Source organism: Microcaecilia unicolor, chromosome 1 (genome assembly GCF_901765095.1).
Source record: "Microcaecilia unicolor chromosome 1, aMicUni1.1, whole genome shotgun sequence".
In the NCBI taxonomy this organism is placed as follows: Eukaryota; Metazoa; Chordata; class Amphibia; order Gymnophiona; family Siphonopidae; genus Microcaecilia; species Microcaecilia unicolor.
In genome coordinates, this window is record NC_044031.1 from 312,603,149 (window position 1) to 312,747,327 (window position 144,179).

Consider the following 144,179-nt stretch of genomic DNA (forward strand, 5'->3'; position numbering starts at 1 on the left):
TTGCTAGCGCCAGTTTCATTTGTGTCAGAAACGGGCCTGTTTTACTAGTATATCATAAAAGACATATTCTAATGCCCCATGTAAGCCGCATTGAGCCTGCCATGAGTGGGAAAGCGCGGGGTACAAATGTAACAACAACAATAACAATAATGTTCCCCTGCTGCAGGGTATTGTCCAAATGATTGGGTGAAAGGTGACATCACTGTGATCGAAATGCTAATAGAAAGAAGTAGGTTTTTAAAGCAGTGCAAAAGAGAGGTTGAGGCAGTGAATTCCAGAAAACTGGAAAAGGACATAAAAAAGCTGAAGCACCCTGATTACACAGAGGTGCATTGCTTAGTATTTAGTAAACTAGATTATAGTAATACTCGAAAACATACTATTAGCTACCTTCAATATATTGAAAATGTAGCTATTAGACTATAACTGGAGCCTGTTGATTTGTACATATCATGTAATTACTGAAAGAGGCATATTGTTTACTGTGGGAGAAATTCTATATATGGCGCCAAACATTAGGTGCTACTTCCGTGCCAAATTCTCGGTGTGAAAAAAGCTTTCTAAAAGCTGACAGGGGCTGAAAAGAGGCAAAAATGGCAGATTCTAAAGAAAACACACTTACATGCTCATTTACAGAATAGTGTGTGTTTCCATGCAGATCTACAAAGGGGTGTGGCCAAGGGAGGGGCATGAACAAGCTGGGCATTCCCTTTAAAATGTGCACAGTGTTATAGAATTTGGGGGATCTGTGCCCAATTTGCATGCTGAGATTTACACCTAGTTTGCTGATGTAACGCCTCATGCCCACGTTAAGTGTGAATCCCAGTGCTATGCACTAAAGATGTCAATCCCAGAACGTCCATTATAGTATACTGTTCAGCGCAAATTTTCTTTTGCACCAAATTTTGAGCACCATTTATAGAATTTCTGCCAGTGTGCATATTGTATGAAATATAAGATCTTGGCTCTGGCACATAATACATTCTATCTAGGGTGTCCTCAATACCTATCAAATATGTTAATTCTCTAGAATCCATTAAGGGTTCTATGGTCCTTAAATCAGAACCAATTAGTGATTCCTTCTGTAGCAAGAGCCCATTTATTTAGCACCAGCATTACAGAATTCTATTCTTCAAAATCTACAGTTCAAAGCACACCTTGACCACTTCAAACAAGATTTGAAAACCTATTTTTTATATGGCGTTTTAGGACCCTTATGGGCTCATTTTCAAAACAGAAAAACATCTAAAAAGTGGCATAAAGCCGCAGTTGGACGTTTTTCTCACAAAAACATCCAAATCAGTATTTTCGAAACCTATTTTTAGACGTTTTTCTATGAATTCCGTCAGAAGTGCGTCCCAATCTCAAGGGGGCATGTCAGGAGCGTGTTTAGGCCGGGACTTGGGCATTCCTTAGTTTTTCAGCCATAATGGAACAAAACAAAATCATCCAGGACTAAAACTTGGACGTTTTGAACTAAATCTATTTTTATAACGAATAAAGCACAAAAATAAATACCCAAATGACCACTGGAGGGAATCAGGGATGACCTCCCCTTATTCTCCCTGTGGTCACTAATCCCCTCCCATCCCCAAAACGTGTAATGAAAAACATTACTTGCCAGTCTCTATGCCAACCTCAGATGTTATACTCAGGTCCATTAGAACAGCATGCAGGTCCCTGGAGTAGTCTAGTGGTGGGTGCAGTGCACTGCAGACAGGTGGACCCAGGCTCCTACCTCCCCCTACCTGTTACACTTGTGGATGAAACTGTAAGCCCTCCAAAACTCACCAGAAACCTACTGTACCCACATATAGGTGCCCCCTTCACCCGTAAGGGCTATGGTAGGTGGTATACAGTTGGGGGTAGTGGGTTTGGGGGGGCTCAGCAGACAAGGTAAGGGAGCAATGGTCAGATGTGTACCTGGGATCATTTTATGAAGTCCACTGCAGTGCCCCCTAGGGTGCCCTATTGCTTTCCTGGGATGTCAGGGGGACCAGTCTACTAAAAATGCTAGTTCCTCCTGCATCCCAATGGCTTGATTTTGTGAGTTTTGCACTTGGACTTTTGTTTTTTGGTCCATTTTTGAAAAAAAAAAAAAAAAACGTCCAAATCACAAAAATGTGTTCAAAATGGTATTAAAAAAAAAAAAGAGAGACTTTTTTTTCTTTTTTGAAAATGTCCTTCTTTCTTATTCAGATTTTGGGCTTTTTTTGCAAAACGTCCAAAGTCAGACTTAGACATCATATTGAAAATACCCCCCTTAGTCATTCTAGAGTGGGCAAGAAGATTGTCAACAGTCTGGTGGCCCTGGGAGAAATTTTAGGATCTAATACTAACAACAGATTGCACTAGTATAAAACATTCAAAGAAAGCTGTGATTCTATTGTGTTGGACAAAAGCCCTCAGAAACCAAAGGGATACAATGCTTGGTTGAACACGGTTTCATTTATTAACCAGTGTTTAGTTTCTATCATCGGGCTAAAACTCCATATTTTTTGTGTTATCGCTTATGGTGCAACAAATTTCTAACATTGTGGATTAGTGTCCAAATCTTAAGTACAACTTATTTCAAATTTTTCCACACCGAGAACATTATTAGAACAGCACTTAACTTTGATTGTTCTACAGGGCCACTTTCGATTTAATGTTATTCATCATTGAAAGAAATTACACACATATTAACAAGCTAAAGGCGGAATTGGACAATGGCATACAAAAGATTAAAAACAGTAGTTCCATAGATGAATTTGAAAAACAACATCAATGTTTAAAAGACAACATAGAAAAGTTTAGGGACACTGTTAAAAAGTTGAAGTTGAAAAAATTCTCCCGGGATGAGAAAGATTATTTGAGCAACAACATATACCGGTAGGTCCATCAAAAAGAGGAAGATACATCAAAAAGACAGCCGGGAGTAAAGTTCCCAACTCACTGAGCCTTCATTGTCCAATAGTAACGATGACTCATCTAGAAGTGGCGATGGACGTGGTTTTTTTAGGTACAGGAGTGACGAGAAGGGGAAGACGCAACAAAAGAGGAAAAGGTGCACAGAGAAACAGACCATGGACGAGATCCCAGAGAGACCGTCAGTGGTGATCAATTTATCGGACAGAATATTAACATCTATAGAATAGCAAGTCCTAACCAAGGGTCCCTCTTTCGTCCCGTCTCTTCAGCTTTCTTTAAATGTTTTATACTAGTGCAATCTGTTGTTAGTATTAGATTACCTGAACTAAGCACTAGTACTCACTCCATTTATCTAGCTTTGTAAGAAATTTTAGGATGTAGGTGTCACGGCCGTACTCCCACACCCTGACTCACCTTTCCTTCTGGTGGTCGAGCTCCGTGACTTCTCCAGACTGCCTCCCTGACACTATGTTCCTCCTCCACTGATATCTCTGTTTTCCTGTTTTCCAAGCTTCATTACAGAGACTATCCAAGCCTCAGTCTGATGTCCCAGTATTCTAGCCTCTCTCTGATACCCTTGCTATGTTCTTCAGTGCGTTCCAAGCTTCATTCCAGGGCACCAGAGGTTGTGACATCATTAGTGAGTACTTTTATAAGGAACCATAGAACTCTCATGCATTGCCTTCACAACAAGGTTTCCTGCCTAGTTTTGTGTGCCTGGTATTGTGTTATCCCCTATTCGGATTTGACCTGCTTTTCCTATCCTCAGCTCCAATCCCAGCCCTGCTTGTCTTCAGCTTCGACTTCAGCCCTGCTTGTCTTCAGCTCCAGTCCCATCCCTGCTTGTTCTAGCCCCGCTCATCTTCAGCTTCAGTTCCTACTCTGCTTATCTTCTGATACAGTCCCAGCCCTGCTTGGCTTCTGCTCTAGTTCCAGCCCTGCTTGGCTTCTGCTTCAGTCCCAGCCCTGCTTGGCTTCTGCTCTAGTTCCAGCCCTGCTTGGCTTCTGCTCTAGTTCCAGCCCTGCTTGGCTTCTGCTCCAGTTCCAGCCCTGCTTGGCTTCAGCTCTATTTCCACCTCTAGCTTTGCCTGTCTCCAGCCCCTTTCCTGCTTGTCACCAGCTCCAGCTCGGACTTGCCTGGTTTTTGTCTTAGTGCCATCCTGCTCTGGTGATTCGCCTGCCACTAGCCGCTATCCGGCGGTGGTAGTTGAAGAGCTCACCTTCCCTGAGATAACAGTAGAATTCAGTGTTATCTAGTTGTGAAATCCTAATTTGTTTTTAAACTTAAAATATTTTCCAATTATTGATTTGGCTGAATCAGTATTGTAAATTGCTTTGATTTTTATTTCATCAGAAGGGTGGTATATCAATTACAACAACTAAGTAAATAAAATATTAAGATGTGTAAACCAGTTAAGCACTAAGAAAGAAAGGTTCCATCTTGAAACACGAGGATGAGTTGGTCAAGTATTTGCCAGACTTACAGGTTTGATTTTTATTACAGGATACCTACTACTACTTATCATTTCTGTAGCACTACTAGATGTATGCAGCACTGTACACTAAACATGTAAGAGACAGTCTCTGCTCAGCAGAGTTTACAATCTAATCAAGATAGACAAAGAGGACAGATAAGGGATTAGGGAATTACTTATGGTGAGAATGATAAAATAGATATGGGTAGTGAACAAGTGAACAGGAGTTAGGAGAAGCCCAGGAAGGTGCCTATTTTATAAGGGTAGCAAAGGTGCCTATGCAGGGCCGGAGTTAGACATGCTGGGGCCCAGTGCAGAAATTTGCAAGATGTCCCAAAGCCTGCCAACAGACTGTTTTGACTTCAGTTTTGGGCAGGCTTGGGGCCCCTTCTGGCATGGGGGTTAGGGCTCCCGCGCTAACCCCCTCTAATGCTGGCCCTATATCTATGGGTTTTTATAAATGAGGTTTCCAGATGCAGTTTCAAAAGTGCACAAATGCTGACATGCAAATTTTCACCTGTTTTAAGAAGGCGTAAATGTATGTATGTACTTTATACATGTACTCATTTATTTTATACAATACATACACACACTGTAACTTCACATCCATTCTGCTGAAATATTATCCCTGGAAATACATACATGTTGATCACACGCTTTTCACACATACATACACACACAATTTTACAAAAGCTTCCTACACAGGAAAGAGTTTTATAAAATGCCCTCTTCAGTGTTCTTCCAGCACCGCCCCATTCCTGACACCGAGATTACAAGCCTAATATTGTTACAAAGCTTGGTAGTAAGACCTTGAAGGGCCTGGAATTTGGACTTCTAAGAATCAGAGAGGAGAACGACAATACATTGAATGCCCTGGTAGAAGGGGCCAGTATCTTAAGAGAATCCATACATGCTTGGGACAACTATACAGGACAGTGGGAGGAACAGAGGTGAAAAGTCAGAGAAAACATGCTGGCATGGGGTGCAGAGTTGGTGTTGGTTGAAGAATGAGAATTTGCATGTTCTTCTTTCCAAAGTGATACAAAACCAAAGAAGAGGGCCACTGGGCAGACTGAGTGGGCCAGCTGTTACTGAATTGTTATAGAGAAAACCTGCTAATAAGAGCAACATGGGGGGAAGTGCAGGAGGGGCGTATGAGCATGTATGCATGTGTGTGTGTGTGTGTGCATAAAAGCCTTTGTATGTATGTGTGTGTATGCATGCATCACTTTGCATGTGTCTGCGTGTGTGTGCATATGCATGTATCATTTTGCATGTATGAGTGTGTCTGTATGAGTGGTACAAAATGTATTGCAGAACGTTTGCCAACTGTTCACACTCTCCTTGGTGGTGAGAAGTTGTTATAGACTCTGTGATTGCGAAATGAATCTCTTAACCACTCAAATGAGCCATTACACTGTGACTGCTAATCTAATTACAGGGCGAAAGACAGCCGCAAAATTGCAATTTGTTAAATTAAGTTGCATGGGCCTCTGTATGCCGCCTTCCTTTTTTTTTTATATATTTTAAATTATTTGTAAGCAGATGTTCCACAAGATTCTCTGTTTCAGTACCCTTTGCCCTTGCCAGTTTTGGAGGGTAGTTAATACATCATATTCCATGGTCTAAATTGAAACCAAACAATTTCATACAATCCTGGTTATTAGTGTGCTCCTCCACAAGTGTCACTGCATAGAAAGTAAGGGATTTATATAGAATAGGAGTACTGTTTGTTGTTAATGTTAGTTAAAATTTAATGCCAAGAAGTGTAGAGTGATGCACTTGGGGTGCAGAAACCCGAAAGAGAGATACCGAATAGGAGGGGAGAGATTAGTAAGCTCGACTCAGGAGAGAGACCTTGGGGTGTTGGTGTTTAAGGATCTAAAGGTGAAGAAACAATGCAACAAGGTGATGGCCATGGCCAGAAGGATGCTGGGCTGCATAGAGAGGGGCGTAACCAGCAGAAGAAAGGAGGTGTTGATGCCCCTCTACAAGTCGTTGGTGAGGCCCCACTTGCAGTATTGTGTTCAATTTTGGAGACGTATCTTGCTAAAGATGTAAAAAGACTGGAAGCGGTGCAAAGAAAAGCTACAAAAATGGTATGGGATTTGCGTTGCAAACCGTACGAGAAGAGACTTGCTGACCTGAACATGTATACCTTAGAGGAAAGGAGAAACAGGGGTGACATGATACAGACGTTAAAATATTTGAAAGGTATTAATCCGCAAATGAACCTTTCTCGGTGACGGGAAGGCGGTAGAACTAGAGGACATGAATTGAGGTTGAAGGGGGGCAGACTCAGGACTAATGTCAGGAAGTATTTTTTCACGGAGAGGGTGGTGGATATGTGGAATGCCCTCCCGCGGGAGGTGGTGGAGATGAAAACGGTAATGGAATTCAAACATGCGTGGGATAAACACAAAGGAATCCTGTTTAGAAGGAATGGTTCCGCGGAATCTTAGCAGAGATTGGGTGGCGACACTGGTAATTGGGAAACAAAATGGGAGCTGGGCAGACTTCTACGGTCTATGCCATGATCGTGACTGAATAGATAGGGATGGGCTGGAGTGTAAATGTTAACGGGCTTCGACGTTAGCTTCAGAACTTAGTACAAGAAGAGGGCGGGCCACCAGAGATCACATCAACACAAAAACGTAATGGAGGAGTAAAACAAACTCTGGGGGAAAAGGTAAATTGGAGGAGGTCACTGGAGAACCAGCCAGCGCGTCCCCTTCACCACCCACGCAAGACACGGGAGTGGGAAAAGTCTGAGGATTCAAATGCATTATGGTGGAATCCGCGGTAACCAAAACAATCAGCAGTATATAGCGAAAGAAATGAATCAGAGGGAGGGTTCTAGGCCAGTCCGGAGGGACTAAAGGAAAGAAAAATTAGCAGGTAAGATCTAATTTCTCCTTCTTTACCATCCCTCCAGACCAGCCCTGAAAATGACTGATGGGAAGTAACAGAGCAGTGCATATAAGGAAGGGACCCTAGTAATCCCACTGAAAGCACTTGTTCACCAAAAACGGTATACTCACATGTCTGCACATCAACTCTATAATGCCTGGAAAAGGAATGCAAGGAAGACCATGTGGCCGATTTACAGATTTCTAATGGAGAAACTAATGAAAACTGCCAGATCAAACTAAAACATAAGCAGATAAGCAAGCCAGGACCACATTTCACTGCTATTCAGTACCATGGACAGCTCTCTCAAATGGAATCAAAACCAGGGCCAATGCTAGGGTCTCTGGCGCCCGCCCCCATGCAAACTATCAGTTTGCGCCCCCCCCCCCCCAGCATCTCCTTTCTCCCTCCCCCTTCTCCCACCCCGTCCCCTTTTTCAGCCCACTCCCTTAAAAGGTGAAGAAAAAAAAGTTTGTTTGTTTTTTTTACTCAACAACTTTTTATTTGAAAACTTCTCATATGTAACTATAAATATCATGAAATAAAATTAAATATCACTAAAACTGCTTAAAAATTATTATAACTGGTGGAAACAGCACTAATAAAGGCTATATTTTGTGCACCTCTTTTTACACTGTTCTATACAATACAGTATAGCCAAATTTCAGTGAGCATATCCTGTTTACTGATGGGTTCATCTTAACTGTTGCTGTAATCTGCCTTGGGAAGCCTGATGTTATAAAGGCTGGAAGTGAAATTAAACTGTCCTTTCATTGGGGCACATGGAATCACATCTTCACCTCATCTCTTTTGTACAAATGGATTATTCTGTTATGAGCACGTTTTACAGACAAGTGGTTTTCATAAGTCAAAATAATAAAAATATTTTATTTCATGCAGATCTCTCATTTGCTTAAGCAAACTAAATGGGCTATAAGCCAATAATGCAGTCCATTGGTTTGCCTTATACTGTGCCAAAGCCTGCTGTCCCCCCCCACCACAGTTATCACCGTCGCGTCATCCACCTCCCACAACCCCCACACACTACACAGTCCTACCTTGAAGGGTCCACCCACCTTGGTGGTATTGTGGCGTCTGCAGCTGAAGGGGGAAGAATCACACTCTTTCCTGCCCACTGCCGCTACTCCGTCTCTTGTTTGCTCTTCTGTACTGTGGCAGGGCCATTACGTTGCAAAAATGACTGCCAATGAAGGTCTTGCAAACAGAAATGATGGAACAACTTTGCAGACATGACAATCTTCAGAAAGAAACTCAACTTGTGACACCTTGAATCTGTGGATGTCTTAGCCAAAGGAGATGCACAGGGCCAACGTAGGCCACTGTGTTAATGGGTTTTGTGTGCATTTTCATTGTCCAAAGGAAATGTATTGCTAGAATAACATGAGAAATGTCCAACAGAGCTGTTTCACACACACTGTGCTACAAAAGGGTCTCCCCCCTCCCCCACCCAGCTCAAGTGAGAGGAAAAAGTTTGGACTCCCTTGATCATATTTTAGACTTTTGATTTTAGGTTTTAACCAATAAACACCAACAAAACACCTCCAATACAAAAAACAAATTAATAGTGTTGTTTATTGGATAAACACCAGTTCCCTTGGTATCTTCTGTTTTGTTTTGTTATCCTCCACTCAGATTTTGTATCTTTTTTTGCACTGATGACTCCTGACACAAAAATATTTGATTCTATGAGAAAAGATCCCCTAGCAATAGTAATTGTGATGTGAAAACAGTAATTTTTTGCATTGTTAAAATAACGCTGACTTAGCTGCATTAATACTTTATAAATTTATAAACACCTAAGAATAAAAGCCCTAATTATATTTACATTCCTCACTTCAGATTTCTCTCTCCCTTTCCTTCCACCTGTCTTCTTCCCATCACTCACTCATTCTTCCTGTCAATCTTCTGCCCTCCATCTCACTAACCTTTTTCTCTTTATTCTGTTTTGCTGAAAGAGAGAAAAGACAAAGCTGGGAAGAACAGAAGGATGACGAGAAAAATAAAGACAAAGAGAAGCAATTAAACAACTATTTAAAAAACCGCCTTAGACAAAAATACATTTCAGGATGTGAGGAAAAAAATCAATTTTATCTTTGTAATATAATCTACAATTTAAAAACGAGGAAGGTAATCGGCGCAGCAGAGTGACAGAACCACCAGGTCCTGGCCCTGGCACTGCAGGGATTCCTAACCAGCCTGGAATGCAACTATTGCACAATTTAATGGCATGGAAATGTAATTAACCTTGCGATTAATGGGATGTTCTGTGTCTTTGCTTGGGAGGTGACCTAGCAATAGGAAAGGGAAGAGTGCCACTTGAGCAGATGAGAAAGAAAATGACATTATTTAAATGTATATCTGCAACACACATACCATGGAGACCTCTAGCTTTCATTAGTCCAAAGAGATAGCACTATTAGGAAAGTAGCTCTCCCTTAATCTGTGTTCAAAGGCATGAAGCATAACAGAACAGGCAATGCTTAGAATTAAAACAAAACAACAAAAAAAAAACTATCCCATTGTATTACCCTGCAGAAAAGGAAGAGCATTCCCAGATATTTCTATCCCTTATATCTCGTGGCATTACCTACATGAAGGGAAGAATGTTCCCAGGCATCTCTAGCCCTTTTACTAATGTACACACCTTGTGCTAATGTTTGTACTTCTTGTTCACACTCAACATTTGCTGCAAACATACAATTGACAATATGTAACAAAAACACAGAATAGGGTGCTGTAATTGGTATCTCTTCTTGAAAGGATTCAGAAAGGCTGTTTGTTGATAAGACTAGCCAACCAAAAATCACTTTCCATACCATGTCAAACGGAGCACAACAGTATATCACATTTGATCTCAGTCTCCTTAACAGTCAGCAAACAGCAATTTCTTTAGGTTCATAACTGAGGTAAGGTAGATTTGAAGCCTTGATCTAGAGGTGAATGGCTCTGGATTCAGGTCAATCTCCTGAGTCATCCATGCTCCTCAAGCTCCAGTCTAAAACATATCAGTTGAAAGACAACCACAACAGTGTTATTTCAATTCTAACTAAATGTTGCTAGTTGGAAAGGAAAAAAAATCCCAGATACAATGGACTGCAATATATACAAAAACATGTCAGAAAAATGTGTGATGGAATGAATTTTCTAACCCTCAGCAGATCCCTCTATTTCTGTGGATCCCTGTGTATGACTACGATGAAGCTGGATCAAATATTTAACAGCCCTGCAGCTCCTAGTGTGAGGCGAGCTGCCATGTACTGGAAAACCAAGAGTCTGAGAACCACAGTGAATATTTAATGTGCTTCTATCGCTCACTCTATTGCTGGGGGGAAGGAGTTCTTATTTAAATTTTATGTAGTTATAGTGCTGTAAGTTGAGAGAGAGAAAAATTAAATGACTATATTAATGCTGTCTTTTCATCTCACTTTTTATTTACATTTTTCTGATGTCTTCGTTGTACAGACAAATGATAGTGCTGGAGGGGGAATGGATTAATTCCAGGGTTTCTAGATGAGGATGCCACACCTGAAAACATGTGAAGAAAGCACAGAGAAATAGAGCACACGTTTTAATATGACATGCCTTCTAGAAGAGACACCTCTTTGGCTACTGGACAAGAAACAGTTGCAAAATGTGTTCCTCTCTGACATTTAAGAAGCAGGAACTGCTGCTCTGTGGAGATGTGTTCAAGTCCCAGAGAGCCTCACCCTTCTTATGGGGTATTATCTCTTCAAAGAATTTATCTAAGATGCATGGAAGGAAGCTGCCTTCCTTCTGTGTAAATACAGTGGTGGAAATAAGTATTTGATCCCTTGCTGATTTTGTAAGTTTGCCCACTGACAAAGACATGAGCAGCCCATAATTGAAGGGTAGGTTATTGGTAACAGTGAGAGATAGCACATCACAAATTAAATCCGGAAAATCACATTGTGGAAAGTATATGAATTTATTTGCATTCTGCAGAGGGAAATAAGTATTTGATCCCCCACCAACCAGTAAGAGATCTGGCCCCTACAGACCACGTAGATGCTCCAAATCAACTCGTTACCTGCATGACAGACTGCTGTCGGCAATGGTCACCTGTATGAAAGACACCTGTCCACAGACTCAGTGAATCAGTCAGACTCTAACCTCTACAAAATGGCCAAGAGCAAGGAGCTGTCTAAGGATGTCAGGGACAAGATCATACACCTGCACAAGGCTGGAATGGGCTACAAAACCATCAGTAAGACGCTGGGCGAGAAGGAGACAACTGTTGGTGCCATAGTAAGAAAATGGAAGAAGTACAAAATGACTGTCAATCGACAAAGATCTGGGGCTCCACGCAAAATCTCACCTCGTGGGGTATCCTTGATCATGAGGAAGGTTAGAAATCAGCCTACAACTACAAGGGGGGAACTTGTCAATGATCTCAAGGCAGCTGGGACCACTGTCACCACGAAAACCATTGGTAACACATTACGACATAACGGATTGCAATCCTGCAGTGCCCGCAAGGTCCCCCTGCTCCGGAAGGCACATGTGACGGCCCGTCTGAAGTTTGCCAGTGAACACCTGGATGATGCCGAGAGTGATTGGGAGAAGGTGCTGTGGTCAGATGAGACAAAAATTGAGCTCTTTGGCATGAACTCAACTCGCCGTGTTTGGAGGAAGAGAAATGCTGCCTATGACCCAAAGAACACCGTCCCCACTGTCAAGCATGGAGGTGGAAATGTTATGTTTTGGGGGTGTTTCTCTGCTAAGGGCACAGGACTACTTCACCGCATCAATGGGAGAATGGATGGGGCCATGTACCGTACAATTCTGAGTGACAACCTCCTTCCCTCCGCCAGGGCCTTAAAAATGGGTCGTGGCCGGGTCTTCCAGCACGACAATGACCCAAAACATACAGCCAAGGCAACAAAGGAGTGGCTCAGGAAGAAGCACATTAGGGTCATGGAGTGGCCTAGCCAGTCACCAGACCTTAATCCCATTGAAAACTTATGGAGGGAGCTGAAGCTGCGAGTTGCCAAGCGACAGCCCAGAACTCTTAATGATTTAGAGATGATCTGCAAAGAGGAGTGGACCAAAATTCCTCCTGACATGTGTGCAAACCTCATCATCAACTACAGAAGACGTCTGACCGCTGTGCTTGCCAACAAGGGTTTTGCCACCAAGTATTAGGTCTTGTTTGCCAGAGGGATTAAATTCTTATTTCCCTCTGCAGAATGCAAATAAATTCATATACTTTCCACAATGTGATTTTCCGGATTTAATTTGTGATGTGCTATCTCTCACTGTTACCAATAACCTACCCTTCAATTATGGGCTGCTCATGTCTTTGTCAGTGGGCAAACTTACAAAATCAGCAAGGGATCAAATACTTATTTCCACCACTGTATATACTCTTAACTGGCAGAAAAATGCCCCTTTCTACAATCTCAGTTCAAAAGATCATATGGATGTACCAGGCACACTACCCCAGAAGCCCACCAGTAGAAGGCAATACCTGCAATATGACTTAAAAAGATACTGTCCCTCTAAGCATGATAAGGAGACTTTAAACATCTAGGGACTCCCAGCCTGAAAGGATGAGACTTAATGTTACCCCTATATGGATGTGAACTGTAGCAGTAGGTATAATATGTCCTTATGTCTTGATTGCCATAAAATGAAGAGGAAACAGGGGGCAGATAGGGGGAAGGTCTGGTCCTTGCATGTTCAACTCCTAGGGATGAACACCCATTGCTTAATCAGAATAAACGTGGCCTGTTGAGAAGGCATTCTCTACCTACACAAAAGGAATATGCACATTTCTTTCACTGTTTTCCCACTCTACCTGTGACCTTCCCCCCCCCACCCCCAAGTGAATCTAGTGCTTATGATTGGATTGACAGCATAGGAAATCCACTTACCCACAAAAAAGGTACATTATGGGTGGTGAAAATAAGCACTACCTCACATGGACAATGGACCTGATATTCAGACCGCGAGAGAGAGCCCAACTAACTCCCGTGGTCAGCGGTCAGCCCGGATATTCAATGCCGGGCCATTTCCATTGACTGCCATTGAATATCTGGGTGTTTCTTGGCCGGTTTAAATTTAACCGGCCATGCCAATATTCAATGCCTATTTCGGTGGCCTAAAGTGGCCGCCAAACTTAGCCGGCTATGTGCTGAATATTAGCAGATAGCTGGTTATATTGCACAATATAACCAGTTATCTGCTAAGGGCTAGATTCTATACATTGCACCTGAAAATTCCATGTACAAAAAAAATACGCCTAGGTATATTCTCTAAAATACTCCTAGACTTTATAGAATAGGCCATGTGGTATATAGAATATACCGAACGCTTCTCCACGTGACCAAAAGTTATGGCCATTTACGCTATGTTTTCCTTGACGTAAATCCCAATGCCTAAATTATGCGCAGAGTGTGAGTATTCTATAACAACACGCATAGATTTTAGAAACACCCACACCTCACCCATGCTCATGCCCCCTTTTCAACTATGCGACTTAGAATTTACACGCACCACGTTACAGAATATGCTTAGCGAGTTGTGCGTGTAAATCTTAATTAATGTCAATTAGTGCTAAGTGCTTAACGTCCAATTGACAGTGCTGATTAGCTAAACAATTAAGTTATGCACATTGTTTTATAATACGCTTCAGTTAACACACGGAATTTAAGGCGCAATATATAGAATCTGGCAGTAAGTGCTAACCAGAGATATTCAGCGGGAGACAATCAGCCATCTCCCACTGAATATTGCCAGATAATCGGTTAAATGCCATTTAACCAGACAGGAGCCATTCCTTGTTGGTTAAATGGTTTTAAATATCGGGGAAATGTGTCCCAATCTATTTTAGAGGGAGTCTCCTTTAGGACAGTAGAGGATAAATCTTAATATCTATTTAATATTTGGTTTCTGATGAGACTGCCCCCCTTCCCACACACACCTGAAACAACAACATTGCCCATTGTTGAGGGTCAACTGTTGTAGAATTGTTTCAGAAGCAGATGCCATCTCTATACTCCCAGGGTCAGTGTTAGATATGCAGGGGCCCAGGGCAGAAACTGGGGAGGGGGCCCCAAAGCCCCCTTTCAGGCTGAACTTCCTTTAGCTTCAGGCAGACTTGGGGGCCTCCTGAGGCATGGAAGCACAGGGCAGAGGACCTGGTTGCCACCCCCTAAGGCTGGACCTGTACTGTATGTGCCTTCAGTTTAAGCCCCCAATACAGTCACATATGCAAACATTTTCTAGAAACTGAGGACTTTCCTGAGACACTAAAGAACATGCCTAGAGCCCCCCCCCCCCAAACACACCACCCAACATATATACACACACTCAATAAAAAAATAGGAAAAGAGAGAAGGGCATCCAGAACAGGAACGAAGGGTTGTGCCTGGGAAGATATCAGCAGTAAAGATGGGGCATGCATAAGGAATGCAGCACTAGAGAGGCAGGTTCAAACACACATCTACATTCTCCATATGCCCTGGTTTAAGAGTGAGGTTTATTCCTGTCATGGTATGTGCAAAAACTAAGCCATTTTGAGAAATTGCCTCCAAGACCAAGTCTGAGGCAACCTGCTATATCAGACCTGTGAGTAAACAAAATAAAGATCATTTCTAGAAATGTGAATCCAATGCCTCTTCCAATGGCAAAACATTTATGTGCGAGTGGGTCTCAGATCTCTATATGGTCTAGCCACTGAGATGCATGTGTTTCACATTGCCATGAAAAACCTGGTTTCAGTACCAAGAACAAAACAGGCATCTGCTCCATGGGTTGGCCAGAGATGATGGTGCTGTGGATGTAGTTCACACAGGCCCTTCACAAAGTAAATCTCAGCCATTGTTCAACAGTGACACCTAGTGGCCAGATTTAAGATCTACAATAACCAGACTGGAGGATGCCATGGCTTGTGGTTCCTCCCCTTAAGACTGTAGCTGTGACAGTTAGGTTGAGAGGGAAATATTTTAAAAAATAAATAAAGTAAAAGGAATAGAAAAAGCCTAAATAGTTGAAAAGGAAGGCTTGTGGTGCCCTAGTACAACAGGTGCCAGTTCTGTTTCAGCAAGCTGTAAAGGAGGCACACATACTACTACTAGTTTTTCACCTCATGTCGACTCTAACTTGTCCGTTCCTGGCAGCCTGAAATGTGCAATTATAGAAAACTAATTACCTCAGGGAGCAGCACTGCAGAGCTGAAATGCAGAGAGGGTCAAGCAGCCTTGCTGGTGGAACTGGTCTCTGATGATCAAATTGGTGCAACAAAGGAGGAGCTGACAATGAAGGCCAGGATTTTGCTGTTGTCCTTCCTCCCTCCCTCCTTAAATAGCAATCAATCTACTGCATAGCACACTACTCTGTTATTAGCAAGGGGAAGTAGTAACCATATTCAGAAAGGATCCTGGCGTGTCAGCAATTGAGAAACACTTTCCAACCTTTCTGAACTGTAAGGTGTATAGGGAGGGGTGGGGTGGGGAGTGAGTATCCAAACTGGAAAGAAGATCACACACAGTGTTACCAGGATCCTCATCATTTCACGCATGTGTAAGCATGAACTGGCATCGTGATAATAAAATGACTCACTCTAGTGTGAAGATCAGGGGAAGTGCCACTATATTTCTTATATTGACAGTTGGGCAACAAGACATTTTCTTTAAATGAATAAACAAAAGACTAAGTTACTCTGGTTTGGGGAAAACATTCCAAATAGTTCTGTAGTTTTAACCTCTGGTTTGGGGGGTTATCTTAGATTTATTTATTTATTATGTGAGAAGGTATGAGGCTGTCCTATCCAGGGAGGCCACTAGAGGGCGCTACGAGAATAGATGGAGGTCGCTAGGACCAGGGAGAGCCCTGGGAGGTCCACAAGTGTAGGAGATTATGGGCTGGGTCCTGGGTAGCTAATTAACCACTTTATACCCCACCTGAGTTGTGAAAGGAAGGGAAGTGAGCTAGCAGCAGAAGAAGAGAGAGCCCCTGAAAGATACTGGCTAACCTTATGGACTAGGGGTGGACTGGGTGTCCAAAGGAGATCAGCAGGCTGAAAGTCCTGGGGTAAGAAGTCCCTAAAGCATTAGTGTTTGATTGTGTGTCCTCAGTACTTATAGGAACTGTGTGTTCAAAGAAGAAAAGACTGTGTGTCTAGAACTGTGTGTTCAAAGAGGGGACTGTGTGTTCAAAGAGGGGGGACTGTGTGTTCAAAGAGGGGGGACTGTGTGTCCAAAGGGGGGACTGTGTGTCCAAAGTACTGAGAGAAGCAGGCTGCAAAGCAAAGCAGGCTGCAAAGTCCCCAAAGTATGGGTGTAGTACTGAGCCCGTGTGGGGAGGCTCAAGGTGAAGATCTATGAAAGCATAAAGTGTTAAGCTAGAAGAAGTGTGCCCAGGGGCTGGAATAAAGAGTTGCCGGAGAAATATGCAGTTGGTGAAACCTGTTTAATTTGCTTAGTGGGAACCAGGTCACCCTGAGCGAGAAGGGGTAGCACACTAATTTGCATATGCTCTGCATATTGAGAACCAGGTCACCCTGAGTGAGAAGGGGGATATCACAATTATTTCGATTTTCCACACACCTTTTTCAGTAGTAGCTCAAGGTGAGTTACTTTTGAAAAACAGGTTGGTGCTCTAAGTAACAGATTTTTTTCTAAAACAGGCAAATACATATGATTAGATCCTCTTTACGTAAAGAACATTTTAGAATTTTGGCTCAGGCCATTCTTCTCCCCCAACTAGACTATTGTAACTCTTTTCATTCTAAAATTGTAAATTGAAAGTTTGCTTACAGCTATTGCAAAATAGAGCAGCAATATTGATTTCTGGTTTGGGCTGATTTAATAGTGTTTCACCTCTACAAAGGGAGTTACATTGGCTATCTAATGCGCAGTGCATCAGTTTTAAAGTGATGTGTATGATTTATAAGGCGATTTTGGGGTTTAATGCAGAAGGTCTGGTGGATTTACTGGTGGTTTCTTCTTCAAAGAGAAATCTTTGTTATCTTCAAAATTTAGCATTAGGTTTTCCTTCTGTGAAAAATGTTAGATTTAAATCCTTTCTTGAAAAATCATTGCCTTTTCAAGGGGCACACCAATGGAATGCACTTCCTGTGCTCCTGAAATTACAATCTACTTATTTATCTTTTAGGAAGATGCTAAAGACCCATTTATTTGAGGGTCAAGTATCATATTGTTTAAGGTTGTTTTGGGGTTTATGAAAATTCTTCTCTTTATTGCTTGCGATTCTCTTTTTGTGAACAGCTGTGAATCCTGATTTAGGAATACAGTTGGTAAACAAGAACCAGATAGAATAGAATAGGCCTGTACACCTCTCCTCCTCCCCCCCCCCCCCCCCCCCACACTCTCTTTACCAAGTTTGGCTTCTGTTGCCCCACCTCAGAGCATATTGTACAGGTACTTGTTTAACCATGTGTGCACGTAAAAAGGAAAATTCTATCACTAGACACTCATGGTTGCGTGCCCCTTAGCACACATAAATGCAAGGATAAGTAGCACTTACACATCTAAGTGCCCTAATCACTATTTTATAAGGGTACAAATAAGTATTATAGCGTACAGCTGCATGGGGGCGTGCATATGGGAAGAGCTTGGGCAGTGCTCCAAGTTACTTTAATAAGGTATTTCAGAGTTCATTTTTTAACTTAAAGATGTTAAGTAAGTTGAAGGGCTGCATCCCTGTGGAGGATTTTAAACATATAATTTAGAGCCTGATCATGAGTGGTCTGGATTACTGCAAGGCCCTCTACATGGGTTTGGCTAAGTCCTGTATTAGGGTACTGAAGGTTGTCCAGAATACAGCAGCACGTCTCATTTCTGGCTTTTCAGCCTATCTCCCTCCCCGATAGCGATTGATTTTCATTTGTTACTGGTGAAGCATGCATTTTAAAATTTTGCTTTTATTTCATAAGGCTTTAAAATCTGACTGATTATTATTTGAGAACTGTTCTTGTTCCCCTGCTGATTAATATTCTCCTTTACGTTCCCCATCCTGCTTAGTTTTCCACTGTTAGTCAAGACTCCCCTTGTTTAACCTTTTTTATCCCTTTATCTGTATCTTCATAATTTGTAATTCCTCCTAATTTTCTGTAAGCCACATTGTGCCTGCATGTGTGGGGAAAATGTGGGATATAAATGAACCATAAATAAAATAAATTTATCAGCTGAATAGGGCTCTAAGATCAGTAGGTACTAGCTTGTTATCTATTCCAGCATTGCGGAAGATTCATTTCGAAGAGACAAGGCAAAAGACTTTCTCTATTGCAGGTCCAAGGCTGTGCAATCATTTGCCTGCGCAGATTAGGGACAATGATTGATACAGGTCAGTTTAAAAAATCATTGAAAACATATTTATTTGCTGATGCATTTTAGAATTGAAGGACTGAATTACTTTCAGCTGGTTACAAAGGTTAATTATTGAGCAGAAGATGGATTAAAATGTGCAAATGTAAGTAAATAAAAGCGCTATAGTGCACAACTGCAAGGGGGGGTGCATGTGGGCAGAGCTTGGACGGTGTTCCAAGTTACATGTGTAACTTGCAGAATTCTGTAAGTTACACATACTCCTGCTATGGCTAGTGTAACTGTAGGTGCTAAATGTAAGGCACACCAATGCCAGGTTATGCTAGTGTTCTATAATGAAACAGTGCCATTATAGAACAGGGTTGTCAGCATGGCATTGTGATGTTCAGGGGCCTGACCGGAAAGTTAGCCTAAGGTCCAGAAGATGCTAAAAAATCTCGGGTGCTGTTCAGTACAGCGATGGAAAAATACTGCTGCAACACAACTCCCTAACGTTCAATGCTAATGACTTGCAAATTTAGGCACATTGTTAGCGTTGAGCATCAAGGGGACAATGGTGCCTGAGGCATGTACTCAAGAGTTCTGTGTTAGGCATAGCCCTTGAGCACATGCCTAGCGCACCAGAGGGGGGGAGGAGGAAGAAGAGGTGCTGACTTGTTGATGTGAGCTGCTCACTTTCACCCTGGTTTGACGGAGCCTGTAGCACACTCCATGCAGATGGTTGTTCAGTGTTTGTGTGGGGTCTGAGGTGTCTATGGTGAGTGAAGGGGGGGGGGGGCGCGACAATGGGTCTGAGGTAAATGCAGCACAGGATTCAGGAAACACTATTTCCCCACACTCCCCTGTACTATCCTACCTCCATGCACTTGCTTCTCCTTCCTGGGACACCCTAACACCAGCTCTGAGCTGACCTAGGGTTTTCAGTGGCAAGCGTGCCCTTGTTTGGCACGCTTGCTGCTGAGCATTGTGGAGGAATAAGGAATTAGCTCATCAGCATGCACTTGCATACTTGTTGCACTATCCCTCGGCGTGCTGCGGTGGGAGCCTTCAAGCATAGTGCGCCAGCAAACAGGAGCGCTAGTCTGGCACTAATGGCCTCTAGCATTTGCTTCTGAGCATCGAGGCCTAGGGATTCAGGACCTACTGAAGACTGAGAGTTAGCCTCTTCCAGGCAACTCTGACCCCCCACCTCCACCACCACCATCAATTCCTGGTAATCCTACATGATGCAATTAGTTGGCTTGTTGGGATTTGTTTACCAGACAGGCTATCTTTGCAAACCAGGCCTTCAAAGGTATTCATACCTTCTTGGTAATCAGGAGACATCAGATCAAACAAACCAAATTAGGACACAGGAAGGTGCTGAAAATTCAGGTATCTAAACACAAAGAGGGACAAACATTCCAACACGTCACTCATAAACATTGAAGCCCCAATGATCAAAAGTAAACGCGGGCGCTAGAGGCCACTGGCAACAGACTAGCACCTGCCTTTACTTGCACATATTGTTCAGAGGCCAGGAGCACAGGAACGAACAAGCACGCAGATGAACAGCTCAAATAGCATGCTAATGTAGTCAAGCTCATGTAAATGAGGTCATTTTGTATTCCACCTCAATGCTCAGAAATAAGCACCCAAAACAAAGCCGTCCTACAGCTGCAAACAATAATGCCAGGTCAAAGCAGGCATTAGAGTGTTGGAAGAGAGGATTTCTCATGATTCTTTCCTCAAAATTTGCTGGTTTTGATTGCTTTTGGAAGCAGAAGGAAACCTGTGCAAGCCCTTAAGCACTGGTCATGAGAAACGAATATACATGAGTCACAGCAGACCCAAAAGCGAAGGCAAACATTGGTGTCTGTTTCCTGCGTTCAAATATAAGCTTCCAAGATTTAAAAAAAAAAATTATAAATGCTTATATTTAGGCCGCAGAAAACAGACACCAATGTGTGCTTCATGTTCAGGTTTTTGCCAGGCGCATGCGCACAGGAGCTGAGCTTACTATGGAAATCCTCTGTGCATGAGTCAGACATAATCCTCAATGCTATGAGCATACAGATATCTGCATCTTAGTGTTGAGCATTAGGGAGTTGTTCTACACACACACACATTCATATATCCACACATTTTGGACACACATACACAAGAGAGGGACACTCACACACTTTCATATCACAGACGCTCATGCCCAGACAGTCATTCCACACACACACACAACCCCCCCCCCCCCCCCCCCCCGTCACCTAAAGGAGGACAGAGAAATATTCACATACAAAGACACACAGAAGCAGCTCTGTAACCACTTTCTGTTCTAAGTGCTGTACATTTGTAATAAGCCTATTTCTATATAAAATACCATTTTCTAAGCCACACCATTTGTTGTCTTATTGTGTTACAACCCACTGCCATTGAAGAACCAAGTACAAGACTAGAAATGAAGCTTACAAGGATCTCACTGTGCAGCATCAGGAAACCTAAAAGGAGGCTCCCACTCATAGAACTGCCCCCCAAAATTAGAAGAATAGTTTGCTCTGGGTGACTGGATTTTCAAAGGTGAAATTATATGCATACTTCTGCCTCAAAAATTGCTCCATGGAAACTATGTGCAGACAGTTATATCTTCTCTTTTGAACACACAGAATTTCTGGGTTAATTTACGTACCTATGATTGAATTGTCAGAAAATACATGCAAAAATGCAACCAAGTTCTCCAACCCTGCTCCTGGGAGCATCTCCACTCACTCTAGGTAAAGCTATGCATGTATGGCTGTACACTCATACATTTAACCACAGATCAGGCAGACAAGTTCATAAAAAACAATTTCTGCAAGTTCTGTTATACAAGCAGATATGCTTTTGAAAATCACCCTGCCTATGACCCACAGGGAGGTGGGAAGCATTGTAAGAAAAATCCCACAGTGAATGAGAGACCTCAGCAGGGAGTACACAGCACCCAATATAAGACCTTCTTCACCTCCCTCCTGTTGCCACCCCCACTGCTGCTGTGGCTTTTCCAGACCAGCAGCAGTGGCAAAACAACCTAAAGCAGTCACGAGGCTGCAATCTTCATGTACGCGCTGTTGACTCTGCCAGTCCTCCACCCCCTCTGCCATCAACTTCCTGTTCTAATGCAGGGAACTGGCAGAGCTGATAGAGTGCACATGAAGACTATTGTCCCATGACTGTTTAGGTTGTTATGCCGCCGCTGCTGCTAGTCTGGAGAAGCAGTAGCTGAGGGGGGCAGTAGATACAAGGGTACATGTGAGTGAGGAGAGAAAAGACTGGATAGAAGGGGGAGACACAGTGGCATAGCCAGGAGGGGTGCCAGGGGAGCGGCCGCTCCCCCAAACAAAGTTCTGCCAGCTCCAGCGCCTATTTTTTTCTTAATGTGTTGCATTGATTATGTGCGCCAGCACCGGCGGAAGTCTGCTCTCACTCCCCTCGCGCTGTCAACCTGGCTCCGCTTCTGGGGAGACAGAGAGAGAGGGGAGAGGCTGGCTGGAAGACAGAGAGAAAGAAAGAAAGAGGGGAAATACAAGATGGAAGTGGAAGAAAACGTGTGGAGATGCTGGATGGAAGGGGAAGGGGAGGAGAAAGAATGGAGATGCTGTATGGAAGGGGGAAGAGGAGAGAGTTAGTGCAAGACTGAGGAAATAAAGGAAAGGGGAATAGGAGAGCCATGGTGAGGGAAAGAGATGAAAAGCTGTAGATACAGAAAAAAAAAGGGAAATTGAAGACTGGATATTATGAATGAATTAAATATGGATTGAGAGGCAGAAAAATACATTGAATAAAGCTGAAAGGAAAAGGAGGAGAGAGAAAAATGACAATAGAGTTAAGAGAAGATGGAGGAAAGCAGAAACTAGAGCTCAGACCAACATAATTAGAAAAATAAAATGACCAGACAGCAAAGGTAGAAAAGGTAATTTTATTTTCTATTTTGTGACTAGAATATATCAGTTTTTGGAACATCCATGTCAAAATCTCTGCTGATCAGAGCTTGGGGGTACTCATATGAAATTTGTTCAACTTAGGGAGTACTTGACTTGTAGATGTTGAGAAACACTGACCTATAAGCACCCAGTTAGAATTTTAGAAATGGGCCTCCCAGGATTCTTGTTATACACAGCTCTGTCACCTTACCTACTTTGCATTCCTATCCTTTTCCTCTTCCTCCCCTTGCTGACAACCAGAGAAAAATGTAATTACTTCTTTTTTTCAGCCTGAATGACATGGGAAAATAAAGCTCAATAATTTTCATGCTGAAGGGGACTAGCACAGCAAGTACATTGGTTTTATCCCAATTACCAACATCTTTGAATTGGCCAACAAGGGTTATTAACTAAATAATGACTACCCCCTTCCTCGCGACTACAGTAAGAGCAATAGGTCGTCAATATTCCCAAACCCAGAGAGGCAGACAGTGAAACACAAGTTACTATCTGATCTGGCCTGCACCTCATTACACAAGAGCCTGTTTTGATGGACAAGGTTTGGCAAAAGGACCCAGACATGAGGGCAAAGAGGTTGGCAGCAATATCATCCCCAGTTAACACCCTGTTACACAACAAGACACACTATTCATCTATTATGAAACAACTAATATAAACTCTATTTTGCTTGTCTATCACAATACTTATCTTTATTTTTCAAGAACAAAACTCTATTTGGACTATGGTGAAGAGTTGTGTATCGCTACTGTCTGCAATGGAGCTGTCCAGCTTTTGTTTCCTTGTGTAGGGACAATGGCAGAGGGAAGGTGGGAAATGGTCTCAAGAGTCCAGTGTATGTCTGAGGAAGGTGAGCAGAAAGAAAAGGGAGACAGTGCATGGGTAGGAGAAGACAACAGAGGTATTAAAGAGAAGAGTAGAAGTGAAGTAAACATGGTACAGAGAAGAGAGTAACAAAAGCATCAATATGCCTTTATTATAAGTAGCACTGCTTTCCTGGATAAATAAATGAATTGAAAATCTGCTGATGGCAACAAGGGAAGAGATGGTCACTCCCCACAAGTTCTTGGAAACACAATCCCACAGAAACACTTTTTCTGTGGGTGATCAGGTATTTCAGTGTTGACAGGAAAGGAATCAAAGATCAAGGTTTTTTTATTGCATTATTTTATAGCATAAAATTCTACTGCCTGTGACCTTCAGTTTACCCATCAATCTTCCCCATGGCTCTTCCCCTTCAGACTATCACTGAAAAGTGTTTTGTAACTCACTTCCATTTTCTAGTATTCCCATCTTGCCTGCTGGACAACTGGTTCCTCCTGATCCCCATCTCCTTCCCTAGTATTCTGCAACTCTTCAATCTTCCTAGTGTCTTACTTCAAATACTTAGGTAATATTCTGGATCAGGAACTCTCTTTCTAACATCAACTTGCATCCCTTGCTAAAGCCTGCTTCTTTTTGTTATATCAGTTCAAATCTGCCACACTCTTATCTGCATTGCCACTCTCAAGACTCTTCTTTATGCACTTCTGATTTTGCATCTACATTACTGTAACGCTATCTATTTGGTTGCCTGTTTCTTTCCTTATTCAGTATAAGATCCCTATTCTTGCTCATAAGGTCCACCATTTTGGTTCACCATCTTCTCTCTCGTCTCTTTATTCCATACACCTTGCCTAGAACTTTTCAATCCCTTAATGATAATCATCTCTGAATTTCTTCGCTGAAAGAGGCCCATCATGAATCTACCCGCACTCATGCCTTCTTCTGGCTTGCCCCAATGCTATGGAACTCCCTTCCTCCCCTTTTCTGTCCAGATAGATCCGGACAGCTCTCCTAGGATCCACTAGCCTTCTGGTCTCTCTGTTGTGTATGTGTGTGTATTTTTCCCTTCTCTCTCTCTTTTCCATTATTTCCTCTTTCCTGTTAATTTTAATGTTCCTTTCTCTATTTAGAGATACTTCTATTAAATATTGTACATTGTTTATCTCCTTGAGGAAAAGAGATCAATTAAGGTTTAATACATCAAATCAAATTCTGTTTTGCCTTGAGGAAGGAGTGTTACCTCCCCAGCACTAGTCAAAATATATTAAGGTAGCCCAAAATAAGGCTGTTAATCTTAAATATTGAATTAACCTTTATTTTGTGAATGGGGTTGGGGGTGGGGAAGAGGAGAATCATTACTTTCCCATCCTAATGTCAGGTTGGAAGAGGTTAGTACAGGGCTGGGCAACCAAGGTCCTTGAGAGCCACAACCCAGTTAGGTTTTCAAGGTTTCCATCATGAATATGCATGATATTGATTTGCATGTACTGCTTCCATTGCATGGAAACAGATCTCATGCATATTCATTGTGGAAATTCACATCCGACTGGGTTGTGACCCTTGGGGACCACGGTTGCCCACCCTTGGATTAGGCACTGGATCTCATCTGTACAGGGTCTGGGTGGAAAAGGGGAATTCATATAGCATGCGCTAGTCAAAACTTGCTGTCGACTTGAGGCATCAGGGTTATGAGGCTATTTCTGCTTCAATAAAAACTAGATGGTTTATATGTATGCCAATTTCTGCATAAAGGATCTGAAACCAGCAAAACACATCTCTTCATCTCAATTGGAAAGGAATGGAAATCCTAAAGAAGAAACTTACTCCAGTGGTTAAAACTATGATGCCATAGTCTTGCCATGGACACCCAGTAAATCCTAAGAAGATATCAATGGTTTTTTCTTTCGACACAGAGTTCGTCTCTGAGGTTCGCAGACATCATTACATGTGAGCCATATTTCCTTTAACAAAAGTGGTTCCCAAAATGGCCCACCTCCAGAAACCATTTTATAAATCATCTTGCTCGGACATGGTCACATGTCGCCATGCTGCGGAGCAGACGCTGAAAAGCAGAGCTCCATGCACACCTACCAATAATCAGCGAAATAGCAGGTCAATGACAAAGAAATAATAAGATTTTGAATATAAATATCTGGGAAGTGTTTCCCCCGTAGAAGGAACCAGAGACTACATCATAAAAGCCAGAATGGCAACAAAATCGGTACGGAAGGACCGGGAGAAATCGAGTCCGTCAGAAAACAAAATGGTCGACCAGCATGGCTCGGGAGAGGCAGCAGCAGTTATTTCAGCCACCCACGCTGATCCAACTGAAGTGACGGTGGCGGTCGAGGCAGTGTTAGATAAAAAATTGAAACAACTATATAATCAAGCAGAGGAGGCACATGAGCGATTAGATGCCAGGTTCTTGGGGCCTGGATTGGCCGCTGTCGGAGACAGAGTGCTGGGCTTGATGGACCTTTGGTCTTTTCCCAGCGTGGCAGTTCTTATGTACTTATGTGTGTTTGGAGCTGGATTCGGGCCTGCAGCGTATTTCTGATCTAGAAGACAACATGGTGACAGGGAAAGAAGCACAGTTGAAATTGGAGCAGAAAGTGACGGATTTGGAAGCAAAGGTGGATGACCTGGAGAATCGTAGCAGCTGGAACAATCTGCGGTTAGTTGGACTGCCAGAAATGTTATTGGATAAAGATTTACCAACCTTTCTGGAGGAATAGCTACCCCGGGCTTTACAACTTGGGGACAAACTTCAGCATTTCTGTGTACAACGAGCACATCGGATAGGGCCAGTCCGCCCATCTGCGAACCGACCAAGAGTGGTAATCTTTAAAAGTCTGAACTTTCGGCACAAATTCTGAATCAGACTCGGAAGGGACACCAACTCAATTATCAGGGGAATTCTATTTTGTGCTTTCAGAATTATTCTCAGCATGTGCAGCAACTAAGGAAAGCATTTACACCGGTGTGTACCAAATTATTCCAGAAGAAGATTCATTTTGCACTTTTGTACCCAGCCAAATTGCGGATTACAGTTAATGGCACAACCAGGCACTTTGATCAGGTGGCAAAGGCCAGAGAATATTTACAACAATTGCACACCACAACATCGACGAATGACTAAGGAATTGGACAGTAATGGTGATCTGGTGTTCGAAGTACATGAAGTTAACTATGTTGGCTATGGCCCCAGAAGAGGCGGTGAGACTGGTGATTATGGCTGTGGATACTAAGGGAGAGTTGTGATCATAATGGAGAAGAATGTTCACACTAATAACTAACATTAACTGCATGAGACCAGGGATATATAATGATTTGAGATAAAAGGGGCTTATGCTCGATTGGCTGAAGATTGGGGCACTCATTTACTGGATAAGGGTATTATGACTTCAAAGGAGACATTGTAGAGGGTGGGTGTGGGCGATGGAATGTGACTTATCCTGGTAGAGGAAGAGCATGGAATTGGGGAAGGGAGCGGGGAAGAGGGGGGGAAGGGGGCAGGTTCTAGAAACAGAGCAAGGGGATTGACACAATGGTTGGATGGAGATATAACAAAAAGGGAGATGTGTGAGAGTTGGCATGAGTCTATAAGAGGCCAAAGAGGCTGTTGGAGTGCATGCGTGGGGATGTTGAGGCTGGGAAAACATGCTCGTTTGGTGATAGCTTATGCTTTGAATAGGGCGAGAGCAAGCGAGGAGATTACGTGATGGGGCTGAAAATATATTCTTGGAACGTGGGAGGCATATCATCGCCAATTAAGAGAGAGAAAATATTACATAATTTTAAAAAGAAAGGGGCGTCTATAGCTATGCTCCAGGAGACACACCTAACATCACAGGAACATAAGAAATTACAAACTTGGTGTGTGGACAGTATGATTTAAGGCCCAGCGGTGGGGAAAAAAGCAGGGGTAGTGATCTTGTTCCATAAATCTCTCCAGGTTGAAAAGCAACAGGTGCATTTGGACCCTGAGGGGAGATATGTTATTGCACAGTTTCTGGTAAATGGAATCCAAATGCTCCTTGGTAAAGTGTATGCTCCCAATGTTTACAACAAATGATTTTTTCAAAATCTCATTAACAAATTTCAATCTATTAATCATGCGAGGATGATCATAGGTGGGGATTTTAATATAGTAGCTGATCTGGATATGGATAAATCTCACAACCCTCATAGAACACCTATTGATATCAGCAAGGGAATACCACTTTTGTGTGATGTCCTGGGGGTGGTAGACGTGTGGATGTTGTTAAATCTGGATGTCAAGGATTACACACACTATTCCCAGGCACATCACTCACAATCACGAATAGATTATATTTTGGTAGATGATAGGAGCTTTACCAGAGTACAGGTCGCGGATATAGATCCAACCATAATATCGGACCATGCAGCTATTTATGTAGAATTGAAAGAGAGGGACTCCCAGGCACCAGAGAGACTGTGGATGTTTCCCTTGGACCTATATTATGATCAACAGTTTTTAACGTTTATTAGGGAAAAGTGGATGGATTATAAATTTTATAATGGTATACACAGCCTCAATCCTGTTCTCTACTGGGAAGTGGCAAAAGTTGTTCTGAGGGGGAAAATAATTGCGTATTGTAGTGCAAAGAAAAAGCGAAGAGATAAAAATATACTTAGGTTAGGAAAACAACTAGTAACCCTACGGACAGCATATGGGATGCAGTCCACCAACCAGATCAGAGAAAAGTTACTACCCACTCAAGCAGCTCTTAATGAACTGCTGCATCAAAAGGCGACCAAGTCAGCTGTCTATTATAGGTATCAACTTTATAAATTTGGGAATAAACAGGGTAGACTTTTAGCAAGAATGGTGAGGCAAAAGAAGGGCATGCAAAAAGTAATGTCCATACATTATTCATCGGGAAGAATGGTACACACTGATGAAGAGAATCAGCAGGTGTTTGGAGAATACTACACTAAATTATATGATTGAAGCTGGATCCCGAGATGTTCCTTACTAATTTAGACTTGCGAAAGCTCTCAGAGCAACAATGTTTGCTGCTCAATAAACCTGTAGATCCTGAAGAGATTCGAATGGAGATAGGGAGCAGCGCCTTGAACAAAGCAGCAGGCCCGGACGGATTCTGAGCGGAGTATTACAAACTCCTGGAGGCAGATATAGCTAAGCCGCTATCGGACTTCTTTAATACATCTATAGAATTGGGCGAACTGCCATTATCTTTACAATTAGCAGATATAATGGTGTTCCTTAAACCAGAAAAAGATCCAACAAGGCCAGAATCATGTAGACCTATCTCATTAATTAGTAAGAGGCTAAATTGCTTGCAGGGATCATGGCAAAACGTTTAGCAAGGGTGATACCTACAATCATTGCGACACCCCAAGTGGGGTTCATCAAGGGTAGACAGGCTGCTAAGAATATTAGGACAATTTTAGCATCGTTAGAGTGGGTATGCAACATGAAACAAGATTCATTACTGATAAGTTTCGATGCTGAGAAAGCATTCGACAGGATTAAGTGGGAGTTCCTTTTTGCAGTGTTACGTACATATGGATTTGGGGGACTATTTGAAAAAGCAGTTTCCATGTTATATAAGGGGCCTACAGCGTGGGTACTGGTTAACGGTGTATTCTCATCAACTTTACCAATCAGACGGGGAACACGACAGGGATGCCCACTAGCCCCATTATTGTTTGCAATAACGTTAGATCCTTTGATCTGGGAGATTTTGAGGAATCACGAGGTTACTGGGATTAAAATGGGAGCATGGGAATTTAAAATTTTAGCCTTTGCTGACGATCTCCTAGTACATTTATCTAATCCAGGTCACTCGCTGCGGGTGTTATTGGAAAGTTTTGAGGAGTACCGGGCCTTTTCTGGATTTAAATTGAATACTCAAAAGTCCGAGGGTCTGGCCACCACCCCTATGGTGAGGACCCGATGGGAGGGGGAGTTCCCACTGAGGTGGCCAGCAGATGAATTTACCTATCTGGGGGTCCTCTTAACAGCAGACCCTTGCAGATTATATCGAAGGAATGTATACAAGTCAGCAGCTACTACAGTGGAATAATTTACCCTTGTCTTTGAGTGGGAGAATTAGTGTATACAGTATGATAATATTCCCAAGATGGCTTTATGTCCTGCGCCAATTACCGATCTGCTTGTTACACAGAGATCTCAGGCAGCTAAGAACGATGTTATCTCAGTTTTGTTGGATCGGCAGGAAACCCAAACTTAAGTTAGAACAGTTGTATGGAGGATGAAGAATGGGGGGATTGGGTTTACCCAATTTGCGATGGCATAACTGGGCGTGTTTACTCAGACATTTAGCGGACTGGATATTGGGTACAAAAGAATTTACATCGTGGAGCATAGAGCGAGACTTATTCCGCCCCTATCATCCTCATTTCTTACTTCATGTCACCTATAGGCATACCCCTAAGCCATGGCGTAAGCACATAATTCTACAATCTATGAGACGCACTTGGCAATATTTACTCTTGTTATTGAACAAGAACCCTTATTGTACGGATATGATACCTTTTATTGGAAATTCCGATTTTCGACCAGGGCTATCACAGGGGAGATTTCTTGGATGGGCGAAAAAAGGAGTAGTATATGTGGTGGACATGCCGCAGGAATCCGGGGAGATTAAATCGAGGGATAACATCGAATCTATAGTGGGGAGTAAGAATATAAACTGATATTCATATTTCCAAATATATACCTATGTTTCCTTTATTAAGCGAACCAATTGTGTTAGAGGGATATATCGACTATTAGAGCAGTTTTTCATGCCTTCAGGGAATATGCAAACTACAGTTTCTGCTATGTATAAAGCCATGGAAATGGCGTCCCCACACAGGAGCTATGCGGATAAAGCGCAGAAGTGGACATCTGATCTGAGGGTGGAAATGCGGGAAGTGGACATTCTACAATACTTGAAAGGGATTTTTACTAACATCTATAGTGCGAGATGTAGGGAAATCCAATATAGAATCATTACCAGAGCGCATTTTTCTCCGAAACAGGCATATTATGCTGGATGTATAAAAGAGGCTAAATGCTACAAATGTGGTCATATGGAGGCGTCATTGCTGCATACGCTTTGGAAGTGCCCATATATAAGAGATTTTTTGAACAAGATACTAAGATTTTGCGGACATCTAATGAGTAGCGAACTTCACATGACACCTAAGACTATCATTTTGGGAATGGTGGGGGGTGGGAACTCACTCCAGAGGGCAGAACGTTCACTGATATATAAAGCTATTATTATAGGGAAGCAGTGTATACTGCAATATTGGACACAGGAAATCTCACCTTCCTTTTCGCACTGGAGAAAACTCGTTTCACTCTTTATTGGTGCTTGAAGCTCAAGATTCATGTCTTACAGTTAAACGTAAGAAGAAAGTTTGGGCAATCTGGGAGCCTTATGTTCAATCTTTGCCGTTATGTTCAATCTTTGCCGGAACGGGCGCATAGCCCGATTCTAAATTCTATTCCACTTTAAGAATAATTGAATGGGAGAAATAAGACCCTTGCTCTGGGATGAGACTGTGTGTGTGTGTGTGTGTGGGGGGGGGGGGGGGGGGGAGAGATATAGGATGGTTATGTATTTGGAGTAGGGAACCATAAGAGTACAGGTTCCCTCCGGTGTGAGTGTTTGCATGAGGTTAAGGTGGGTAGTGGCTGATGGGGAGATAGGGGAGGAGGGAAGAGCTGAGAGGAGGAATGAGTTTGATATTCAGGAAGAGGGGGATAATGCTGCGAATGGGGGATTTTGGTCATTTGGGTGGGGAGGGGGGAGGGTAAGTATGGACAAGGATGGAAGATTTAAGATTAACCACCATGGAGTTACATAGAGCCTAAGGCTATGGTTTGAGATGTATCCAATCAAACATATAAACGGCGAGTGACCGTACTCACTCGCAAATGCGCAGTAGAGACCTTCTCTGCCCCGCCCCCACGTCAATACGTGATGACGGGGGGGGGGGCGGAACACAGAGGGTCTGTACTGCGCATTGCTGAGGGAGGGACACCGCTGTCTAACGCTCCCCCCACCTGAGTCGCCGCCGCCACCCACCTTCTACCCGGTCGGGCCCTCGCTCCACTATTGAAACAGCGAGGGTCCGGGAATGCAGCACTGAGCTCTGCTGAGCTGCCGACATCGCCCTTCCTTCTTCTTCTTCTCTGCCTGTCCCGCCCTCAACGACGTTACGTCACACGAGGGCGGGACAGGCAGAGAAGAAGAACGAAGGCCGACGTCGGCAGCTCAGCAGAGCTCAGTGCTGCGTTCCCGGACCCTCGCTGTTTCAATAGTGGAGCGAGGGCCCGGCCGGGTGGAAGGTGGGTGGTGACGGCTCGGTGGGGGGGCGTGAACTCGGAGGGGGAGGGGCAGCGGCGAACTCGACGGTGGGGGCGGGCCTTTCAACCCCCCCTTCCTATAATAGCCCGTTTTTACGGGCTCAAAGTCTAGTATAATATAATTTGTAAAGAGTAGCTAATGTTCAATATAGAGCTTGATGTTATTAGCTTATAAAGATACTAATTTTCGAAGTGACATTTACTCAATTAGTTAGTTTATAAGTGTGAATCAGTTAAAGCTGAGGGAAACCAGCTTATACCTCATCTTACAAATCTGGAACCTTGTTATGTTGCTTAGTTGAGCACTATTACTTTAAACCTGTTGATACTACTGTAAGCAAGATGTGATATTGCACTTAATCTTGCTGCCGAATACCAGTTGCAGCTGGTGGTTTATAATATAGAATATAGAGCAATCTTTGTTGTGACTGTCCATATGTTGGGGCACTGTTTGTATGATATAAATTTTCAATAAAAATATTTGAGATAAATCATCTCGTTCTTCATCGGGTAGTTTCTGCTCCAGTATACTGCACCATTGCCACAGTTGCTCAGGAAAAGCTCCATCAAAATTGAAGAGTTTATAAATGTTTAAAACCAAGATTTGTAAATATAATTAAGAGGTTCCATCTCCGATGCTGATACGGCTGAATGCTGGCAAACAGCCCATCTGCTAAACACTGTGTTCTTACAGCATTTACTTAATCTCTCATTGCAGAGCAACTGAAGGCCGCCAGCCCACATTGCCGAGAGGGGCACGGCCCCAGTTACTATGTAGAGCTCCTCTAATTAGCAGTGCCAGTTTCAGAAACTCAAACACATTGAAAAGTAATTACTTAAGCAAAGTGGAAGCACTAAAACACAGCCAAGACAGATTTCACTCTTTCATTTTGAGGGAAGAGGAGGGAGGAAAGCTGGACTGCATCCCCCTCTTTGGATGCATTCATGGTTACTATTGGCTTTGTCTCCCTACACTCTCCACGGATCTTTATGTGCCAACCTGTCCCTCAAGACCAGGTTTTAAGGTGAGCTTTTGCATTCCCTGCCTGATTCTTTAACCTCCCCCCTTTTTTTTTTTTAACAGAAAACCTCTCTGCCTTTACTGATCATATCAGATGCCTAAATTAACCTCCCTTCTCCCTAGCCTCCAAATACATTTTTTTACATTTTATTTTTAATCAGCTTTATAATGCAACAATCAACTCAAAAGAGTGACAAGGAAATAAGGTAAATGAGATATGGACAATCAAAAAAGGTATAATCCACAAAGGAATTACATCATGTAGTCCCCAACCAAAGAAATGAGGGGGGGAGGTGGAAACTTATAGAAAAGCTTGAAGGAAAAAGCCTTCAAAAACATTTTGTAGATTTATTGCCCTGGATTATTTTCTGAGATCATTTCTGCCCCTTTCCGTTGGGGAGATCCCTGCTGCAGGGTGCAGTCTGAGAAAACTTTGCAGAAACCGCAGGCCTCACAGATAGGCCAGGGAGGCAGTGGCAGATGACTGCAGCTGCCCTGTGGTAAAATGATGCCTGAATTTCCTTCTCAAAATTCAATGAGTTGCTCAAGGCAAGAAGATTGGTACTAGTACATGGGTAAAAATTATAAAATACTTCAGAATCTAGATAAACCTGGGATGTATCAGCTCCCCCTCCACCCCAACCAACCAATACCATCTGCAATGCACCTCACCTTTATTCTGAAGGAACTACCTGTGAAGGACAGAGGGAGGTCCACTATCCAGGCCATATCAACCCCTTTGCCTTCTTGTGAAGCATGGAAAATACCATGAAAACAACAAACCTCCCCAGAGATGTGAACACCCGTTCAATGGCAGCTCAGTTCACACAGGCCAGTAGGTGCTTATTCAATTCAAAATGCTCACAGCTACTGCTGACTTTAGACAGATTCAACTTAGTGACCTGAAGATAAAATGACTGCCACTCAGTCCGAGGAGTATACAATTACAATCTAGGTCTCAACTCTATAATTAGTTACACATTATATTACAAATTACTCACTAGTAACTGTTTAACATTTTAAAATATTTCTTTATTAATAGATCAATACAATTTTCCTAAAATAAAATCCATTCCCTTAACCCATAGTTATTAACCAATCCATACACCAATACATTTGAAACCAAACAATTCTCCACAATACTCTTTCAATACACATTCAAATAGCATATATCTGGCAATCTTTTACATCAATGTGTGATCATAGCTCTTTAGTCATGTGTTAATCCACTGCTCCAGAGTCTCCCACAAGATTCAGCCTTGCTTCAAATCAGACTCATTGAATCACCAACTTGTAAAATAGTTCTGTCCTTTTTTCCAACAAACCATTGTAACGTTAGTGATGAATCTTGAACAACCATTGATAATGTCAGTCAGCAACATCCCAAAACTGTCCATTTTCACCATTAGCAGTATCATGTGTTCCAGATATATATATATTTTTTGAAAATGTGGTTACATTTGTATTAGAGTTTCAATCTCTCCTATTCTTATAGTATTCCACCATAAGACCAGGACCCAACATGCTCATGTTTCGCTATAAAAGCGTCATCAGGGGTCTTGAATTCTAAACACAATAACAGTGGGTTAACTATAATTCTACTTAATATATATCATTGTTAAAAACTCTCAAAATTAAACATTAACATGCTATCATAGATACACTTACTGGCTCATCCAGGTGGTGGGGTAGTCAAATACCAGTGATGCGGTGGTGAGCTAGAACTGCTCTCCCAAACGCATAGATGGTTACCAACTAACACAGAGGTTAAATACTCTAGAGGTTTAACCACTCAATCTCTTTATTGAGTCCAGCTGGAGCTACCATGTTCCATTGAAATATATAATGTTGCCCCTTCCTAAGTAGTGCCTGAGGCATGTTACCACCCCTCTCTAACTTAACACAATCAAGGACAACAAATCGAAACTCCTCTAAATTGTGTTGCATTTCCAACCAGTGGGCTACAATAGGAGCTTCCAAACGAGCTGTACGCATGTTACTTAAATGCTGTGAAATACGCAATTTAATCCTCCGAGAAGTCAAGCCAATATACCACAGACCACAAGGGCAAATCACCCCATATATACAATTCATAGTATTGCAATTTGTGTTTTCATAAAGATAATGTATTTTCTCAGAATGAGGAATTTGAATTTGAGTAACTTCCATAGCATACTGACAATATGTGCATTGATTGCATCTATGGTGGCCACTATTTCCCACTGAACTATCACGGTTACATCTTTTCTTAGCCAATTGTTCACCTAGATTCATACCCCTAGAAAAAGCAAACCGGGGTGTGACCTTAAATGCAGGATGAATATTTAACATGGGCCAATGTCGACGAATGATGTTTATAATATCATTAGATGCTCTGGTGAAAGGTAAAACACACGTTAAAGGTTTACATTCATTAACCCTATTCACCTTCCGTTCCCATTCAGGATGATAATTAAATACTCGCTTAGCAGCATTTTTCAAAACTTTGTGGGGATAGCCTCGAACCCGAAACCTACTGATCATCTGTTCTGCCTGAGTGCAGAATTCTTCCCTAGAGCTACATGCTCTACGTACTCGTAACAATTGACTTGTAGGAATACTATCTTTTAATGCTTTTGGGTGATGGCTACGGTAATGAAGCATACTATTTCGGTCAGTGTTTTTACGATATAGTCGGGTATGAAATCTATTGTTATCCTAGCGAATGTTGATATCTAAAAAATTGACTTCACTGACTCCTATATAATGCACAAACTTAATGTGATCACTAATTTCATTTAATTCTTGCAAAAACATTTTTAATTCCAATTCAGTGCCTTGCAATATCAATAGTATATCATCAATATACCGTAGCCATTTAACTACCCCTCCAAAATATTGAGATGTGTAAATACCTTTCTTTTCCTATTGATCCATGTATAAACACGCAATAGTAGGGGCTACAGTAGCCCCCATTGCTACTCCTTTTATTTGTAAGTAAAATGTGTCCTGAAACTTGAAATAGTTGTGATATATCACCAATCTCGCCATCCTGCCTAACAACTGAATTTTAGAGGCTGACAGGGGCAAATTCTTGTTAATAATAATGAACATGCTACATAAATATAATGAGAAACCGTTGAACAGTATAAAGTTCCTATGGTCAGTGAAGTGCAAGTATTAAGGCAAAGGACCTATGAGTCACAAACCTGTGAAAACAATGAGGGAGTCATAGCATCAACCTTGAGCAGCCTGGTGTGAAGCAGAGACAGGAGGCTGTGTAAGGGGGGGGCAGAAGGAATGTTGCTTGCAGACATTTGTAGATAAGGAATGTGAGAACAAGCTTCAAAGAAAAGGGTTGCTGACGTGCACACATTGGGTGCAGTATGAATGTAAGTGTATTTAAACTGAGGAGAAGATAGGTATCTTAAGCAAAGCAAAGCACAGCAAAGCTGAGCAAGCATATATCTCTGTATTACTGCTGAGGAAATATATATCTCTGTATTATTGCTAAAAATATATTCTGTAAGCAGACTTTGCTTCCAGTGTGGTGTTCTCACACTGCCTCTATCCGACGGAGGACAGTTGAAAAAAATAAAAATATTTTGATTATTCTTCTTTATAATAGGTGTCAGTTTCTTTGTTTACACACATATAGGGTGTAAATCAACATTCTCCAACAAACTATCTATTAGTTGTATCGCCTCTATCTGCGGTATGTTTGTGTAAAGAGCTGTGACGTCCAACGTCACCAGACATACCTGCGCTTTCTCTGAAATTTTAAGTTGATCCAATATTTCCAAAAGATGTGTTGAATCTCGCACATAAGATGTAATAGACTGTAAGCAAGGGCGCAAGTGAAAATCAAGATATTGAGATAAAGTTTGAAATAATGATTGACATCCCGACACAATGGGCCGCCCAGGGGGGTTGACTCTATCCTTATGTATTTTAGGAGTAAAATAAATTATCGGAACTCTAGGATATTTACGGAATAAATAGCGGTATTCCTGGATGGTTATGACTCCATCTTTAACCGCTGTATTCAATAATTGATGAACCTGATCTTGATATTGTTCCGTAGGATCTTGTATCAAGACTGCATAGAATGTTCAATTTGCCAACTGTCTTAATGCTTCTTCATTATATTTACTTACATCCTGAACAACCACCCTGCCACCCTTGTCGGCACACATAATTATTATACTTGTGTCATTTTGTAATTCAGTCAAAGCTTGGCGATGTGAAAATGCTAAATTACTATACTGTTTGCCCATGCGTGTTTCAAGTTGCTCTACATCATGCATGAACCATTGTTGAAAGGTTGCAACTACTGAATCCACTGGGCCACAAGGGACCCATGTAGATGGAAGATGATATTTTTGCAAAAATGTTTCAGTTTGTGAATTACTACCAATTTCAACATTATCATCGTCAAAAAAATGTAATCTTAAACGCAATTTTCTAAAAAATTTTTGCAAATTCACACGAATATCAAAAGGGTTATGAAATTGTGTCGGGACAAACGATAAACCAAGACCCAACACTTGTACTTGATATTGGCTTAACTCCTTGGAGGACAAATTGAAAACTATCATTAAGTCTTCTTGTCCTGCCTCTTCGGTCGCACGACCGGTTGTGTTGTTTTTGTATTTTGAAAGTCTTGAACACCCGATGCTAAAAAAGACTTATTGTATGCCTGCCCTTCCCTACCATTGCTGCCTATGCTCGTAGAGCTATCTGTTACTTGCTGTTCCTCTCCTGATGAGTCACTATATGAATTGATAAACGTGACTCTCTTACCTTTCCTGTTTCTCCTGGATTTTCTACCCTGGTTCATCCAGGGATAAACAAATCCCTTGGTATAGTCGAGTCTGAGGAGTATGAGACACTGTATCCCTGCAGCTATCCATTAGCACATGGCTATCTTCCTTGTACATGAACAAAGACTAGCTGAGCAGCCCATAAGGTAAAATTATGTATAATCATACCTGATAATTTTCTTTCCATTAATCATAGCTGATCAATCCATAGACTGGTGGGTTGTGTCCATCTACCAGCAGGTGGAGATAGAGAGCAAACTTTTGCCTCCCTATATGTGGTCATGTGCTGCCGGAAACTCCTCAGTATGTCGATATCAAAGCTCCATCCGCAGGACTCAGCACTTCGAGAATTACACCCACGAAGGGACACTCTGCCCAGCTCACCACCGCCGAAACGGGGGAGGGGAATTAACCCAGCTCATCCCCACACAAGTGGGGGAGGGGAATCCGTCCAGCTCATCCCCGCGGAGCGGGGGAGGGACACCACACCCGCCGATGCGGGGGGATCTGGCTTATCCTGCAACCGCAACCGCGGGAGGAGCTGACTGACCCTAACACCGCCGAAGCGGGAGGGGTACAAAACTGCCCTACAGCCGCACGAAGCGGGAGGGAGTGCCGGCAGAATTTTAAGTCTCAATCCAGCCCCGTAAAACGGAGGGGAGAGGAATGCAGCAGCTCACTGTAACACAAACTCGTCTTAACTCTTGAAGAATCCAAGTGAAAAAACTTGAACACGAAGTCTTTCTGAAGTAACTGAAGACTAAACTTGAACCTGAAATGCAACCAGAATAAAAACAATACAGATATCTGGGAGGGGCTATGGATTGATCAGCTATGATTAATGGAAAGAAAATTATCAGGTATGATTATACATAATTTTACCTTCCATATCATCAAGCTGATCAATCCATAGACTGGTGGGATGTACCGAAGCAGTACTCACCCAGGGCGGGACATAGAAATCCCTGACCGCAACACTGAAGCTCCAAACCGGGCCTCCGCCCGAGCAGCCACAGTCAAGCGGTAATGCTTGGAGAATGTATGGGCCGAAGCCCAAGTTGCCGCCTTGCATATCTCTTCCAAGGAGACGGAACCGGCCTCTGCCATCGAGGCCGCCTGAGCTCTTGTAGAGTGAGCCTTCAGCTGGATAGGCGGCACCTTCCCCGCGGCCACATAAGCCGCTGCAATGGCTTCCTTGACCCATCTTGCCACTGTAGGCTTAGCAGCCTGCAGACCCCTACGAGGACCTGAATACAGGACAAACAGATGATCCGATTTCCGGAAATCATTGGTCACTTCCAAGTATCTGATGATGACTCGTCTCACATCCAGATATTTAAGAGCAGAGTACTCCTCTGGGTAGTCCTCCCTACGAAAGGAAGGGAGACATAGCTGCTGATTCACATGGAAGCGAGAAACAATCTTGGGCAGGAAGGAAGGCACTGTGCGAATAGTCACTCCTGCCTCAGTGAACTGTAGAAAAGGCTCTCGACATGAGAGCGCCTGGAGCTCGGAAACTCTTCTGGCTGAAGTGATAGCCACCAAAAAGACTGCTTTCAACGTCAGGTCTTTCAGAGATGCCCTCGACAAGGGTTCAAAAGGCGGCTTCTGCAATGCTCTTAGTACCAGGTTGAGATTCCACGCAGGCACCACTGAGTGCAGAGGAGGGCGCAGGTGATTAACTCCCTTGAGAAAGCGCACCACATCTGGCTGCGAAGCCAGGGAAGCACCCTTCAGGCGGCCCCTGAAGCAAGCCAGAGCCGCTACCTGGACTTTAAGGGAACTGAGCGACAGGCCTTTCTCCAGACCTTCTTGCAGGAACGCCAACACTGAAGAAATTGAAGCAGTGAAGGGAGAAAGAGAGCCTGCTTCACACCACGCTGCAAAGATACGCCAAACCCTGGCGTAAGCAGTAGAAGTAGAGCGTTTCCTCGCTCTCAGCATAGTGGCGATGACCTTGTCTGAGAAGCCCTTCTTCCTCAGACGCTGCCGCTCAATAGCCAGGCCGTAAGACCAAAGGGGGAGGGATCCTCCATCACCACGGGACCCTGATGTAACAGGCCCTGCTCCACTGGCAGCCGCAGAGGATCGTCGACTGAGAGCCTGATCAAGTCCGCATACCAGGGACGCCTGGGCCAATCCGGACCCACCAGGATTATCCTGCCGGGATGCTTTGCCACCCGGTCTAGTACCCTGCCCAACATGGGCCAGGGCGGGAACACATAGAGAAGCTCTTGTGTCGGCCATTGTTGGAGAAGAGCATCTACTCCCAGGGATCGAGGGTCCCGTCCTCTGCTGAAGAAGCGCGGCACTTGGCAATTGGCCGATGACGCCATCAGATCTAGGCTCGGCTGGCCCCAGCGCTTCGTGATGTCCAAGAACGCCTGAGCAGATAGCTGCCACTCTCCGGGCTCCAAGGTATGGCGACTGAGAAAGTCCGCCTTGACATTCATGACTCCGGCAATGTGGGCCGCTGACAGCTGTTCCAGGTTCGCTTCCGCCCACTGGCATAGACTCATAGCTTCCTTGGCTAGAGGGGCGCTCTTGGTACCTCCCTGGCGGTTGACATAGGCCACAGCCGTGGCATTGTCCGACAGGACCCGTACAGGCTTCAACACCAGTACCGGGATGAACTCCAAAAGCGCCAACCGAATGGCTCTGAGTTCCAGGAGGTTGATAGACCACTTTGCCTCTGCAGGAGACCAGAGCCCCTGCGCTGTCCTTCCCAAGCAGTGGGCTCCCCAGCCCGATAACGAGGCGTCCGTCGTGACGACAATCCACTCTGGGGACACCAGAGGCATTCCCGCAGACAACTTGTCTGTCTGCATCCACCAGCTCAGCGCCTTGCGCACTGCTGGATCCAAGGGAAGACGCACCGCATAATCCTCCGACATCGGAGTCCAGCGCTGCAGCAGAGAGTGTTGTAGTGGTCTCATATGAGCCCTGGCCCAGGGCACTACTTCCATCGTGGCCGTCATAGAGCCCAACAGCTGCACATAGTCCCAAGCCCGAAGAGGAGAGGCTACTAGGAACTGGTCCACCTGAGCCTGAAGCTTGACAATCCGATTGTCTGGCAGGAACACTCTGCCCACTTGGGTGTCGAATCGAACTCCCAGATACTCCAGGGACTGAGTCGGGCGCAGCTGGCTCTTCTCCCAGTTGATGATCCATCCCAGGGAGCTCAAAAGAGCAACTACCCGGTCCACAGCTCTGCCGCACTCTGCATAAGAGGGGGCTCGGATCAACCAGTCGTCCAGATAAGGATGGACTTGTACTCCTTCCTTTCGCAGGAAGGCCGCTATGACCACCATTACCTTGGAAAAGGTCCGCGGAGCAGTAGCCAACCCGAACGGGAGGGCTCTGAACTGGAAGTGTCGGCCCAGGACTGCAAAACGCAGAAAGCGTTGATGAGGAGGCCAGATGGGAATATGCAGGTACGCTTCCTTGATGTCCAAGGATGCCAGGTACTCCCCTGCCTTCACTGCCGCTATAACAGAGCGGAGAGTCTCCATGCGAAAGTGCCGCACTTTCAAGGCCCGATTGACCCCTTTGAGGTCGAGGATAGGCCGGACAGAACCTCCTTTCTTTGGTACCACAAAGTAAATGGAGTAACGCCCCTTGCCAAGCTGACTTTCTGGCACCGGAACGACCGCACCCAGGCGGATCAGATTGTCCAAAGTCTGCTGCACTGCCACAGCTTTGACCGGAGACTTGCAGGGAGAGAGTACAAACCCGTCTCTTAAGGGTCGGCAGAACTCTAGCTTGTAGCCGTCTCTGATGACTTCCAGCACCCAAGCGTCTGAAGTTATTGTGGTCCACTCGCCCAGAAACGAGGACAGCCGTCCTCCAATCTGCACTGGGGCGTGGACCAATACCCCGTCATTGGGTACGAGACCCTGGGGGAGGACCGGAGGGAGCACCTCCGGGACGGCGGTCTCTGCGAAAGGAATGCTGCTTGGGGGAGAACTTCCTCTTAAAGGAAGAAGGGGCAGAAGCACCCGACCTGCCCGGGCGGGTACCGACGGGCTTCCTGAAACCGTCCTCTGGAGGTACCGGGACGAGCACTAGCCCGAGCCCTGACCTCCGGTAACTTCTTGCCCTTAGACGTGCCGAGATCAGTCACGATTTTGTCCAGCTCGACCCCAAAGAGCAGCTTGCCTTTAAAAGGCAATCTAGCCAGGCGGGATTTTGAGGCGTGGTCAGCAGACCAATGTTTCAGCCAAAGCCACCGCCGCGCAGAGACAGTCTGAGCCATGCCTTTAGCTGAGGCTCTCAAGACATCATACAGCAAGTCTGCCAAATAGGCCAGGCCCGATTCCAGGGCTGGCCAATCATCCCTCAAGGAATGATCCGAGGGGAAAGCCCGCTGCACCATAGTCAGGCACGCCCTGGCCACATAGGAGCCGCAAACTGAGGCCTGCAAACTTAAAGCAGCCGCCTCAAAGGACGACCTTAAGGCCGCCTCCAATCTCCTGTCTTGGGCGTCCTTTAGGGCCGTGCCACCTTCCACCGGCAATGCCGTTTTCTTAGTCACCGCAGTGATTAAAGAATCCACGGTAGGCCACAGATAGGCCTCACGTTCACTCACAGCCAAAGGATAGAGGCGGGACATAGCCCTAGCCACTTTAAGGCTCGCTTCTGGGACATCCCATTGAGCCGAAATTAAGGTGTGCATGGCATCATGCACGTGGAAGGTTCTAGGCGGGCGCTTCGTCCCCAGCATAATGGCAGAGCCAACAGGGGCTGAGGGAAAGACGTCCTCCGGAGAGGATATCTTCAAAGTGTCCATGGCCTGTAACAACAGGTTGGGCAAATCCTCCGGGTGAAAAAGCCGCGCTGCAGAGGGGTCATCCGCTCCATCCGAGCGGGGATCCGTCTCCTCCAAGGAATCCGCAAAGGACCGTTGGGAGACCCCAGACACGCTGCCCTCATCTACATCGGAGGAGACAAATTCCTCCAAGGCCTGGGAATCAACCCGAGGGCGTTTACCTCTGGGAACCTCAACCTCTTTACCAGAGGAGGGAGCGGGGGCAGCGTTGTGCATGAGGAAGGCCCGATGCAGCAGCAAAACAAATTCGGGGGAGAAACCCCCCAGACTGTGCACTTCCGCAGCCTGGGCAACAGCCCTAGGCGCTCTCTCAACCGGCGCTCGCAACAGCGGGGGAGAGACATGCTGCGCATCCAAAATGGCGTCCGGCGCGAAACTCCGCAAAGGAGCCGCGCGGGAAGAACGGCTCTTAACTTTAGCCGCTTCTGTGCCGTCGCCCAAATTAAGGGCGTTCATGGCATTAATGTCTCCAACCTCAAGGGCGGCCCAAGAAGAAGCCGTCCGAGCCGCGTGGCCGGCCAAGATGGCGGAGGCGAGGAGCGGGGGATGGGCGTTTATGACGGGAAAAACCGCCACGCCGGAGGAAGGACCGGGACATGCATCGGTCGCGAAACTGTCACCCACCAAGGGCGAATCCGGCTTGAAGACCCCCGCATCCCCTCTAGAAGCGCTCGAGCGACCCGGGGAGCGACCCTTTGCGCCCTCGCCCTCCGACGCCATGTGCCACGAGGAGAAGAATCGGGGAACCCCCGCCCGCTATAAAAAGGTAAAATTACCTGCTGTCCGCTCCGAGTCGTAACGACCTGGTGTCTCAGTGAGTAGCTGCAATAGACGCTTAAATAAACGTCGAAATAAACGCCTTTAAGGCCGTTCAAAATTTTTTTTTTTTTTAACGGAGCCAGCGGGAGGGGGGAGAAAAGGAGGGACCTGGCACCACCAGGTTTGCACTTGCTCAAAAGAGCCCTCAACCCCAGGCACTCAACAAAACCTAAAAATTAGGCTTGGAGGCCTAGCCAGAGCTGCTGCTGATGTGTGACCACCACCTGCTGAGATAGAGAACATACTGGGGAGTTTCCGGCAGCACATGACCACATATAGGGAGGCAAAAGTTTGCTCTCTATCTCCACCTGCTGGTAGATGGACACAACCCACCAGTCTATGGATTGATCAGCTTGATGATATGGAAGCACCTGTTCAAATACATCTACAGTGCATCCAAACCATAACTCACAATGTACCTTCATTAAGAAGAACAGCTTCCAGTCTCCTAACCACTTTTGAGATCTATTAGTCCACAAGGACAAAAAGTACCCAGGAACCTGAAGTACATCTTTAATCCCCACAGATAGGAAGGTTTTTTTAAGCCCAAGATGGATAATTAATCCCTGACACTAGAAAGAGATTGCAAGGAACTCTAAAACATGGGTGAATCTCCCAGGTTCCATGATTTAGGGTTATTCCTTTGATTCTATATAGCGCGACTTAAGTTGTGCATGCAAATCCGGTCATATTCTGGATTTGCTCATGAAACTTAATTACTTAACAAGCCAATCAGCACTGATTGACATTAATTGGCATTAATTATAATTTAGGGAAGGGGAAAGGAAAATGGGACTTGATATACCACCTTTCTGTGGTATTCTGCAACTACATTCAAAGCGGTTTACATATATACAGGTACTTATTTTGTACCAGGGGCAATGGAGGGTTAAGTGACTTGCCTAGTCACAAGGAGCTGCAGTGGGAATCAAACCCAGTTCCCCAGGATCAAAGTCCACTGCACTAACCACTAGGCTACTCCTCCACACACACAACTGTCTAAGTATATACTGTAATGTGCGTAAATTCTAAGTCACATAGTTGAAAAGCGGGAATGTTCATGTGCGTGGAATGGGCAGGTCGTGGCCTTTTCTAAAATCTACGCGCATTGTTATAGAATACACCCGGTCTGTGCCTAATTTAGGCATCGGCATTTACACCAAGTTTTATTTGGCATAACTGCCCATTACTAAATTTAGTTGCGCAAACGGGCGCTTGGCATATTCTATAAACTGCGCTGAAGTTTAGGTGCACTTTATAGAATATGTCTAGGCGTATTTTCTTCAGCGCTGATTTTTTAGGAGTGATATATAGAATCTAGCACTATCTGTCTAAACATAGGTCTCAGCATTTACATAGATCCCACTTGCTTTTCACCTGTACATCTGGACATGCTGAGTAGCAGGCATAACTATAACTGTCTGAATAATCCCCAGCAGGAGTGGATGACTGGCTAACTACCCTTTTGGGAGGGATGAAAATGGGGGGAGGGGGATATGTTGTTTGTTTGTAAGGCTGCTAAACAGAGAGCAGAGAGATAAAAAGGGACAGAGGAGGGTGCAAAAAAAAAATGAAGCTGTTCGCTACCCAAGCAGGGCAAGCAGCCTCCCCCTGGGGATCCGGGATAATAGGCTGTGTGATAAAAGGCCCCATTGTATCAGCATTCACAGCCAAACACTTAAATTGCTGAGAATGTTGCCTGTAGTTCCAAGGCAGCTGGGCATTTCAGACTTGGGCTAACACAGCTCCCACCCTCTTTTTCTCCCTCTCTCTAGTTACAACCTTTCTTATAATATAAGGAGAGAGGATGTAAGAGAAGAAAAACAAATGAAAAAATATCAACTATAAACAAAACGGGATGGGTGAAGTGAGAAAAGCAGCAGAAAGGAGATGATCAGACACGGAAAGAGAAAACAAGGAGCAGAAAGAGAGACAATGAAGACTGGCAGCAGCACAGGAGGAAAAGCAGGTGTATGAAACACAGTGACAGAGAAAAGGAAAGACCTTCTACTGCAGCTGAAACTAAATATTAACATGTAAGCTTTGAGAAAGTATGCATCCAGGTACTGCCTGAAGTACCTACAATCATAGACTTCACCTTCTCTCTGCAATAAGCTGCAGGAACTGCCAGGGAGGTGGATAGTCATGTATGTGCTATCAGTATCACTCCCTGTGCATTCTGTCCAACAAGGAGCTGTAATGGGAGAGGGCGTGGAGTGCTCTCCCAAGAGACTTGCACGGGAACGGGGTTTGCAAGAATCCCGCAGAACCCATGGGGACGGAAGCAGTTCTGTGGGGTTCCCGTGGGGACGGAAGTCGTTCCTGCAGGGTTCAGGTGGGGACGGAAGCCGCTCCTGCAGGGTTCCCTTGGAAGTGTATGCCTCACTTACCAAGTACCAAGTTCTTTGAGTGCTGTCTCCTCCTCCTCGCTTTAACAGCACAGATGCGGAAAGTCTCCATTAAGGAGGTGGTAGAGACACAAATGGTGACGGAATTCAAAAAGGCATGGGATGAACACAGAGGATCTCTAATTACAAATGGAAGTTGTAAAAAAACCTAAACTTAAATGGCTGCATGTGTGTGGATGTGTTGAGTGATGCTTAGATGGTGACTCTAGCTGTGATGAACTAGGGCCGATACCAGGCAGACTTGTTTGGTTTGTGTCTCATATATAGCAATCTGGTTTAGGATGGGCTGGAAAGGGCTTAGACAGCAACCTTAGTGGCTGGAACATGAGGACAGTGCTGCACAGACTTTTACAGTCTGTGTCCCACAAATGAGAAGACGAATAGGCTGGAGTGAGCTTCGACGGCAACTCCAGCAGTTGGAATATAAGGATAAGGCCAGACGGATATGTCCCAGAAACGCCAAAGAAAGACCATAATCAAGTATATAATATCACATTCATTGTTGACTTAATCATGAATTGATCATGAGTGTGGCTATTGGGCAGACTGGAAGGACCGTTCAGGTTTTTATCTGCTGTCACTTACTATGTTACTATTAATCCTCTCTGCTCCCAGGCTGATGCACAGACCTCAGCTCTGACACAGGCACAGGCATCATATGTCACCTGACCTACTTTCGCGTGCATGTGGCAAACTCTTAGCACACAGTGCCAGTGAATCAGAGACAAGTCTTACATGTGCACACCAGAGTATTCCAACTTCTGTTCCTTCCTTCTCTGCAGTGCTGCGGCTCAAATCCAGAGAGAGACAGAGAACCGACCGGAATTTTTTTTAAATATACCATTAAATTCTTGTGGGGATGGGTTAAATTCTTGCGGGGATGGGTAAGATTCCAGCAAGGACAGGAGGGATGGGCAAGATTTCTGTCCCCATGCAACTCTCTACCTTGAATCCTCTCACAGGCCCAACTGCTACTGGCTGAAGCTGAGTGACTCAAGAGATGGGCAATTATTTGCAGATAGCAGCATTACTTCCTCAGGTGCTCTGCCTCATCACAGGGTTTGCACGTTTATTTCCCTTAAATTTTCTAAGGTAGCAAAATTGTAGCTAATTCCAAGAGAAATATATAATTAGCAGCACACACTAATATAAGTTGGATGAGACAGAATTTGAATATATATTACGCTTTCCATGCAAACAGGATCTTCATCGCATTACACCACCTGAGCACTCTCTCTGTCACACACACAGGCAGCCACTACTTGGGTGGATGACCTATAAGCACATTTCTGCCTTGCTATTGTTTTAAAAAGATAAGGATAAGTTAGGATTCCTCACTGTATTACAACCGAACCATTAACCAAACTGCAGAATAGTGAGAACTGTGCAAGTCAGGAAGAAAATTAGTAGGGAAGTCTAGAAGGGAGGGGACGGGGAGAGGTTAGGTTCAAACTGAGGTCCTAGGATTTTTCCTGCCTGGTTTCATATAATGCATATACTAGATCCTCTCCCCTCTTGCACCTGCTGGCATAGTTTAAAACTCCAAATGAAACAGGACAGCCCTACCAAACACGAAAACTCTGTTAGTTTCAGTGACACTTCCAAAATGGACCTAGACAACGGAAGGCTTAATTGCCTGTCAAATTACACTGCTCACTTCAGCGTGTAGCTGGTAATGGATCTTAAGTTCCCAGCTTCCTGCGTTATCCCTGTGTCAGTATCACAGACAGGTTTCTGTCAGGTGAGGTGACCATTTACACAACTCAAGGGAGACAGAGCCTTCCCCAAGTGCTAAGACCAGAAGAAAAACAGTACCACAGTTATGACTGTGGTTAGTGTAAAATCTTCTTTAACTCAAGCAAAAAGGTTGCCAAGGTATTGTTTTCATTTGTCCTTGTTTTAAAGCCAGATTTTGTGTTTAGCCTCAGCTACAGTGCCTTTTGGTCCAGTAGCACACCAACAGGAATTTGATTCCTTAAAACTAACAGGCTATTATTCAAAATAAATTATGCACTGACCAATGGCCAGTGAGTATTATAACCTCTCTATACATACATTTTCAGATCTTATATGGCTAGTATTGGCTGAAAATCTGACTAGAAGGCACAATAGCATCTGCTTCAGACATGGCTGGCCCTACCATTGTTTTTTGCATGTGGCTCCACTTTCGGTTCTGCTTTTCAGCCCCTATTGATTTATTCAGATGAGGCCCCAGATCCCTCTCTGCATCCCCCTTCGTCTGTCCCTGGTTTTAGAGCAAAGCAAGGGTGGGTTTATAAAGGAGAAATTAGGTCCTACCTGCTAATTTGCTTTCCTTTAGTCCCTCCGGATGAGCCCAGAATGACTTTTAGTTTAGGCCTCTTAAATAGAAGCTAATATATTCAGCTGTCATTTTAATGTATTCCAGTCACCATCTAGCTTATTTTTGAAAGGGAAGGACACCCATGTTCCGACAGAAATCATGAGATGGGCGTCCTTCTCTTAGGGTCGCCCAAATCGGCATAACCGAAAGCCGATTTTGGGCGTTCTCAACTGCTTTTCGTCGCGGGGACGACCAAAGTTCACGGAGGCATTTTGGCAGTGTACCGAAGAGGGGACGGAGGCGTGGTTAAGAGATGGGTGTCCTCGGCCAATAATGGAAAAAAGAAGGGCGTCCCTCACGAGCATTTGGTCGACTTTACTTGGTCCCTTTTTTTCATGACCAAGCCTCGAAAAGGTGCCCAAACTGACCACCGGAGGGAATCAGGAATCACCTCTCCTTACTCCCCCAGTGGTCACCAACCCCCTCCCACCCAAAAAAAAAATATGAAAAAACATTTTTTCCAGCCTCTAATGTCATACCCAGCTCCATCACAGCAGTATGCAGGTCCCTGGAGCAGTTTTTAGTGGGTGCAGTGCACTTCAGGCAGGCGGACCCAGGCCTCTCCCCACCTGTTACACTTGTGGTGGTAAACATGAGCCCTCCAAAACCCACTGTACCCACATGTAGGAACCCCCCTTCATCCCTAAGGGCTATGGCAGTGGTGTACAGTTGTGGGGAGTGGGTTTTAGGGGGGGGGGGGTTGGGGGGCTCAGTACCCAAGGTAAGGGAGCTATGCACCTGGGAGCAATTTCTGAATTCCACTGCAGTGCCCCCTAGGGTGCCCGGTTGGTGTCCTGGCATGTGAGGGGGATCAGTGCAATACGAATGCTGGCTCCTCCCATGACCAAATGCCTTGGATTTGGTCGTTTTTGAGATGGGTGTCTTTGGTTTCCATTATCGCCGAAAACCGGGAACGACCATCTCTAAGGTCGACCTAAATGTTGAGATTTGGGTGTCCCTGACCGTATTATCGAAACGAAAGATGGACATCCATCTTGTTTCGATAATACGGGTTTCCCCACCCCTTCGGCGGAATGTGCTTAGAGATGGGCGCCCTTAGAGATGGTCATCCCCGTTCGATTATGCCCCTCCATGTCACCTAATAGCAAACCCTAAATGCTTCTTCACAGGATGCCCGTGAAAATGGTGAAACACGTGCTGGTCGGAACTACCTGTGCCTCGTGCACTTGGGACTGAGCAGCCTAAAAATAAGAAATTTGAACTGAGCTCTCCTCTGCTGCCAAAGTCAAGAAAATGATTACCACTCTCAATGGAAATTCCCCTATGGCTTGGGGCAGATCCATTCTTAAAAAAAAAAAAAAAAAGAATTCCTCCAGCATTGTTCCAGATAGAACACAGCATCTCATAATGGTGTATTACTGATCACACTAAGGGGTGGGCAACCTGGAAGCTGGTCAGGTTTTCAACATTATCAGCACTGAATATTCATGTGATGCATTTGTGTGCACTGCCTCTACTATATGCAAATACACCTCATACAAATTCAGTGTGCATATCTTGAAAACCCAACTGGATAGTAGGCATGAGAGAGCCAGAGTTGCTTAACCCTGCACTAGGGTGAAAGCTGTTTTTGCAACTGGGAGAGGTGAGTCAAAAAGCCATATCCCCTGATATGCCAAAGAGTTCAAACTTAAATTTATCAGAACCATTCCTTTCTGATCTCTGTTACATGACGTTAGAACAGCCTATGAAAGCTTCTTTTAAGATGGGTCCTAGGGGAAAGAGATGGAAAAAAGGTAGGTAACAGTATATACGGAAAATACTGAACAATACATTAAAACTAGCTGAAAGCCAGTGGCATTCACTAGCAGACAGTTCCCCTTCTCACCCTGCTGAAACATACCCCCAGCACTCCTTCCTTGCCCAGTCACACTCAACCAGTCATTTGTTCCCAGCCCTCTGAATGTCAGCCTTGATCTGTGGCAGCAGTCATGTATGCTTCTTGTATATTCCAGTCCACATGACCTGCTATCCTCTGTGACAAACTGCATGATTGCTGAAGCCTCACAACAGAGTACACACACACACACACACACACACACACACACTATGACCTTCACTAAGGAGAAATTAGGTCCTACTTGCTAATTTGCTTTCCTTTAGTCCCTCTGGACTGGCCCAGAAGACTGGTGGGTTGTGCATGCCTTTCAGCAGGGAGAGACTGAGAACACTGATTTTTGTAATAGCCAATAACAGCCCAGCTCAGCCCCTGTAAGTCTCAGTATATCAGAAACAAAGAAAGAAGAAGAAAAGAAAGAAAGAACAGAATAGGACCTCTGTGCACCACTAAGTCTCAAAGTCTTGAATATATAACTATATAACGATAGATAGATAGATAGATAGAGATAGATAGATAGATAGATATGAAATGTATGCTGGCAATCAACCAACGAAATAGAACTTATGTTTGAGGGGTTTTTTTTTCCACTTTCCCCACTGAGACAAGAGGAACAACAGAAGACCACAAAACAGTGTCCTGCTACAAAGAAAAAAAATCACATTGCAAAGGGAGGGATCTGGGCAGTCCGGAGAGAGTAGAGGAAAGCAAATTAGCAGGTAGGACCTAATTTCTCCTTCCTTAGCATCCCTCTGGACTGGCCCAGAAGACTGGTGGGAAGTACCAAAGCAGTCAGATCAAGGGAGGGACCTAACCAGCCCCGCCATCAGAACTCTCTGAGCGAATACCAAGTCCTGACACGTTAGCACATCCACTCTGTAATGCCGGACAAACTAATGCAATGAAGACCAGGTGGGTGCTTTGCAAATATCCACTGGAGAAACCAAAGAACTCTCCATCCAGGATGCAGCCTGTCCTCTGTTAGAATGAGCTTTAATACCCTCGAACTGCTCTGTCCTTGAGAATATAGGCTGAACTAATCGCCTCCTTAATCCACTTGGCCAGCATAGCCTTAGAAACTGCCAAAACTTTACGACCAACACCAAACAAGACAAAAAGATGGTCAGACCAGTGAAAGTCCTCTGTCCGATGTACATACTCCAACACCCTGTGGACATCGAACATACGCAATGACCTTTGCTCCTCTGATCCCCTGGAAGCACTGAGGGCTGAAAGGACCAACGACTGAATAAGATGAAAGGATGACAACACTTTTGGAAGAAAGAACAAAATCGGCCTCAACACTAACTGATCAGCTAGGAACTCCGAAAAGGGAGCTCGACAAAAAATTCTGCAATTCTGATATGTGTCTTGCCGACAAAATGGCCACCAAGAACACTGCTTTTATGGTAAAGTTTTTAATGGTAATCAAAGACAGTGGCTCAAATGGAGGAAGTATGAGATCCAAGAGGACCACATTAAGATCCCAAGATGAAAAGGAAGGATGCAGGGGCGGGCGCAAAATATTCACACCTCTGAAAAACACCACCACTTCTGGATGACTAGTCAAAGACTTGCCTTTCACACGTCCCCAAAAACACATCAATGCCACCAACTGCACCTTAAGGGAGGCTAATGCCAACTCTTTCTGAAATCCATCCTGTAGAAAATCCAACACCTGCGGCAAGGAAGCATGCAATGGTGTGATCTCCCAATCATGACATCATGCCTCAAAAATCCTCCAGATCCAAACATATGCCAACGAGGTGGAGCGTCGGTGAGAATGCAACATCATACCAATCACCCAAGCAGAATAGTCGCACTTCTTCAACCAGGCCCTCTCAAGATGAAACCGAGCTGAATTTGGCAAGAATATAACCCTGAGATAGAAGACCGACTGACTGGGGAAGGGGAAGCTTGGGCGCCACCAGAAGAAGCCTGAGATCTGCGTACCATGGATGCCTTGGCCAATCCGGAGCCACCTGACCAGTGTATCGTTCTATGCACTGAATGACTCGACTTAAGAGAGGCCATGGCAGAAACACATATAGCAGGCCCACCGGCCAAGAGCGATGAAGGGCATTCAAGCCCTCTGATCCTTCCTGCGACTGAAAAAGTGAGGCACCTTGGCATTCCTTCATGTTGACATCAAGTCCATCACCAGCAAGCCCTACATGTGGACTATTACCTTGAATGCTTCATCACTGAGCAATCATTCCCCCGAATCCAGAGTCTGACGGCTGAGGAAATCTACTTGCACACTGAGGACTCCTGTGACACAGGAGGCCGACAGATCCTGGAGGTGATGCTCCGCCCAAGATATGAGCACAGCCATCTCCTGCGCCAACCTGGGACTTCTCATGCCACCCTGATGATTGATGTATGCCACTGCCATAGCATTGTCTGAGAGCACTCCCACCTCTCTGCCTTCCAGAAGACTCCGAAATTCGTACGAGAGATGAATTGCCCTGGTCTCCAACAGATTGATGGAATAACAACTCCTCCACAGACTACCATCCTTGTGCCTGCAGCCCCTTGCAGACAGTTCCCCAGCCCCTGAGTGGCAGCCATGGTCACCTCTGTCCAGGAAGGAGGGTCCAGTGGTAAACCTTTTGACAAGTTGCTCGTCTGGAGCCACCAATGTAGATCCTGACGCACCTTCATTGGTAGAGGTAACTTGACCCACAAGGAATCCAACTGAGGTGACCACCTGGAATAAAGTGACCGCTGCAGGATTCTCATGTGAGCCCTGGCCCACTGCACTGATTCTATGGTCGCCGCCATTGAACCTATCACTTGAAGATAGTCCCGAGCACACAGAGCTCTGTGACTTTGGAGTGTGAATACCTGACTCTGCAGCTTGAGAATTCACATCAACGGAAGGAACACTCTTCCCTGAAGTGTGTCGGAGACCCCTAGATACTCCAAGGTCTGTGCCAAAACTAAACGACTCTTAAATGGGTTGATCACCCATCCTAAAGATTCCAAGAACTGGATCATCTGTGCAGTCACCTGAGAACTCTCCTGATACGACTTCACCCAGATCAACCTATCGTCCAGGTAAGGATGGACCAGAATACCCTGCCTGTGAAGGGCAGCTGCTACTACCACCATGATCTTGGTAAAGGTCCTGGGGGCTGTTGCAATGCTGAATGGCATCGCACAAAACTGAAAATGCTGACCCAACACTGCGATCCAAAGTAAACGCTTGTGTAACTGGTGAATGGAGATGTGCAAATAAGCCTCCGTCAGATCCAGTGCCATGAGACATTCGATGGATCACATGGCTACAATAACTGACCGCAACATTTTCATCCAGAACGGAGAAACACAAAAAGCTCTGTTGACCTTTTTGAGGTCTAGGATGGGAACATAGGAACCCTCCTTCTTTAGGACCACAAAACAGATGAAATATCGACCTGTGCCACATTCGAGTGCTGGCACAGGGCAAACCACTTGCAGGGCAACTAACCTGGCTAGGATGTCTCTGATCCATCTTGATCTCATCTTCTCCTCCAACTGTTCACCTTCTAGTTTCCTTGCCTCTGATCATCCCTCCTCTGATCACCATCTTATAACTTTCACACTTAAATCTCCTCCCTCCCAGTCCCGTCCTATCCTATCTAATTTATCTAGGAATCTGCACGATATTGACCCTTCATCTCTATCCTCCCATGTTTCAAACCTCCTCTCTACTGTGGCACCATCCACATCTGTCAACGAGGCTGTTTCTTCTTACAACAATACTCTATCCTCTGCCTTAGACACTCTTGCACCTTTGATGACCCGCCCTGTAAGGTGTACAAAACCCCAACCTTGGCTGACTTCTAATATCCGCTACCTACGTTCCTGTACCCGCTCCGCCGAACGCCTCTGGCGGAAATCTCGGGCCCTTGCTGATTTCTTACACTTTAAGTTCATGCTGACCTCCTTCCAATCTGCTCTTTTACGTGCCAAACAGGATTATTATATCCAACTGACCAACTCTCTTGGCTCTAATCCTCGACTTCTCTTCACCACATTGAACTCTCTCCTCAAGGTGCCCCCTCCCCCAACGCCCCCTTCATTATCTCCTCAGACCCTTGCTGAATTCTTTCACAACAAGGTTCAAAAGATAAACCTTGCTTTCTCTACCTCACCAGCTCTCCCTCCACTAGTCCGTTCCCCTCTCTCTCCTTCCCCTCATTCCCTTTCCTCCTTTCCTGAAGTTATTATTGAGGAAACTACACTTCTCCTTTCTTCCTCAAAATGTACCACCTGTTCCTCTGATCCCATTCCCACCCACCTTCTTAATGCCATCTCTCCTACTCTTATTCCTTTTATCTGTCATATTCTCAACCTCTCACTTTCCACTGCGACTGTCCCTGCTGCCTTTAAACATGCTGTGGTCACACCTCTCCTTAAGAAGCCTTCACTTGACCCTACTTGTCCCTCTAATTACTGACCCATCTCCCTCCTTCCTTTTCTCTCCAAATTACTTGAGCGTGCTGTTCACCGCCGCTGCCTTGATTTTCTCTCCTCACATGCTATTCTTGATCCATTACAATCTGGTTTTCGCCCTCTCCACTCAACCGAAACTGCGCTTACTAAAGTCTCCAATGACCTATTACTGGCTAAATCCAGAGGTCAATATTCCATCCTCATTCTTCTTGATCTTTCTGCTGCTTTTGACACTGTCGATCACAGCATACTTCTCGATACCCTGTCCTCACTTGGATTCCAGGGCTCTGTCCTTTCCTGGTTCTCTTCCTACCTCTCCCTCCGCACCTTTAGTGTTCACTCTGGTGGATCCTCTTCTACTTCTATCCCTCTGCCTGTCGGCGTACCTCAGGGTTCTGTTCTTGGTCCCCTCCTCTTTTCTATCTACACTTCTTCCCTTGGTTCATTAATCTCATCCCATGGCTTTTCCTACCATCTCTATGCTGATGACTCCCAAATCTACCTTTCTACCCCTGATATCTCACCTTGCATCCAAACCAAAGTTTCAGCGTGCTTGTCTGACATTGCTGCCTGGATGTCTCAACGCCACCTGAAATTAAATATGACCAAAACCGAGTTTCTCATTTTCCCCCCCCAAACCCACCTCCCCGCTCCCCCCGTTTTCTATTTCTGTTGATGGCTCTCTCATTCTCCCTGTCTCCTCAGCTTGAAACCTTGGGGTCATCTTTGACTCTTCTCTCTCCTTCTCTGCTCATATCCAGCAGACCGCCAAGACCTGTCGTTTCTTTCTTTACAACATCCGTAAAATCCGCCCCTTTCTTTCCGAGCACTCTACCAAAACCCTCATCCACACCCTTGTCACCTCTCGTTTAGACTACTGCAATCTGCTTCTTGCTGGCCTCCCACTAAGTCACCTCTCCCCTCTCCAGTCGGTTCAAAACTCTGCTGCCCGTCTCATCTTCCGCCAGGGTCGCTTTACTCATACTACCTCTCTCCTCAAGACCCTTCACTGGCTCCCTATCCGTTTTCGCATCCTGTTCAAACTTCTTCTACTAACCTATAAATGTACTCACTCTGCTGCTCCCCAGTATCTCTCCACACTCGTCCCTCCCTACACCCCTTCCCGTGCACTCCGCTCCATGGATAAATCCTTCTTATCTGTTCCCTTCTCCACTACTGCCAACTCCAGACTTCATGCCTTCTGTCTCGCTGCACCCTACGCCTGGAATAAACTTCCTGAGCCCCTACGTCTTGCCCCATCCTTGGCCACTTTTAAATCTAGACTGAAAGCCCACCTCTTTAACGTTGCTTTTGACTCGTAACCACTTGTAACCACTCGCCTCCACCTACCCTCCTCTCTTCCTTCCCGTTCACATTAATTGATTTGATTACTTATTTTTTTTTATTTTTTGTCTATTAGATTGTAAGCTCTTTGAGCAGGGACTGTCTTTCTTCTATGTTTGTGCAGCGCTGCGTATGCCTTGTAGCGCTATAGAAATGCTAAATAGTAGTAGTAGTAGTAGTAGTAGTGATCACTCCGGCCTTTAATCATGACCAACAGGGGATTCCAAAAAGGCATCTGGCAGGGAATGAGCAAACTCAAGAGCATAGCCGTCGCAAATAATTTCGAGGACCCATTGGTCCGAGGTAATTTGGGCCCATCTTCCAAAGAACTCTCGCAATCGTGCTCCCACTGGGACTGGAGGATGGGCCCAAACACCTTCATTGAGTGGGACAACTTTGAGCTAGGGAGGCAAAACCGGTGTCCTAACCCTGACGTTGGCCCCCATGAAAGGATTGCATACACTGGTAGTAACGGAGCCTTTCAAAGGTAGCACCTATACCCAACCAAAAACATCTGGTATCATGTCCATACCCTCTAGTGGCTGAAACCCCCCTGCCAAAGGGTTTTAGATGATCCTCCAGAAGATGAGGCACCTTCAATTCCCCAAAACTCTTAACCACTTATCCAACTCCTCACCAAAGAGCAACAATCCCCGAAAAGGAAACTTACTGAGCATCGACTTTGAGGCTGCATCTGCTGACCAGCCCTGAAGCCAGAGAGACCTCCGTGCTGCCATACTCAATGCCATGGACTTCGCAGACACCCACAGCAAATCATCTCAATCTTAGCTACCTCCTGGTCCACTAAGGAAAAGTCATCTGAGCCTCTGTCCAACACTCTCTCCAATCATCGGAATAACACCCATGCCACCAATGCCCCGGAAATGGTCACTTGCACAGCCAAGGCCGAGACATCAAAACAATGCTTTAAAAGAGACTCTATGTGATGGTCCTGAGAGTCTCTGAGAGATGTACCACCATCTATAGTTACAGTATTTTTCCTGGTCACTGCAAAAACAACTATATCCACCACTGGGGGCTTAAGCCAGTCCTTATCCTGCTCTAGCATTGGATAAAGCCTAACCATAGAGTGAGCCTAAGTGGAAGGGGGCTCCTGGAATATCCGACTGCACATGGACAATATCCCTGATGTCCTGATGCATAAGAAAGGACCTACCTGACTGATGAACTCACCTTGCGCTGCACTGAAAACTCCTGCACTTCCTCAAAATTCAACGTTGAAGTAACTAGCGCAATAAGCTCCTGCAGATCCTCCTTATGGAAAACCCTTGCCACCGAAGGGTCCTCACCAGGAGATAAATCCGTCTGGGATGTAAAAACATCTTCCTCAGCGCCAAACTCCTCAGTGTCCACATCCAAGTCCACCAGATTCCCCCAAGGGATTCTGCCTTAATGTCTAAAGGGAACTCCTGATCTGCCAGAACAATCAGGCCCGTTTGATCCCAGAGCCGGTTGCCTTGGGAGCCTCGGTAGCTACACTAGCTAGAGGAGAGGATTGTTTCATCAAAAATGCCCTGTACATTGCTAAAGCAAATTCTGGAGGAAATCCCCCCTCAGAGATCCCTCCCTACAGAGCTGCAGGCTCCATCACTAACCCCTGAGCCTGCTGTGAAGGCCGTACTATGGGTTGCACTGAGAGGGATGCCAAATCCAAGATGGCGGACGTTCCCGCCAAAAGCAGACCCGACTGACCGACTGTGCCATGCTCTCAAGAAACTGCCATCCCAACGGGCGCCGCTACAAAGCGAGGTCCCACATCAGCTGTGAAAATCTGAACTGTGGACTCCGACATGGTTCAGATTTTAAAAATGCCAGTCGCAGAGAGACCACGATGTTGACATACTGAACACTGGCACAACTTTTCAGCCATGATGCCGGTGGAGCCCAGCTTGAGCCTCTGAGGGGAAACAGTCAATAAACAAGGAAATAAGTGGAACCAAGTAGATCATTATTATGTTTTTTTTTTCTTGCCCAATTAAACTCTGCTAATCCTGTAATGGAAGTCAACATCAGCTTTTTTTTTTTAACACACTAACGTGACTGTTCCCCTTGGCACTGCAACACCCTTCCCTTGAAGGGGTGGAGGCCAGCTTAGAGCAGAAAAGCTTGGGGAGACAGGAGAGAAGGGACTCGACCACCCAAATGTGCACCCCAGAAGCAACAGAAACCCCCGTGGGTCTCAGCCTCAGCCAGCTACTAGAAACCCAGTGGCGCACAGAGAGAAAATACTTATGTACTATTCTACCAAGTACTTTTTTTTTTAATAAAGATAGAAACAAAGACTGAGAATGAAGGGTTCACCATGCCTTTCACTGCTGGAGACTGAATATTGAGGTTTACAGGGGCTGAGCTGGCCTCTTATTGGCTATCATAAAAATTAGTGTTCTCAGTCTCCACCTGCAAGAAGGCATGCACAACCCACCAGTTTTCTGGACTGGTCCGGAGGGACGCTAAGGAATCTTGTATGTTCCTGATCCCAGGACCATACCAAATTAGAGCAGGGAGAAGGTGCATACTATCTGGTTACAGCGACCGCTTCCTGAGATGGCTGCAATAGTGCTGCCCACCCCTTTATAAGTCAGAGACCCTAGTGAGCATGCATGGTGTAAGTGGGATTTGTGTGTGCCGGTGAAGGTTAGACTCCTAATTAGTGTTTAAGTGTGTTAGAGCCCAACCCTTAAGTCTTAATTATGTTTTGTTTGGGGAACAGTTTTTCCAAATGAGCTAGTTTTGTGATTTCTATGTAAGCCTCTCTTGATTCCTTAGTTATTGTCCAGTGTGAAGTGAATGTGATGGGTCAGAGGTTCTTACCCACTCCCTTCCTGAGTGTGATTGAGGAGGGGAGCACTACAGAAGCTCTGAATCTGACAGGACCGGAACTGAGAAGCCCCACTCTGTACTATGAAGGAGGTATTGTGTTTGAAACAAGTGGAATATCTGTTTGGAAGTGGATCCCAGGAAACAGAGACTGTGTGTGAAACAAGAAGGGAATAGGTTGATCTCTTACCCTGAAAAACTATCATACTGGATAAAATTGGTATATCCCAGCACTGGGAAGCCAATCATCCTATTAATTGATAAAATTGAGGGATCACAGATTACAGATAGAGAGGAAGAGTGGAGTTCACAGTTTTGTCCAATGCTGTACAACCACTCTGAAGAAATATTTCTAAATGTTCCTCTTGAGTGCAGACCTTTTTATCCTCCTTGCATGGCCTCCTGATTCAAAGCTTCCTCTACACTGGATAAGTTTACTTCTTTTACATTTTTATACCTTTCGGGTACCTCAATATCTGTAGTATATCCCACACTTTCTCCTCTAGGGCAGAGATATTTAGGTCCCAAAGTCTTACCTCATGGATACTGCATCATTTTGGTCCTTCTTCTCTGGCCTGTCTCTATGGTCTAGATCCTTTTAGGTATGTGGCCTCTAGAACCACACATGATACACCACATGAGCTTGCACCAATGACTTATACAGAAGGATAATTTCCCCCTTGTCTCTGCTCATTATACCACTCCCCCCTCCCTCCTTCCCATGCACTGACGTTTACCAGCTCTAGAAACTAAAAAAAACACATTTACAAATAGTATAAATCACAGGGGAAGTCAATAGTCAAAGGGATTTACATAGATAACCATGTTGTCTTTTTTTTTTTCAATTTTGGGGATACATAGGAGTAGATATTCAACCGGCAGCAGTGAGCATTTTGCTGACTGCCACCGGCGTTACTGCTGGCTATTCATGCTAGGCCGTTTCTGGGCTTCGGCACTGAATATCTGGTTTATGCAGCGCCGGCTAACACATGGCCTGTTAAATCAATATTCTGAATTTAGCTGGCAGTGGGTTGCCACAAAAAGATAGGAGTGACTTTTATGCGGTCTCATTTATACAGTTACCCTGCCTAAGTGCTGAATATCAGCATTTAAGCGGCCAAGTGCTGACACCATCCCCGGAATGCGCACAAAATAGCCATCTTTCACTTAAGGACATAATTGTCAGTGGAGATAACACTTAGATGCTGCTAAAAATTAGTAAATAGCCCTGGACAATCAATTTAACCAGTCAGCAGCTGTTTCTGGCTGGTTAAATCATTTTTGAATATCGACCAGATAGCAGGTATCCTGAAAGTTATCCATTTAAGAGGCAGCGACACAGAACATGTTGTAGGGGCAGGGCCAAGAGTTATGTGGAAAGTGCCGATACTCAACAGTGCCTGGATAACTTTACTCATTTAAGCAGGGCCACTCAAATAGCTGGATACCATCAGTTTAAGTTCAGCACCGCATATTCAATACTCTTATTTAAACAGAAGAACCAGCTGAAAAGATATGCAGGATAAGTCATGTACTTATCTTTACATGGCGGCTGCCTCACTAACTACTGAGCTCTTCTTGTCCACTCAGGGCGCATGTGAGGCTGTGCCACTAAAGGCAAAACATTTTCATGGGTGTAGTGGAAATTCATTCTAAACTGCTGGGCCATGCACAAGGAATAAAAGACTTTTCATCTAATTCAGCATTTCCTTCTGGGACAAATTAGCATTCCCTCGTAAGCTCAGGGCTGCCAGGAGACATAGAGGCATATTTTCAAAGCACTTAGCCTTCCAAAGTTCCATAGAAACCTATGGAACTTTGGAAGGCTAAGTGCTTTGAAAATATGCCTCATAGTCAGGCGTGGGGCAGAACCGAATTGCCGCAAGATGCCCTCCCCCCTGCTGCTCCTGCCCGCTCTCTTATCTTTCTGCCTTTGCCTCCAAGGGGAGGGGGGGCGGGCCCAGCAAGCCACTTCCTGCGTGCCTGCTCCCATGGTCTCTCCTCTCCTGCTCCTGTCCGTGCCCGAAGTCAGGACCCAGATGATTGCATTAACACGATATCGTACTAATGCAATCATTCTGGTCCTGGGCGGCATGCAGGAACAGGGGAGAACAGACCTGGAAGCAGACAACAAGAAGAAGCTTGCCGGTGCCAGGCCTGGGTCTGGCCCCCCCCCCCCCCCCCCTTTGGAGGTTGGACCCGGAGAATTTTGCCCCCCCCCCCCCCCCCCCCCCCCCGCCCCCCCGCTTGGTGGCCCTGCATAAGCTGAATATACAGAGTAAATGCACTTGTAAAAAAGAAATTTCTGAAGATGGGAACAGTAATGCACAGAAGAATGTGTGTAAGTCATATTCAGATCACAGGTTGTCCATTCTTTCTCCTATTACATGTATCTATTTATCTTACATTGCACACAAGGGTGTGTGGAGTCTGCAGCAATTCAGGACAAGTTGCCTTGAGATCTAAGGAACGAGCAACAAAATACATTTACTCCAGAATCAGTTGCTAACAGTAGCAGCCACTGGACCACCATTTGATATCTGAGACACAAACCACTACACCTGTAGTATTACATGTTGTGGTTAATTAAACAAAAGGCACAGGGTGAAGCCATCACCCCATGTGGCCCAAAACTGGGCAGTGAAAGAAAAGAGATGGGCCTTAAACCACAGGAGCCCCATTAACAGGAAGCAGAGACTTCAGAGCAGGACCCTACCACAGGAACCAGGACAGATGCCAGGCACAGAGCTCCATGCAATGACAAAGACTTATGCACACTGAAAACTCATCTGTTCTTTCATGGCAGGCTGCTGATTTATATTGCAGTCAAACACAACAGCCTCTTTGCCTTTGATGCCACCCTTTTGATCATAAATCAGGGCATGCAACAAGTTTCAACAGAGACAGCAGAAATAAAGCCTTTTACTTGAGGATCCCACACTCACTGCCATCAATCTATACCCAACCCTGCACTACCAAATCATGCGCTTCACACTTGCTGCCATCAAGCTGAGCCATCCCCAGCACTCCAGCTCCATTTTCTAATATAAGATATTCTATAATTGCACCAGAGAGTTCTGATCCAAATATTATTACACATAGCTAAAGAAGGATGAACCAGCAGTATGTGTCCTATCCAACTATAGCCCAAATGCTCATTTTCCTCTTTATTTAAACTTGTCTCCACTTAAAAGGAAGAAAATGCCATTGCGCCTTTCAGGCCCCCATCGACACAAAGAGGATATGGATTACAAACCAGTTTGATGCACCAGTTTCGGGGGGTGGTGGTCTGCTTCAGACAGAAGAATACGACGGGTGCTAAATCTGGGTAGGGCACGTCCAAGTCTGTTTGAGAGCCAACACTGTCCACAGGTGGCACCTCCGGCGGCACCGGCGACTGCTGGCCAGTTACTCCAATGTCCGTGGGATCCCGGTGGTGTATTCCAGAAACAGGAGACTGTGTGCCTGAGTGCCACGCTGCTGCTGCTGACGAAGAGGAGGAGGGGCCAGAGACGTACTCAGCCATGATGGCAGAGCGGCAGAAATCCTGAAAGAAAAACAGAAAGAAGGGTTTGTCATGTGTCTCTGTCTACAGAGGGACAAATATATGTCATAGAAACAAGAAAATGCACATAAGAATATTTAGTTTAACATTCTCACAGACTGAAGCCAGCACTGAGGTCCCTGCTCTGCCCCTTGCTCCCTAGCCTGGAATGCTGATGAAGATGCACTCACAGATCCTTGTGATGACACCTAGTGGCCAGGCAAAGAGTAGCACTGGAAACAGAAGCCTGCAGCAGCATCTTAAAACTCACCTTTTCACCATGGCTTTTCAGTAGGCTTCTACTCTTATCGCTTAGCCGACCGACTGGTCAGCTTTTTGTGCTCTTGTTGCTACCTCTCTCTTCTAATTGCCTTTTCTGTTTTCTCTTAATCTTTTTAAGCTGGCATTCCCTTCCTTTCTTACTGTGTTTTTGTTGATTTTAATTAACCGCTTTGATTTTATGAAAGGTAGTATTTCAAATGTAACTAAACCAAACTCTCAGCCATAGCGAGTGGGGTGGGGGAAGGGACATATCAGTACCTGGCCTGTGTGGAAGAGGATTTAGAACAAATATTGCAGACTGGATTCAAATCCCTGAAAACAGATGATGGGAAAAAGTAAATGCCATCCCCTTCATAAAATGCATATATAAGTGTTTTGACAGCTTCCTGTGGTTTATGGCATCCAGATACAATGCTATGGAAACCATCCAGTGCTGCTCTTTGGTTCTTGTTAGAACAATGTGTGGCTCTCAAGCACCTACAGACCATAAAAACTGTTCGAGCAGTGCAGCCCTCTGGATCAAGCAATTGCTCCATAACCAGACTCGTAAACAAAGGCCACATCTAGATATTGGCAAAAACTTAAGGGTCCTTTTACTAAGCCACACTAAAAGTAGGCAGCAGTTGGTTTGGTGCATGGGTTTCCTGCATGCTCTGGTCACTTTTTTGAGCAGCTCTAAAGTGGCAGAATGTTTTATCTGTCATTAATGGACATGCGCTAATTTCCAAATTAGCCGATGGCTATTACCACCTGAGCCCATACTGCCTCCTATTTAGAAGGCGGTAAGGGCTCACATGCTACTCCTGCAGTAATTGGGCAGCACGCGATAACGTGCCCGCGCTGCCTGATTACCACCGGGAACGCCTAATCCCTGCCCCTCATGCTAGAAAATAAGAATTATTTTCTACTGCAGGAAATAGCACATGGCAGTCTCAGGAGTACCACAAGGCTCCTGGGTGTGCCTGGCGGTAGCGCTGTTTTGCCGCACAGTAGCCCTACCACCACTTTGTAAAAGGCCCCCTTAACAGCTAAAAATTAAAAAATTGTGTAAAATGACAATTTATTTACTGACGTTTCTCTGCCCCTCAAAATATGCCCTCTCTCACCAATTTTACCACCAAGCCAACCATTTCAATTTTGTATTTTACTTTTTTTCAAAATTTTAAAATGGATTCCACATTATTTCCAAAACACTTCCCTAGCCTTTTTTTTTTTTCAGTTCACACACACACAAAAAAGGAACCCTATAACAGAATAAGCAAATAACCACAACCAAAAGAGGCAAGCTCCTTGTGACTCTGGGCAAGTCACTTAACCCTCCATTGCCCCATGTAAGCCGCATTGAGCCTGCCATGAGTGGGAAAGCGCGGGGTACAAATGTAACAAAAAAAATGACTTACAGCTGAAACTCTAAAAGGAAAAGCATCCCTCCCCAACTTTTTCCTCTTCTGTACATATTTAGATGGATTCAACAGTTTGTACAAGAGACTGTGCCATTTAAATCCTACAGCAAATATTTTCAGAAGTGGCACTAACTCATGAAATGAACACAAAAGCATGACATTCTACATATCCTCAGCCCTAGCCTGGCTGTGCCCATTATCCAGCAGGGAATAAAGTGCAGAAAGATCAGGTTTATAGCAAACACAAGCAAAAACTGAGCAGGAGATGAAACATGAAACTGAGATTTACAAACTTTCCAAATTAGACAGGCACGTTGAAATAGGGCATTTTCCCCCATCCATTCACATGTATTTTCTAGCCTTTTTTAAAAATAACTTTTTTATTTTAAACTACAGCCACAGTGAAACTCACACATCACAGCTTAAAAAGTTCATATCGTCATATTACAGCAAGGAAGGAACCCAGCATGTCCATGTCTCCCAAAAGTTCATAATAGATACAAGGCCTGAAACACAAGCAAGATAATGGATAAAGCCACTCAAAATGTACTCATCGGAGAAAAGGAAAAGGGAAGCATAATAAAAAATTGTCAGGCTTCCATAAACTACATGAAATTGAAAGTTAACATAACATAAGCATTGCCAGACTGAAGGTCCATCAAGCCCAGTATCTAGTTTTCAACCGTGGGCAATATTACAAGTACTTGGAAAGATCCCAGAAGAGTAAAACAAATTTATGCTGCCTATCTCAGGAATAAGCAGTGGATTTTCACAGGTCCATCTTAAGTGTTTGTTCATTCATATGAAACTTTAAAGAAAAACAGAGAGAAGAAAACAAACCAATGCAAAGAGTTATGATATAGCTGCATCAGCATTTCAACATGAAAGATAACTTGCATAGAGCAGCCATACTGAGATAATCTACACAGACTACAGAAACAACCCTAAACAGCAGTGGTTCTGGAAAGGCAAGGGTTATCTTGAACGGAGTGACCATGATTAAAACCCAGTCCTCAAAAGACTATTATAAAGAACAAAATTACAGAGCATATTCAAAAGCATGGATTAATGATATGAAGCCAACATGGATTTAGTGAAGGGAAATCTTGCCTCACCAATCTACTATATTTCTTTGAAGGGGTGAACAAACATGTGGATGAGCTGGTCGATATTGTGTTTCTGGATTTTCAAAAGGCATTTGACAAAGTACCTCATGAAAGACTCCAGAGGAAACCGGAAAGTCATGGGATAGGAGGTAGTGTTCTATTGTGAAATAAAAACTGGTTAAAGGATAGAAAACAGAGAGTAAGGTTAAATGGTCAGTATTCTCAACAGAGAAGGGAAGATAGTGGTGTTCCACAGGGGTCTGTGCTGGGACCGCTGCTTTTTAACATATTTATGAATGATCTAGATATGGGAATAACTAGTAAGGCAATTAAAATTGCCAACGACACAAAGTTATTCAAAGTTGTTAAATCACAGGAGGATTATGAAAAATTGCAAGACAACCTTACGAGACTGGGAGATTGGGCATCCAAATGGCAGATGATGTCTAATGTGAGCAAGTGCAAGGAGATGCATGTGGGAAAGAGGAACATGAATTATAGCTACATGATGCAAGGTTCCGTGTTAGAAATCACTGACCAGGAAAGGATCTAGGAGTCATCATTGACGATACTTTGAAACCCGCTGCTCAGTGTGCTATGGCGGCAAAGAAAGCAAACAGATTGTTAGGTATTATGAGAGAAATGGAAAATAAAAATGAGGATGTTATAATGCCTTTGTATCACTCCATGGTGCAACCGCACCTTGAATACTGTGTGCAAGTCTGGTTACCGCATCTCAAAAAACATATAGTGGAATTAGAAAAGGTACAGAGAAGGGCAACAAAAATGATAAAGGGGATGGGACGACTTCCCCATGAGGAAAGGCTGAAATGGCTAGGGCTCTTCAGCTTGGAGAAAAGACAGCTGAGGGGAGATATGATAGAGGTTTATAAAATATTGAGTGGAGTGGAATAGGAAAAACTAACTGAAAGGGACTCCCCTGCTCCCTCTAAATTGCTTTCTGCCATCGGAGCCTGTGCCACAGAAGCGCGCTGCGCCTCCTGTCTGTCAACAGACACTTGCGGAGCTGGTCGCACCTGACAGGAAAAAATGGCACCCACCGATGTGCGCTGCACTAACTGCCCCGAGGAAACCACCAAAACTATCCCCTGCACTTCTGACTCACCAGACGCCTGAGGGGAAGTCCCGTTGCGGGCTGACGGCGGCATGACTCACACTCCCTCGACACTGCTCTCCGGCCCCCACACCGTGAACAGCGCTTAGCCGCCTCAGAAGGCACTGACATGCTCCACAAATGCCTGCCTCTCACACAGACTCGGCAGCCCGACTAGCTCCTCCGTATGTTTAAACAAAAACAAAGTCTCTTAAAGAGACGCTTACCTTTTTCTTTTTTTTCTTTTTTTAACTCGGGAGAAAGGCCACACCCGATCAGACCAACAGCCCCGGGCGACAGAGGAAAGGTAGGGGGAGACCGGGAGGGACCTGGCACCATCAGGTGTACACCAGAAGCTACAAACAGCCACTCAACCCCTGACTGTGCTAAACTAGGCCCAAAGGACACCAGTAGCCAGATCAAACCAGAGCTGCACAGAGAGGTCCCTCCACCTGCTAGATAGAGAGAATACATACTGAGATTTACTTGGCTACACAGTGCCACATAGAGAGAACCTCCGAGGTTTGCTATATCTCCACCTGCTGGTAGAGGGACACAACCCACAAGTCTCTGGATTGATCTGTGGGACGCTATGGAATGGAGGGTTAAGTAATTAGACCAAAGTCACAAGGAGCTAGAGTGGACTCCACTCCATTGAGCCTCATATGATCTCATTTTCTAGAACTGCCTGTCCACTAGAAAATGTTTGTTCTTTATGCATTATTTATACAATTGAGGTACTTAAATGCCGCTATTATCTCTCTCCTCTCTCTTCTATGTATATTTAGATAGGTCCCTCTTTATAGGTTTTATAATGCTCACTAACAAACACTGAGCAACTTGAAAACAGAATTTTGAAAAAGAAAAAAAAGAATTCAAAATACACCACCATATCAGCAGCAATAATCAGCAGTCGATGCCAAAGAATTGGTCTTGCCACTGATTAAATAATGATCCAACCATTTGCCAGTTTGATGAAGATTTGTTAAGCACAAACTTGAAATGGTGTATTATGTCACAAATTCTGGACAAACACATACCTTCAACGCAAACCCTGGAGCATCTTACGCCAGTTTAAAAAAAACACACTGTTTTGCTTTAAAAAAAAAAATCCACTTTCCAAACAAAAATAAAGAGAGAATGTTCCCAACATGGCCCATCTAAAAAAAAACCCCACTGTCTGAAGGCCTAGCACACATTCTTTTACACCACACCATATAAATTTGTGTATCTCTTCTTTTCGAAGGGTAGCCTAATGGTTACACAGTGGGCTGAGAACCTGGAGAACTGGGTTTGGCTCCCACTGCAGCTCCTTGTAACCCTGGCCAAGTCACTTAACCCTCCACTGTTCCAAGTACAAAAAAAGTTACTAAGCCGCAGTAAGCACTTGTATTTGATTATTGCAGATTAAAAAGCACTATCCTGGAGAAGGTTCAGGCATCCCGCGATAGTTTTGGGATTGGTGCACTTCCCATGCACTAAAAAACAGAATTTAGTTTTTAGCGCTGGCAGCGTGCCTGGGGGCAGAGAGTAGGCGTGTTTTGCACTAATTATCATGCACAACTACATCATCGCATGCTGATTAGCATGTGAGCCCTTACCTAAAAAATAGGTGTGCAACAGGGGCTCACATGCTAATGGGGAAATTAGTGCGTGGCCGTTAATAGGAATAATGGGAAATGGGGCCATTTTACCATCATGCTAAAAGTGGCCTCAGTGCAGGGGAAAGACCCGTACTGGGATTGCGCTGCCCACTTTTTAGCGCTGCTTAGTAAAAGGGTCCCTTTGATTGTGAGACAAGTAGGATAGAGAAAGTACTTGCATGCAATATAGGTAAACTTCTTGACAACCAGAAAGGCAGTATATCAAACCCATGACTCTTACCCTTACCCTTCCACTTCCAGTTGTTTAAAATTTTCAAACATTAATAGACTCAGCCTTCATGGCCACTGCCTGAAGTTCCTATCATATTTCTGAGGGCTTTTTTTGAGGGGGTACTTGGGGGTACTGAGTACCGGCACCTTTTCCATTGTCTGCTAAAATTGACCCATGGTCCCCAAGTTTTAATGAAAGAGCTCAGGGTCTACACACCAATTCTGCCTTGTCATAGATTCAGTGATTAGTTTCAGGGGGCCTGGTTATTGTGGGGTGGCATTAGAGTACCGGCACCTTTTTTGCTAGGAAAAACACATTTCGCTCCCCTGGATTATTTTTCACAGTTATTTTAAAGTTTGCCCTGATATTGTGTTCCATTCAGTCAACCACTGCAAAATTCTAACAGTTGTGTTCTATATGACAGTGGTTTTCCAGCCTACTTAAATGGCTGGATTTGCAGGATCATCACCACAAATGTACATGAGATAAATTTGCATATTGCAAAAGCTGTGTATGCAACTATCTCTCATGCATATTTATTGTGGCTATTCAGAAAACCAGATTGGTTGGATTTTTCAGGGCTAGGCAGTGCTTTTTTGTGCCAGTACGCGCCGGTACGGCATACCGTCATCTTTTTCCTGAGGTCGCGCTCCCGTCTGTTCCTGCTCCCGCGTTTCTCCTCTCTCCCCTGCCCTCCCCTCCATGTCCAGCGATTCTCTCTCCCCTCCCCAAGTCGCGGCGAACCGGTCCGGAAGTGAAGGCAGCAGTGAGGCAGGCACGCAGCAGGCAGGTTCGTCTTCGTCTCCTCTCGCGTTGCTTCCCTCTCAGCGCGTCCTTAACTTTCAAACTCTTCCTACTTTCTTACCTACTTATATGCTCTACCCTTCACTATCAATTATAATGCTCTATTAGGTATTGTGTTGATGTAAGTAGTATACCATGCCATACTTTGTATTGTTTTTGAATATTTTTACTGCTGTAATTGCCTATTGCTCATGTTTGATCTATTCTTACTGTACACCACCTTGAGTGAATTCCCTCAAAAGGTGGTAAATAAATCCTAATAAATAAATAAAATACTTAAAGCCCTGAATATCACTGCTATACATATAATGCCAGAATCTATACATATATTTATTTATTTGTAGCATTTGTATCCCACATTTTCCCACCGTTGACTATGTATAGTGGCACTAAACATGCTTGTTTTTTTAAACATCACAGCTGGTGTTTTAAAGAAAAAGAATCTGCCAGCAGGAACTAAAAACTGACCAGGTAACTTTTCCAACCCAGAACTCTAAAGTAACCTCCCTTCTCTTTGTCATTCCATCAATCAAGTTTCTATAGTTTCTTCTGCTACTATTTAATTGTAAGCCACCTTATAAACTGTTAAATAAATGTACGTATAAAAACCTGGCTGTTTTCCAGGGTGTTTGCTTGATGGGTGGATTTTGCTATCTGAATGATTTTGTACTGTTTGTGCATTTTTTAATGAGTGTTTATTGCACCCTGCCTAGATGGTTGGATAGGCGGGTTATAATTGTATTAAATAAATAAATATCATGGGGTGTCTTCAATGTGTCCTTTATTAGAGACATCAGAATCTCTTCAGAAGTCTCATTACAAAAGTGATATGGAACAGATCAGCCCACCCTGACTCTCTCTTTCTCCTCTTCTTCTGAGAAGATGACTGGCATCCAGGATTGAGGTGCCCAAGCCTTCAGGATCAGGAGACTTCTTGGGAGCTTCTGTAGCTGAGAGTTGGAAGGACCAGAAAGTGGATTGGGGGGGGGGGAAAAAAAAAAAAAAAAAAAAAAAAAAAGAGGACTTAACCCCATACTTCTCATCTACCTTGAGAGAGCGCCACAAACTGGGAGAAACGGAGTTCTTTCTGGAGTTACTAAAAGGGTGGCTGGGTATGACATGTTGCTTGTCTGGAGAGTCAGCAGATGCTCAGCTTTGCAAGTGCTTACAAGACTCATCTATCACATTACAACTGAGCTACATTTGGAACCAGGTACCAAGAAGGGAGGAGACCAGGGAGGGATTTGCTCCACAGTGTCCTTAGAATACTGCTTAGTAGTATGTGTGCAGATGTTTTTGAGAAATTTCAACTGTTTAATTTTCCATTTACTGTACCCATATTAAATAAATTGTAGGCCATCATCAAGTACCCCTTTAAAAGTATTTCTTTTAGATAGTACCCTACTATGTGGCAAGATGTTTATTTAAGCTAGGAGAGGCAAGAGGACATGTCACAAGCCAACTTTTACTTACCCCATCAGGAAATAACCTGGGAAGTATGGGGTTCAGTTTTGCCCCTAAGCTGCCCAAAGAATCCTTTTGTCTAACTAGGCAATGGAGCAGGGCCTACACATTATAAGGAGAAATTAGGTCTTACCTGCTAATTTACTTTCCTTTAGTCCCTCTAGACCAGACCAGCAAAGGACTGATGGGTTATGCACACCTACGAGCAGGTGGAGACTGAGAATTCTGATTCCCAAGAGAGCTGATAAGGACCCTGCTCAGCCCCAACTAGCCTCAGTGTTATCATAACAAAGCCAGAGTAGTTGAAAAGAAACAAATGTGTACATCTGTGCCACCAGCAAACCACGGACAGAAATAACGCAAGCAACAGAATGAGTCCTACACCTTAAGGACCTGTGGCCGTGTTTGCTTGAAGCTAGCTATTTATTTATTTTTAAGAAAACAACAACTAAATCCATAACGAACAAAGCAATTCTTGAAACAGAATAAACACACAGAGAAAGGAAGGGAGCTGGGCCAGTCCGGAGGGACTACAGGAAAGCAAATTAGCAAGTAAGACCTAATTTCTCCTTCCTTAGTATCCCTCTGGACTGGCCCAGCAAAGGACTGATGGGAAGTAACACAGCAGTACATTCAAGGGAGGGATCCAAGCAACCACGTCATAAGAACCCTGCCACCAAAACCAGCATCTTGACTGGTCTGTACATCCAGCCGGTAATGATGGGAAAAGGAATGCAAAGACGACTAAGTCACCACCTTACAAATCTCCAAAGGAGGGACTACTAGAGAGCACTCAGCCCAAGAACAGGCCTGACCTTTTTTTGAATGCTTTCTCATTCTCTGTGGAGCACCTTTTCTGGAAAGAAGATAAACAGACTCAATTGCCTCTTTAATCCACCATGCAATAGTAGCCTTTAAGGCTGCCATTCCCTTGCGACAGCTGCCAATAAGGACAAACAGGCAGTCGAAGCACTGAAACTCCTCAGTGCGAAGTAAATATTGCTTGAGAACCCGCTTAACATCCAGCTTCCAAAGACGACGATATTACTCCAAACCAGAGGACGATCCAAAAATGGGCAAATGCACTGACTGGTTCAAGTGAAAGACAGACAGAACCTTAGACAAGAAAGATGGTACTGGCTGAAGCACTACACGCTCTCGCAGAAATTGCAAAAAAGGCATCCTTCAAGACAAAGTCTGCAATTCCGACACATGCCTTGCCGAAGATACAGCTAACAAAAACACCATCTTTAGCGTTAGATCTTTGAAGGAACATGATGTCAAAGGCTCAAAGGGAGGATGAATAAGTGTCAAAAGCACCAAATTGAGATCCCAAGCAGGAAATGGATCACAATGCAGAAGCAGAAGCCCAACCCCGCGAAGAAAACGTACAACATTCGGATAACTCACAAAAGACTTCCTCCTTATTCAACCTCAAAAACAGGCCAAAGCCACAATCTGGACCTTAAGGGATGCAAGGGTCAATCTTTTCTCCAAATCATCCTTCAAATAATCCAGAATCTGTGCTACCGAAGAATTTAAGGGTACTACTCCATGATCCGAGCACCAGGCCTCAAAAATCCTCCAAGTCCAAACATAAGCTAGTGAGGTAGATCGACGACAAGAGTGGATCATCATGCCAATCACCTTCTTTGAGTAGCCTCGACACCTCAGTCGAGCCTCTCAAGAGCCACACCGTAAGACAAAATCGAGCCGGATCTGGAACAGCAACCGGGCCCTGAGTCAGAAAAATGTCCCAAACCGGCAGCGTCAACAGCAGTGCTATTACTAGGCAAATGAGATCGGCATACCACAGCCTCCAAGGCCAATCTGGAGCTACCAAGATTATGAGGCCTATGTGCACTTCGACTCTCTGAATGACTTGACCCAGCAGCGGCCACAGTGGAAAGGCGTAAAGAAGACTCAATGGCCAAGGTTGAAGAAGAGCATTGATGCCCTCTGTGGCTTGATCCTTTCTGCGACTTAAGGACCACACCATCTTCATACTGACTTGCGTTGCTATAAGATCTATCAATGGAACCCCCAGTGGCTCACAATGCTGTTGTATGCCTCGCGATCGAGAGTCCATTCTCCTGGGTCTATTGTCCAACAACTGAGAAAATCTTTCTGAATATTTGAAGACCCCGCTACATGCACTGCTGAGAAGCCTGAGAGGTGAAACTCTGCCCAGCTCATGAGAAGAGCCACCTCCTGCTCCAACTGGTGACTCCTTGTTCCTCCTTATCAATACACGTAGGCCACCACCGTCGCATTGTCGGACAGAACTTTTACTGGTTTTCCTTTGATGAGATGAAGCAAGGCAGAGTGTTCCAGATGGTTTGCCCTGCTCTCCAGAAGTTTGATGGACAAGTACACTTCCTTCCGAGACCAGAGGCCCTATGCTAGCTGACCCAGACAGAGTACTTCCCAGCCCAAAAGACTGGCATTTGTGGTTACCACCAGCCACTGAAGAGGATCCAAGTGAACTCCCTTGTCAAGGTTGGATGTTTGCAACCACCACCTGAGAATCCTGAGTTCCACTGTCCTGACCAGACCCCCAAAGAGTCTGACTATAGACACCAACGGGACAGGAGAGAGCACTGAAGAAGACGCATATGTGCCCTGGCCCACAGCACCATTTCCATGGATGCAGCCATGGAACCTGCCATGGATCCCAGGACCTGTAGGTAATCTCTCACCCACAGAGCTGACCTCTGAATAAGACCTTGTATCTGCTGCCTCAACTTGCGAATCCAGCACTCCAGTAAAAACATGTGATCCTGAAAAGCACTGAAGGACACTCCAAGATACTCGAGAGACTGGGACGGCACCAAGTGACTCTTGATGGGGTTTATCACTTATAACTGGAAACCCCTGAAAATTGCCCTTCTTTCAATAATCTAATGATGTCATCCACCAGCAGTGATCTTGGCTGGATGATATCATCAGAGCGGGACCTGCTGGTGGGAGAACTGAGGGGCTGCAGATAGAACAGGAGGATGAGGAGATGAAGGTGCATTCACTCTGCAGCTCCTCAGTACCTCTCCACTCTCATCTCTCCCTACATTCCTCCCAGGGAACTCCGTTCACTGGGTAAATCTCTCTTATCTGCACCCTTCTCCTCCACCGCTAACTCCAGACTCCGTTCCTTTTTATCTTGCTGCACCATATGCCTGGAATAGACTTCCTGAGCAGATACGTCAAGCTACATCTCTGGCAGTCTTCAAATCTAAGCTAAAAGCCCACCTTTTTGATGCTGCTTTTAACTCCTAACCCTTATTCACTTGTTCAGAACCCTTATTTTATCATCCTCACCTTAATATTCCCTTATCTCTTGTTTGTCCAGTTTGTCTGTCCTAATTAGATTGTAAGCTCTGTCGAGCAGGGACTGTCTCTTCATGTTCAAGTGTACAGCGCTGCGTACGTCTAGTAGCGCTATAGAAATGATAAGTAGTAGTAGTAAGTAGTAAGGTGTTGGTGGCAGCAACAGCAGTGGCCACACTACCTTCAGACAAGTGCAAGGTGATGCATGTGGGGAAAAAGAACCCGAATTATAGCTACGTCATGCAAGGTTCCACGTTAGGAGTTACGGACCAAGAAAGGGATCTGGGTGTCGTCGTTAATACACTGAAACCTTCTGCTCAGTGTGCTGCTGCAGCTAGGAAAGCGAATAGAATGTTGGGTATTATTAGGAAAGGTATGGAAAACAAGTGTGAGGATGTTATAATGCCATTGTATCGCTCCATGGTACGACCGCACCTTGAGTATTGTGTTCAATTCTGGTCGCCGCATCTCAAGAAAAATATAGTAGAATTGGAAAAGGTGCAGCGAAGGGCGACCAAAATGATAGCGGGGATGGGACGACTTCCCTATGAAGAAAGATTAAGGAGACTAGGGCTTTTCAGCTTGGAGAAGAGACGGCTGACGGGAGACATGATAGAGGTATATAAAATAATGAGTGGAGTGGAACAGGTGGATGTGAAGCGTCTGTTCACGCTTTCCAAAAATACTAGGACTAGGGGGCATGCGATGAAACTACAGTGTAGTAAATTTAAAACAAATAGGAGAAAAACTTTCTTCATCCAACGCGTAATTAAACTCTGGAATTCATTGCCGGAGAACGTAGTGAAGGTGGTTAGCTTGGCAGAGTTTAAAAAGGGGTTGGACGGTTTGCTAAAGGACGTCCATAGACCGCTACTAAATGGACTTGGGAAAAAAATCCACAATTTCGGGAATAACATGTATAAAATGTTTGTACGTTTGGATAGCTTGCCAGGTGCCCTTGACCTGGATTGGCTGCTGTCGGGGACAGGATGCTGAGCTCGATGGACCTTTGCTCTTTTCCCAGTATGGCATTACTTATGTAAGACTGATGCAGAAGCCGTGGATCTAGTAAGGGTTTTTTTTTTCTTTTTTCTCCACCCCATGGCACTTCTTGCTGCCACCAAGGATCACTTGAGCATCCCATAATAGGAGCAAAGAGGAGTCTACACTACTGTCAGTGGAGCAGGGAGAGTGTACTAGGATCAGAGAGCAGAGGGAAGTCTGTATGTTGGGATCAGGAATGGAATATGGGACTCTGTGGTACTATCAAGGGAGAGGAGAGAGTTTGTTGGGATCATGGAGGGGGAAAGAAAAGATGTGACTGTTGGGGATAATGAGTAGGAGAATGTGGGAAAGAGGAACCCGAATTATAGCTACGTCATGCAAGGTTCCATGTTAGGAGTCACAGACCAAGAAAGGGATCTAGGTGTCGTCGTTGATGATACGTTGAAACCTTCTGCCCAGTGTGCTGCTGCGGCTAAGAAACCAAATAGAATGTTAGGCATTATTAGGAAAGGAATGAAAAACAAAAATGAGGATGTTATAATGCCTTTGTGCTCCATGGTGCAACCGCATCTCGAATATTGTGTTCAATTCTGGTTGCTGCATCTCAAAAAAGATATAGTGGAATTAGAAAAGGTACAGAGAAGGGCGACGAAAATGATAAAGGGGATGGGACAACTTCCCTATGAGGAAAGGTTAAAGCAACTAGGGCTCTTCAGCTTGGAGAAAAGGCGGCTGAGGGGAGATATGATAGAGGTCTATAAAATAATGAGTGGAGTTGAACGGGTAGATGTGAAGGGTCTGTTTACGCTTTACAAAAACACTAGGACTAGGGGGCATGTGACGAAGCTACAATGTAGTAAATTTAAAACAAATCGGAGAAAAGTTTTCTTCACTCAACGTGTAATTAAACTCTGGAATTCGTCACCAGATAATGTGGTAAAGGTGGTTAGCTTAGCGGAGTTTAAAAAAGGTTTGGACAGCTTCCTAAAGGAAAAGTCCATAGGACATTATTAAATGGACTTGGGGAAAATCCACTATTTCTGGGATAAGCAGTATAAAATGTTTTCTACTTTTTGGGATCTTGCCAGGTATTTGTGACCTGGATTGGCCACTGTTGGAAACAGGATGCTGGGCTTGATGGACCTTTGCTCTTTCCCAGTATGGCAATACTTATGTACTTATGTGGCTGCTGGGGGGTGATGATGAAGAAAAGGAAAATGTAAAACAATTGTAAATTTTTAATAATAAGACATAAAAAATTGAAAATGCCTATGTGCCTAAAGTTTAATTTCACAACATGAAACTATAAGATGTACACAGATTTTTAGTACCCTCCAAAAGCATCTAATTAGCTTGAAAATTAAACACCTAAATTTACCAGCTGTAAACCCTTAGAATCAGAATCTCTATGTGTAATCAAAGCAAAATCTATCTACTAAGGGCAGCAGGGCACTGCATGGGCGACTTCTAGCTGCACTGATAGAGAATGAGGAAATGAAACTCATCAGTGCAAGAGACTATAAAAGCAACCTTTACTCCTAGGTTTTCTTTGCTAAGCATACGCTTTTGAAGCCCACGTATCTGCAGCACACACACTATAAATAATCTAATTCTGCTTATAAATTTGCACATCAGAACTTCAGACCTAGGGCTCAGTTTATGGAGAATATGCCCCCACAGCAGATGAAATGTCAGGTACCAGAGCATCAGTTTAAAAGCTGTTCAACATATGAGACACACACAATCGGCTACAGGTAAAAGCAGCATGCTGGGGAGGAGGTGCAAGTTCCTGTCACAAGGACAAGTTCCACACAGACAGAATTATCCAGCAGAACTCATTTCCATAACTAAGGCCCTTATTTTCTTGAAGGGGTGCTGAAGGATGTGGAAGAAGATTGGGACATTTACAACAGCCTCTAAAGAAAGGGCCTGAATACTTAGGATATCTACTTCAAAATTATATGTGAGATACAGTCATGGCCATAAGTTTGCAATCATGCGGTTTTCAATATTATACTGGTTTTTATTGTTACTTATTTTGCTTTAAGTTATTGTTGTAGGTTTATTTTGGTTTTAGGCTTTATGACTTTTGTTTGTTTTGGTAGCTGCAGCCATATTAAATAGATCATTTGGCATTTATTTATGGAATATGTAGCAAATTTTGTATACTTTATTGTTTTTCTAACTGTGATCCTCTCTTTGGCATTGTCAAACAAATGTCTTTCTGTGAAAGTGTTGATGTCATCATAGCTATAAGTGATATTAAGATATTTGTAATTTTATAACCCATTTCACTGTGGCTATTTGATTCACCTGATCATACGAAAGTTGCAAATTTGTTGCCAAGTTTGGTAACAAATTGATAACAGTATCGATGCAAAATGAATGTTTTTCTATCTAGGCTTAAGAAACTAAAATATCTTGAGGCTTCTGTATACCTACAGTATATTCTATGGTGTCTTTGGTGCTGCATTAATCAAGTTTATGGACTGCCATGGCATCATGATATGTGGGGAAAGAGCGTACACCAGAAAAAAGTGAGTAGATTAAGAGAAGAAACCACTATGAGCAATTGCAAAGAACCTGAAATGGATTCATTCAATGTCGCTTCCCGCGCTCCTACCTGCTCTCCCGCCGCGGGGGACGGGAGCCAGCATCCTCCGCGGCGCAGGATGGCGGCCCGGAGGCTCCAGCGTGGGGGTGGACGCTGCTGCGGGAATGGCGGGTCGGGCCGAGACCGGCGGTCGGCGACGGGTGTGGAGGCGAGGTTCGCGCCGCCCAAGATGGCAGCGCTAGTATGCAGGGGCCGGTGTCTTCCTCGCTCCAGAGCCGGAGGGCCTGGAGCTCCACCTATAAGGCGCCGGATTGGAGGGCCGAGGCAGTGGCTCCGCCTGGGAGATCGGGCAGAGCCAATCCAAGGGGCTCTGCCGACTCCCGGGGCCGGATTGGTGGTTTTCTCCCACGAGGGCGGGGTGGCTAATGTGGCTCGATATTTAAAGAAGGAAGCTGCGCTGACACCTTGCTTCAGGTTCTGTTCCCGAAGCCGTTCCGTGGTTCCGTGTTGTTACTTCCTGGTCCTGCCCAGAGACTTGCTTTGAACCTGTCTACTGATTGCTAGCCGCCTGCCCAGAGACTTGCTTTGGACCTGACTACTGATTGCTAGCCGCCTGCCCAGAGACTTGCTTTGGACCTGACCGCTGCTTGCTAGTTGCCCACACCTCCCGACTCCAGCCAGGTCAGACCGTCAACCCCGCGGTTCCAGCAGTCCCGCTGACCGCCTGCAGCTGGGGGCTCAACCCCTGGTGAACAGCGGTCGCCGCGGGTGAAGATTTTGGGGTTGCTCGGCTGTCCTTTGAGGTCCTTCGGGCCTTACGGGACCTAAGGGCTCACTTACATTGTGGACAAGACATTCAACAACCATAGCGAGTCATGCTGAACAGTTTTCAATGGCAGAAAATCTAGGGTTACAGATACGCGAATAGACAATGCAATGATAAAAGAAAGCAACATTCTCCCCGAGAGCGTCATCAAGTGCTATCAGATCAAGACTTCCAGGTAGTCCAACAAAGAAAGCCTGTAACAGGACAATATGCAGAAGATTGTTCAATGCTGGACTTCAATCATATCAGCCTGCTCTAAAGCTGAGTTGTCTGCCAAGAATTAGATTGGCTCACTTCCTGCTACAAATACAAGCAATGGACAGCTGAGCAAAAGGAGCATGTTTTGTTTTCAAATGAAAGCACTTTCAGTCAGTTCTATAACTATGTGAGGAGACCATCAAACCAGAAACACAACATCAAGTATGTTATACCCAAAGTGAAGCAGCATGCACCAAAGATCAGGATTTGGGGTGCAATCTCAGGGCTGGACAAGCAGGGTTATGGATTACCTGTTTATTGAACATACAGAAAGAAAAACTCCCAAATTTCAAGCACATTCAAAACATTACCCATTTTCAACAGGATGTCATGCCACGCACCATTCCATGGAACAAGAACTGTGAAAGCATATCTGGCTTAGGATTGAATATAACTATTGAAACACTGGCCAGGGTATAGCCCTGATTTGATTATCATTGAACATGTATGGACAGTGATAAAACAGAAGGTGGCGATACATAATCCAGTGTTTGAAACAGACCTGACACAATAGATCAAAGGCTGTGCGCACCCAGGTAACAACACCAGAATACCGTAGAAAAACATCCGCAAGATCAATGCCCAGAAACATGTAAACAGTTATCTAGAACAAAGTCTATCACTGCAAATGCTGACAGTCAGCAGAAAACTGTTTACGCACGCAAAATTTTGGAATGCCCCAAGCCACAACCCCCAAAATTTACTTGCGTTAGGATTTACGCACAGATCGTTATAGAATATGATCTCACAAATCATAAGGCCAATTAATACCAATAATTGCTTGTTAGCAGCCAATTATTGGCGCTGATCAGCTTGTTAAGCAATTACGTTGCATGCACAAATCAGCTACATGTGTTGATTTCCACGTGCAACTTTTGAAGCTGTTTATAGGATCCGGGGGATGGATAGCTTGCATAAATGTGTAAATGGCAACTTTAGACAATCACTATATGTGGAAAACCACACTACACAGAGATTGCAAGAGAGTATGGGGCTCCACATGTTCTATTTGTGACATTTAGCCATTTATTTGCTCATCTCTGGGGAGAACTTCAATGTGCCGACATTCCAATTGCGATGAATTAACAAAGGGAAAAAAATTTAGACCATCATGACAGGTTTTGAAATGCAAGCGTCAGGATCAAAGTGGCAAGCCTGCATTTTCACAGCAGTATATTAGAGAAGGGTTATCCCCCAGATTCTATATATTGTGCCTAGCATATTCTGTAACAACACACGTAACTTAATTGGCTTAACAAGCCAATCAGTGCTTTTAACAGCACTTAACAAATAAGCACTAATTGGCAATAATAAGAATTTACATGCATAACTCGCTAAGCATCAAACATATAAATTGCAAGTGACCGTACTCACCGCAAATGCGCAGTAGAGACCGAACGTTCAAGGAGCAACACTCCAAACCCCGCCTCCACCAGCAGCTCCTGTACCGAACGTAATGCAGCCAATAGGGAGGGGAGGGGGCGTGGAAATCGGAGGAGGACGTAATGCAGCCAATAGGGAGGGGAGGGGCGTGGAAATCGGAGGAGGACGTAATGCAGCCAATAGGGAGGGGAGGGGCGTGGAAATCGGAGGAGGACATAATGCAGCCAATAGGGAGGGAAGGAGGGGGCGTGGAAATCGGAGACGGACGTAATGCAGCCAATAGGGAGGGGAGGGGATGTGGAAATCGAAGGAGGACGTAATGCAGCCAATTGGGAGGGAAGGAGGAGGCGTAGAAATCGGAGGAGGACGTAATGCAGCCAATAGGAAGGGGAGGGGGCGTGGAAAACGAAGGAGGACGTAATGCAGCCAATATGGAGGGGAGGGGGCGTGGAAAACGAAGGACGTAATGCAGCCAATAGGGAGGGAAGGAGGGGGCGTGGAAATCGGAGGAGGACGTAATGCAGCCAATAGGGAGGGGAGGGGGCGTGGAAAACGGAGGAAGATGTAATGCAGCCAATAGGGAGGGGAGGGGGTGTGGAAAACGGAAGAGGACGTAATGCAGCCAATAGGGAGGGAAGGAGGGGGCGTGGAAATTGGAGGAGGACGTAATGCAGCCAATAGGGAGGGAAGGAGGGGGCGTGGAAATTGGAGGAGGACGTAATGCAGCCAATAGGGAGGGGAAGGGGCGTGGAAAACGAAGGAGGATGTAATGCAGCCAATAGGGAGGGAAGGAGGGGGCGTGGAAATCGGAGGAGGACGTAATGCAGCCAATAGGGAGGGGAGGGGGCGTGGAAAACGGAAGAGGACGTAATGCAGCCAATAGGGAGGGAAGGAGGGGGCGTGGAAATCGGAGGAGGACGTAATGCAGCCAATAGGGAGGGGAGGGGGCGTGGAAAACGGAAGAGGATGTAATGCAGCCAATAGGGAGGGAAGGAGGGGGCATGGAAATCGGAGGAGGACGTAATGCAGCAAATAGGGAGGGAAGGAGGGGGCGTGGAAATTGGAGGAGGACGTAATGCAGCCAATAGGGAGGGAATGAGGGGGCGTGGACATCGGTGGGGGAGGGAGGGAGGGAGGATGGAGAAGAGAACCACCATGTACAAGGGCACAGCAGGAAGGATGAAGTGGGCAACAAAAAAACCCACAGCAGAAACCAAGCAGGGATCAAAAAACGTTCTGGGGCCAACAGAAAAAGGTAAACAGGTGTATTCACTCACAACACACACACACAACACACACACACACACCTTTGCAGCATGAAGCAAAGACATAGCTGTCCCGCCCCTTTGGCTCACTGAACAGCACAAGTCAGCAGAAGGGGCGGAACAACAACATGTATGCTGGGGAGGGGGGGAGGGAGACCGGCACACACTTAAAAACGAGCCTGCCTTTCAAACTGCTCTAACAACTGCCTAAAAGGAGACACTGAACCTCCACTGCCACACAGCTCCAACAACTGACTACAAGGAGACACTGAACTTCCACTGCCACACAGCTACAAGGAGACACTGAACCTCCACTGCCACACAGCTCCAACAACTGACTACAAGGAGACACTGAACCTCCACTGCCACACAGCTCCAACAACTGACTACAAGGAGACACTGAACCTCCACTGACACACAGCTCCAACAACTGACTGCAAGGAGACACTGAACCTCCACTGACACACAGCTACAAGGAGACACTGAACCTCCACTGCCACAAAGCTCCAACAACTGACTACAAGGAGACACTGAACCTCCACTGCCACACAGCTCCAACAACTGACTACAAGGAGACACTGAACCTCCACTGCCACACAGCTCCAACAACTGACTACAAGGAGACACTGAACCTCCACTGACACACAGCTCCAACAACTGACTGCAAGGAGACACTGAACCTCCACTGCCACACAGCTCCAACAACTGACTGCAAGGAGACACTGAACCTCCACTGCCACACAGCTCCAACAACTGACTGCAAGGAGACACTGAACCTCCACTGACACACAGCTACAAGGAGACACTGAACCTCCACTGCCACACAGCTCCAACAACTGACTACAAGGAGACACTGAACCTCCACTGCCACACAGCTCCAACAACTGACTGCAAGGAGACACTGAACCTCCACTGACACACAGCTCCAACAACTGACTGCAAGGAGACACTGAACCTCCACTGCCACACAGCTCCAACAACTGCCTACAAGGAGACACTGAACCTCCACTGAGACAGGGAGTACTAACAGCTCACAGGCACTCTCTCTCATTCACTCACTCACACACACACACACACACACACACACAGACACCCAAGCACACACACACACTAGCTGCTCACTCTCACACTCACTGTCTCTTTGGGAGGGCAGGGAACAGAGGACGGTGGCTTGACATGGGGTGAGGGAAGAGGGCAGAGGAGGGTTGCTGGACATGAGGGGAGGACAGGGGACAGAGCAGACTTGCTACACATGGAGGTGAAATTAAAAAAACTTGCCCGTTTTAACGGGCTTAACGGCTAGTATTCTATAATGCACAGCGCCTAAATTCTAATGTGCGAAGCCAAAAACATGGGTGGGGTAATGGGCATTTTGTGGGCATTCCAAAATTTACACACACTGTTATAGAATATGCCTTTCTGCACCTAAATCTGTGTGTCAGTATTTCCACCACATTTCCCCTGGTGTAAACAGATGCGCCTAGTTCTAGGCACTGGGATATCAACTAAACATATTCTGTATAACGTGCCTAAATCTAGGTGCTGCTTATAGAATATGCTTAGGTGGAAATTTATTCCATGTGGATTTTTCAGGCGCCATATAACCCTATATCGCCACAAGGCCACGCAATCCAATTCTGTACCATAGGTGGCATGTGGGCAACTAAAGGAAAAATTAATTCTTACCTGATCATTTTCTTTCAATTAGTCCCAGACTTGTGGGTTGTGTCCCTCTACCAGCAGGTGGAGATAGAGAGAACCTCCAAGGTTTGTTATATGTGGACCTCTGCAGCCAGCTGAACCTCAGTATGAATGATACCAAAGCAGTGGAATGGAAAAAAATAGAAAACTCTCCTGACATTGTCAGACCAATTGCCCAACATAGTTCCACCACTTCTACATTTATTTATTTTTTAATCAAACGAAGGAACATTCAGAACAACGGAACCCAACAAAAAACTAGCCAACCGCAACAAAACTGCAGACAGTAAACCCAGGGGGGGCCTCTGGATTGAACTGTTGGGACTAATGGAAAGAAAATTATCAGGTAAGTATTAATTTTTCCTTCCATGGCACCCCACAGATCAATCCAAAGACTTGTGGGATGTACCCAAGCAGTCCTCAAGTAGGGCGGGACACCCCCAACCTGGAAAATCACCAACGAGTCAAACACCGCATCTTGACAAGCTGCCACATCCACCTGATAATGACGAGTGAATGTATGGACCGAAGCCCATGTAGCTGCCCTGCAGATATCTTCCAGAGAAACCAAACGGGACTCTGCATAGGAGGAAGCTTCAGCTTGCATAGAATGAGCACGAACTTGCAAAGGGGCTTGCTTGCCCAATACCATGTATGCTGAAGAGATGGCCTCCCGCACCCAACGGGCTATGGTGGCCTTGGACGCCATATGACCCTTCTTACTGCCTCCAAAATGGACGAAGAGATAGTCAGAAAGACGAAATTCATTCGACATCTCCAAATACCTGAGAAGAGCTCGTCTCACAGCGAGGCAGCAAACAGCCTGGAATTGCTCAGGGTAATCTTCCTGGCGGAAGGCCGGCAAATACAGGGACTACTCCAAGTGAAAACGAGAAACCACCTTGGGCAAAAATGAAGGAACTGTCTTAATCGATACCCCTGCCTCCATAAAACACAGGAAAGGGTCTCTGCAAGAAAGGGCCTGCAACTCTGAAATTCTCCAAGCGGAAGTAATGGCTACTAGGAAAATTGCCTTCAAGGTGAGATCCTTAATCGTAATCCCCGATATGGGTTTGAAAGGAGGACGCTGAAGCGCTTTGAAAAAAGATTAAGGTTCCAGGATGGCAGAACTGGCACGTGAGGAGGGCGCAAACGATTTATGCCCCTCAAGAAACGAACCACATCCGGGTGGGAGGCAATGGACACTCCCTGAAGCCGGCCTCTAAAACATGCCAGAGCTGCAAGGATAACCGATACTGAAGCCGAAGCCACTGACAATCCCGAACTCACACACCACGAATCAAAGGTACGCCACACCCTAGCATAAGCTATCGAGGTGGATCTTTTCCGAGCCTACAGCATCATAGTAATAACCACGTCCGGATACTCTTTTCATCTCAACCTCGCCCTTTCAAGGGCCAGGCCGTAAGACCAAAGGGTGAGGGATCCTCCATCGCGACTGGCCCCTGCAGGAGGAGACCATCCTGTGCCGGTAGCAGAAAAGGATGATCGAACAGAAGTCTGATCACATCTGCGTACCAGGGTCGTCTGGGCCAATCCGGGGCCACTAGGATCACTCGACCGGGATGACTGGCAAAGCGAGTCAGTAACCTGCCAACCATTGGCCACTGGGGAAAGGCAAAGAGCAGGCCCCTGGGCCAAGGTTGAAGAAGGGCATCGATGCCTTCTGAGCCCAGGTCTCGTCCTCTGCTGAAGAAACAGGGAACCGTCGCATTGAATGCGGTGGCCATTAAGTTCATCTCTGGCATCCCACAACAGGCCAGAGGGGAAAGTGTCCACTCCCCTAGATCCAACTGGTGGCGACTGAGAAAGTCCGCTTACACATTCTGTGACCCCGCTATATGAGCCGCTGTCAAAAAAGAGAGCTGAGTCTCTGCCCAATGGCAGATCAGAGTCACCTCGCACGCTAGGGGAGCACTCCTGGTGCCCCCCCCCCCAACGGTTTACGTAGGCGACCGCCGTCGCATTGTCTGAAAGAATTGGAACTGGGCAACCACGGAGAAGAGACAGAAACTCCCAAAGGGCCAGACGAATCGCCCATAACTCCAAGCAGTTGATGGACCAAGACACCTCCGTCGAAGTCCAAATGCCCTGGGCTGCCTGTTGCAGGCAATGAGCCCCCCAGCCAGACAGTGATGCATCTGTGGTCATTATCTTCTAGTTCGGGGTTGCCAGAGGAATGCCCGACACCAGATTCTTTTGAATGAACCACCAGTGCATGATTGTGTGAAGACGGGCCGAACATGGCATCCGAACCTCGTAATCCTCAGAGAGAGGAGACCAATGGCTCCGAAGGTGCCACTGGAGGGGGCGCATGTGAGCTCTGGCCCACTTTACCACGTCCAAGGTGGAGGCCATGGAACCTAGAACTTGTATATAGTCCCAAGCCCGCGGTTTCAGAGTTTGAAACAGCGCTTGAAACTGAGCCTGTAACTGCTGTGCTCGAGCTGAAGGAAGAGAAACTATCCCTGTTCAGGTATCAAAGCACACCACCAAGTATTCCAGCGTTTGGGAAGGTGTTAGGCTGCACTTCGGGAAGTTTATCACCCAACCAAGCGACTGAAGCAACCCGACCACTTTGTCAGTTGCCCACCAACTCTCCTCGAAAGAAAACGCCCGCACAAGCCGGTCGTCTAGATAGGGATGGACCTGAATCCCTTCCTTCCCGAGATAGGCCAGCACTACTACCAGGACCTTGGAAAAGGTCCGAGGCATTGTGGCTAGGCCAAAGGGCATCGCTTTGAATTGAAAATGACAACCGAGCACTGCAAAGCGAAGAAAGTGCCTGCGGGGAGGCCAGATTGGAATGTGTAAATAGGCCTCTTTGAGATTGAGAGGTCAAAATCTCCCCTGGCTGTACCACTGCGATCACCGATAGAAGGGTTTCCATGCGGAAAAGTTAAACTCGTAAGGACCTGTTGATGCACTTGAGATCTAAGACGGGTCGCAAAGAACCGCCCTTTTTTGGCACCACAAAATAAATGGAGTAATCGACCGCACCCTCTTTCTGCTGGGGGTACGGGCTGGATGGCACCCAGCCGTTGTAAGTTGAAGAGGGTGTGTCGAACAGCTCGCACCTTGGCAGGACATTTGCAAGGAGATTCCAGAAAAAAAGAGTCTACTATCGGATGAGCCAATTCTAACTTGTAGCTGTCTCTGATAACCTCCAAGACACATTTGTCGGATGTTACCCTGGTCCACTCCACCAGGAATAGGACAGTCTGTCCCCAATAACCGGCTGGATATGGGCCAGGGCCCCATCATTGGGTGGACCTGGCTGCGGGTTGGTTTCTGTTACTGGAAAGGAAGGCCCGCCTGTCACCTCAAAAGGGCTGAGGTCTCTGAGAAGACCTTGCTCTCTGAAAAGAGGTCCCGCGACCTGGACGGTAACGCCGTGTATCTCTAAACTTAGGTCTAGGTCCCATCGGTCGTACAAACTTGGATCTCTCCTCTGGAAGGCGCTGGCCCTTAGAGTCACCGAGGTCCTTCACAATCTGTTCTAACTCTGTCCCAAACAAAAGCTTTCCCCTAAAAGGAAGCCTTGCTAAACGTGACTTAGAGGCCAAGTCTGCAGCCCAATGCCGCAACCACAGCCAGCGACGCACGTTGACCGCTAGGGAAACCTCCTTCGCCGAAGCCCTCAAAAGATCATCAAGAAGATCCGCAAGGAAGGCTAAATCGGACTCCAAAGCCGGCAAAACAGCCACGAGGTCCTCCAGAGAGGAGGCTTTCTGTACCCACGATAAGCATGCCCGTGTCGCATAGGAGCCACAAACTGAGGCCTGCAGGGAAAGGGCCGCTACTTCAAGGGCAGCTTCAAGCAAGTCTCCAAATTACGATCCTGAGGGTCCTTGAGCGCCGTGCCACCCTCCACAGGGAGAGTGGTTTTCTTAGTGACCGCAGTGATTAAGGAATCCACCTTAGGGACCTTTAGCAAGTCTAAGTCAGGAGCAGGTAGCGCATAAAGACGCGACATAGCTCTAAGCAACCTTAAGCCCACTATCCGGCGTATCGCACTGTGCAGAAATAAGGATCTTCATGGCCTCATGCACATGAAAGGAATGAGGTAGGCATTTGGTGCCAGACATAATAGAGGGCACCAGACCTGTTCCCCCTGACGATTCGGGGGGGAAAGGCCAAAACCTCAAAAGCCCCAACAATCAGGGAAGGAAGCTCTTCCCTGCGAAAAAGGCTTGCTGCCGTTGTATCATCCCCTTCCTCAGAGGGCAGGGTGACTTCATCTGCCAAATCCAAAGATTCTGCGGGAGAGCCCGAGACAAAACTGGGTCATCTGTGTCAGATAGCTCCTCACAATCAAAATCTCCACCTAGGGACATTTTGGCAGGAAAGACAGAGGCTGCAGCAACTGAAGTTTGCTGAGGAAGAGACGGGGCTGCCTGAAGAGAAGCTCCTGACTTCTTCAAAAGAAAGGCATTGTGCATTAATAAAACAAAATCCAGGGAAAAAGGAACTGCAAGGGACTCCCCTGCTCCCTGTACATCGCTTCCCTCCATTGGAGCCTGTGCCACAGAAGTGCGCTGCGCCTCTTGTCTATCAAGCGCCATGTGCGGAGCGGGTTGCGCCTGATAGGAAAAAATGGTGCCCGCCAACATGCGCTGCACTAACTGCCCCGAGGAGACCACTGAAACTATCCCCTGCGCTTCCAACTCACCAGACACCTGAGGGGAACCCCCGTTGTGCTGAACACCCCACTGTGGGCTGACGGCGGCAGGACTCACACTCCCCCGATGCTGCTCTACAGCCCTCACACCAGGAGCAGCGCTTAGCTGCCTCAGAAGGCACTGACATGCTCCACAAACGCCTGCCCCAAAACTGACTTGCAGAACGTCTAAGTTCCTCCGTATGACTAAACAAAAACAAAGTCTCTTACCTTTTTTTTTTTTTTTTTAAGTCAGGAGAGAAAGGAAACACCCAATCAGGCCAACAGCCCTGGGCGATGGAGGAAAGGTAAGGGGGAGACCGGGAGGGTCCTGGCACCACCAGGTGTACACCTGAAGCTACAAACAGCCACTCAGCCCCTGACTGTGCTAAACTAGGCCCAAAGGACACCAGTAGCCAGATCAAACCAGAGCTGCACAGAGATGTCCCTCCACCTGCTAGATAGAGAGAATACCGAGGTTTACTTGGCTGCACAGGTCCACATATAGCAAACCTCGGAGGTTGTGTCTATCTCCATCTGCTGGTAGAGGGACACAACACACAAGTCTCTGGATTGATCTGTGGGACGCCATGGAAGAAGTCACATTGCCATGCACTGACAGTACTGCCACAATAACCTTTCACAGTCACTTATAAATAAGCACAAAATCAGACATTTACACTTAGGGAAGCAAGAACACTCCTTCCTCAAGCCTAATCAAAATCAGACTCTACATGTTCGACTCCACGATCCTCCCACGCAAAGAATCAGCAATCTAAGAAGAGAAAAAAGAAGGGTGGGCTCTTTCAATATCTCCCTGTCAATCCAAAGCATACCAGTATAGGCAGTTTAGTAAGACTCAGCACATCCTACTACACAGGTGAATTGACAGTCACTAGTAGATGTGACCTAACGAAAGGCAGCAGCCATTCCCACCTCCTTCCATAACTGGAATGAGAAAATGACCGAAGAAGGGCCACAGCAGAAGTGACTGAACACCTATCCTTTAATTCTGTAATTTTAGCACCTAAATATAAGCGCCATTTGCATGCTACGGTGATAGAATACTTGCACTTATGCTAGTGAATGAAATGTTCATATGTATTAAGTGCTAGGCAAGCGATCAGCACACAAGATCCATACAATGTAAATGCAAAGAAGTGTGCACAGGAAGAGGGGCATGAGCATGTCAAACATTTATGCATGTAGGTTATCAATATTGCCATTTACATGCTAAAGTGCTTTATTTAGGCACACACAGTTATGCCTGCTATTGATATGATGTAAGTGAGCATGCCTAAATGTTGGCATGTATATGCTTGATCCCTATCTTGGACTGGGGGGGGAGGGCTAGTTTTATTTGAAATATAAATCTTGGAAGTTTGTACATTGGGTATCCTTCTTTTGGATTATCTTGACTCTGTTGAGTTCTTTTGTGTACCTCTGAGATGTGTCTGTACTTTGCTTTTGTCGATGGTTGTGTATTTCAGTGTTCTTTAAATAAAAATAAAAAAATGATCCCTATCATTGAAGAGACCCTTCAGAGCACAGCCTATGTAACAGTCACTGTTTCAGTTCAGAGGAGGAGGCAGCAGGGAAAAAAGTGAAAGTGGTTTTTTTTTAAATATTATTATTATTCCTCCATGCTCTTTAAAGAATAAATGGGCAGAATCTTAGTTGACTGCCAAAACCAACCTTCTTCCATGAGCTCATGCTGCTGCTTCTGCTGCCACTGATGCAAAAAGGAAAGGGAAGAGGTCAAACATAGTGACCACCATTCTGCCAGTCTCTAACATGAGCCAAAAATAAAGTCACATGCTGAAAGAAATCTTGTGGGACAGAGGCAAATATCAGCTTGCCCACCCCAGAAGCCAGCTAAATATCATCCACCACGCAGCATGAGCAAAGTATGACGTTGGGCTTAAAGGCTGTCCACATATTCACCCATTTACATGTCTCAGCAAACTGTGTAGAACAATGACTAGTACGATTAAAAAACATTATGCAGACGGTCAAGCAAAATCTGTCATAACTCCAATGCTGAAGGGGATGGGGGGAGGGAAGGGAGGATGATACAAGGGGGGGGGGGGGTTTCTATATGCAGTGTGACTTAATCTGTATTGATAAGTCATGGAAGATCAAGTTTATTTTGTCACATGTTATTGACCGTTGCTCTGTTGAGATGATTATTTGAAAAGTTGTAAAATTTGGAAAATTTCAATTAAAACAATATTAAAAAAAAACAAAACATTATGCAAAAGAATCTTTCCATGGGAAAAAGTCCTTTTTTTAATTACACCCAAAGTGACTTATTCAAGGTGTGGAGAAGAGAAAGACCCGGGAAGCTGAATGTGTGGTAAAAGAAATAAATTTTGGGGCCGCTGACCATCCTTCTGCTTTTAATTGGAGCAAAAAAAAGGTAGCAAATGTTCAGAGCCACTGTGATATTTCTCCCTTTCCTTTCATAGTCCACCAACCCATCCTCTTCTCCCCACCCCCCCTCCCAATTTCAGTAGCTTTCAAGGCAAGGATGACTCAGTTCTGTTCAATCCTTAACAATCCAACTGCACCTTTTCTTTTCATTCAATCCAAGAACCATTACAGGCCCCCAGCAACAGCAGGAGGGAGATGGTCATTAACTAGAAGGCCTGAGAAAGGTGCAGTGGAGAGCACAGCGTGGGTCTTTATATACAGACACAGAAAAGCTGGCTGTCCATCCCTACATGCATGATTCTCCAATGGAAACAAAAGACAGAGAGTAAGAGTCATGGCAAAAAGATCTGAAAAGGGGAAAGAAAGCGAAAGGCGAGCAGTTGTGTGTGTGGGGGGGGGGGGGGGGGGGGGGAACAGTTAAAGAAAGGGTATAGTGAAGTCCAGTATAAAACCATATGCAGGAGTGAATGCAAAGGCTGGAGGGTATGACTTTGGTTCAGCTCCTGGCTCAGTCTCTAGAGGCTAGAAGCACTGGTGAGGTGAGAAGAAATATACATGCAGAGAAACTGGGGAAGAGAAGGGAGGGGGAGAGAGACATAAAAGAAAGAAAGAGAGAGAGACAGCTTGCTGTAAAGACGATTAAACAGATCCAAATACATTTTGTCATTTAAGTGGCAAATTTTCAAAACACTGTGGGGGAGATGAGTGTATCAAACCTGTTATTTGCTGTTGTGTCTGTGTGTATATCTGTCTATTTCAAGAGCTTGTTTTTCTCTTCCAAGTCTCTCTGAAATCTCATACATCCATGTGTTAAATATTTCCAGCACACAAATAAAAATGGTGCACATGTAAAGCACCAAAACACAGTGCTGAGGTTTTCTGGCAACCTGATGGCAATTTGGTAGCAACAGTTTTGGGTGAGCTTTATCCAGTTCCCTGCATCCACATCACCAATACCTTCCATCACCACAGAAAGGATGGGCAAGGTATAAAAAAGAAACTCCTTGTTTTTTACTATTAGATTGTAAGCTCTTTGAGCAGGGACTGTCTTTCTTCTATGTTTGTGCAGCGCTGCGTACGCCTTGTAGCGCTATAGAAATGCTAAATAGTAGTAGTAGTAGTACACCAGGATGTGACCCCCACCCCCCGAGCATGCCTCTAACCACTCCCCCCCCCCCCCCCCCCCCAGCATGCCTCTACAGCAAGAGAAGAGGATACACTCATGGTGATCGCAAGCCTTTAACCAGTATTGAGTATTTTAAAATTGTGTGCAAACCCAGCTCCATGACAGCCATATAAAAGAACCCATTTCTATTCCCAGGCCTGGCTTCTTCTCCCTGTGCCATGAAGGGAGATGCTTCAGAGATAGGATTCACAAGCCCCTGGGGATGGAAAAGGAAGAAGGAAATCTCAGTCACTGCATAAGGGCGTTATCTATTGGTCAGCATTAGGAGGTACATGTTAATGGATTCTGGAGAGAGCCACACTCTGCAAGCCTGAGGAAGGGACTGTCACTGCAATGGGAGAGGGGCTAAATTATGTGTGTGTGGGGGGGGGGGGGGAGGGAGTTATAAAATAGGGAAAACTCCCAGGGCACCCAATCATAATCCAGGCTAGAAACAATTGAGCTCTGAACCTAGAAGGATCAAGAGAAACGGCTGGATCAAAACAAAAATCTTGACTGCATGTCTGGATGAGCATAGCAGTGTGTGGAAATGAGGGGGTGGCTGCTGCAGGTCATGACTGAGGGGCAATGGTAGAGCTGTGTGTGTGTATGAGGGTCTCGGTACTTGAGTAGGAGGGGTTGCTGCAGGTCAGGATTGAGGGGCATTGGCAGAGCTGTGGAAGAGTAGCCTAATGGTTAGTGCTGTGGGCTTTGATCCTGGAGATCTGGGTTCAATTCCCACTGCAGCTCCTTGTGACCTTGGCCAAGTCACCTTACCCATCATTGCCCAAGGTACAAAGATTGTGAGCTCTCTAGGGCCAGAGAAAGAACCTGCATATAATGTGTACAGCACTGTGTATGTCTAGTAGCACTATAGAAATGATTAGTAGTAGTAGTAGGGTCAGTACTGCAGGTTAGGATTGAGGGGCACTGGCAAAGCTGAGGGGGGATCTCAATATTGGAATACAGGTTTGGATTGAGATTTATTGGCAGTGTGTGAAATTCCAGAACTAGAATTGCAGGGAGGTGCCACAGGTCAGGAATGAGGTACATTGGCCAAGTTTGCAATTAGGCACATGCCTAGGGGCATCTGTACCACTAGGCACTGTGGGCTATAAGCAGCTAGGTATGCTTATTTTAAACAAACCAGTGATAACATCACCTAACAGTCTGTAGAAACAATATACTTGGATTTCATATAATGCACAACAGACCAATCCCTATGGAAGGATGAATCAGGACAGCTGTCCCAGGACCCTACACAGAAAGGGTGAGGCACTGAAGATTCTGCACTATGGACATGTGAGAAGTAAATACAGCCATGTGTGTTTTGCTTTTCTACATAAATCACAATCTGAATCACTAATCCAACATCCTTCCCCCAATACAACCTTTTTCCTCAGTATTAAAATGTTAAATAAAGAACCTGATCAAGACCTCCTTCTTTCATAAACCAGCACCCCATCAGACACATGGTTCCCCTCAGCCAGGACAGTGAATGTACAATGAAAGAGCAATGGCCACGCTTCACAGTCTAAAGACAAAATTCTCCCTCTGAGGCCCCAGCCCCCTTGGATACAAAACCACCAAGAACTCCGCAGCACTTTGAATACACCACACCACCTGAACTGCAATCAACTAGAAAACTGAAAATAGATCCAAAGACCATTTTTGCATCTTTAACTATGTTATATTATCCCATTACCCTTGTGTATATCAATGAAACACTCACCAATTCCACCATCGCTCACAAAAACTGCTTTCTGCCTAGGAGTCATTTGCTTTTCTGCACCATAAGGCCATGGCTGCAAGTAGTGTGGAGGAAAGGATTGTTTGAACAATACATCTCATACACCACCACAAACAGAAGGGAAAAACTCCTTGTCCATCAAAAGTATTGATAATGGCCTTCTCATTCAAATGCTTTTCTTTTCAATATATTCTGTTACATAAAATATTAATCCAACAACAATTATTCCCTCTACACCCTGAAGCATCGCTGATTCCGTCCTCCAGAAAGGTGTTCAATTATCTTTCTATGAACATTTTCTCACCCTATAGCTCATAATCAGCCTTCTCACTACTATGAATGTTCTGTCTCCACATCTCTGCTACTTTTCTGCAAGGTCCATGGCACCCCACTGCCTCACACTTCAAGCCTTCCCAGAACTACAGGCTCCTTTTTTTTTTCTAGCCACATCTTAACACTGTAAGCTCTCGAGGATGGGGACCTCTTCCCATCCATTTTACCTAGATAATATACTGAGAGGAGGATGAGACTAGTGGTTAGAACGCAGGGCTGAAGAACAGGGAATCAGGATTCAACTTCTCCTCCTCCCACAATGCTGCTTGTGACCTTGCACAGAGCAGGTCACACCAGGCTCTGTTGCCTAAGATACAGATCTAGACTGTAAGCTCCCTAGGGATGGGGAAATATCTACTGTACCTGAACGTAAAGGCATGAAAGAAATAGAATTGTTAACACATAAAACCAGTAATGTGGAGCAGCACTGGCTGCTACATGCTGCCATGCTGAAACCTGGGAACAATCTTTACTGCTGCTCCTTGTGATGGTAGTTGCTGCAGAGGCAATATTGACAGTCTCTGGTGGAAGGAATCCCAACCATCACTCAACAGTGACATCTGCTGGTAGGATTCAGAATACATTTCAAAGTCTGTAGCTGTCTAGCTACTCAAGAGCTGCTTGCTCCAATGGCTGTGTTACAGAGTAAGTCAAGTTTACATTATTCAAGGAAAATAAAACCCCAAAACGTATATAAGCATTATCAGTAAGTCCCTTTGTGTGCCAGGAGAAAGGTAAAATAAGTTCCATGCCTCTTTCCCCTCATAAAAAAAGCGTTGTATAATAGGGGTTGAGGGGATATACAGAAAAATTTATCACTCCCTAAATGTGACCAACTGCTATGTCATCACAAGCGTCCAACTCCTAAGTTCTGAGATTTCATCACCCTAAATATGGAACAATTAACATACAAACTACATCTAGAAACCCAAATAACTGCTTCCCTGTGGTTGTGACTTCTCAACAGATTCACTGGGAGAACCTTTTGCTACCTTCTCCCTCTCCCCAAACACACACACAATATTTGAATTATAGATCGCTTTTCTCAGCTTGGGCTATATTTGTATCTGATGAGACTGCAGAGGAGTTTAGTTTATGGCCTTGAAATAATCATGAAGAAACCCACTCACTGCATAATCCGCTGCTCTGCATTCTCAACCTTTCTGTGCCCGGGGGGGATTAAAAAAAAGGCAGGGAATAGGATCGGTTTCTAGCGAAATGCAGCCCTCAGAGATAAGCTACACGGAGGTAGGGAAATATTAGTCACAAGACTATCCCGTAAAAAAGGAAGGCCAACGTTTACTAGACAGGTTAAAGGAGAAGAATTGAAACCCCGTGTGTGTGAAGCATAAATCTTGACCTACTAGTAACATACGTGAAATTGGATGCGGGGGGGGGGGGGGGGGGGGGAAGAAAATGCTTAATTTAAAATATCTCCATCCCTCTCTTCAGCAAAAACTACCCTTCCTCTAAAATAATCCTAGGATCATCTTTTGAAGAATTGGGGCGGGAGGGGTTGCTCACGTATTTTGTTGTGGGGATAACGATCGGGGTGATGTGAATTTATTTTAGTCGCAATATCATCATTGTTGAACCGGCACTTCTAAAAAAAAAAAAAAAGCTAGTATTGAGGAAAGACACGAGTTGGCCAAGGTAACATATCTGGGGGCTAATAAAACTTTAGCAGCCAAGGAATTGCTCTTTTATTCGCATCGATTCACCTGTGGCCGATTCAAGCAGGTAAGGTTGCCCTCCCCCCACCAAGCCTTAAGTCTAATTATAAAAATGTGTCAATATTTCCTAATCGATATACCCCAGTCCTCGGGAAATTGGTTCTCAAATTATCTCCTAAGCCATAAAACACACGCACAAAACCAATGTTTCTGTTACTGCGATCAGCGCACAGGTAGAGGCTGCCTTCAGTCAAGTCGTAACGTTTAATCTTTTTCCCCTTGTCTCATTGCCAACAACATCAAACGGCTTTACAGGTGCAGAAAAACACGAAAAACATTTTTCTGTTTTCGCTCTCGCCCCCGATCTATTATTTCCAGAGCAGATCGTGGACCATGTTAAAACTTTTTAAAGATTTTTTTCCCCGGGCCGTGACCCTGACCCAAATCTAAATACATTTTCCAATTCTTCTAAAGCCAGGCAAGACTTCTATAAACTTGTTGGAAAGATTATTTAAGGACCGCTGCGAGATACAACCACTTTGGGTTTCTAGCCCGGGTCAGAGCTGAGATCATTCCCCGCAGATTCTAAATGCTAAGGAAAGAGGCGATTATAGTAGGACGAAAGGAAGACAAAAAACACCAGAAACAAGGCAAAAAATAATTATTATAAAAGGTTGAACTTTTCAATCGCTTACTGCACTCACCTTTGCATGGAAAAGAGATTTCCCCGGGGACTAGATCCAAAAAGTCATTTAGTCACATATCCTAATGGCGGGGTTTCTTGGAGGTGGGAGGACCCCTCTGCCCACCACCAACTCCCCAAAAAAAGAATTAAAAATAATTTTAAAAAAGCCGAACATTCACAAAAAGCAAAATCCACTAACAGGAGCCAGCAAAGAGAGACGCCGCTTCTTCTGAGAAGACACCGAGATCGGTAGCAAATCCATGGCTTTAAGCAACCAGGAGAGAAATGAGCTGAGTGGCGCCCGGGATAAGAGGCTTGGGGAGGCAGGACGACCCGATGAGCCTCCGCTGCCTCCCCAAGGTATCCGGAGCACGATGCACGCACCGCAGCATCAGCACAACACAGGGAAAGAGCGTACAAAGTAGAGCGGCACAGCTGCAGCCTGACCTTCCCTCGTTTCTGCACATACGCATTCCACCAGCACAGTAAAAAGCCACGCCCTCTCTTCCCCGACTCACATTACTGCCCAAACTACCTTGCAAGTTGCTACTTGCCAGCGCCTCCTGTCTCCTATGACGCAATTTTCTGTTTCCGCGAAGGCGGGGCGACGAGTAACAGGAAGAAGGCTAAGTAAGTCCCCGAGGCAGGCTTGCTGTGATCTCTACGGTGCAGACCGCTACCTGCTGCACTGCGCGCTACAGCAGAAAGGCTGATCCACTGATTCTATGGCAAGTGTCCAACTGCTTCTGAGAGGGAGGAGAACCAGGGGGGAGGGAGAGGCTGACACAGGGGAGGGGAAGAACTAAGAGGGAAGAGACTGGAATTGGGGGGGGGGGGGGGGGGTGGCAGAAGAGAGCTTGCTTGCTGGCTGAACCTTTTGAGGGGAGAGAGAGCTGAAGCAAACGAGTTCTTTTCTGCCCCCACTCAGGATCATCACAGTAGCTGAACCTTTGGGAGAGAGAGCTGAAGGTGCTGCTGATGGTCCTGGGAGTAGGGGAGAGAGGAAATTTGCTGGAGATGGATGGAGGAGAGGGCAGGGTAGAATGGAGAGTTGCTGGAGATGGATGGAGGAGAGGGCAGGGTAGAATGGAGAGTTGCTGGACATGGATGGATGGATGGATGGAGGAGAGGGCAGGGGAGAGAGGAGATTTGCTGGACATGGATGGATGGATGGATGGATGGGAAGGACAGAGGAGAGGAGAATTGCTGGACATGGATGAGTGAATGGGAGCAGGGGAAAGAGGAAATTTGCAGGATATACATAGATGGAGGAGAGAGCAGGGGAGAATGGAGAGTTGTTGGACATCGATAGATGGAGGGGAGGAAAGTCAGGAAGGAGATGCACATGGATGGAGAGGAGGGGAGGGAAGAGAGGAGAAATGCTGGACATGAATGGCGTGGAGGGCAGGAAAAAGAGGAGAAATGTTGGACAAGGATGGAGGGAAGGAAAGACAAAAGAAGGAGGTGCACACGGATGGAGTGGAAGGGAGAAAGGAGAAATGCTGGACATGGATGGAGGGGAGGGAGGGCAGAGGAAGTAGATGCACATGGATGGAGGGGAGTGAGGAGAAATGCTGGATATGGATGGAGGGCAAATGCTGAATTTAAGGGCTAAATCGGAACACTTTGAGGGCAGATACTGAAACTGGAGGAAGGATAGGGACAGGGCTACAGATGATAGACAGGACGCATAAGGACACAGGAGGATGGTGGACATGGTGAGAGAAAAAATATCAAATGGAAAGAAGACACTGCATAAAACAGAAGACACTGGGACCAAAGCTAAGAGAAAAACTAAATGCTCAGACAGCAAAGGTAGAAAACATTTTTTATTCAGAATTTATTAATTGGAATATGTCAGCTTTTGGAAATGTGCATGCAAGTTTCAATTTTTCTAGTATTGCTGCATGCTGAGTCTGATTTCTTGAGGTAACTTTCCAGTTCCGTATTTTGCCTTCATATCTGTTGTGTCATGTGTTTTTCATGCGTGATCAAGATGCAGTATTCTGCTAGCGTGTAGTATTTGCAGCCCTTTTTATTTTGGTGTTTTTTTTGTTTCTGGTGTGCTAGTGTTTTAGAGCCCGGTGTAATTATAGTGCTGCCTTTCCACGCATAAGGTTGTAGCTCGTCCTGTCCTTGGAATTAGTGCCGTTATGGTTTGGTAAGGTTATGAGTGTGTTTTTGCACAAGTTTGTGTATAGTGTTTTGCAGTGGAGAGATTGTGTGTAGGCCTTACTGAGGTGGCACCAAAACATCAGAAAGGGTGTAGAGCCTAAATCATGACACACTACCTCTTGAAGGATCTACATATGGTCGTTAATAAAAGGAGCTCATTGTGAACACTATCCACCCTAAAAGGGTGTTTTGTGGCTCTACATGATAATTGTGATATTATGATCCCTTGTTTCATATTGTTGACGGTCTGCATTTTCCGTATGGGTGGTATATTGGTGTATTAGGGTCTGCCCAGTGTAATATTTATGGTACAGTAAGGTTCTGAGTGTGTTGCAGTTGAACGATTGTGGTTAGTATATGCTTTGAGCAACCACTTTATTCTTTGACATATGATACATATCTAATATCTAAATTTAATAAAAGGTATTAATTGTGACTATTTTATTTTTACTTATTTTTTTTCTGTGTGTTGTCAGACAATTATGGATGTAAGCTCTGCCCATGGCCCCACCCCTAACCCCACCCCCTTTAGCCTCCCCAAACAGTTGGGCCACCGACCGCCTACTTGTCCAGTGTCCCCCACCTCTAAAATAATGCGACCACCACTGAAGTAGCTTTTCTGGAAGGGATTTGTTTTGTTTTATTTTTTTTTTTTTAGAATTGTTTCATTTTGGGGAAGTGGTTGTTTCCCCCTTTTCACATCTTTCCCCTCAAAGCAACGATTAACCCTTTTGGAAAGCTGCCGCTGCACAGGGAGCGCGTGGTGCGAGCGTCTCTCTCCTGACAAAGTGCGTGCAACACAGCGAAAGGACCAGGGAGCCCGGGGCTGAGGGAGGCGTGAAAGTGGGGGGTGAGGCGAAGAGAGCGCGAGCCCGGCAACCGCATCCGCACAGTGACACCCAGCAGCAACAGCTGGCTGCCTTTCCGGCGCCAACTTCCCAAGGAACGTCCGCCACACTCGCACTCCACAACTTCTGCTCCTCACGAAGAGGGACAGTGATAAGAACGAAACAAAAGAATGCCGAAAAATCGTCCTGTTCCCTGTTTTAAATTTGCTCGCTTTCGGGATTCTATTTTCTACTAGCCGTTCAGCCCATAAAAACGGGCTAGTATAGGAAGGGGGGGGGGTTGAAAGGCCCCCCACCCCGCCGCCGCTCCCCCTCCGAGTTGCCCCCCCCCCCCCCGGAGCCATCGCCACCCACCTTCCACCCGGTCGGGCCCTCGCTCCGCTATTGAAACAGAGAGGGCACGCAGCACACAGCTCTACTGCTGAGCTGCCGTGGCCTTCCTTCTTCTTCTCTGCCTGTGTCCCACCCTTGTGTGACGTAACATCGTCGAGGGCGGGACACAGGCAGAGAAGAAGAAGGAAGGCTGACGTCACGGCAGCTCAGCAGAGCTGTGTGCTGTGTGCCCTCGCTGTTTCAATAGCGGAGCGAGGGCCCGACTGGGTGGAAGGTGGGTGGTGGCGGCTCCGGATGGGGGGAGCGTTAGCGACGGCAGTGTCCCTCGCAAATGCGCAGTAGAGACTCTCTCTGTTCCGTCCCCGTCATCATGTATTGACGCGGGGGCGGGGCAGAGAGGGTCTCTACTGCGCATTTGCGAGTGAGTATGACACTCGCCATTTATATATATTGATTGCACTGACTGTGCAAGCTTTTGGTTTTCCTGCTCTGAAAAATCCTGGTTGTGGCTGCTGGGCTTGGGGGACCTCCCTCATCTTCCAGCTCTCTATGAGGTGCTTAGTTGCTTGAGAAGATAACCAAGCCAGCTTCTTTCTGTGAGCAAAAGAGGTAAATACCTCAGGAGGCCCAATGCCGATACTTCAATTCGTTTTTGGATTTTTTCCCAATTTTTGTACTCTGTTTCATACATTAGTTTTATTTTAAAATAAATATTAGCGTGCGAATGACTTGGTTGTATACATGTAATTTTGCATGCACCGAAAGCACATCCCCATTTCGCAGGGGTTTAACCTGATGCTTCTACTCTAGTGCCCCAAATCTTATTAAGCATTCTCTTATTTCCCAGGTAATATACAAGGGATAGCAGAGCAAACAAGCAAAGAGAAATCATTCTGCTCCCTATTCAGCCCTTCCTCTCCTTTTATTCGGGAACAAGAAGGGCGAGACTGGAGTAATAGACACTGCAGAAGCTAAGAAGAGCTGCTCAGCGCCCTAAGACAGATCCTTTCACTGGTTCTGCTTCCTTCATAGAACAAAAAAAAAGGGGGGTGGGTGTGCTGAAGTGGACTGCTGAGCAATAAATTATATTTTTGTCTACATTTTTCTATTTCTAATTTGTGGTTGGTGGTCTTTTTGCTTCTTGTGTGTTTGGTCAAGTAACATAACTCTCCATTGTCTCAGATACAAAATTAGGGGCCCTTTTGCTAAAGGGTTAGCATGCAGCAACAGGCTTGCCGCATGCGCATGCCAATCCGGAACGACCGCCGGGGTACCACAGGAGCCCAGCGGTAGTTCCCACCCACAGTGTGCATCATTTAGCACCGGTGCTTACCTAGTGGTAATTGGGCAGAGCCATGTGCTGTCTGGTTACCGGCAGGTTAGCCCGGGAGCCCTTACCGCCATCTCAATGGATGGCAGTGTGCACCCCCCAAAATGGCCGCATGGCAAGTGGTTCACTTACTACATGGCCATTTCTTTTCCCCAAAAAAGACAGCCTTTTACCTGCTACGGTAAAGGGGGGGCCTCAGTGCACATCAACAACAGTAGCGCAGGCCCCCTTTTACCACAGCTTAGTAAAAAGACCCTAAAGGTTCCTTTTACAGAGCGGCGCTACCAGTTAGCATGCACTGATTGTGAATAAGCCCACTGGATTGTAAGTTCTCTGGGTCAGGAAAATATGTACTTTTCCTGAAAGTAACTCTCATTGAGCTACAAATGAGAAAGGTGTGAGCTAAATCCAAAATAACTTCCCTTCTATCTATATAATTCCTTTACAGCAGGTTGAATTCTGTTTTCTTGAGGGGTCTGCCTGCTTGGCTGAGTCCTGCACAGTTCTATCAATTGCATGGGCAGAAGGAGACTCTTTTCTTGGTCCCCTCCAGGGAGTGTGAGGGTGTTTGGTGGCAAGTTAGTGGGCCCTGGCATTCAGTGACATGCCATTGTATGTAGAAGGCCAACATGGTGGCATATTCTCTGGGAGAATCCATGGCACAATACAGGTGAATACAGTGGTGGCAAGCTGGGGAAAAGTCATGTCTGCTTGTCAGTTTCTGAGGGATCTTCCAGCTAGTATAATCAGTATGTGGTGAGTCTGCGTTCTGCATGGGTGACCAAGGTGAGGTATTCAGCTAGGGTGTAGTTTCTGTGTAGAGAGGAATCTGTAGCAGTCTAGCTTGTTCTGTTTCTAATAACAGTTGCATTTGTGTTCAAGGGTCCAGTGGAGTATTGGCAGTGTTTTCTTTTGATATAGGGTTATTTCTGTTTGCGGTTTGGTACAGCAGGTTTGCTCTACAGGATGTGATTATTTTTCCAGTGTTTTTTTTTTTTGTTTGTTTTTTAGTTCCATCTTTATTATGATGGGGCCCTGCCTGCTCTGCCATGCTTGCTTCATAGCTGTATATCAAACATAGAGATTCACACCAAAAATGGTTATTCAGCTTCACTCATTTCCATGCACATAACACAGTGTGTATGACTATTTCGGAGATTAACTTCAACCAAACCAATGCAATATGAAGTTCTTGTTCTTGGTTTTTGGGTTGGTTGTTGTTGTTTTTTTTTTTTTTTTTTTTTGGGGGGGGGGGGGTTGTTTGTAGTCTACCCCAAATAATCACAAATGACACATTCATCAGACTTTGTGACATGAATTCTAAAGCTCATTTGTATTATATGTATATATATGTACCAAAGTCTTGTTCTTTGAGGAGGGTAGTAGTAGTGTAATATTGATTATTCAAGTATATTATCAAAATTTCAGGGGAGGCCTATGAGTCTGACAGGTCATTGGTGGGGAGAAAGGAGGACAGGGAGAAGTGGCTGGGGGCTGAAGCTCAGGACTGATGGGAGAAAAGGGCTGGGGACTGGTGGGATAGTGGGGCTGAAAAGGGGGGCAGGTGGAAGATGTGGGCTGGGGCTGGAACTAGGGGCAGGTGGAACTGGGGGCTGAAAAGAGGGGGCAGAGAGAGAGGGGACAGACCCTGGATGGAAGTGGGGAGCGTGAGGGAGGGCAGACCCTGGATGGATGGGAGAGGGAGGGCAGACGGATTGAAGGGGCAGACAGAAAGGGCAGATGGTGGGTGGAAGGGGGAGAGAGAAAGAGGGCAGACTGGGGCAAATGGTGGATGGAAGTTAGAGAGGGGGCAGAGAGAGAGGGCAGACAGTGGATGGAAGGGACATTAGAGAGGGCATGTTGGAATGTAATTGTATTTTTACATGCATTGCCTGTCACCTATTATTTCTCTGTGATTACTCTGTGACCTCTGATGTGAATTACTTAGAGAGGTCACACAGCTATGCAACTTCCTGTGGGGGTCAGACACAGCAGATGCAGCACATGCAGCACATGGAGCACATGGAGCTCATGATCTCTCCTAACCTGAGAGGATCTATGGTGGTGTGAGCATCCATTACCATCTAAGCACATGGAAGGAGCTGATAATACAAATGTATAGTAATATGTATATATAAGCCTGTCTGATTATAATCTAACTGCAAACTGTGAGTAAACAGATGTTTTGTTACTTCAACTTTAAAGTGACTCAGCAGCGAATTATTCTGGGGTGAATGAGAGAGAGATGAAGAAAGAAATTAACATTTCTAAAGCTGAAGCTGTGTGTACTAAAATCTGCTAATTATTTACTACAAATAATCCAACAAAAGGGTTATGGGCCCAGGGCTCAGGAATTGAAAAAGAAGAGAAATATTACCAGGCAGAAAAAAAAAAGGCCACATTTTTCTCTTAAGTTTTAAAGGAAAGATTCAGTCTGTCTCTCTCTCCCCCCACACAGCAGACAGAAGGCTAAGAAAATGGCTGAGGGAAGAAATTCACCATTGTTCTATTCTCTCAAGGTGCCTAAATTAACTGAGTTTAATTATCAGCAGTGGGAACTAAGATTCATATGTCTCCTTCGAGCAAAAAGATTAAATATATGCTTAGACCAAGACAGAACAGATGAAAATATGGCTGAATGGGACAATGCAAACTATTATGTGAAGTGCATGCTTTTGGAAGCTCTCTCAGAGAAACAAGCCATATTAGTGGAGGGAAAAGATACACCAAAGGACATTTTATATAAACTGAGAACTATGTATGCAACTACATATGCAAAGCAGCAACCAATTTGGCTGGCAGAGTTGAATGAAACCAAATTAAGGGATAAAAGTAAATGTAATGATCACATTATGCATCTTATGTCTTCATTTCAAAAGTTAGAACTTTCTGGAATTCCCATGTGTGATGCATTGAAAAGAGCATTTCTCTTTACCTCACTATCAAAGAAGTTTGATGTTTTTAGGTCTGTAAATGAGGCCATTGAAGGGCAATCTTTTGAACAGACAACATCAAAACTAAGGCAGGAATGCATAATAAATGATTCTGAGGAGATGTGTTCTCAAAGCAAGTCAGAGAGAAATGAAACAAATTTCTTGGCAAAGAACAGAGGAAGGCGGAGCTATGGGAAAACTCCACCCAAGGGCAAGCTGATTTGCTACTCATGTGGAAAGGAGGGACATGTATCTAAATGGTGTAAGGAAACACAAAACACTCCCTCTAGCTCACCTAAGCCAATGGAACTAAAGAATTTTCAAACCAGGAAATGTATTAAGGACAAAGATAAACACAAGGGTTTTCTAATGGCAGAAAAATCTTTGACTATGGTAAATAATAATTCAAATGAAAGTACTTGGATTTTGGATTCGGGGAGCACATGCCATTTAACCAATTGTAAGGATTTCTTTCAGGAAATGTGTCCAGAGGAAGGTATTCTTAAAACTGCAAACGCAGGGACTGCTAAGATCCAAGCAAAAGGTATTGGATTCTTAAAATGCAAAGTGTCTAATGAAGTTAAAGAAATTCCTGTAAGTGATGTCTTGTATATTCCCCAAGCAGTTTGCAATATGCTTAGTGTATCTACATTAGATAAGAAGGGATTTGCGATTCATTTTGAAAACAGTAAGTGCACAATCTCTAAAAATGATGAAGTGTATGCTGAAGCTTTTATGCATAATGATGTTTATAAACTGAGCATTTCAGGTGAAGCCTCACATATGGTGCAAGTAAGGAAGAATGATGGTAAATGTAGTCTGGAAATCTGGCATCGCCGCCTGGGACATCGTGATTCTAAGGTGATCCAGGATCTTTACAGTAAGCAACTGGCCACCGGCATTCAGATAAGTGCAGATGCTGGTAAAATGGAGAAATGCATAGACTGTGTTACTCAAAAAGGTGTGAGACCCTCATTTCCTGCATACACAGGAAATAGGAGTAATAAAGTACTGGACTTAATACACAGTGACTTATGTGGACCGTTTAATATCCCATCATTGGGAAATAACAGATTTGTGCTAATATTCTTGGATGATTTCTCTAGATATTGTGTGGCCTATTTGCTGAAAGAAAAAAGTCAAGTCACAGACATGCTGAAGAAATACGTAGCCATGGTGAGCAATAAATTTGAAAGAAAACCAAAGGTTCTTCAGACCGACAATGGTGGTGAGTTCACTTCACAAAGCATGCGCACATTTCTAGAACAAGAAGGCATTCAGCATATCACAACAGTAGCTTATACACCAGAACAAAATTCTGTTGCAGAGAGAAAATTTAGGTCACTTGTGGAAATGACCAGATGTATGCTGTCAGATAGCAATCTCCCTAAAAGACTATGGGGGGAAGCCATTCTCACAGCAGTGTACCTACAAAACAGAATGCCAACTAAAGGCGCTGAGCGCACACCACATGAGACATGGCATGGTAGGAAGCCAAACCTGTCACACATAAGAACATTTGGAAGTACAGCATATGCTCATGTACCAAAGCAAAGAAGGCATAAGCTGGATTCCACAACAGAAAGGGGCATTTTAGTTGGCTATGCTCCAGGACACAAAGGATATAGAATTTTGAATCTGAAAACTGGCATTGTTGGCATAAGACATGTTACATATTTTGATGAAAACAAAAGGGTTGATAAAGGCTGGATTATCCCAGATGAGCCTTATCATCCAGAATATGAAACTAGAACCATAATAGACATGCCAGTGTATATAAATGCCATACCAAGGCAGATGTCTGAAAGCAACTCACCTGTATCTAACGAGGAACAGGCAGAGGAAGCAGACACAGAAAGGATCATTGAAGAAGACAGTACAGTTGGAGAAGGGGAATCAATTGGAGAAGGACTCTCAGATTTAGAGGATGCGGAAAGGTCAGACCAACCTGTTGTCAGACGCTCATCCAGGGAAAACAAAGGTGTTCCACCCCCAAGACTGTCTTACCTAACAAAGTCAGCAGAAGCTCAAGAGCCCTTAACATGGGATGAGATTGAGAAAATGCCAGCAGAAGAAGCTGCTGAATGGCATAAAGCTGCACAGGAAGAAATTGATGCATTGGATAAAAATAATACTTGGATTCTTACAAAATTACCTCCTGGCAAGAAAGCTATAGGATGCAAATGGGTATTCAAGTTAAAAAGGAATGCACAAGGAAAAGTGGAAAGGTATAAAGCCAGATTAGTGGCAAAGGGATATCTTCAAAAATATGGAGAAGATTTTGATGAAGTGTTTGCACCTGTAGTGAAACACACGACAATCAGAACACTTCTGAGCATTGCAGTCTCAAAAGGCATGCAAGTCAAACACATTGATGTGAAAACAGCGTTTCTTCACGGAGATATAACTGAAGACTTGTACATGGAACAACCAACAGGTTTCATAAATACAAAACAAAGACAGCTAGTGTGTAAATTAAACAAAGGTCTTTATGGATTAAAGCAAAGTGCAAAATGTTGGAATGAAAAATTGCATGAAATATTGACAAATTTGGGATTTAAGCAAGGTGAAGCAGATAAATGCTTGTACACTAGGTGCACAAATGGACAATATGCATACATTTTAGCTTTTGTTGATGATCTGCTCATTGCAAGCAAAAGTGAGCAAGAGTACAAGGACATTGTAAAATGTTTAAACCTCAATGTTGAGATAAAAGAACTTGGTAATGTGTCATACTATCTTGGTATAGAAATTGAGAAACAAAATGATGGTTCTTATCTTCTAAGCCAGAAGCAGAAAATAAATGAGCTTATTGAAAGTTTAGGTATGCAAGATGCCCAAGTTGTAAGCACTCCCATGATCACTGATTTTCTGAAGGATGAAACAGTAAGAGAACCTTTACCAGATAACATCCAATATAGATCAGCCATAGGTAAGCTTTTATATCTAGCTACCACATACAGGGCTGATATAGCAAATGCAGTAGGAATTTTGAGCAGAAGGGTCAGCTCACCTACCAAATCAGATTGGACTGCAGTTAAAAGGATGGTAAGGTATTTAAAGGGTACCATTGATTGTAAATTAAAGATTTCAGCCAATAGTAATCCAAAACTAATATGTTACTGTGATTCAGATTGGGCAGGGGATCATTCTGATTATAAATCCACAAGTGGATATGTGTTTATGTATGGAAATGTACAAATTTCATGGGCCAGTCATAAACAAAGTATTGTGAGTCTGTCTTCTACAGAAGCTGAATACGTGGCCGTATCGGAAGCGTGCAGAGAACTGATGTGGATTGAAAAACTTTTGCTGGATTTCGGAATAGCTGAACAGAGACCAATCCAGATAATGGAAGATAATCAGAGCTGCATCCGACTGTCACAGAATGACAAGGTTCAGTCACGCACCAAGCACATCGCAACGAAATACCACAACGTGCGAGAGTTGGCGAAAGAAGGGGTCATCAGTCTACACTATTGTCACACCAGTGAGATGACAGCTGACATCATGACCAAACCGTTACCCAGAGAACATTTTGTGAATCTGCGTATAAAGCTTGGACTTTGTATGAATAAATAATTGCATGACAGTTATGCATGAGAAGGGGTTTGTTGGAATGTAATTGTATTTTTACATGCATTGCCTGTCACCTATTATTTCTCTGTGATTACTCTGTGACCTCTGATGTGAATTACTTAGAGAGGTCACACAGCTATGCAACTTCCTGTGGGGGTCAGACACAGCAGATGCAGCACATGCAGCACATGGAGCACATGGAGCTCATGATCTCTCCTAACCTGAGAGGATCTATGGTGGTGTGAGCATCCATTACCATCTAAGCACATGGAAGGAGCTGATAATACAAATGTATAGTAATATGTATATATAAGCCTGTCTGATTATAATCTAACTGCAAACTGTGAGTAAACAGATGTTTTGTTACTTCAACTTTAAAGTGACTCAGCAGCGAATTATTCTGGGGTGAATGAGAGAGAGAGATGAAGAAAGAAATTAACATTTCTAAAGCTGAAGCTGTGTGTACTAAAATCTGCTAATTATTTACTACAAATAATCCAACAGGGCAGACACTGGATGGCAGAGAGAGAGCAAAGACAGATCCTGGATGGAAGGAAGACAGTGAAAAGAAGATTAGGAAAGCAGAAACCAAAGACAACAAACTGTAAATATATATTTTTATTATTTTGCTTTAGGATATAGTATTGTAGCTGTGTTGTTTATAAATAGAACATGTAAATAAGGTAATCTTTTTATTGGACTAATTTTAATACATTTTGACTTAACTTTCAGAGAACAAACCCCCCTTCCTCAGGTCAGGATAGGATACTGTAACAACACTATACTGTACTGACCTGAAGAAGGAGATTTTGGCCTCTGGAAGCTAAATGTATTAGTCCAATAAAATGGTATTATCTTATTTTCTGTATTTGTTTTATTTCTATTTGTTAATTTGTAAAGTGGTGATTAGTATTTGTTAGTTTTTTCAAATTTACATCTGCTGTCTTTATTTTGCACAGTACTAGGGGACATTTTCTGTTTCTGTGGTGTTGCATTGTATGCAGAGTCTGGCATCGGGGGTTCAGTTTAATTTTTGTCTAAATAGAAAGTTTATGATTTCTTATTCTATAGTGGATTAGGGTGTATCTGTGTTTGTGAAAAAGACATGGCTTTCGGTTGGCATTGACTGCAGGATCGACGATCTGTACTAATTTGTCTGTTTTCGTTTTACAATAGGTGAATTGATGTTCTAGTGCTCACTGTAGTGTTTAAGATGCTTTCCTTTTCCTTGTGTGACTCGTACAAATTACTGCTTATGGTATGGTAGAATTGCTCTATAGGTCCTGAGTGTTTTGTATTCTCGGTATGCCTAGTACAGGATTTGGGGGGGGGGGGGTGTTAAAAAAATGACCAGCCCCGGGTGTCAACTACCCTAGGTACGCCACTGAGTCTTCATACTACAAGATGCAGCCATTCATAGATGACTAAAAACCTAACAGTGGTCTTAGATGAGAGGCTGTTACAAACCCATATGGCAATGGAAGAAATAAAAGAAGGTTTGGGAAACCAGTTGGGTTGCATATGGCAAGTAGAAAAGCACATTTCTCAATATAAATACTGCTCAGAGAACCTGGAAACTCAAGTGAGGGACCTCAAAGCAAAAGTGTAGAGCCTACTCAAATGGAAAAAAGATCAAAAGAACCGTGGAAGGCGAAATGCTATATGCTTAATAGGAATGTCTGTTGGCTTCAGAATAATATTGGAACATTGTTTTCTGTAAGTGTAGGGCCTTGTGTTAAGGGATCTGGTGTTGCAGATGGAGAGAGCTCACAGAATAGACATCCACAGAGGGGGAAGAGAGGCCCCAACTGTCATAGCACAGATTCTAAACTACGCAGTTGAGGAGACATTGCTGATGAAGTACCACATGCAATGGGATTTAACTTATAAAGGGAAGAAAATTATGTTTCAAGATGACTTCACAGCAATCCTAGCAAGGAGGAGAGCTTTTTTGGCCTGCTGTGCAGAATTGGTGTAGCAGCACAGGTCGCCTTGCCCACCAAAATAAAGTGCACATCTTTGAAGATTGAGAACTTGTTGTAAGGGTGTCAGGCAGCAGCCTTAGCTGTATGAGAAGCAGAAAAAGAAGCTTTGGAATGCTGGTTCTACAATCTTGTTGTCCACAGTGGTATATGGACACTATAAAGAGGTAATTGGGGACTATATTTGAACTGTTTCTCTTAAATGAACAAGTTCATAGTGAATAAGTGCTGGGAATAGGCTTCCAGGCCCTAGGAGAAACATGAGCAGGGACAGTCACAGTCAGATGGCATGACTTGGAGAGACATAGTTTAGCCCTGGTGAAACAGTGCATGACTGCTATGCAGAGAGAGTTTCGAGGGGGGGGGGGGGCAGGGCAAGGCAACAAATAATGGAGCCCTGGGGGCTAGGAACATTGCTAGCACAATGGACACAATGAGGAAATAAAGTCGGACTGATGACACTGCCTGAGACTCCTGGACACTGCTTACCCTCTTTCTCCATCAACTATAGCAGTTGACACTGTTCTGGACTCTGCTCCTTTACAGGTCCATGATCAGTGGCTGGAAGAGGGCAGACTGTACAGGGGTTTTCTATAAGTTGTATGTGTGGCATCAGGATCCATATGGTTCATGTGGAGAAGGAGGGGTTACTGGAGGCCTAACTAGGAGGAGAGTCATTATGGGGAGAGGATCACTCTTCTGCTCCAAAGAAAAAGGAAGTGTCACTTTTAAAGGGTGCTGATGTATGCATATTTTGAATGGGGCTTTTCAAGGGATGTGGGGGTGGGAGGGGGAACGGAAGTGCGGTATGGAGATGGTGGAGGGGTGGAAACAGACTAGGGAGCAGGGTTGTGTGGTGGACAATTGGGTGTATGAAAGTGAGTTTGTTTGGTGGGAATAGGGACATAATGTGCAAGTGGCATATGTATGTGAGGTGTAGAAACTTGAAGGCCCGAGACAGCAGTACATAGAAACAGGGGCGTAGCTAGGTGGGGCCACGGGGGCATGGGGCCCCGCAGATTTAGCCCTGGCCCCCCTGCTTTCACCCCCTGCTGCCGACCCTCCCCCGCCACATTTGACTCCGCTGCCATCAATCCTCCCCCGCCGCCGCCAAGTACCTTTGCTGGCGGTGGTCCCCAACCAGCGGTGGGTCCCCATGTAGGAACGTGCAGGATGTCAGGACTCACAGAAACAGAATCCAGATCAGTGAACGCACTGGACTCGGAGATCAGTGCTGAATGGGACTTCGGCTGGCGGGGGTTGGGGGCCCCCGCCAGCAAAGGTACCTGGTGGTGGTGGGGGAGGGTTGGCGGCGGCGGGAGGGGGGTCAAAAGGGATGGGGGAGGGGCAGCGGCGCCAGAGGGGGGTCAAAAGTGGTGGGGGGGGGGCTAAAATGTGTCCCCTCACCTTGGGCTCTGGACCCTCTCCCACCAAAGTCTGGCTACGCCCCTGCATAGAAATGACATGGTAGTTGTAGGCCAGGGCTGGCCATCCAGGCCCTAAGGCTAGAAGAAAGTCACGGTGCTGTTGTAGATTAACAACAGAAGTATACAGTGCCAGGAAACGAGACAGAGGGGGTGAAGACTAAGAAGAAGCTCTAGGGTATTGTGCAAAACAATAATGTGTGGATGTTACAAAACTGAAACCTATGCAGACATTTGCAGTTTGATAATAAGATTAGCAAAGCTGTGGAAACAGAACTTAACAAAAGCACTAAATAGAAAGCTGATTTGGGCTGATTGAGAAAACAATACATGCAAAAGAACACATACACAGTTTTTGTTTACCAGAGGAAAAAATAGATAAAAGTGAACAGACAGAGGTAGCAGGGGGGAACTTGTAAGCTGGACACAGCTGCTGGCTGATCAACTTTCCCCATAGGAAAACTTAGAATCTGCAACTGTTTACTTTTCCTGGAGACATTATAAGTCTAAACTGTACCTGTAGAAATAAGATATTAATTGATTTTAATTTGGAAATTTGCAATAAACTAAATCGATTAGAAATAACTTGCAGTCTTGCAGTATTTTTTGTTCTTGACAAAAAGAAATGTTATAAAAGTTTTCCTGTGTTAAAGGATATCCGGGGAGACACTACCCGAAGTTTTTGCTTCTGCAGTCTTCAGAGAAAAAAAATCATAGTCCCTCCCACGTAAATTGGGCAAGGGGGAGCTAAACAATTTGTGACCCCGACGTGATTAAAGGGAGGGTGGTCATGAGACCCCCACACCCCTTGGAGTGGTTATCCTCTTGCAGGTTGAGAGGAGACAAAGTAGAAGAAAGAAGAGCCAGCCGAAGGTCTATGTGAGTATTAGAATAATAAGTATAGAAGTCTACTGTAAGTATAACTGCATTTAAAAAAAATATATTTAGGTTTTTTTCAGTATAAGGGTTGGAGTTTGTTGATCTTGTATGTTATTGTAGACTAAAATATTTTATAAATTACAGTCGAGATAAGGAATAAAAATGTCTTCTTCCTTTGAAAAAGTGTGTGCCACAAATCCACTCCTGAGAAAAGAGATTAAAGAATATTGTGTGAAATGGAGAAAGTTATCTTAGTCCTTTTCTAGAATGGCCGACAGAGAGCTCTCTATCTGCCTTGATTCTACTGGGACTCCTAAATTTATTAGACAAGGGAAAGAAGGGAGTAAAATGGACTAGGCATTTCCAGTTTTTTGATCTTTGGCAAAAAGAGAGACATTAAAATGAAGCCATAGCCAAACGAACTGCCCCACCGCAGTATGCGACTAATACTATGGCCATTGAAACCAATTCTCTATATCCAGGCCTGCCTACCAATAAGTCTCCCAGTAGACACAAATCCAGCAGTAACTAATGCTTCTTTGCAGTCTGGAAAAAAATTCTCCGAATAATGGCCCCAAATATGATTCACCCCAGACACCTATAGTTTCAACCAGGATAATAATTCGGAAAGTTCTATTTTACATGCCTGGGTTCATGTTTACTGTGCTTTACAGACTACCCGCTTAACCAACCCAGTGCAATACTTAGAGAATGAACTAGAAGTCTTAGCCGTTCTCGACGATTCTGCTGAATGGGATACAGAGGTAGGCAGCCTTAACATTCTGGGTCTCCCCATCCAAAAGAATACAGTGCACTACTAAGTACCATCTAAAAGTCAGCACTGAACCCAGAATAATATGGGGCAATGTGGCACCAACCATTCCTACTTCAAAATTATGCATTTAGGGGTAAGTTATGTCCATTAAGGATATGAAAAGATCTTATGGAAGTTTTTCATAGGACAAGAAATGTTTAAACCTCATATGATGGCTGAATTCCAGCCAAGAGTGCACAACATGACTAGTGATAATTATTTTGTAGAACCAACCTAACTAGGCTCAACCTATGAGGAAAGGCTAAAGCGGCAAGGGCTCCTTTAAAAATGGCTGAGGGGAGATATGAAAGAGGTCTATAAAATGATGAGTGGAGTGAAACGGGTAGACGTGAATCGTTTGTTTACGCTTTCCAAAAATACTAGGACTGGGGGCATGCAAAAAAGCTAGAAAGTAGTAAATTTAAAACAAATCGGAGAAAATATTTCTTCACTTAACCTGTAACTAAACTCTGGAATTCACTGCCAGAGAATGTAGGAAAAGAGGTTAGTTTAGCGGGGTTTTAAAAAGGTTTGGATGGCTTCCTAAAGGAAAAGTCCATAGACCATTATTAAAATGGACTTGGAGAAAATCCACTGCTTATTTCTAGAATAAACAGCATAAAATGTATTGTACTGTTTTAGGATCTTGCTAAGTACTTGTAACTTGGATTGGCCACTGTTGGAAACATGCTGGGCTTGATGGGCCTTTGGTCTGTCCCAGTATGGCAATACTTATGTACTTATTATGATACACCCTTAAACACCGAGTGAATGCCCAAAAAAGTATGATTTGATCATTAGGCATATAGATAGCTGGGTGGCTGGTGGACCTGAGGATCGCCTGGTGACTTGCCTGCCTGGTGCGAAGGTGGCGGACCTCACGCGTCACCTAGATAGGATTCTAGATAGTGCTGGGGATGAGTCAGCTGTCTTGGTACATGTGGGTACCAAAGACATAGGAAAATGTGGGAGAGAGGTTCTGGAAGCCAAATTTAGGCTCCTAGGTAGAAAGCTCAAATCCAGATCCTCTAGGGTAGCATTTTCTGAAATGCTACCTGTTCCACGTGCAGGGCCCAAGAGACAGGCAGAGCTCCGGAGTATCAATGCATGGATGAGATGATGGTGCAGAGAGGAGGGTTTTAGATTTGTTAGGAACTGGGCAACATTCTGGGGAAGGGGGAACCTATTCCGAAAGGATGGGCTCCACCTTAACCAGGGTGGGACCAGGCTGCTGGCGTCGGCATTTAAAAAGGAGATAGAGCAGCTTTTAAACTAGAAATGGGGGAAAGGCCGACAGTCGCTCAAAAGCGCATGGTTTGGGATAAGGTATCTTGCAAAGATACCTCACAAACAGGGAAGATAGGGTTTCTGGATAGTGAGGTTGCACAACAGATGGCAAATCAGTAGTGTCCAATGCTAAGCATCATGCAAATAGGAACAACAAACATACTTTGAAATGTCTATATGTAAATGCTAGGAGTCTAAGAAATAAGATGGAAGAGTTGGAATATATTGCAGTTAATGAAAAATTGGATATAATAGGCATTACTGACACCTGGTGGAAGGAGGATAACCAGTGGGACACTGTCATACCGGGGTACAAAGTATATCGTAGTGATAAGGTGGACCGGACTGGTGGAGGGGTAGCATTGTATATTAACGAGAGCCTTGACTCAGATAGATTACAAATTCAGCAGGACACAAATCACACCCTTGAATCATTGTGGGTTGAAACTCCATGTATAAAAGGGAAAAGGACGGTGATAGGAGTGTACTACCGTCCGCCTCGCCGTGATGAGCAGGTAGACGCAGAAATGATAAAAGAAATCAGAGACGCAAACAAAATGGGCAATGTGATAATAATGGGTGACTTCAATTATCCAAATATAGACTGGGTAAATGTAACATCGGGACACGCTAGAGAGGTACAATTCCTTGATGAAATCAAGGAGAGCTTTATGGAGCAGCTGGTGCAGGAGCCGACGAGAGAAGGAAAAATTCTAGATCCTTAGTGGAGCGCATGATCTGGTGAGGGATGTTATGGTACTGGGGCCGTTTGATAACAGTGATCATAATATATGATTAGTTTTGATACCAACCTTGAAGTAACTATACACAAGAAGTCAAATACATTAGCGTTTAACTTTAAAAAAGGAGACTATGATAAAATTAGAAGAACGGTGGAAAAAAATTCAACCAGTGATGGAGTGGGATTTAATAATCATTGAAATTCCATATGGATAGCCCTTAGAAAATTGTATCCTACCTAATAGGATTTAGGTAGTCTACCTAGGACACCTCTTATTATATCTATACAGATTTGTTATGATCCTACTGTGAGAGGCAGGGTAGCAACTGGGTCTCGCTCCTGATTGGCCATGTCAGGTATTGGACTGACGTGTGAGGCAGTTGACGTCAGATGCCAGACCCTATTTAAGCATACATCTGCCTGCATAGGACGCTCTAGCGTTATCTTCTTCAGCTGTGAGCTTACCTTGCTTCTGCATAGTCTGTGCATGTGGCACAGTGTGAATTCTCTTTTCCTTGTCATCAAGCAGATGAATCCAATATGAATGGGTTGTGTCCACCTACCAGCAGGGGGAGATAGAGAGCACTGAAAACCATAGTGCCTCTTGGCCAGCTAGCTCCATCTGCCTCTCAGTATTCTCTATCTCCCCAGCAGGGTTGGACGCAGCTTATTCAGCTCCTTCAAAAATCTGCCTGGGGTGGCTCCTGGGCTTTTGCCAGTTGTAGCAGGGGTGTTGTGGCTATTGCAGCTTCACTTTAAAGGCACATAGGTTTGCCCTTTCCCTGCCTTACCCTTCCCCCTATGTGGATGTTAAGTAGTAGTAGTAGTATATAGGTTTGCCCTGTCCCTGCCTTTCCCACACTCTTCTATGTAGATGCAGGCACATTGGTATGTCCTTTGCCTGCCTTTCCCACACTCTTCTGTGTGGATGCAGGCACATTGGTTCATCCTTTCCCTCCCTTTCCCACTCTCCTGGTCCTCCAGAGTGTCTCTGTAGCTGTTGCCTCTAACTTTCCTCACAGCGTTAAAAAAAAAACAAAAAACGTGACGTGCTTGTTAGCGCTGCGATTCTGAGGCTTCCTTCTGTCTGTGCAGCGTGACCGGAGCTCTGTGACTCGGTCTGGTGAGGTAAGAGAGTCTTGTAGCTCCTCCGGGGAGGGCCCGCGATCGGGACGTTTTTGGCGCAAATCCACCATTTTGAAATTTTCCACCGTTTTCAGCGATAGCTGCGGAGGTTGTTAAGCACTGTTCACGTTGTGGCAAGCGCAGATGCGCAGCGGGGCTCTGTAAATCGTGCTCTTCAGACGTCAGGGCCGGCCCGAGTATGGCAAGCGAGGTTTCTTCCCGCTCGGTGGAGCTGGCAGCAGGCTCCATCTTGGATGCGCCGCATGGCTTGACCCCCGCAGGAGCGAAGGGGTCTGAGGCCAGAGGGGAGCCTTGGATGGAGGCTACCAGAGGAGCTGCTTACCCTGGATTGGAACCGAGAAGCCAGGGTGAGCCTTTCTCCCCTGAGTTTGTGTTGCTTTTACATAAAGCTTTCATGTTAAAAGAGCTCTGCCACAGATGTCTGACTCTGCATTGCTACCTGGTTCCCCTTCGGTGGAGACTGGCCCGGGATTGCCGTCAGACGTTTTTTTCCCCAGACAGTTGGCCGCAAGACAAGCGCAGAAGGGTAAATTCCCCTTCAGAGAGTGGCGCACCCCCTTCCCCCCCCCCCCCCCCCCCCCCGTGGTCGGGCTGTGGGGATTCTGAGGGGTCTGGCAGGCCTTTGTGGTCCGAAGAGCCAGAGGAAGGTGTAGGATTGCCACAGGATCCAGATGATCCCACCGCGAGGAGCTGCCAGTGCTTATTTCTGATGCCTTACAAGGCCCTCTCTATTGAAGATCCTGTGATGGGCAAAGCCTCCTCTGGTAATCCGAGGATGGCAAGTACTAAGAAACCTCCTCGAGCCTTTCCTTTGCATGACTCCATCCAAGAGCTTACTTCGGCTCACTGAGCTGACCCTGAGGGGCCTTTGAAAATTGCCAGGGCAATGGGGCACTGTCACGCTTCTCGTGGACCTGTAGGTTAGTGAGCCCTTGGGCCACTGCCGAAGGACGGCAGTGGCAGGAAGAATCACCCAAACACAGACAAGGCAGAACAGACGTCCCGGCAAACCCGGGCCGGAGCACTCAGACGGAGGCTGCCACCGAGGCAGCTCAGGCTGGCACCAGCTGGACCGGAAATAGCTCAAACTTCACCTGCACTTAACCACCGTTCCTCAAGGGTTGAGCCCCAGAGTGCGGGCGGTCAGCAGGACTTACCGGACCGGGCAGGAAAGCCAGTGGTGTGCTGGAGCAGGCTCGCAAGAGCCAGTTTTTAAGAATTTTGGGAGCCGGTTGTTAAAGTAGGGCCCTCCATGGCTACTTTAACAACTGGCTCCCAAAATGTGGGCTTCAGCCCCCTGCTGAATTCTCCTTTACTTTGCTGGTGGGGATGCTGAGCCCTGCCAGCCAAGTAAATAGACTGCTGCTGCTCCCCGCTCCTTGTTTCCAGCTCTGAGCAGCAGGCTGGGACTTCTCCAGCATGTGTGAGAAGTTTCAGCATGCTGCTCAGAGCAAGACGTTGGGAGTGGTGGCAGTCCATTTATTGGCTGCTGCCAGCAAAGGTATGCCTAGCGTGCCCGCACGAAGGGAGGGAGGAGAGAGAGGCAAGTGTTGCCCCCCCCCCACCTCCCCGGCCACCCCTGGCCCTTCCAACTACAGAGCTGGCTACCTCTGGAGAAAGAGCCTGTTGTTAAAAATTTACCAGCACACCCCTGAGGAAAGCAGAACTGCAGGAACCAGCAGGGAAAAGAACCAGGAACCCAGCTGGGTCAGGGCAGGCAGCCGACAGCAAAGCAAGCCAGGAGTCAAGCCGGGTCTGGGCAGGCAGCAGACAGTAGAGAACTCAGTAAACAAGCAGGGTCAAAACTTAAAACAGGAAAAACTTCAGTAGCACTGCAAACGAACTCCACCAAAGGAAACTCCTCTGAGGACCTCTGTTGCAAGGCAACTAGGAACCTTACCAGGTGGTTAATAAAGGCAGGTCACAAGGGAGTTCACCAGGTACGGATACTGCTTGGTTCCAAAAAAACTCCCAAAACAATCTGGAGAGCTGGAAGATCTGGACCGGACCGGACCAGCATATCTTCTGGAACATGGGAAACGGTAAACCATCAATTTGAAGCATTCCCCAGGTCTAACCCCCAGGAACCTGGGCACAACCGTGACAGGCACTTATACCCTCTCAGTGAGGAGCACTTAGCACGCTTGGCCGTGCCTAAAGTGGATGCCCTAGTCACGGCTGTGATGAAAAAGACTACCCTCCCAGTAGAGGGAGGGGTCGCCCTGAAGGACATGCAGGACCGACGTCTGGAATCAGCAGTCAAACGGTCCTTTGAGATTTCAGGCCTAGCCTTACGGGCATCTGTGTGCAGTTGTTATGCTGCTCGAGCCTGCCTCGCTTGGTTGCAACAGGCAATGGAATAGCCCAGGGATGGAGCGGAGCCCCTTGCGGAGGTGGCACCGCATATGGAGTCGACCTTGTCATTTTTGTCTGACGCCCTCTATGATCTGGTCAGAGCTTCAGCTAAACAGATGGCTGTGGCGGTGGCCGCTCGCCGCCTTCTATGGCTACGGCATTGAGCGGCTGACATGGCCTCTAAGCAAAGGTTGGTGAAGTTGCCCTTTCAAGGCCTTCTCCTATTTGGTGAGGAGTTGGAGAAAATTGTCAAGGGCCTGGGGGATGCTAAACCCCAGCGCTTACCCGAGGATAGGCCGCAGCCTTCTTCCAAGGGTCAGGCAGTTCCCTCCTCTTCCAGACCTCGCTTCCGTGAAGCTCGAAGGTACCGCCCGGGGCGTTCTGCTGGGTTTACTTCACGTGCCCGCTGTTACAAGATATGATTTATCTTGGGGGAAAGCGCTCTAGAGCACTCGCTACTGTTTATAATTTAAGAGCAAGCGCTGTATTTATAAGTTTTAGGATATTAATTTCTCCACCAATCACCAAAGGTGATAATTGCAATAAATTAAATAAATTAAGTATATATAAAAGATACCATATACTGAGAACACAAAGAGACCGTATTTTTAGCTTCAAAAAGGTTGATTTAATATACAATTGCACACGAGAGGTAGGTTTTTAAAGAGATCTTTACAGATAATCTGTGCTTAAGTAAAGTAGCAAGTCTAGATCAAAAGTTATGTTACTTACAAGTCCTTGTTACATAGTATGAACAGCATGAGGTAAGCACATGTTCAGGACAGGAGCAGGGCTTCTGCAGTGAGTGGATCTGAGTTGCTTGCAGCTGAAGAGAGAGAATCTGTGTTGCAGTTGAAGGGAAGCATCTTCTTGTCTGGAACAGCTTCTATCTTTTATACTCTTGCAAGCTGCAGGAAGACATGCCATGTGGATCTTTGTCTTGGTTTCCTGGTTTGCACACGACCCTTGGGCATTTGCAAAGCATTGTGGTATCTTGGTCTCATGTCTTATGACATCACAAGACTTGCTGTCTGGATCTTGCTGACAAATGGTCTTTTGATGTGAAAAGGGTTCCTGCTCAGTCTCTGGACCATATACACATTATAAATCCTTCCTTTCTGCACATGTCTGAAAGCTGATGGGAGGGGGCAGGTATACATATCTGAGGTAACTACCAAATGGTTTGACAAGCAAATGTCTTGTTTATGGTTTCCCCTCTGAAGTCTTTGTTATCAATAGCTGGAGTTATGCCTTTTCCAGACTGTCTGCTGGTGGAGATGTCTATGTGATTCTTCAAGTATCCACCTTAGTCATGCTTTTGTTCAGTCTTTTTAGGTGGGAGGGCAGAGAGAGTTTTATTTCTCTTTGAAGCACAGTACATTTTTGTCTCTGTTAAGTGTTTGTAATTAACTAGTCCTGCTATCAGAAGTCCCCAGGAAAGGGGAAGGGGAGATGAAATTCAGGCTAGCTGATCTCAAAGCTGTATTTTTATATTGTTATATATGATCCAGCAAAATATCATGCTACATATTTCAATAATAAACTGATACCATTACACCCGCTTTCAGCAGAGGAACTCCTTTCGCTCGGACAAACGTTCCACAGCAGCTGACTCAAGGCCTGGAGTTCAAGGGCGACCCTCTCAATGGTGGTGCGCCGGCCCTTTCCTCGCTTCCTGTTATAGGAGGATGACTTTCCCTCTTTTACAAGGAGTGGGCCAAGATTTCCTCAGATCAGTGGGTTTTGGACCTGATCAGAGACGGCTACAGAATAGAATTCAATGCCCCAGTGAGAGACATGTTTGTGGAGTCCCGATGCGGTTCTGCTGCCAAAAGGGCAGCAGTAGAGGAGTCCTTTGCAAGGCTTGATTCACATAGGGGCGGTGTCCCCGGTGCCTCCAGCCGAACACGGCTTTGGCCGTTACTCCATTTACTTTGTGGTGCCGCGAAAAGGATGGTCTTTTCGGCCCATCCTAGACTTAAAGGAAGTCAACAAGTCTCTGAGAGTGCAGCATTTTCACATGGAAACCCTGTGCTCCGTCATTGCGGCAGTACAGCCAGGAGAGTTTCTCACGTCTCTGGACCTGAAAGAAGCTTACTTGCACATTCCTATTTGGCCCCCGCACCAGAGGTTTCTGCGGTTTGCGGTGATGGGAAAACATTTCCAGTTTCGGGCCTTGCCTTTTGGCCTCACCACAGCTCCCCAAACCTTTTCAAAGGTAATGGTGGTAGTAGCTGCTTTTCTCAGGCGAGAGGGTATCCGGGTTCACCCGTACCTAGATGACTGGCTCATCAGAGCGGACTCGGCAGTGGAGAGTCATCAGATAACAGCCTGAGTGGTCTCAGTACTGCAATCTCTGGGCTGGGTCGTCAATTTGGCCAAACGTCACCTGACCCCCTCTCAATCTCTAAAATATTTGGGGGTCCGGTGCGACACAGCCTTGGGGTATGTATACCTACCCGAGCAAAGGCGGTGCAAGCTTCAGAACCAGGTCCGTCTGCTCCTGAGGATGCCTCACCCGCGAGCTTGGGACATTGTCCAGCTGTTGGGGTCGATGACGGCCACTTTAGAAGTGGTGCCATGGGCGAGAGCGCACCTGAGACCTCTGCAGTGTTCCCTTCTTCAACGATGGTCTCCAATATCTCAGGATTATCAATGCAGACTCATGTGGCTCCCTGCGGCCCGGCTCAGAGTGGAGTGGTGGCTCTCAGACAGCATGCTGCGGTGAGGAATGCTGCTAGCACTCCCCGATTGGTGCCTGGTGGTAACAGATGCCAACCTGAAGGGCTGGGGTGCACATTGCCGGGGAAGGCATGCCCAGGGTCTCTGGACACCCAAGGAGTCGGCGTGGTCTATCAATCGCTTGGAGTTGAAAGCGATATTCCAGGCGCTTCTGGCCTTTCAATTGACCCTGGAAGGATTGGCTGTCAGAGTTCTGTCGGACAACACGACAGCAGTGGCCTACATAAATCGACAAGGAGGCACTCAGTGTTAAGCACTGGCCGCAGAGGCCGCTCAGATATGCCACTGGGCCAAGCTACATCTGCAGTTTCTGTCAGCAGCTCACATTGCAGGTCAGAGCAACGTGCAAGCCGATTATCTAAGCAGGAATCAAATTGACCCAGCGGAGTGGGAACTTGCAGACGAAGTATTCCTGCAGATCTGTGCCAAATGGGGGACGCCCGTAGCGGATCTTATGGCCTCAAGCGCAAATACCAAAGTCCCGTGCTTTTACAGCAGACGGAGAGATCCTCGTTCGGCGGGGTTGGATGCCTTGCCTCAACCCTGGCCTCAGGGCCTTCTGTATGTGTTCCCTCCATGGCCCTTGATAGGGCGAGTACTCCTGCGGATTCGGCTACATCAAGGAGAGGTGGTTCTCATCGCCCCGGATTGGCCCAGGCAGCCATGGTATGCGGACCTCCGGCGGATGCTGGTGGAGGCTCCCCTGCCGTTACCTCTGGTACTGAATCTGTTGTCACAGGAACCAGTAACCATGGAGGACGCCTGCCGCTTTGGTCTTACGACATGGCTATTGAGAGGGCGCAATTGAGAGACAAGGGTTATTCCAGTAAAGTCATTTCCACTCTCCTACAGGCCCGCAAGCGTTCCACTTCCGTGGCTTATGCCAGGATTTGGCACCAATTTCAGGCTTGGTGTGCTTCTAAAGCGATCACACCCATACAGGCTTCTGTCTCGCCGATACTTGACTTTTTGCAGGATGGTTTACAAAAAGGCCTTGCCTATAATTCCCTGCGTGTTCAAGTGGCAGCCTTAGCATGTTTTCAAGGGAAGGTCGCTGGCCTCTCTCTGGCTGCTTGTCCGGATGTGGCACGGTTTCTCAGAGGGGTGCTTTGGCTCCATCCTCCCGTGCGAGCTCTGTGCCCGGCCTGGAACCTGGGGTTAGTTGTAATGGCCCTTCAGCGTTTGCCCTTCGAGCCACTTAGGCGAGCTTCGGAGAAGAATGTGACCCTAAAGACGGTCTTTTTGGTGGCCATTGCATCGGCGAGACGGGTGTCTGAGCTCCAGGCGCTGTCCTGTCGAGTCCTATTTCTGCAATTCTCAGAGTCCGGAGTTATGGTACGTACTGTGCCGTCCTTCATGCCTAAGGTGGTTTCAGCGTTTCACCTAAACCAGCCTATTTTCCTGCCCTCCTTTTCTAAAGAGGAGTTTCCTGAATGCTTTGGGCAATTGCACCTCCTAGATGTGCGACGGGCTCTGTTGCAGTATCTACGCATGTCAAATGCCTTTCGGACCTCTGATCATCTTTTTATTCTGTTATCAGGTCTGCGCAGAGGGTCTCCAGCGTCTAAAGCCACTATAGGCCAATTGGCTCAAAGAAGCTATTTTTTCAGCATATCTGCTGTCTGGCTGGCCTCCGCCTGAAGCCTTTAAGGCACATTCCAGAAGAGCAATTTCCTCTTCTTGGGCTGAAACTGGAGCACTCTCTCTTCAAGAGATATGCAGTGCAGCGACATGGGCTTCTAAACTCTCTTTTGCCCGACATTACAGGCTGGATGTGGCTGCCAGGAGAGGCGTGCATTTTGGAGCACAAGTGCTGGTGCGTGGTGTGGCTTGTTCCCACCCTATCTAGGGATTCCTTTGTTACATCCCACTCGTAATGGATTCATCTGCTTGATGACAAGGAAGGGAAAATTAGGTTCTTACCTTGGTAATTTTCTTTCCTTTAGTCATAGCAGATGAATCCATTAGCCCTCCCTCAGTGGTTCATCATGTGATTGATGTTGTTTTATGTTCAGTTCTTCCTGTAGGTATGTTCCCTCATTGGGAGAAGTTGGAAAACAGTCTTCAGGATTTCTGTTCGGTTACAGGAGGTTGAGTTCGTCCCTCCTTTGAATTGTTGCTCCTGTTCTGGGACGTTCATCTGCTGTGAGGAAAGTTCATGTTATTATATGTGGCGGTGTCACACTGTTTTGGAAGCTTCAAATACTGAAGAGGCAGATGGAGCTAGCTGGCCATGAGGCACCATGGTTTTTCAGTGCTCTCTATCTCCCCCTGCTGGTTGATGGACGCAACCCACTCATAATGGATTCATCTGCTATGACTAAAAGAAAATTACCAAGGTAAGAACCTAATTTTCCCATCACCACTTTTTCCTGCTGATTATCCCTCTCCTTATGCAGCCCAGCATCCTTCTGGCTTTGAGTGTCACCTTTTCTACCTGTTTGGCAACCTTAAGGTCATCAGACACAATCACCACCAAGTCCCACTCTTCTTTCGTACACAGAAGCTCTTCACCTCCCTTCACCTCCTATACTGTACCTTTCCCTCTGGTTTTTGTAACCCAAGTGCATGACCCTGCATTTTTTTTTAGCATTAATCTTAGTTGCCAATTTTTGGACCATTCTTCAAACTTTGCCAGATCCTTACTCATGTATCCATACACACCAGGAGATAAACCTTAACAAACAGCCCTTCCGTAATGTCACGCACAAAGATGTTAAAAAGAGCTGGCCCAAGGACCAACCCCTGCGGTATACCACTTGAAACATCCTTTTCCTCAGAGCAAACTCCATTTACCACTACCCCTTTGTCTCCTTCCGTTTAACCAGTTTTTAACCCAGTCAGTTACTTTAGGGCCCATACCAAAGGCACTCAATTTATTTATCTGTTGCCTGTGTAGAACAGTGTCAAAGGCTTTGCTAAAATCTAAGTACACCACATCTAGTGCCCCCCCCCCCCCCCCACGTCCAACTGTTTGGTCACCCAGTCAAAGAAGTCAATCAGATTTGTCTGACAAGATCTGCCTCTAGTGAAACCATGCTGCCTTGGGTCCTGCAGTCCATTCGATTTGAGAAACCTCACAATCCTCCACGTATTGGATTTCCTGTGTGTACTTTCTCCAAAGCAGATATCAAATCTGATCATATTATGATTACTACTACTACTATTTAGCATTTCTATAGCGCTACAAAGCGTACGCAGCGCTGCACAAAGATAGAAGAAAGACAGTCCCTGCTCAAAGAGCTTAAAATCTAGTAGACAAAAAATAAAGCAAACAAATCAATTAATGTGTAGCGGAAAGAGGAGAGGAGGGTAGGTGGAGGCGAGTGGATACAAGTGGTTGCGAGTCAAAAGCAATGTTAAAGAGGTGGGCTTTCAATCTAGATTTAAAGATGGTCAAGGATGGGGCAAGACGTAGGGGCTCAGGAAGTCTATTCCAGGCGTAGGGAGCAGCAAGACAGAAGGAGCGAAGTCTGGAGTTTGCAGTAGCGGAGAAGGGAACAGATTAGAAGGATTTATCCAGGGAACGGAGTGCACGGGAAGGGGTGTAGGGAAGGACGAGTGTGGAGAGATACTGGGGAGCAGCAGAGTGAGTACATTTATAGGTTAGTAGAAGAAGTTTGAACAGGATGCAAAAACAGATAGGGAGCCAGTGAAGCGACTTGAGGAGAGGGGTAGTATGAGTAAAGCGACCCTGGCGGAAGACAAGACGGGCAGCAGAGTTTTGAACCGACTGGAGAGGGGAGAGGTGACTAAGTGGGAGGCCAGCAAGAAGCAGATTGCAGTAGTCCAAACAGGTGACAAGGGTGTGGATGAGGGTTTTGGTAGAGTGCTCGGAAAGAAAGGGGCGGATTTTACGGATGTTGTAAAGAAAGAAACGACAGGTCTTGGCGATCTGGTGGATATGAGCAGAGAAGGAGAGAGAAGAGTCAAAGATAACCCCAAGGTTTCGAGGTGAGGAGACAGGGAGAATGAGAGAGCCATCAACAGAAATAGAAAACGGGGGGAGCGGGGAGGTGGGTTTGGGGGGGAAAATGAGAAGCTCAGTTTTGGTCATATTTAATTTCAGGTGGCGTTGAGACATCCAGACAGCAATATCAGACAAGCGTGCTGAAACTTTGGTTTGGATGCAAGGTGAGATATCAGGGGTAGAAAGGTAGATTTGGGAGTCATCAGCTTAGAGATGGTAGGAAAAGCCATGGGATGAGATTAATGAACCAAGGGAAGAAGTGTAGATAGAAAAGAGGAGGGGACCAAGAACAGAACCCTGATCACTGTTATCAAGAGGGCCCTGCACCATTACCTCCTTTACCAGATCATGTGCTCCACTAAGGACTAGGTCTAGAATTTTTCCTTCTTTTGTTGGATCCTCTACCAGCTGCTCCATAACGCAGTCCTTGATTTCATCAAGGAATTTTACCTCCCTAGCATGCCCTGATGCTACATTTACCAAGTCAATAGCGGGTAATGGAAATCAACCATTATTATTGTGTTGTCCATTTTGTTAGCCTCCCTAATTTCTGATAACATATCTACATCCGTGTGTTCATCCTGGCCAGGACACAACTATGGAACACACTACCAAAAGCCGTGAAAACAACTTATAACCACCTAAACTTCTGGAAATCACTAAAAACTTACCTGTTCAAAAAAGCATACCCCACCAACCCTACTTAAATACCTGAACCCTGCAACACTACTAAACCAAAGAACGTAATGGACATAACGTAACTTTTCCTCTATATGATTCCTAATATGTTTGTTCCACATGAACCTTATTCTACCATAAAATCACTGTGTAACTGCTTATACCGGAATTGCCGAACGCCTTTTACGGTACTATGTAAGCCACATTGAGCCTGCAAATAGGTGGGAAAATGTGGGATACAAATGCAACAAGCAAATAAATCACTGTCCTTGCCCCCTTTTATACATGGAATCCATAGGGATGCCAAGATGTGTTTTGTTTCCTGCAGAATTTTCAGTCTATTTGATTCAAGGTCCTCCTTAATGTACAAAGCTACCCCTCCACCAATTCGATCCACCCTATCACTACGATATAATTTGTACCCTGGTATGACAGTGTCCCACTTCCCTCTAAAAGCTTAAACTTCAGTGCTATCAGACCACTATCTCAGAATAGACCAGCCACTGTTCAGATTTGATTGGCACCTTTCTAGAGCAGGAGCCCTGGATTTTCTTTTTGTAACTGCAAAGGGAAGCATATTCTGGCTGCCTGCTATAGCTCATTTTAATTTTATATTTCTCTCCAGCTCTGCTGTTCTCTCATACGTTCTCACTCATCACTTCCCTCAATATCTTTGTATAATGAAAATGAATCTCACTTCCTCTCCCCATCCCCTTTGTCTTTCTCCCGCTTTAGTTCACCTTGATATTTACTTTCTATTTTTCTCTGCATTCTCTCTGTCCTCTCATTTTATCTCCTATTCTCCCATTTATTTTCTGTCTTTCTGTCTCTTCCTGTTCCCTTGTTTCTCTCTCTCTCCTGTCTTTCTATTTCTTTTAAAGTCACCTCTCTCTTCCAAGCTGTTCTTCTCCCTAGATCTCACAGATTTTGTTACCTCTTTCTATTCCATCACTGTAAATTCCTGCATGAATAAATTCAATTGCATTTTTTTTTGCTATTTCTCCTGGAGGGACTTGTTGGCAAATTGCAGACATTTTGAAATTATGATTCTATGATTTATTGTTGTGGAATATTATTAAAATCCATCTCCCCAGTGAATAGAAAAAAAAAACATATTCCTTCCTTATTAGTTTCCTTATCAGCCACTGAAACAAGTGAGAAGAGATGACAGCTTCCTCTGCTTACACAGGCAGAGGAAGTGTTGCAGAAAAGAGACAGTCATTCTGGGTCTAGCATCTGGCCTTAGTTTTGGACATATCCAAGCTTTGCAATCTGATACTGTGGTGCAGACATCTCTGCACAATTCTATAGAGAAGAAATGCTTTAAAAAAAATAAAGTTGCCCAACATCCCAGAGCCTAAAAGACTAACTTCTTCTGACTTTTCTACAATTAATTGCCCATTCAACAAAGCTGGAGCAAGGAGACGGCAGATTTTCTCTAGGCAAGTGCATGCCATCAATAGGGTGGCATGGAAGAGCAGGAACTGGAACTTCTAAATCCCAAAGCTGTAGGATCAGCAATTACTGTGTCTGGGAATAGAACGGTTGCGGTATTTGGTAATTCCATTTTGAGGGGAATGGAGGCATCTATCTGCCAGCCAGATACAGTGTCCTGGGAGGTGTGTTGTCTACTGAGTGCCAAGATCACAGAGGGATTCTCAAGGCTCTTCAAGGCTTCTGATCTGATGCTGTCTATCCATCGTGTCATAAATGAAACTGCTTGGATTTCACCCAAATGTACCAAAGGTGACTCTGTGGCTCTGGAAACAAGGCTGAAGCAGATAGGTTTGCACATGGTGCTCCCCTCAGCCTTCCTGGTGAAGGATATAAACTGAGGCATAGAAACTTGCATTCTAGAGATGAATGTGTCATTATGTAGATGGTGTCTGAGAGCATTCCGGCTTCCTAGATCATTGGATGTGCAGAAATAACATCCATCTATAAGTGAAGGGGTGAAGCATCTTTCAGGCAAACTTGCTAACTTAATGATGAGGATGTAGCTAAAATTGATGGGCAGGCACTCATTGCTTTGTTACCCTGATGTTTGCCTCTGAATTACTCAGAATATAACCCTGAGCTTCTTAGTTTTGCATTAGCCACAATCAACCTATGAGAAAAACGAGGGACACCATGGAAAGAGTTGGTCAAATCACTGACTAGTACTATTAAGCAGATGATGCAAGCACGTATGGGCCTATAGCTGAGACAAGGCCAGAGGAGTTCTGTCATGTGGAGGTGGAGAAGCATCTGGTTTTTCAGACTGGATCCTGGAAGAGATCAAAGTGCTCAGACTGGACATTCGAAGGGAGCTGCAAGTGTTAGATGGCTCAGTGCCAAATGTTTCAGCAACTTTAGCCCTAGGATCAAGGAACTGGAAAACTGGATCTCTGCCCTGAGACTGGGATTTGGTGGCCATGTGATCTTTCTTAGAGGTCTATAAATATGTGTCCACTTTCCTACAGAAAATAACAGACCTGAAAGATTACTCTTGCAGATGCGGCTTATAGGTGGTCAGATCTCCAAAAACTGTGGAGGTGAGCACAGAGTTTTTGAAGAAAGTGCTACTTCCAAATGAGGCAGTTTCCGTCCTCCTGTTAGATGCCACTCACAGGGCTCCAGTATTGCTACTGGTATTGCTGTTGAAGTGGGCATTTAGCTGAATGTGAGGACTGTGACAAATAAACCATGGTGAGCACCAACTTTTGTTTTATCCAGATTATAGTTACAAAAATTAATGAAAATTTGTTACATATTCAGAGGATAAAAAACTTCTGCACAAGCATAATTTGTGCTTTTGACTTTTATACCCTGCTCAGATGCTGGTCTCTCATGCTTATACCTGGCATTCGTTCTTGTTGCTGGTAGAAGTAAAGGTACTTCTGGTTTGTGTGAGACCTGAGAGCAGAAAAGTTTTGTCACCATGACCCCACCACAAGTACCAATGTCTAGCAAGGCTGATGTGCATCTTGAAAAGCAAACTGCGGTAAGTATGACATTCTTGGAGCATAGCTCAGGACCTAATCCAGAGGACTTCTCTCTACTGGTTTTGAGCCAGAGTCCAGTGGAGGAAGTGAGGAGAGTTGGTTTGTGCCTTTTCTAGGAGAACTGCTTCTGTGAGGAAGCTGGACTAAAAATAGGTATAGTGACTGATGATGTCTCTACTGTCACTTTTGATGCACGTGTGACTCCTGAAGACTGAGCTTGGTAATGAGGGTACTACATATGAAGGGCCTGATATAACAAAGATACTTACCTGTAGCAGGTATTCTCTGAGGACAGCAGGCCATTCATTCTCACATGTGGGTGACATCATCCACGTCACCTGGTGCAGAGCTTAAACAGCTAAAAATAGCTTTTTTTGAGCATGCTCAGTGTCCCCACTGTGCATGTGTGGGTGCTATCCCACCCACTGCAAGAGCGCAGGACCATCAGTACAATAATATAGCGTATCAAAAAAGGAGACAACTCCAAGGGGAGGTGGGAGGGTATGTGAGAATGAATGGCCTGCTGTCCTCAGAGAATACCTGCTACAGGTAAGTGTCTTCACTTTCTCCGAGGACAAGCAAGCCATATTCTCACATGTGGGAATTCCTAGCTACCAGGCTGACTCAAAACCAGAGGTCAATTGGGCCCCGTAACAGCCAGGATAGAATAATAATTAACCTGAAACTACATAAAACTGTATGAAAGTGCAGCCTGGAACAGAACAAAATGGGCCTAGGAGGAGGAGTTGGATTCTAAACCCCAAATTCTGCAGAACTGTCTGTCCAAACTGACTATTGTGTTGTCCTGCTTGTCTGTCCTAATTAGATTGTAAGCTCTGTTGAGCAGGGACTGTCTCTTTATGTCAAGTGTACAGTGCTGCGTATGTCTAGTAGCGCTATAGAAATGATTAAGTAGTAGTAGTTGGGTATTCTGCTTAAGGCAGTAGTGTGATGTGAATGTGTGGACTGAAGACCACATTGCAGCCTTGGTAATTTCTTCAATAGAGGCTGACCTTAAGTGGGCTACTAATGCAGCCATGGCTTCTGACATTGTGAGCCTTGACATGACCCTCAAGAGTCAGCCCAGCCAGGACATAAGTGAATGAAATGCAGTCTGCCAGCCAACTGGAAATTGTGTGTTTACTGATGGTAACCCCCATCCTGTTGGGATCAAAAGAAACTAAAAGCTGGGTGGACTGTCTATAGGGCCTAGTCTGCTTCATGTAAAAGGCCAATGCTCGCTTGCAATCCAAGGTGTGCAGTGCGCTTTTGCCAGGAGGGGCATGAAAGAATGTTGGAAGAATGATAGACTGGTTCAGATGGAACTCCAACACAACCTTAGGTAGAAACATAGGGTGCGTGTGGAGAACTATATTATGATGAAATTTTGTGTAAGGTGGATCCACCACTAGGGCCTGGAGCTCACTGACCCTGCAAGCTGATGTAACAGCCACCAACAAAAGGACCTTCCAGTTCAAGTACTTCAGATGACAGGAGCTCAAAAGGAGCTTTCATCAGCTGGGTGAGGACGATGTTGAGGTCCCATGACAGGCAGAAGTTTGACAGGGAAGGGAGAAGAACCTTTCTGAAAAAAAGAAAACTCAGAGCAAAAACCCTGAAGGGAAGGCACAAAAAAGTACTCTGACACTCCAAATGCTGTGAGGAGCACAGGACAATCGCGTTCTGACCTCACTGTGGTTGAGAAGAGACTGATAGCCCATGCTCTCAAGGAAGGCGGTAAGGTACTCACGCATGTGTGGTGGGGATGCTCTGTGTGCTCAATAAAGCTATTTTTAGCTGTTTAATCTCCACACTCAGCAATGTGGATAACGTCACCCACATGTGAGAACATGGACTGCTTGTCCTCGGAGAATAATATGCCTCAGCGTTATCACTGCTGTCTCATAATTTCTTAGCAAATATTATCTTAGTGTGGGAAAGGAGGGCGGTTACTTTGATATTTATTGATTGGATAAATGTGGAGAGTTTTGTAGGAGAGTGTTGTATGAGCTTATAGGGTGGGGGGAGTGTTTGGGTATTTATGTGTGTTGCGGTGGACCAGGGTAGCAGAAGCCTATCTGCTTAACCTTGGTTGGAAGGGAGAGTACATATTTAAGTTGGAGAGAGGGTAGAGTGGATGTTGAATAATGTAATGGGAGGATATGACTGTAGGAGGTGTGTTGAAGTGTGTTGCCTTAGTTGAAAATGAATGGGTGGTATAAACTGTTTAGTTCCCTATGGAGAAGGGGAGCAGGGGCTTGCATTTGTATGCATTTTAAATGTCAAAAGAATTGAAGTTTGTTCATGGAATATATGAGACTTAAACCACCCAATTAAGAGAAAAAGGGTATTGGCAATTTCTGCACAAGGGAAAAGTGAATATTGCATTCCTGCAGGAAGGGGTCCTTGGAGCTGTGAGCTAGGCTCTAAGTTTGTTGTGCAGGAATGTATGATTGGATAGTTTCTCTGCTGGCTCCTCCCCTTTACTGCAAAAAGGACAGCATATTACATTTAATAAATGATAGTAACTTCAGATGGGAAAGAAAGTTGAGGTTGCCTGGGCTTTTGGAGGAATTAAGTAATTTGGGAGGTAGTTTGGGGATAGTGTAGTTGGGGTGGCAGTAGCTGAGTGGGATATGGGATAGTTTTGGGAGTGGTAGTAATTGAAGAGGTGGTAAGGAAGTTGGGGATACTTTTGAGGGATGAGATAATTAGCAGTAATGGGATATTTGGAGTAGCTTTGGGGGTGGGCATAGATTTGATAGTTGTACGATACTTTTGGGAGTGGAGGGGTAGTTGCAAGATGGGGAGTAACACATTGACATGGTAAATGACGACGGATAAAAGTAGTTGTCAGGTATTTTTAGGGGTGGATGTATTTGAGGTAGGAGCAGCATGGAGAATTAGTTTTGGGGTGTGGGGGTGGTTTAGAGGTGGGGTAATTGGGGAGTGTGGGGAATGCTGGGGTAGTTTTTGGAGTGGTGCTTGCTTTGGGGGAGGAGTTAGGGAGGGGTAGTTCTAGGAGATTAGTTAGATGATTGTTCTGAGAGTGGGTGTAGTTGGGGTAATGGGATACATGTGGGGGATTTACAGTAGTTGGGTGGTGATAAAGTAGTTGTGAAGGGTATTTTGTGAGGTGAGGGGTCATTGTTTAGTGGAGGGGGGAGGTTAGTAGGAAATTCGAATGGAGCAACTCCCTAATTGCTATATTTCACTGTATCACTGCTTCTCCCATAGAAATATACTGGGCCATTTCATGGGGAAGCTTATTCTTCTGAAACTCCCAGTCCAGTTTGGCCTATATTCAAATTCAGTGTGTCTTTTTACTGTGTTTTCCCCATGCCACAATTGGTTTCATTCCGTTAAACTTTCAGAGAGTTATTCCTTAGCATTCCTATGGACCGGCCCAGAAAATGACTGATGGGTTATGCATGCCAACCAGCAGGTGGAGACTGAGAACTCTGACTCTCATGAAAGCCAATAAGAGCCCTGACCATCCTGAGCTACAACCAGTATTTTCAGCCTCCAGTCTTTCACCTGAGTGGTAGGTGGTGAGCCTTTCAGTCTCGTTTACTTTCTGTCAGTTTTTACTCTTTATATTAAAAAGAGAGAAAAAAAGGATTGGGTTTATCTTTCTGATAACTTTCTAAGGTATCTGTGCTCCAGGTGTCTTCTTTTTTACTGGCAGTGGCTAATGCCCACAGGTGTTCTCTGTTAACCTTGGGGGTGCCACAATCCCGTTTCCTCCCCCCCCCCCCCCCCCAATTGCTCATTCTCACAGGTCCCTAGGGACACCCCTTCGAGGGAAGGATGTCTTGAGTGCTCAGAGGAGACAGTCGCGCTAAGCTTTCAAGGTCTCCGGTTTTTGCATGGAAACTCTTCGTTCTGTTATTGTGGTGGTAATAAATAAATAAATAAATACATTGCGTAGACAAACAAAGCAGTGCTATTTCAATTTTTCTACAGCACCAGGGTTTGTGTTCCCCATGCAGCCGGTAACTCACTTCCTCTAGTGGAATGGGGACGTCAGAGTCATGCACGCATGGTTGAGAAGCTGTGATGGTGTACAGTGTGTCAGCAAAGTCTGAAGGTGCGAGGGTTTGTAAAATATGTACTGCTGCAGAGGTGCTGGGTGTTTCGCTGCTTGTGGAGTCGGCAGTGCCTCAGACAGTGAGTGCATCAGCACCAGCAGCTCCAGTGTCAGACACAATTTCTCAAAGATGAATGGTTCTTGGCAGCAGTTCCTGTCGAAACAAGAACCATTCATCTTTGAGCATCTGATGTTCCTGTCGAAACAATTTGGATCAGCCGTCTTCGCGGCTTCCACTGCAGTCATCAGATGCTTCTTCAGTTCTGGGAAATGGACAGAGAGAGTTCCCTGGAGGGGGTTTTCCTCCAGAATTTGTGCTAGCCATGTATCAGTCCTTTCTCTTAAAGCAGTCTAAGCCCTGCTTAGGGAGCTCTCCAGGTCCCTTCTGGGGGGGGGGGGGGGGGGGCTCCTTCCAGTGTTGAAAGGACTAGGTTCTCTTGGGACCTGGAAAAGGACTGTTCCATAGAATTTTTAGATGCAGAGCCTGTGTTGGAAGATGGTGAGGAGGACCTAGGGGATGAAGGTGTTCTCAATGGAGCTGTAGGTGGATGTCATGCTCCAGATGAGCTGCATTCTTGTGAGGATGTCTCGGTGGTGAGGGTGTTTCACAAGGAAGATTTGCAGTAAAACTTATATCTCTGGTGTCCTGTACCTTGAATTTTAAAGAGGAACCAGTGGCGGCTGAGGAGTGTAAAGTGGACTCCCTAGTGAGAGGAATTTGTAAGTCTGGTAAGACTTTTTCTATGCATCAAGCCTGCATCAAGCCATCAAGGATATTGTTCAGACCCAGTGGGATATTCTGGATGCTCCGTTTAGGCTGGCTAGATCCATGATCTGGCTTTATCCGGTGTCGGATCAGGATAAGATGTTGCTGAAGCTGTCGGTTGTTGATGCAGTGGTCTCTGCTGCTAATAAGAAATCTACGGTATCGGTGGATGGCGACACGATTCTCAGACATCCTCAAGACCACCGTATGGAGTCTCTTTTAAAAAATAGCTTTGATGTTTCGGCTCTGATGGTTCAGGTGGCTGTCTACTGTGCTTTGGTGGCCAGAGCATGTTTTCAGTGGTCTGAAAGGGTTTTGGATAGAGCTTATGATGACAGCTTTGGTAGATGAGCCGCGAGGATTGAGTTGGGATCCACTTTCTTTGCTGAAACTTTGTATGATTTACTTTGGGCTTCTTTAAAGTCTATGGCATTGGGGGTGGCTGCACGCTGCTCCCTGTAGCTTTACGGATGGTCGGCGGATATGGCTTCTAAGTCCAAGCTTAGTAAATTTCCCTTTCGGGGCACCTTAGTGTATAGCGAAGAGTTGGACAAGATGGTTAAAAGTCTGAGTGATTTTAAGGTTCCTTGGCTTCCTGAAGATTGTCCTAGGTCTTCAGGTCTTGGAACACTATGTGGTAGAAGTTGTAGGCACAATTTTCGGCATTTTAAATCAGGAAGCATGGCTAGCTCACAGAAGTCTCACTTCTTCCAGCAGTCCCAGTCCTTTCATGGAGCCAGACATGGAGGCAGGGACGATGGCCCCTCTTCTCAGTTCCAAGGTTGTCCTCCCAATAAAAGTGTCGGGATCCAACCTCTGATTCCTGTGGGAGCTTATTTGAGAGAGTTTTATTGGAGGTGGGCCCAGATTACCTCTAATTATTGGGTGCTCAAGGTCATTCATGATGGGTATGCATTGGAGTTCATATGGGATCTGCCAGACACCTTTCTAGAGTCTCCTTGTCATTCTCAGGTCAAGGCAAGGGTGGTCAGGGATATCCTGGACAGACTTCTCAATCTGTGGGCGGTCTGTCTGGTGCCTTTCTCTGAGATAGGAACAGGTCGCTATTCCATTTATTTTGTCATACCTAAGAAGGAGGATTCCTTCCATCCCATCATGGATCTCAAGGGTGTGAATCAGGCTTTCAAGCATGGAAACTCCTCACTATGTTATTGTGGTGGTTCACTCTGGAGAAATTTTGACTGCTGTGGACTTGACAGAGGCCTATCTTCGCATCCTGATCCATCCAATGCACCAGAGATTCTGTTACTTTCCAGTTTTGGGCAGGCATTATCATTTTCATGCACTGCCTTTTGTGCTCGCGATGGCTTCTCGAACTTTTAGCAAGGTTATGGTGGTAGTTGCAGTGCAAGGAAGGGATCTGTATCTGGGCTGGTTTATCAGGGCAAAGTTGTATCAAGAGAGTTCTCAAGTCATGGCTCGGATGGTCCATTTTCTGGAATCGCTCAGTTGGGTGATAAACCCTCTCAAGAACCGCTTATAGCCATCACAGACTCTTGACTATATGGGCGTGTCTTTTGATACTATTCAAGGGTGAGTGTTTCTTCCACAGTCCCAGATTCACAAGCTGCAAGCTCCTTCAGAAGTCAATTCCATGTGTGAAAGACTATCTTTAGGTCTTGGGATCCATGGTGGTGTCCATAGAAGTGGTTTCTTGGGCCACAGTGCATATGAGACCTCTTCAGCAGTCTCTCCTGGCCCAGCGGTCTCAGTCGGATTCTGTGACAGTCAGGAGGAAGTGTGTTCAATAAATTTGTTGGCAACCAGAGCGATTCACTTGGCGCTGACTGCATTTCTGGTTCTGATCAAGGGCAAACCAGTGTGAGTTCTGTCTGACAATGTGATGGCAGTGGCCTACATCAGTTGTCAGGGAGGAACATGAAGTCATCAGTTGGAGCAGGAGACAGCTCTACTCATGAGTTGGGCAGAGCTTCGTTTCTCAGAACTTTCGGCGTCTCATGTGGCAAGGACATTGAATGTTCAGGCGGACTTCCTCAGTTGTCAAAAGACAGACCCAGGAGAATGGGTTCTCAGTTCAGCAGCTTACAATAGCATAGTCAGACACTGGGGAGTACCAGTGCCAAGATGGCACGATTCTTCAGTCACGGGAAGGATCGCAATTCAGAGAGCATCGATGCTCTTATTCAGCCTTGGCCATTGGGGCTTCTTTACATCTTTCCTCCTTGGCCTCTGCTGGTGTCACGTTCTCAAAACTGGAAACTAGGTTGTGAGCCCTTGGGCCACTGCCGAGGAGTGACAGTGGCAGGCAAAACCACCCCACGCTAGAAACAGGGCAAATCTCAGGCAAGCAGTTAGGTTTCACCTGCACATGGCCACTTTTCACCAAGAGTTGAGCTCTGGGCTTCAGGTGGCCGGCAGAGGGGAAAGGGAGGAACATGGGCAGCAAGGCAGGAGACTGGGCAAGGAAGGGAAAGCTAAAGGGCAGAACAGAAAGCTGCAGAACAGCCACTAAACAGGGAGCAACCACTGACTAACAAGACACAGAACTAAGAGCTGCAAGCAGCCCCAAAGCCAGAACACAGACAAACAGAAACTAAACACAGAATTACAAACAAGAAACCAGGCAAGGAAAGCAAGTAAAACCTAAACTAATCTAAACACAGACTAACTAGAAACAGACAAGAATCAGAGGCAAACAACCGGACTAGCAGAAGTGCAACAAGCACCAACATACCAGGGCCTTAGACGCAATGCAAAGGCAAAGGCAGAGAGGTTCCAACTGGCTAATAAGCCCAGCAGGCAGCTGAGACTCAGGTGCTACAATCACCAGGCAACTAAGGGTCGGGCAGCCTGGAAGATCCGGACTGGACTGAGCTGAAATCTGGAACGGGTGACAGCACACCGACAAACTAATACAGCCAGCAGACAGAGACAGAACTAACTCACAAAGAACAGACAGAAGCCAGCTCAGAAGCTGACCACAGGAAATAAGGTGAGTCTGAGAGGGGTCACGGCCACAGACGTGACAGCTGGGTCATGTAATTCAGAAGATCAAAGCTCACAGGGGCCTAGTGATCTTGGTTGCTCCAGACTGGCCGCGGAGACCATGGTACGCTGATGTAATGCATATAGTGGTAGGTTCAGCGCTGAAGCTTCTGGAGTCGGCAGGGCTCCTGACTCAATGTCCTATCACTCTTCTAGATCTGCTCAGTTGAGAAAACAGGGTTACATGATGGTGATTGTCACAATACTTCACTCTGTACATCAGTCTACTTCTCTGGCTTATGTTAGAACTTGTAGGGTTTTCAATGCTTGATGCATGGATCGTAGTGTGGCATCATTGTAGGCTTCGGTGGTGCAGGTCCTGGAGTTTTTGCAGGATGGGTTTGACAAAGATTTAGCTCTCATTTCTCTACAGATTGCGGTCTTGACTTGTTTTTGAAGCTGGGTCAAAAGAAAGTCCTTGGTAAGTCATATGGATGTGGTACGTTTTCTCTGTGGAGTTAGTCTTCTTCAGCCTCTGTATTAAGCTACATTTCCGGCATGGGACCTCAACTTGGTTTTCTCAGCACTTACTCAGCTGCCTTTTGAGTCTCTATCTGCTTGTTCCCTTAAGGATCTGACTCAAAACTGTATTTTTGGTGGCTGTAGCTTCAGCAAGGCATGTGTCAGAGCTACAGGCTCTTTTGTGCAGGTCACCTTTTCTGGAGTTTTCAAAAGAGACAGTAGTGCTTTCCCCAGTTCCTTCTTTCTTTCCTTCCTACGGTCCTGTCAGCTTTTCACTTGAATCAAACTGTAGTTTTACCTGTGTTGGGTTCATCATCTAGCTCGAAGGAGCAGTATCATTTGTGTAAGCTGGACATCAAGATAGTTCTGAAGCAATATTTGCAGAGTACAGAGGAGATTTGATGCTCAAATCGTTTTTTTTTTTGTCCTTCTCTGCAGCTGCTGTAAAGGATTGTCGGCTTCAAAGGCCACCATTGCGCGGTGGATTAAAGAGGTGATTGGTTATGCTTATCTTCTTTCAGGCAAACCTATGCCAGAAGGAATGAGAGCGCATTCCACAAGGGGTCAGGCCTTGTCTTGGGCTGAGCATTCTATGGTTCCTCCGTTGGAAATCTATAAGGCAGCAACCTAATCTTCTTTGCATTCCTTTTTCCGTCATTACAGAGTAGATGTGCAGGTGTGCCAGGATGCTATTTTTGGTGACCGGGTGCTTACGGCGGGGTTGATGGAGTCTTTCCCTTGAATGTACTGCTCTGTTACTTCCCATCAGTCATTTTCTGGGCCAGTCCAGAGGGACACTAAGGAAGGAGAAATTAGCTCTTAGAGCAGGGACTGTCTTTTTTTGTGTATGGTGTACAGCGCTGTGTATGCCTTGTAGTGCTATAGAAATGATAAATAGTAGTAGTAGTAATTGCTAATTTGCTTTCCTTTAGTCCCTCTGGACCAGCCTAGACCCCTCCCTTCTCTAAGTATCAGTAAAATTTTTGTTGTTTTTGTTTGTAGTTGGTTATTTTCACAGAGAACAGCTTAGTTCATTCGTACTTTTGTTTTTTTCCGCAATTTGAAAAAAAGTTTTGAAAAGACATGGACTTTTGTCCGCACACCAGTAATGAGAGCTATATGTCATAAGTAGCTGTTGTGGGGTTCTCTGGCTACACAGATGCTAATATTTCTTTGTTTTCCTTTCTTCTGTTTTGGTTTTGCTAGGATAATACTGGTTCTAGCTCACGTTGGGCAGGGCTCTTAATGACTCTCACAAGAGTCAGAATCCGCAGACTCCACCTGCTGGTAGGCGTGCACTACAATCATATTGTGGGCCGGTCTGGAGGGACTAAAGGAAAGCAAATTAGCAGGTAAGACCTAATTTCTCCTTTAGCTGCAGACAGACATTCATAGCCTTTTATGTATAATTTATTTCTAACATCTGTTGCATTAGAAAGAATAAAGAAAAAGTAGAATAATGCACGTGGGCTGCAAAAAAACAAGGCAATGGTATAGTATAGGGGGTGAACCTCTGTGCATTAAGCAAGGATGATATCTGGGGATGGTTGTATGTGATAATCGTAAGGTGGCTAAAGAGCTACTATAGATAAACAACAGCAACAGTCAGAAAGATGCTTGAATGCATAGAGAGAGGAATGACCAGTAGAAAAAAGAAGGTGATAGGGTTTTGCCAGAGATTTATACAGAAGCATACATAAGTATTGCCATACTGGGACAGCTCGAAGGTCCATCAAGTGGAGACTACACTTTTAAAAGGATATAAACAGGATGAAATTGGTCAAGAGAGCAGATAATAAAATGGTAAGTGGTCTTCATCATAAAGCATATAGGTGAGAGTCTAAACAAGTATACCCTAGAGAAGATGAGGGATAGAGATGTGACCTGTGGAGGGGTGTAATCGAAAGGGATGCCCAAGTTTTGCTGAGGATGTCCTCGCAAAACGTCCCGGTGGAGGGGCGGGGAAACCCATATTATTGAAACAAGATGGACGTCCATCTTTTGTTTCAATAATACAGTCGGGGTGCCCAAATCTTGACATTTAGGTCGTCCTTAGAGATGGTCATCCCTAGACTTGGTCGTTTCTGATTTTCGGCGATAATGAAAACTAAGGACGCCCATCTCAGAAACGACCAAATGCAAGCCCTTTGGTCATGGGAGGAGCCAGCATTTATAGTGCACTGGTCCCCATGACGTGCCAGGACACCAACCGGGCACCCTAGGGGGCACTGCAGTGGACTTTAGAAATTGATCCCAGGAACATAGCTCCCTTACCTTGTGTGCAGAGCCCCCCAAAACCCGCTACCCACCACTGTACACCACCACCATAGCCCTTACGGGTGAAAGGGGTACCTAGATGTGGATACAGTGGGTTTGTGGTGGGTTTTGAAGGGCTCACATTTACCACCACAAGTGTAACAGGTAGGGGGGATGGGCATGGGTGCACCTGCCTGAAGTGCACTGCATCCACTAAAACTGGTCCAGGAACCTGCATACTGCTGTGATGGACCTGAGTATGACATTTGAGGCTGGCATAAAGGCTGGCACAAAAGATTTTTAAAGATGTTTTCTTGAGGGTGGGAGGGGGTTAGTGACCACTGGGGGGAGTAAGGGGAGGTGATCCCCGATTCTCTCCGGTGGTCATCTGGTCAGTTCAGGCACCTTTTTGTGCCTTGGTCGTAAGAAAAACAGGACCAGGTAAAGTCGTCCAAGTTCTCGTCAGGAACGCCCTTTTTTTCCAATATAGGTCGAGGACGCCCATGTGTTAGGCACGCCCAAGTCCCGCCTTCGCTACGCCTCCGACACGGCCCTGGGAACTTTGGTCGTCCCTGCAATGGAAAGCAGTTAGGGATGCCCAAAATCGGCTTTCGATTATGCCGATTTGGGCGACCCTGTGAGAAGGACGCCCATCTTCTGATTTGTATCGAAAGATGAGCGTCCTTCTCTTTTGAAAATAAGCCTGATAGTGATCAAGTAAATCAATTATGACAGAAGACTCTTTTTAGCTTGAGACAATTACGATTATTAAGATCTTACTTTGACCAAGGTGTATTTGCTTTCTTGGTCTAAATGTTAAGTTTGCCACATTTAGATTATTGTAATGTACTTGACCTTGGTTTACTCTCTAAATTCTTGAGGAAATTACAACTAAAACAGAATACCTTAGTCAGATTGATCTTTAAACTTAGCAAGTTCAGTAGTATATCTACTATAATAAAACTCACCCTCAACATTCTGAAGACAACGTTCTGAAGTCACTCAGTCACTCCCTGAAGGGTTCGTCAGTTCATGGTGGTGAAGCCACAACAATGACCATGTCTCTCTGCCCCGCCCTCGCATGACGGACCAATCAGAAAAAACAACCTCAACGTTCTGAAACACAAAGAACCATCACAAAACCGTTCCCAGGCAACGCTAGGCGACATAAGACGGACCTATCAGAGGAAACTATGTGGCAATAAGGGAGAAGCATTCACCAGCAGAATGGCTCATTATCTGTGCAGCACGGAGAGCACAGAACCACCGCTGAAACGAGAGAAGAATATTCCTGCTGTGGGTATGTGCAAAAATAGACCCCGGAGGGGGGGGGAGAAATTTTTAAATGCCTAATGCCGGTACTGAAGAATGCCGGAGGGCCTATAGCACAGAATATATTTGGGTTCGCTTGACATGGAGTCGGTGGAGCCGGAGAACAGCGTGCCCCTCAACATCTGGGACGTGGGCGAACAGGAGAAGCTGCGGCCCAGCTGGAAGGATTACCTGCGACCCAGCCAGCAGCAAACAACGACCAAGGAAGGGGGAGGAGTAGGGAAACACGCGGAGCGTGTTTCCCTACTCCTTCCCTGCCTAGGAATCGCTGGAGACTGGCTGCCAAACTAACAAAACAACCGCACACAGACGCACCACCTCCATCATTCGAAAGGCATCCACTCTTTCTTCAACAGAAATGCAAACTAATAATACAAAACAAACAAAGAATACCCGGTTTCTCACGCGGCTGCAGGTAACTCCCCACCCTCCTCTTCCCCTTTTGCCAAAGTGGCCAAGGACGTGCCCAACCATCCCCAGCCTCAGGCAAGCCGTCTCCCACCTCGGGGATTCCCAGAGCACCCGGAAAAAGACGGCGCTGCTTCCCGCAGTGCATAAATGTTCCAGCAGTCCCCTGCAGCCGGCCTGAAATGAACCGAACATACCAGATCACCCCCCGACGGCCCGAGACCGTGCTCCTCTCCCTTCCGCCACCTTAAAACAACCATCCCCGTCCTCAGGCCAGCCGTCTCCCACCTCCAGGATGCCCAGAACCCCAGCCCAATGGAAAAAGACGGCGCTGCTTCCCACAGCACATTTCACTTCCAGCGTTCCCCTACAGCAGCCGTGAAACGGCCAAAAAATACAGACAGACCAAGAACGTGCTCCTCTACCTTCCGCCCATCTAAAACAACACTGCTGCCTCAGCATAACACAAAAAAAAAACCTGGAAAAAACAATCCACCACTCAGCAAAGGCTGACCCCCCTACAACCACATTTACATTTCACCAACAGAAAGACCCCCCTCCACAAACCTCCTTGACAGACAAAACCACATACACACAATACAACAGAAACACACCCTCAAAGCCACACACCAATCCATCCCACTTTGCCAGCACAGCACAGCACATCCCCCAACCCCCCACCCAAAAAACAAAACAAAAAAGACACACATCAACAACCTGCATACACACCCCAGCCTCACACACACACACACACACACACACACACACACACAAATAACTCTGTGACACATACACACACAAAAAAAAGCCACATGCTAGCGCCCGTTTCATTGGTTTCGGAAACGGGTCTTTTTTTACTAGTCTTCTTATATTGCCAAACTTCATTGGCTTCTGATTCATTAACAAATTTTATTTAAAACACCTGCTTTTTCAGATTTTGAATGGCTGTACTTCTGGATTATTGATAAATATTACTTTATCTGCCCAAATTTTCACATCATTTATATAATCAAAAGATACTTCACTCTCCTTCTTTCCGAAATGTACATCTCTTTAAACTTGCTAACACTATCTTTTCAGTTATAGGAGTATCCCTTTGGAATTCATTTCTGTTCTGTATTAGTATAGAATAAAATTAGAGGGACAAGGTTAAAACTTTTTTGTTTGATAGATCATGAGATGTAACCATGTTAGGAGCACGAATGAAGATGGTTTTTATTCTGTTACTTCATATTGTAAATTTGTGACAGATCGATTGTATTATTTCTTTTGTATTATTGTACACTTCATTGAACTCTATTAGGGAAATTAGTGGTCAATAAGAGCTATATTGACATTGATAGACACATTTACAGTGGTGTGCTGGTAAATTTTTAACAACAGGCTCTCTCCCCAGTCCACCTCAGCGCCCCCCCCCCCCCCCCGTCCACCACTGCGCGCCCCCCGTCCACCTCGGCGCCCCCCCCCCCCAAAATTGCAGAGCTGGCTATAGCCGGGGGGGGGGGGGGGGTGGGGAGGCAATGCATTACTCTCTCCACAGGAAACAAATTTAAATGATCCCAGGTTCCAATCTAATTCACGTTTAATGTGGGATAAAATGCCATAAATAAGTAAATAAATATAAACTTTTAATGTTGAGCACCTGATTCTCAAAGTGAACATATTCCAAACACTATAATTAAAATAAAATGATTTTTTTTTTTCTACCTTTGTTGTCTGGTGACTGTTTTTCTGATCATGCTGGCCCAGTATCCGATTCTGCTGCTATCTGTCCTCTTAACTCCATTTCCAGGGCTTCCTTTCCATTTATTTCTTTCCTCCTTTCTTCTTCATTTCTGGTCCTCAGCTTCTGCCTATTTTCTTCATCCATGTGCAGTTTTTCTCCTTTCTTCCTTTTCCCTCATCTCATCTCCTTCCTCACTCTTCTCTCCCCTCCATCCATGTCAGCATTTCTTCTCTCTCCCCTCCTCTCCCCTACCCTGCATGCACCCATACCCAGCGACCCTCCTCTGCCCTGCCCTGCATGCACCCAGATGTCCAGCAATGACCCTTCTCTCCCCTGCATGCACCCATGTCCAGCAGTGACCCTCCTCTCCCCTGCATGCACCCATGTCCAGCAGTGACCCTCCTTTCCCCTGCCCTGCATGCACCCAGATGTCCATCAGTGACCCTTCTCTCCCCTGCATGCACCCATGTCCAGCAGTGACCCTCCACTCCCCTGCCCTGCATGCACCCATACCCAGCGACCCTCCTCTGCCCTGCATGCACCCAGATGTCCAGCAGTGACCCTCCTCTCCCCTGCATGCACCCATGTCCAACAGTGATCCTCCTTTCCCCTGCCCTGCATGCACCCATGTCCAGCAGTGTACCCTCCTCTCCCCTGCCCTGCATGCACCCATACCCAGGGACCCCCTCCTCCATCCACCCATGCCCAGCAGCGACTCCCTTTTCCCCCCTGCCACCTCCTCCCGAGTTGTTTCGTGAATTCTTCTCCTCCCTCCCACCCTCCCTCCCGATCCGGTCCCTCACCGCCTGCTTGTTTATTGAATTCTTCGGGGCAGGCAGTCTTGCCTGCCCGCTTCCAGCGCCGACTGTCCTCCCTTGCTTGCCGACTCATGCTTCAAAATGGCCGCCGAGACTTCAGCCGAAGTCTCGGCGGCCATTTTTAAAGGGCGAATCGGCAAGGGAGGACAGTCAGCGCTGGAAGCGGGCAGGCATGACTGCCTGCCCCGAAGAATTCACGAAACAAGCAGTCGGTGAGGCGGATCCAGAGGGAGGGAGGATGGAGGGAGGAGAGCCAGAGCCGGCTCACTATTTTCAACAACCGGCTCGCAAACCGGAAGAAAATTTAACAACCGGCTCTTGCGAGCCGGTGCGAGCCGGCTCCAGCACACCACTGCACATTTATATACCTCAGAAGAATAAATACAGAAAAGTAGGCTTCTTTCAGTGGCGAGAAGGTTCTGAGATGAGGATTAAGAGGTACATTAAGAAGTAATCTAAGGAAATGGAACCCACTTGGAGGATAAGACAATGAATAGCAGAGCACCTCAGTGATTGGTACTGGGGCCAATTCTTTTTAATATATATGTGAGCAACATTGTTTAAAGGTTATCTTGCTGTACCATATGCCTGGAATAGACTCCCTGAGCTGGTACGTCAAGCTCCATCTCTGGCCGTCTTCAAATGTAGGCTAAAGGCCCACCTTTTTGATGCTGCTTTTAACTCCTAACCCTTACTCACTTGTTAAGTACTCATATTTTATTATCCCTACCTTTGTTATTCCCTTATCTCTTATTTGTCCTGTTTGTCTGTCCTAATTAGATTGTAAGCTCTGTCGAGCAGGAACTGTCTCTTCATGTTCAAGTGTACAGCGCTGCATATGTCTTGTAGCACTATAGAAATGATAAGTAGTAGTAAAGGTTGCAAGAAAAATTTGCGTTTTTGCAGATGACACAAAAAAAAATTTTTCTCCTCTCCTCTTCTCTTTCTTCTGGCTCTCTGTCCTATTGGTAATATGTAGTTCCTTTCTGTTTCTTGGCTATTTGCCTAACGAAAGCCACTTTGATTTTTTTTTTTTAATGTAAAGGTGATATGTCAAATGCTGTTTAAACATTTCCCGCAGAGTAGACACGCTCATGGAAGAAAAAACCATGAGAAGAGATCTATAAAAATTAGAAAAATGGTCTAAGATCTTGATGTTAAAATTTACCTTAATGCAAAGAAGTGCAGAGTGATGCATTTAGGGTGTAGAAACCAAAGGAAATGTATAATATAGGGAGCACGAGACCAATAAGCACAGTTCAAGAGAGAGACCTTGGGATGACTGTGTTTGAGGATCTCAAGGCGGCCAAACAAGAAGGATGCTAGACTGCATAAAACCAGCAGAAGAAAAGAGTCATTGGTGAGGTCCCTCTTGGAGTATTGGAGTAAATTCAGCAAATGGCACCTAAAGATCAGTGCCCCCCAAAATAGCAGCGCTATTCTATAAACAGTGCTCAAAGTTAGGTGCTGTTTATAGAATAGCGCTAAGTGCCAGGAACCATGATTACATTTAGGTGGAACCACTTACACCAATGAAACCTTGGTGTAAATCCACACACATAAATTAAGCACAAATCCTCCTTATTCTGTAACAGCAGCACAAATTATGGGAATGCCCCTGATCAACCTATGTCCTTTCCATAGCTGCATCCCCTTTATGGAGCCACACATAATATTTACACACAGACCCAGGCGCGTAAATATACACATGTAATTTGTAATTAATGCCAATTATCACTGATAATTGATTAACTCCCAATTATCAGCACTAATTGACTCATTCAATTAAATTGCACATGCAAATTGGGAATTAAGTTTTGGATATACTCTGTAGAAGTTGTTTACTTTTGTAATGTGTGTTTGGATGCCTGCTGTGGTGGTAATAATAAAAGACAGAAAAGTCTTCAGAATGAGGACTGTATCTAGCTGTGTGTCTTTGGGGAATTATCCCAGTGCAGGTCAGTTTGTGGCGGGTGG

General features: G+C 45.3%; 1 protein-coding gene across 1 annotated transcript; it reads right to left on the reverse strand.

Moving 5' to 3' along the window:
* Positions 1 to 10,748: 10,748 nt before the first annotated feature.
* Positions 10,749 to 95,696, reverse strand: LOC115477518 (voltage-dependent T-type calcium channel subunit alpha-1I-like). The gene is made up of 3 exons (XM_030214481.1): positions 95,635 to 95,696; positions 61,745 to 62,035; positions 10,749 to 10,841 (listed from the first exon to the last, which is right to left on the reverse strand). The coding sequence occupies exons 2-3, from the start codon at positions 62,012 to 62,014 to the stop codon at positions 10,749 to 10,751; spliced, it is 363 nt and encodes a 120-aa protein (XP_030070341.1). The 5' UTR covers positions 62,015 to 62,035; positions 95,635 to 95,696.
* Positions 95,697 to 144,179: the final 48,483 nt, after the last annotated feature.

What these genes read in the sequence shown, in the direction of transcription:
- LOC115477518 (XM_030214481.1), bottom strand. Translation starts at nt 62,014, where the DNA reads ATGGCTGAGTACGTCTCTGGCCCCTCCTCCTCTTCGTCAGCAGCAGCA. An exon ending in GAAACTGGTGCATCAAACTG is followed by an intron (nt 10,842 to 61,744) that starts GTTTGTAATCCA and finishes ACATGTTTTCAG; the next exon opens with GTGTGGCATCCTCATCTAGA.